The sequence below is a fragment of the Brachyistius frenatus genome, unplaced genomic scaffold, assembly GCF_029030835.1.
Source record: "Brachyistius frenatus isolate BFR_SWC_R1_liver_20210118 unplaced genomic scaffold, ASM2903083v1 Contig_67, whole genome shotgun sequence".
Lineage (NCBI taxonomy): Eukaryota > Metazoa > Chordata > Actinopteri > Embiotocidae > Brachyistius > Brachyistius frenatus.
Genome location: NW_027210666.1, coordinates 56,815 through 200,993, shown reverse-complemented (window position 1 = coordinate 200,993; position 144,179 = coordinate 56,815). Strand labels below are relative to the sequence as shown.

Sequence of the window (144,179 nt, the reverse complement as noted above, 5' to 3'; positions counted from 1 at the left end):
TCCGGTGCCAATAGGTGTGCCCTAATTCTGGGTGCGGCTGGTGGATGGGCGTGCTGCTTGTTGGATTTTCATGTAAGAGGTCAGAGTTTGTGTCCCATTATAAACCTGAAACTTGCTTCTTTTTTTTTAACTACCATGTTTTTCTGTAACCGTAAATGAAAATGTTTTAGTTGCCTGTCATGCGTTAACCATAGTCCATGCTATAAATCCCAATCTTTGTATAACCCTAACCATACTATCATTAGTATGCTGCATGCACTTTATTCTGTATTTTAGAACTGAACTGAAAGTAATTTGTGGTTTTGGAGAATTTTACAATATCAGTGTTCTTGTTTGGCGATGCTGTCTGAAAATGATTCCGACTATATTCCACTGGTGACGAGGCTTGAAAGGTTAAACATTCTGACCATCAGCCAGAGCTGGTCTTTCATCAGTCTTTTTGCCCACATACAAATGTTCATCTAAAGCAAGTTCTGCCTGACACTATTTTGGAAGGGCACTACGTCCTGAGACATGTCTAAATATGGGAGACCGAGTTCGTAATAGCAATATTAAGATCAAAATAGTATTTTAAATTATAAATCTAACTCCTGAAATGAAAATAAACTCTTTACATGGCCCCAGCTAGACTAGTACACCCGCTCTGTAATGCAGTTTAAAAAGGTGTGCCCTGCTTTTTGATTTTTAAACTATAAGTCAATATTTATTCCACATCATGTAATAGCCTTCAACTTCTGAATATTAGCTTTAATGGGGTTATGTGCCAGTGGCCCAACAGTATCTCTTTCTTTCTCTTTCTGTCTCTCTGTCTGTCTCTTTGCATTTCCTGAGGGGAAAGCTGGACAGTGGGCAGAGTGGTTTTTGGAGCCAGAATGGGAAGCAAAGGGAAAAGAAAGAGCGAGGAGGGGGCGGGGGGCGGGGGAGGGAGAAGAGGGGGGCTTCCATTCACATCCCCATAATACTCTATTCATGAAACCCCATGTGCTTTTATTATTTAAAGTATTCTCCCAGCACAGAGAGCTCCATCCTGTCTCATTGTGAAGCCATCATCTGAGGAGCTATTTCCACAGAAGCAAAAAATAGTCCTATTTGTGAAATACTGATTATCTAAAATGGGACCCCAGGGCCTCGATGGAAGGGAATACCGGATTCCACAGGCTTCCGCATCGCACTGGTGGATTATGCTTCTTTTTTCCTTTTTAGCTCTTCTTCTTCCCATCCTAACTCCCCATGATATTATTACACAAGCCTTGGATACCAACTGTCAGAGAATGCAGACTGTAATGCATCACTTGTCTGCATGAACATATATAATTATGCTCATCTAACAAGTTTTCAAGGCCAAATGGAGGTAATATCTCTTGTGTGAAACAATAATCTTGCAATGCATCAGTATAATTGAAAAAACATTTTTTTTTGCTACATTTGCTTATTCGTCACCTTGCAGGAAATGTGCTGTGTTGACAGCTGAGGTAAAAAAAAAAAAAAAAAAGTAGAAAAGGATGCCAGTAATTAGCTTTGTGTGGGTGGACTGGTGTAGACGATGCACACGACTCTGTGTGTGTGTGTGTGTGTGTGTGTGTGTGTGTGTGTGTGTGTGTGTGTGTGTGTGTGTGTGTGTGTGTGTGTGTGTGTGTGTGTGCGCGTGTGCGTGTGCGTGCGTGTGAGTTCTTTGTGGGTGTTTGGATTACAGAGTATTGTTTTACCTGCTGCTATTGTTTGTATGTCCACTGGTCCCATCATCCCGTGTACCCTGACACCCAGGCCTATACGTGCCACAATCAAATCACATGAAAGCCGGACTAATTGAACCATTATCGATGGAAATGCGGTGGTTTGACTCTCCGTTTTAGTCCCCCCCCCCTGGAGCTGACGGCTTGCTCGTCACACGGGAGTGGAGTGGGCGCATTGGATGAGACAAATTCAGAGACAAACAGACAGACAGGAGGTCCCTGTAAAAAAGAGCAATGAACATAAGGGTCAGGCTCAGAGAGGAACAAAGACGGCTATACGGCATAAGAGGAAGACCTGAACTATCACATGTATGTGTGCAATCAGGACGAGGGTGCTAAATACTGGCAATCAAGACAGATTCATCACAGGCTTCTTTTCTTGCCAAGGAAGGCAGCACACTGTAATTATGTAGACATCAGCCCCTGCGACAGCCACCCGCGCTGGGTTGTAATTTCGCCCAATTTATGTTAGACGGCTTCAAAGGGTCTATAATTTGAATCCCTTCAGCTTTATGGTAATGTGTTAGCATTGACTGTCGCACCTTTGTGCTCACATAAAATGAGCATGTGTTGATAGATGTGCCGTAGGGAATCTTTTGAGGAGGCAGTCATGCTGACTTCAGGGAAGTAGCTGCAGTGGCAGAGAGATTGAGGGTGTTTTTTAGCACCTGAAGTTCACTTCATTTTGTCTGGATCAATAAAAAAAAAAAAAAAAAAAAAAAAAAGGAAAGTCATCTGTTCTGTTGCCATTTTATTTCTGGTCAGTTGTTGCGGCTTTTTACTTGTGACTGACAACAAGACATGCAGCGCTTCATGTCTCTGTGTGAATTCTGCTTTGATTCATTTCATTACAACAGTACTTTATTTAACTTCATTATAACATGACTTTATTTAGCTAATAGGTAGAAGACATCTGCATTGATCTGTGGCCAACTGACCTCTTTAAGTGGTACTCCTAATGACAGATTTTTTTTGTTTGCTTTAAGACCGAGCCAAGGGGCTTATAGCTGCTGCTGCTGCTGAAGTAAAACTCAGTGTAACTGACTTGCATGAGATGTGCATTGTTTTTTTTAAATATGACTCATCATATGCATAGTCTCAAGAAGATTGTTTCCTTTTTTCAACACCAGACCCAAGGGTGAGAATGTATTAAATCATAATATTGAATCACACTACTTGTAGAATTGCCAATCTTATTTAAAAATAGTGATACATATTGAATTGGTATCCAAATATCATGATACTGGGGGCATATTGTCCAAGCCCTAGTGCAGGATCCTTCGTGAATAACGGTTATACTTTGCTGATATAGATCAGAAGATTGCCATCATATCATTTAATTATCAGCAGATTGATTTATTAGTAATTAGGTATCTGTATTCACGCTTAATTGCTTAGATATACTCTCTCAGAGTCCATAGCACCAGTTCAAATGATAGCTTTTTGACCAAAATAACTACTAAAAGGGCAACGGGTTATGTGTGAAAGCACCCTGATAGATGTGGACGCACACATACAAACAAATGATGACATGAATGGGTAACCTCTGTTCCTCAGCTCTGTGCGCATGCTTTTCTGTCCATATGGTCAGTTATGGTCAAGGTGTTAAGGGTAATGACAGCATCAGAAAACTGTTGGCTGATGTCTTTAGAGTCAAAGGTTAACACAGAGTCAGTGACATTTCAAAGTTCTGCTTTGAAATCGGCACAATGTGGATCAAACATGAAAGAAAACAATCAATCAGTGAAAGGGAAGAAAACCGGCTGCAGGGGGTCAAAGGTCGCCCTGCTTCACATTGTGTCTGACGACGTAACAAGACAAGATGGCTTCTCTCATACTCTCTGCTCCGTCTCTCTCCCCCTCCGCCCCCCCGCTCGGCTTCTTCTCCTCTCTAAGGGCTTCTTAATGACTAACCTGTCAGGATTAGCATCTCTCCCTATTTCACACTGTGGTATCCAGCCTCCTCCTCATCCTCTAATGAACAGCCGCAGCTCCAAGGACAGAGCAGACAGGGGTGAAAACAGATGAAAAGCTCAAAAGCGCACATCACAGCCTGAGCTTCACATTTCAGGACTCCACACCGCCCGCGTCGAGCCAAGTCGTTTTTTTTTTTTTTTTCCCTTTCTTCTCGCCCCCTTTTAACGTCCTCTGTCGTTCCCAGCTTCCGATGGTTAGGACAACTTAATTAATCACTGTACGGCTCTAATGAATTGACCAGCCAGGGTGTATTGATCCCTGGGGTATCAACGGCTCGCCTTTGTGAAGTCTAATACCCTCTTTTGAGCTCAGAGATCAAACATCTTGAGAGAAAGTGGGAAGGAATATCACACTGAAACCTTTTTTTTTTTTGAAGAGTAAGAGGAGGTCAGCGCAAAAGACACTGGTTGAAGCCACTTCAGCAAATATGTGCATTAGACAGAAAGCAAATCCTCATCTTCATCCCCCACACGATCCTCTTCTCTCCTGCTCTTGCCTCAGCTTGTGTTACGTGTGTCACATTTTTAGAAATAACATTCCTTTCATCAAGGGAATTAGTGTTATATTTCAGGTTGTCTTAAATCAGACGAGGAGCTTAGAGCTTATTAAAGTGTCGTCACGGCACCACCACCGAGGATGCTGGGGGATTTGCCAACCTTCTTGTAGACTGGATCGCTCAGATCTTTTTCTCGTCCGAGGTTAGATTAGGCATTGATCTGAAAGGCTAATTTGATGCCACATTACAGCTGTGAAATTACAGCACTGTACGCCTCTCATTTAGGAATATGAGCCGGACAACTCCCTCACCACCTCTCAGAAATCAGTTATGTAAATGCACGCTGAGTAGCAGTAAAAGCTCGGCCATGTACAATTACGGCAACCAAAACGGGGGAGCAGCCGAAGAATTCAATTATTAGTAGCCAATTGTTAATCTAAAACATGTTCCACATCTTTATCCATGCTGCAGATCTGTTTTGGACCCCAGCAGGGGTCTTGCAGGTAATAGTGTGCAATTTATAATGGAGTATTTTCGAACTCCGCAACACTGAGGCCCAAACAATGTCTTAATCAGTGTTCATTTTGGTTAGGCTGTAATTACTTGCTGCCACAGCATGGGTCAGGTGTTGAGCTCCTCACCTGTTGATTAATGTTCCTGCACCGAGTCCCGGCCACCTGGGAAATCTAAACACACCCTTTTTTTTAAGGGCTTGGGAGTCAGACTGCAGAGATATTTAAAGGTTCAGTGTGTAGGATTCAGGGGGACATTGTGGCAAAATAGTGTGCAAAAATAATTTGTGTATAATCACTAAGAAACTAAGAAGCATTGTTTTCATTGTGTTTCTACAGTAGCAACCAAACACAGGCTCTGGAGTGTCAAGGTCAAAGTGAACCAGCTAGAACCCCTAGAACAGTTTTTAAAGTCCCTCATATCATTTCTGAACTGGGGAGGAGGATCAATCCCCTGATGTTCTACTTACTGCTTTTAATATTTTTGAGAACTCTCTTTCAGAAGAGATCCTGATCTCAATTACATTTCCCAAATAAACAAAGTTGAACTAACCTACCAATGATGATCCCCCATTAGTCGTAAAAAAAAAAAATACTTTCAGTATTTTTTTACCTTTGTTATAGTGACATTGGAAAAAAAGAGAAGATATTAAGAGAGTACGGGTGACTTGCTACAATGGTCACTGCTGGACATTGTGATTAACTCCTAAAATACCAAACTATTTGATTGATTGCATGCATTTCACTGAAAAACGTCAAGTGCAGCTGTGCAGATCTGTCTGTTTTGTTTTGTTTGAGGGTTTAGAAGTATTATGTTACTGCACAGCAGTGGCGGAAGAAGTAATCAGATCCTTTACTTCAGTAAAAGTACCAATGGAGTGACGTAAAAATATTCCATATCGGGAGCAAAATGTAGGTAAGTTATTAAAGTAAAAGTCCTTGTTATGGACTTTTGCATATGACATCATGAGATTATTAATACTAAAGCATCAGTGTAAGTAGCATTCAGTTTGAACTACTTTATATCCAGTTTTCTATTCAGGGTCAGTAGATTAATCTGAGGGGTCGTCAGATGATTGCTGGCAGAGAAAAGAATAAAAAATGAAGTTCCGATCCACAAATCTGTTTGACATTTTTGGACTGTTTCTCTAATCTTTGAATTTTGGTGATAATTTTTGTAGAAATAAAACTCTGAGAAGTTTAAGAGGGAAAAATCTGTGTTTGGTGGAGCTTTTAACAACTCCTGAAATTTGACCCTGACTGTTCACTGCTTTTTTTTTTTAACGATTTCAGAAGCTGAACAGGTTGGAGACCACTGGTTTAATCTTTAACAAAATTGATGTGTTGTATTTAAAAGTCTGTTCATTCATTCACTGTGTCAAATATTCATCTTAAAAGTAACTGAAGCTGTCAGATAAATGGAGTCGAAAGAAAGATATTTCCCTTCAAAATGCAGTGAAGTTGAGTTGTAAAGTACCATAAAATGGAAATATTTAAAGTACGAACGCCTCATAATTGTACTTAAGTGCTTGTACTTAGTTACTTTCTGCCTCTGCTGCGCAGCCGTGTGATGCTGAGACCGAGTGAGTGAATGCCTGGTTGGACATGCCAACAGATTTAAGCGGAGAGGACACTCTCTCCCTGTCTCTGATCCACACACCACGGAGCAGCTGCACAATGGAGTTAGTCAGTGAAGTCTATCTGCTATAAACTAAATCCCTCTCACTCTGCAACTCAGTCCATCCCCTCTCAACTGGCCTCCCTCTCTCTCTCTCTCTCTGTCGCACACACACCACAGATCTGGACACACACACACACACACACACACACACGCACACACTCGCACACACTCGCACACACTCGCACAATAAAATGCTCTTTAACTTTGCTGAATACCCGAGAGTAACAACCACCCTCCCCTCTCTCCCATCCCTCTCTCATGCTGATGCATTGGGTGGGATTATGCGTGAAGGCTGTGTGCCGTGCTGTCCCCCTGCCGTGCCGTGCCGCGCCGGGCCGTGCGCCGCCGGCCCGTGTCTGCATGGCTGACTGTATTAAACATAAGCAGCTTTACTTGATAGGGCTCTATCCAGCTTTAATTACCACAAACTCACAAAGTCCGCGGACAGCACTCCTCACTCCCGCCACTCTGCAGAACAAACAGGGCAAAAGCCACTCATCTGTAATTCTGCAAACAAAATGAAAAAGAGGAGCGAGAGGGAGAGAGAGAGATGACGGTGCATGTTGGGACAATGATGGTAGAAGGACATATGCACTTCACGTTTACCATCGTTACAAACATCAGCTGTAATACTGACTCCCATGATGATGGTGGTGATGATGATGATGATAGGCCATAATTCATTATCGCAGTCGTTGTCATGGTGCTGCCTGAAGGTAAGGGTGACCTGTATTTGTTCATTGCATCTGCAAGGTAAATACTCATGTCATATTACGTGTAAGAGGCACCAGACTGTAATATATTGCAGACCTGAACAACTCGTACTCAAATTGGATCTGTTTGTGGATTTTGACCATATAAGTCCAAAAGAAGTCTGGAGATAATTTGACAGCATTTTATGGTAAGTTTAGTCCTATTTTCTTCAACTGACAGCCAAGCCTGGATCTAACAACAGGGTGTCCTTTGGTGCCGAGCAGAAGACTAGCATTTCAGCTGGCTAAGTGAATGTGCAGGAAGAATAAGGTACAAAATAAATGCTATCAAACCTAAGATTTTTTTTTTTAAGAGACCCTGCACTCTCACACAGGTGTTGAGTTTATTAATTATTCTGTGGGGTTCTCTGCAGGTTGAAGCTGGGTAGAGCTGTGCTGGGAATTCACTATATCTTTGCTGCATTAACTGCTGTTTTGCAACTGTTTGGGGCAGTTCCAACCTCCGAATAGGGGAGTACAACTGATTGCCTGTTGAACTGGGAATGTCCTACTGGGACAGCGGGAGAGTTTTTTTTGAGAGCTCTGAGAAGTAGGTTTGACATCACTTGACATGGCGGTGTTTGTGGTGAAAGGAAGGAATGTACTTGCTTTGAAAATAAGGTGAGGCATTACATCATTTTGTGTAAATGCAGTATACAAATAATATTGCCCTCCTGAGCTCCGTTTCCTCCCTGTATTGGTTTCATGGGTGATGATGAGGTTGTTTGTCCCTTTTCTGTGCTCCGACTATACAAAAAAGCAGATTTTCTTGGGGCGGCCATGTTGCCTGCTTGTGAAGTTGGACTTTCCCAAATCCCAGCTGCCGGGGAGCCTAATAAGGCTCAAACCGGGTTACTGTGTCGTTGCTGTAGTTTTTGGGTTGTGTTTTTACCTGGAGTTGCTTAATATTAATTTTCATTTTCATAGGTGTATGATGAATGTCCAGTGATGTTTTGGGACGACCACGCTTCACATACTGCTCACTCTAAATTGAAATGACGTGTGCTTATTGTGGGAGTCAGCACTTTTGTTTTGAAAGAGTGAGTGTCCCTTTGACTTAAACACACATGGGCCCCTGGAGGTCTTAATCCAGCCTTGCTGACAGTATGTCTGCTCTGTTGTGAACGTTCCAGTGAATGCACTGTTCTGAAAGAATTAAGGGCGTTTAAGTTATGCCTCTGTCGAGACAACCAAGTTGACCACACACTGTAATTGCTAAAAGGGGACTTTAGGATGTCACAGTTCTGTGCCATAAATTAATTTTCCTAAAGCGCTTAGTGAAAGTCAGTATATTGGCTCACTCTGAAGGAGAGAGGGTGAATGGAGGTGAGCATGCAGCCATGAGTACAAAGTTGAGCGACCGCAAATTCCTACGGTAGTTATGAGTCTCATCAAGACAGCTTGACTTGAGCTATGGCCTGCATTAAAATAGTATTTGTGTCCTGGCTATGGGCTGGGTCATCTCACCTTAAGTGCCTTAAGAAAGAGGACATAGAACGAGGAACTCATTTTAAAGAAAGAATTTCTCCCATTTAAGGCAGCTGGTAGAAAGAAAACCAAAAGGGAGAAACGGTTCAGTTTGAAGTCTGGTGGTCGATGTGTGTTTGTGTGTGAAGTTGTCACAGTAGTTGTGCAGCCCCCTGGGAAAGACCGGCTGCTATCAATGGCAATCATCCATCTTTCCTCTTCTGTGCCCTGCCTCTCTCTTGTTCAATCTTTGGCTGCTTCCCCCCCCCCACCCCCCATTTCCACATAACATCTCTTAGCACTTATTGCCTAAATGTATTGTTTCAGCTCACTTAGGAGACATTTGCAGTAAGAATTACCCATGCAAACACAACCCATAGGAGAATATGTGAGCAGCTTTATTTATGTTTTAATATTTAACCTGAGTAAAGCCGGCTAGCGCTCAGTGTTTTGCTCTAGTTTGACATCTTGAGTTTGAAATCAGTGAATTCAAACCTGCATCGTATGTGACAGAGCTCTTCGCCTCACACCACACAGCTTTTGATTAGTTTCCACCCTCATCGTGTGTAACTCTCAGATGCTCCTGCTTTCAAGGCTGTTACCTTAATCAAGCTTCATGCGGAGGACTGTAGGGCCAAGAGAGCGTTTGTGCTGTTTGATGTAGCAAGCTGACCTAATTACCCACTAACAAGTTTCACCAAGGCACAGCTGAGTACCAACATCTACATCATCAGTCCTGTTCATTCAGCTCTGAGCCAGCACTGGAGCTAGGTAACCTTTCAGTGCAATTGAAATAATGAGACATCATTAGGAGTGAATAACAATTTACTGAAGAGATGACCGTTTGAGTGTAAGTTCTCGATGAGAGGTTACTTCATAGAGCGATATCCCAAATGGATGGAGGGGATAGGACAGGACCCTCCCCCCCTGCAGGCTAGACGCTGGATGTGGTGCAGCAGAGTATGCAGATTTTAAATGATTTATGTAGCACCAAATCACAGCCTAAGACATCCCAGAGCACTTAGGACAGGAACATAACAATCCAACAATTCCCAGGAGGGACAGCAGGAAGGAAAAACGTCCTTTTAACAGGAAGAAATAACAACCGATTGACTCATAGAACATGGATAAAAAGATTATTGAGCAAGTGGTGACTTAAAGATTATGAATCAGTGATTTCATTTGGGAAAACGAGGGTGACGAAGAAGGTAGAGCACTAAAAGCACATGTTCACCCAGGGGAACAAAGATGAAACGGGAGGAAAAAGATCCTTCTTATTGAACTTACACACAAGATTCATTAAATTCAGTTTAATCCAAAACAAAAAAAAATCTGAAATGAAGACATTTTTATTTGCAAACTCAACTTACAGCTAAAGCTTTTTCAAAAAAAAAAAATGTGGTGACCGAGAAAAATATGTAGTTTGTCATATTACTCACTGTCGTTACAATATGTTTTTTTACACAATGTACATATGTTTTTCAGAGATACTAATCATTGGAAAAATGGTTAACTAATAATACTGGCAAACACTGGCAAGCCAGTATTTTAACAGCCCATTAATCAGCAAAACAGCATCAGAGCTTATTTGGGTTTTAAAATATTTTAAAAACAATCAATGGATATAAATTTCAGCAGGAAACCACATCGTTTTCTTTCTGATAACCAAAAGACACATCCCTCGGCATGTTTAATAACTAATAGCCATAAATTACCCATAAATAATAAAACATCTCAGGGGAGTTTCACCAGCAGAGAACTCACGACATAAATTCAGAGTGCATGAGCAGTGATTTGTGCCTGGTTTGACCACATGTGAAGCTTTTGACAAAAACTAACTTGTAAGAACAGCGGAGAGAAAATGTTCTCCTCACGTGTGAGTTATTGATGTGCCCGAGAGTGAAGTGTGTTATAGCGCAGGTGGAAGATTTAGATGCTTTCTCTCTTTACTTTCCGGTTGATTCTCAGTTTTGATCCTGTCCTTCCACTTCTGTGTTATTTTCTGCTGACAGTTTTATCTTCATGTCGTCAATCAGCGTTTTTGTCCCTAGACTCGTACCTCAAATTTTTACAGGTTTGTTTTGTATGTCTTCTTGGCTGCAATTGAAAAATGTGTTCATTCATTTCACCTTGTCATTCCGATTCAGGGAAAGAAGTTTCTTCCAGACTCATTGCACTAGTCAAATGCTGTAAAATGTTTTTAAAAATTGAGTATGAGCAAATCCACTTGGTAGGATAAGGATGCACAGGCACAACACACACTCACACAGGTCTCTGGGGCATGAAGCCCAGTGCAGTGGAGCTCATCCCACTTTCTTTTTTTTTTTTTTCCATGTGCTCTCTCATTCCCCGTCTCCTTTGGGATTTCTTGACCCCGTCATTCCTTCAACTCCTCTCTCCACCTCCCAGTAAGGATGCTCCATTTCTCTATTTTCATCCCATGGTCTCCTCTTTCTACCTTGTCTTTTACAATCAATCCCAAGACATATGTCCATCCTATTCTGTGCTATTTATGTCTCTTCTCCTACTTGCTCCAGTAGACCCCACCACCACCTCTACTTTCCCCAGTGGGTTTTTGTTCTTAGTGAACTGCCTCCTCACAATTGTTTGCATCCTGCCTTCCAATGCCCCATCCTCATCACCTTCAGAAAATAGAGAAATTCAATATGAATTGCTGTCATTATTGCAAGGACAAGGTGAGAGAGGGGAAAGGAGAGAAAAAGAGACGGAAAGAGATAAATAGACCAGAAAGAAAAAAAAAAAAAAAAAAGGTGGGAGGTGGAAAGGATAAAATCTATATTCACTCCCTCTAACGTGCCAGTGATAACCACAGAGGCCAAGCTCCTCTTTTCAAAGCCGTCTAAACGAGGGCGCAACTAAAAGCTCTGAGAGCCTTTCAACTGGGCCTCACCACAGCTAGCCTGTCAATACAGCATGGCCACAGGCTCAGAGAGAATAGAAAATATACACGCACACACACACACACACACACACACACACACACACACACACACACACACACACACACACACACACACACACACACACACACACACACACACACACACACACACACACACACACACACACACCCTGCGGCCAAGTGTAAATCTGACATACAGTTTCTGTATTCTCTTGTCTGTAACAGAGTGTACTCGGTGTGCATCCAACTTTGATCACTCAATTACTGGAGTATGAAACAGAAGATGTTCGGGATCAGTTAAGAGTGTATTCCTGAAATTACACACAGACATGAGAGCGATGGGCTGAAGGACACAATGTCGTGACCTCATTGCGTGGCCATTGAGGGGGGACACATGCATTAGTAGACACTGTGAAAGTATGGAAAAGTAGTAAATCATGCATGAAAAATACTGCTTTAATAGCTTGTCTTCAAAGAGATTAGGCCCTCTCTATACATTAATCAGGACGTTTCTTTGAGATGCAGTGAGGGGCAAACCGCTTACAACACACTTCATCTTTCGATGAAGTCCTGCTGTCACTTGGTAGTTACGTAGTATTAAAATAACTGTCAGTCAAAAGCTGAAATTTCACAATTAATGAAAATGCTTCCATGGCAGATATTTTGCATTCTGCTTGCTTCAGTATTGTATTTCTCCTTATTTGAAATCATCAATAATTCAAGGGGCGAGAGCTCTGCAACACGGTCCAGCTTCAGTGTGTATGAAAAATGTAAAAATGTATCAGCCGCTGCAAAATCCAGAAAATGTGACCCACATGAAAAAGTGTCATGAAAGAATTAAATAGAAGTTAGCGAAAGACTGATATCAGATTTCTGGGGCTGATACTGATATTAGGGAGTTAAAAAAAAATGTATGTGATATTCTTTACCGTATACACAGTACATATATACATTTTTTGCTATTATCCGTGTTTACTAAACACCTTTGACAATTCAGACAAAGCTATGTAAAGGACGCAGGATATTTTACAGGTTATTGTCCACAATAACATCAGCGCACTGAAGCTGTAAACTTCACAAGGAATTTAATAATTATAGATAAGTATAAAAAAAAAAATCGATACAAAAAGAACAATTACTAATTCATCGCAAGTATTTTTTTCCTGCATTATGTACAAAAAAAAAAGACATTATCAACACAGGTCGGCCAACATATGCGCAGACACCAATATGTCTATGATAGGCCAATATCGGCTGATAAAGTCGGCTGGCCAACATATCGTTCAAACTCTAATAGAAATACAAAGAAATGCTGTTGTATGCCTGCTATGTTTTGAATAGAGATAACTCTCATCTCTCATCAGGTAAATTTTGAGATTCTGAATACAACCAACCACACTACATGTACAGGTATGTGTGTTTTGTCATTTATCTGCTTAGCATATTCATATAAACCCATTAAAGGTACTAGATGGTTATTGAAAAAGGACCATATACTGTACATACCAGTGCAGTCTCACAACATGTAGAGTACTATTGATGTTTCCTTGAATTATGACCTTCTCATCATAAATTCAGATCAAATGTTCAAACCAGGAACAATTTCTTTCCCCCTTTTTTTTCTTTAATAATCCCACAAAATAGATAATATGTTGTTTTTTTCCCGCTGCAGCACTGGAGACAGACATGGACATAATTTATTCAGTATCTTAATGAACTGCATTTTGAAACATGTTAATGTGTTGAATTGTTAATAATATTGCTAATGATCATAGTGACTGAGTGAATACAGCTGAAATCAGAGACAACTGAGCTAAAGGCGCTATCAAACACACATGAACATGAGTCAACACACACTGCTGCGATCACCAGGGAGCCGAGCTGATCAATAAGTAAATGAACTACAGACCTGCTTGAAGATTACTGTAGATTTATTGTTATTGTTACACTGAGAATATCTTGTTCAAGTGCCAGTGGCAATGAGGTGCAGCTGGCTGCTGTGGTATACCTTTAAAAACAATATTGTGACAGGGCAGCTGCATTATGGGTCAGTGGCTCTGTGATGCTGCTTCGATCTACAACAGATGGGCCCTGCAGCAGTGCTGGAAATCCCCTGGTATCCCCACAAAAAACAACACAGAACTCTCTGCCTCCATTTTACATCCAGGAACTGTGTTTATTTGAATAACCTCCTCCAAAGCCATTATCTAATGACATGACTCAATGAGTCATATCCCCCAGATACTGCTGAGGGAGAAACATTGGGTCTTTGGCAGAGAGCGACTCGAATGCAGCGGAAAGAGGAGTTTCAAATGAATTTCAGAGGAACAGAATATTGGAATGATTACAGCACATCAAATCTGCATATCTACAGGGAGTATGTGACTCTGCGAGAATTACCTTGACACACTAACTAACTGCCAAGGCCTCTCTCGACAGAAAAGTGAACTGATTTTTACCAAAACCTTCAGAGAACTTTTGTTGGTCTTTCACTTTTTAACACAAATGCTTCATTCTCACCCGACCCTGACCACATCTGGTTAGAATTTACCTTTAACTCACCAGGGAGACAGTAACTAGTGTTGGAGATGATCCTCTGGGATTACGAAGCAGATGTCTGAGGGAGGGCCTGACAACAAATCATGATTTGAACAGTGGATTAACGGTGTATTTATGATACAGGGTGTACTAGCCTGTTTGTTCGCATATAGGTGGAAATGTACTTTATGTTAGAAGGAAAAATATGCACATGAAAAAGGTTATTAAGGTCTGTGGAAGGGCAAAAACAAACAGAGGTACACTGAATGAATAAAAAGAGTTGCTAAAAATCAATACCGGCTTGATTCTGGGCAGGACAGTCTTAAATCTTCAGTGAAGAACAGCAGTCATGAGTTTAAACTCCAATAGATTTCAGGATGTCTTTTTAAATAATTTTGAGCCATATATTCTGCTGAATATTTGTCTATGGTCCAGCTAAAAACAAGATGGATAGTTTTCTGTTGTCTAAAGTTGATGAGCCGGTTGTAAGTCGGGCACCCGCATATTTTTTGTTACGTTTCCTTCTGTATCAGGTAAATGAGAGCAATAAACATTTGTATTTTAAAAATTAAATTGTGAGAGACAATCATAATCTCAATTCTAGGTAAGAACATCGTGATTCTCATTTTATCCAGAACCGTGTAGCCCCTGTGTCCTCCACATAATGTAAATTGTTGATGTGACAGCCTCTCACACTAATTGGTCTTCCTTTGTGACAATTTGGCAAAATTGAGTTCTAACTTACTGTTTTGGTGCGAGTCAATTAAGACCACTGGGCTAGGCTTCCAACCTGTTTGTAATACACAAAGACACACAGCCCAATGAGTAGATCACAAACCTCGGACCCATGTGAAGCAAAAAAACAACAACAAAAAAACCCAAAGAAACTCGTACACTGAGTCAATTTTTTACCATGAATGGGATGATGCTTGTAGAAAGCCAAACACTACACAGGCTGTTTCTTCTCACAATGTATTTTGCCATCTGCTAAACATGGAGGAACTGCTGTGTCCTTGCCACTATTAGGTCCAATGATTGCACTGCAGGGTCACATAACATCGTGGCAGCGTGAGGCCATTTTATGAGACCAGATGAACCCTGTGGTGCGATCACTGTTCATCCATGATGCTCCCCATATTCTGAGATGATAATGGCTCCATATATATTGCTCAACAAGGGTGCTTTCATTTCAAACACCTCACATTGCCCCAAAGTTGTCTTATAAAACCATTAGTGCACCTTTATTGTGGGAGTGTGATCTATAAAGCACATGTCAAGCGTCTTAATCGCTCAAAGAAATGAAGATTTTTCAGTGGGGACCTGCTGTTTCACCACTTTTTTTTTTGCTATTATGAAACAATTTAGGTCACGACGCAAATGTGGTAAAAGTGAGTTTTGATATGAATGTAATATTAGGAATTGAAATGGAGAAATAGAGACTCAGTTCATGCTGTCTTCTATCTTATAATCATTGACATTTCAAACCACTCGATGACTCATAACAATGGTCCATTTTCCTTAACATTCACGTCTCATTGGTCGTTTCATGAAAAGAACAGCAAACAGAAGATATTTGAGGGGATTTATTTCTGCTTTCGTTCTCTCTGTTCAGTTCAGTTGGGGGCGAGATTGAAAAATCCAAGTAGGGATATAACAGAATTAATCTTGAGTCCAAAGTGTTGTGTGGACATAGCACCTTGACCTCACAAGAACAAAACCGCTGCCCCAAGTCCTGAGATTAGTCATTTTCAGTGGGAAGGGGGGCAGTACATGTTTCAATCGATGAAAATGTCATCGAGGACAAACCTATTTTCCTCAGCTCTGTTGTAGATAAATATTGTCCAATCCAGCACTGTCAATCCCCCTCTGCTTTCAAATTGAGACCCCACCTCTCTGCCCCCACTCCACACATGGATACACACACACACACACACACACACACACACACACACACACACACACACACACACACACACACACACACACACACACACACACACACACACACACACACACACAAACAAACATATCACATTGTAGTTTTCATCTGTAGTGAAACACAAAAATCCAAGCAAGGTGCAGCTGCTGCTGATGGTGTTTGTGTCAGATATGGATTTGTCAAATGTTGATGAATTACATGTTTTGAAACGATAACCCCTATCAATCTTCTCAGCTCCGCTTTTGGCAAAACGTGACGGAACCATCGCCCGCCAAAGCAAACAAAATCGATAAGTCAAAACGCACACGTACACATCAGAAAGAAGGTGACAGGAATGGATATAAAGAGAAAGTGAGATATGGTTTATAATTCCTGCCTACCTCCAAACAGCGTACCTGCCTTATAATAACTGTGATCAGCAATAGTGTTTCAACAGCCGGCCACCCCCCCCCCCCCCCTCCCCACCACCACCACCGCTCACATCCGCTCTGTGCTCCAAAAGAGCAGCCGGCATATTAGAGAATGATTCCAGGGCTCTGAAACATACAAACAACTTGACATTTGGCGGTGAATGAAAGCTGATACTTGGTACACAACACTGCAGCTACTCATCGGACTAATGCATGATTAGGGTTCACCGGTGACTAGAAAGAAAGCGCTGCAGGTAATGGCAGCTGTAATCTGGAAGCACTCCTCCATCAATTGTTTGGTCAGCGGCTGTCGTTCCGGGTTTGTTGACTTCTAATCAGTGGTTGTGAATCTTTGGTCCTGCAGATGCTGATGACAATAATATTCCTATCAAAAATGGCTGTTTCTCTTTGGCGTCAGATCAACATGAAGAAGCGGTTCCTTCAAGTGTTGCTGAGGAAACGGATAAAGGCCAAGCCTTCCAGTCAAATGAGTTTCAATCAAGTACCTTTTCATAGTTTCCCCTGTCATTTTTATTGGGAATGAAAGGAGTTGAAGTGCACCTGCGTGGGCACGTAATTGTGTGAGAGATTAAGTGATCTTGATTTAGATGAACGTGCATTGTAACAGTGTACATCTGTGCTTCCGGTACCACACAGTGACATGAATGCAGGTCCTCAGCTGTACCGAGCTTCACAATGGCTGTGTGTGTGTGTGTGTGTGTGTGTGTGTGTGTGTGTGTGTGTGTGTGTGTGTGTGTGTGTGTGTGTGTGTGTGTGTGTGTGTGTGTGTGTGTGTGTGTGTGTGTGCGTGTGTGTGTGTGAGGGCAAAAGAGGGGACCTCAACTGAGAAAGTGGGCATCGAAGACAAGCAGGCATAGATGTGTGTGCATTACAGCACGCATGATTTTCCATGTGTGTATTCATGTTGTGTGTAAATCAGGCCGGTGGCCATCACTGGCAGAGTGTCTCCTCCTGAATACAGAGGGCCGTTGTTATTGGAGGGTCTGTCTCTCTGTTCTCCACATCTGAGGGTCCATACAGACATCCACGGGCGCCCGCTCCTCAGAGTGTGTTGGCAAGACATTCAGTCCCCATCACACTGGGACTCTCTTCCTGTCGAACAACAGGGAGTCGGGGCTTTTCACACCACAGATCAGAGTCCAAGCCAAGAGGAAGAATAGGAGGAGGTCAGGGCGTGCTGAGGGAGGAAATGCTATCAGTATAATGGCTGCATGGTAGAACAAAACATCAGGGGAGGTGGTAAATTGGCCAATCAAACACTGACTGTCTTTTGTTTTAATAATTAGATTGTCTCTTTTATGTGCAGAGAAAGATCACACATTTGCATATGTTTGTATGTTGACAGTTCACAATTATTACAGTAATAATTATTGTTGCTTCAAAACACCTTGAATTACAGCCAAGATAATAACTTTTGTGGTTTCTGCACAAACAGAAGCAAAATAGTACAAGATGCAAGCATGAGCATTTACAGTATATGGTTATACACTAAAAGACACTAAGGAGATATGCTAGGTTCAGGAGGGGTATTTTGATATAGGTGGTGTGCATGACAAAAGAGGAATTTTGCACTTGATATTTCAGTGTCACGTCACCATAATTTTTTACATGTTGACAAATTTATAGGGTGATGAAAATGTCTTTGATGAAAGTGTATCTTATGAGGAGAATTTTCATCTATTTGTGCAGTTTTTGTGCCAAATTTGGTCAGTTCATACAAACAGTGATGCTTTTATTCTGAAGGCTTAATACTGGAAGTCTTATTTTGTGCTGCCTTCGGGATTTAAGAACAATGGGCCTCATTCACTAACAGTGCGTATGCACAAATATATGCTTAAACCGTGCGTGCGAACATTTGACACAAATCTGTGATTCATCAATATTTTCTTTTCTGAATATGTTAATAATTGCTGTTAGTGTGTCATCCTGGCCGTCAGATCAGGTGCTCCTTGTCCTCCACCTGTTTCCTACTTTATTTTTGGTCTGTGATATGTTTCTTTGCGTCAACTTTTAAGCTGATATATTGGTCATTGTTGGGGCTAACCATTCAGCATACGCTCCTGTGATATTTGGTAATACCTTTGGTTATAGTGTAGGCCCATAAATACATTGTTATTGATATTTATTTTCATACAAAGTGGGATGTAATTTCAGCCCTATCCTGGAGACAGTACCGAGGTCAGCTGTGATTTCAAAACTGGACTATCTGAAAACACTTTGTTGTACAGAGGAAAGACAGAGATCATCAGAAAGGGTGAGTTCTGCTGTTTATTTAGATATACAGTACGTGAAGCGATCAGGAGTTAACTCTCTATGATAAATACTCACTGCGCTATTGCGGCCATCGGGTTCTAAGGATTAACCTGTGCCACAGTACGCAGGGGAAACAGCAGCCTCAGTAACAGCAGCCTACGCGTCATCTTTTTTTAAAACCACAGTTACTCCAGAGGAAACACTTTTGAAAAGTGTACCTTTTCTGTCTTCCACCTCAAACACTATTGTTTCAATTTCCGCTGTTGTGGAATTTTTATTGAACATTTTTGGTGCCATCTCTGTCAACTTGCCTTCACCGCTTTCTTCATGACGCTCCAGATAAATGGGTGTCCTTATATGGAGAAACGGGGGACGTGGCCGTATACTAATTGCAGAGCGCGGACACGCTTTCAATTTAGAAGGATTCTGATTCACTAACATACGCATGGGGGTGAGAACAAAATTGGCTGGTACGCACGTGTCATGAATCCCACGGTGATTTTGCACGGCACTCACTTTGTGCGCAAAGTAAGAACATTTCTACGCTCATATTAATGAATGAGGCCCAGTATTTCCAGGATAATGCTAAATGTTTGGAAGGAAAAGCAAAGAATGTGTTTTTTCTGTCTTATTTGGAAAATGTTCTTGCATGTCCTTTCCAGGCCTCATTACATGTTATGTGGCCCTGGAGTTGTGAACAGAATTCATTCTAGCAATAATCGTCATGTGTATTTTTTTTTTTATTTAAAAGAAAACACTCAACTTAATAAATCAAAGACATAAAATTCCCCATTTACTCGATTTAAAAACCTCCATGAAAAAAAACCTATGGAAACGCTGTACAAACTGGAAGGTGAGCTGTGGTGAATCAGCGCTTTGTTTGTCTTCCCTTGTCTCCCTCCGCTGACTCATTTATTGGAGTCGATCCTTCTGAGTCACAGAGCTGTACTGGAAAGTAAACAATAAGCCGCAGTGCATAGTACATCAAAACCTGCAATACATGTTTTCAGTTAATTCGTAAATCAGTTCAACTAAACTCCAGAGACTTCTGTAATGGTGCAGACATTTGGTTCTTCTTAGTTGTCTCCATGTCATCTCTCCCACTTCAGTGGCTCAGAGCTACTGCACTTATCAGTACTTGTTGGTCTGTAGATGCAAAATGTCAGGCGCCTTCATAAATTAACAAGAAATTACACAGCTCTGTGATAGGTATTATTTAAACATTCAAGGCACCGCCTGTGGGTAGTCTGGCCAGGGAGAGTATACAGGAACATTTTTGAATATCGACAGTGGCAGATTCATGGCTCTTTAATATATAAGCTTGTAAGCAAGTTAGCGAACCACACCGCAAAGAAAGAAAAAAAGTCTCTCTGGCCAAATTTTTAATTAAGAAGCAAGCCAGAGGGTTTTCGTTTTCAATATGTGGCTGAGAATAACTTGAAACGTGTCCATGTTCCCATAATTATGCTAGTCCTGTGAACCTGTTTGTAAATGACTGTTATAGTTAAGTGCATCAGTTTGAATTGACCAACATGCCCATAAGATTTGGCATAGAGGGTTTGAGTTCCCCTGTGGAATGATGGCTGGCATGGTCTCTGAGCATGCTATTTATTATCAGTGGTATTTCTCAAAATAACTGATTTCCACCAAAATTAAGAAATAAGGAAATTAAATACAGATAAATATGTTGCAAATATGTTGGTCTACAAAGAGTGACAAATGAATTTGGGAGCAGTCGGTTGCCTCCCTGCTGGCAGAGTTTCGGATCGAAACTAATAAGCCTTTGTACTCTACTGTATGTTATACACTATACATGTCTGGTGACTGTGTACTGGTCCAAATTGTTACTTATGTATGACAATGGCCTTAGATTGGTGGTGATCATGATTTTTTTTTTTACTAGAGAGAGTACCACTCTGTAATTTGATTGGTGCAATTTTTGTGAGTACTGTACTGAAATAGTCACACAGGCAGGTAACCAGCTTGGTCACCATTGCCTAGTCGCCTCTGTGAATTGAGCACTTTGTGCACTTTGCGCAAGTTAGTTACTCTGTGTCATTACACAAAATATAGACTGAGGAAACAGGACTACCTATTGTTATGAGATCTGACCGTCATTTGTCATCATTACAGCTGGACCCATTGAAAAAGAGACCGCTAACACTGGTTAGATTCCGCACCTTTCTGCAATAAGGATGAACTCAACACGGATTGTGCAGGAGATGCAGACGACACAGCGGGTGTTGATATGATATGACTGGAAAGTAGCACATAGTGGGACTTAAGTGTCAATGTTTGCAAGCTAAGCTAAAAAACTTCTGCTTTCTGAGTGAAATACAAGCTTATCAGCGTGATGGTCCTCCAAAATGCTGAATGGTGAAACATAACCGTGCACGGTGTTATGCAGTGTTATGATGTGCTCAGTGCACCACAGTAGTTGACAGTGTGTCTCTCAGATTTCAGTTACGAAAAGCCAAGGGAATTGTTCAGCCAGACTTTGGAAGCTTACAGGCTGTTTACACAAATATGTTCTTCTCAATGTGTCAACATTTGCTCAGGATTATATACTTTGTATTTCTTCCACAAAAAGTTAGGAGAAATAAGATCTCAGTTAGCATTTATTTGGTCAATTTCAACTGACAACATAAACAACATAAATGAGCATCTTAAGTGTCCTTTATACAGGAACATCATGTCCTCAAATTTAAACATCAGTACCAGCGACAGGTGTACTGGACCATAGGTAGGTAGGTAGGTATTTACTTTATTAGTCCCCGAGGGGAATTTTTTTCGCTACAGCAGCATACAGAAGCAATAAGATAATAATAGAAATAATAGAATAAAATACTAGAATAGAATAGAATAGAATAGAATAGAATAGAATAGAATAGAATAGAATAGAATAGAATAGAATAATAGAAAAGCAATAGAATAGCAGTAAATAGCAGTAAAAAATATAAATATGAAATATAAAATTCACAGTTTATACAGTACATTATATATCTATATATATTATATACAAACAAACCAAGAACACAGTCAACATATATATATATATATATATATATATATATATATGCACAGTACAGTATATATCTATATATATTATATACAAACAAACAAACCAAGAAACACAATCAACAGTGTTATTGTACTGTGATGGATTTTGCCAGAGGTGAGTTATTGTACAGTCTTATTGCAGTGGGCAGGAATGATCTCCTGTATCTGTCCTTGTGACAGCAGAGCTGGAGGAATCTTTTAGAGAAAGTGCTCCGCTGTCCCTGCAGCAGGTGGTGGAGAGGGTGGACAGGATTATCCAATATGGACAATAGTTTGTTCAGCGTCCTCCTCTCCACCACCTTTTCCAGGCTGTCCAGTTTGTAGCCGATGATGGAGCCGGCCTTCTTAACCAGCTTGTTAAGTCTGTTGGTGTCACCGGCTCCAATGTTGCTCCCCCAGCAGAACCCAGCGAAGTACAAAGCACTGGCCACAACAGACTGGTAGAACATCTCCAACATCTCGCTGCACACATTGAAGGATCGAAGTTTCCTCAAGAAAAAGAGTCGACTCATCACCTTCTTGTAGACAGCATTGATGTTGGTCTTCCAGTTCAGTCTGTTGTCGATGGACACACCCAGGTACTTGTACTCCTCAACCATGTCCACCTCCTCTCCCAGAACTCTCAGTGGTTGTGGAGCCGTTGCCTTCCTCCTGAAGTCAACCACCATCTCTCTGGTAAACCATGATGATGACCATATTGGTCATCATAACAATAAGGAATATTTAGTCAACATTGTCAAACAGTCGCAGTGTAATTTGGGGATAGGTCATTATTTTCAAATGCTCATTAAAAAATAAAAAACATAAAATAGTTTATGTGACTATCATTGTTTTTCTCCTGTTTTAACTAGTAATGCATTACTACCACCAGAAGATGGCGCTAATGCATCTAAAAGCTGTTTACCAATCCCCATTAAACAGCAAAAGTACTAGTAGTCGTAGTATTTTTGCTTGAAAGGCCCATCTTTGGTTTGATCAGATTTAGACACCAAAACCTCTTGGTTAGGTTTGGGAAAAGATCGTGGTTTAGGTTTGAATGTCGTTTGTAAGTTACGATACGTACGTGATGTACGTTAAATACATGACGGATATTGACTTTTATTTTCACTTGTGACATGAACCACAGTCTCCTGGGTTCAAATCCTGCATTTGATCTTTCTCACCAGCCCCAATCTACATCACGCCTTAAAGTCCGCCTGGCTTCCTCCATTGCTCCCCTCAATAATAACTACAACCCGTAGAGATCCCAATAAACATAAATATCGGGTGTTGTGACACCTTTTAACAATCGACCGGTGTTGTCTTTTTCAGGTCGAGGAAATGTTTGTGCACCCCCTACCTCTCACCTCACTTCCAGCGCCTTTTGACCATTTCTCCTCATTAAACGTTCCTCTCATTTTACTGAGTTAGTTGTGCACTTGTCTGACTAATCAGAATCTCCCGCTGCTTGAACGAGGTTTAACACTGTTATGCAACATTGTTTCCTAACACTAATCATTAAGTTCAATTGATTGGCACATTAATCAGTGGAGGTAATTGGACAGGCACATGAATGCTAATAGGTGTCTGATTTGACAGAAGCAGAAATCTGTTATTAGATTGTACATCATTATTACCCAGAAACTAATGTACCCCGTGAGAAAGTGTGAATATGTAATGTCACGTGTATTTCTCAGATAGATGGAGTTCCTTATAATTAAGCTTTAATTGGAAGCGTATCACTGAGAATTAGGGTTGGGAGTAAGCGGGGCAAGGTTAATCTTCGAGAATATGAAACTGGATTGAGTTGAAGGGTAGAGGAAGGTGTGAGGTTTTGTTGTTTTCTTCTTTCTGTTGGTCTGTCTCAGCACTTTCTCCTGCAAGCTTTATTTAGGCACTTAGGCAACATCATTAGCGAGAGTTTTGGACAGCTTCTGACCTTTTCACCTCCCCGCAATCACACCCTGCATCATTTCCTGCAGACTACCAAGTTTGGTCAAGTCCCCGTGGTATTCTATAAGTTAATTAGTAAGGTGATGTGACAGCACAGCAAATGGCTTTTTCCAAGATGGCAGCGCTTGGGAAAAAGAACTCCCCGGAAAAACAGCTTAATGTGTCTGTGGATAACTTTTACAAGTTATTAGTAAATAATTCATGAAAAACAAAAATGGACTTTGTATAAACTGCAAGTGATTTCTATCTTGAGTTTAATATTTCACTAGTCACAGTAGCGCAATATTGGTGGATCAGCCAATTACCCTAGGATTACCCATAAAATGTGTACCAACAGTCATGGTGTTAATAAAAGCTGTAAATTTAAAATGAGCAAAAGCACTGATTCAGCACTCTTGGAAAATGGCATCACCATTTGTAAAAGATCCCGTGGAGCTTGGTGTGCTGATAGTGAGAAGGGCTCAGTGTTCAGAGACCTGACGATTTTTTTTGTGAGATATAGATGATTTCTAGTTCATTGTGCTTTTGTGCCGATATCATGATACAACAGAGACTATAACTAAGGCACTAAAGCCTTGTACTTGCGAGTATGAGAGTAAAGGCCACTTATTACTTTGAACTATATTTATATCTTATTGCTCCCCACTCTGTTTAACACTGCCGGGTTGCAGCTGAAAGCTTAGGGCTAAAATGATCATACTGCCATAAGCAACATATTAATTTCATGAAATACGCACATGTAATCATAGTCAGATCCACTCTTGCCCAAATGATGGAGCAGTGATATTATAAACCTTTTTAAATAACGGATTCACACAGTTTGCAAATTTTTTTTGCCAGCTGTCCTTCCTGCATTTGGCAGCTGCAGCTGCACTGCTTTTAACCCAGATTATGTGTGTAATTTATGTTCTTGTTTATTATGAAAACATTAGAAACATGTTTCTCTGCTGCCAGAACTTGTCCATGTTTGGGATTGATTGGTCATATGCTGCAAACATCGCCCCTTTTATAGAGATGCACTCAGAGCTGTAGATAATGAAAGGATCTGGCAGATCTGCAGGTGTAGTCTCAGTTATCAGGTAACTTTCAGAGACTGTTCAGAGTTTTTCATGTACAATGTTTTTAATACATTACTGTTGTAAGATTCACCTAAAAGCGCCTTGAGTTAGTGTACCCTCTGTAGTTTAATGTAGTAATGTAAGCATGTGTGGACGGGTGAAGAGTGAATGTGTATGTAAATTGAAATAACAAAAGCAAATGAATCTAAATGTAAGCCATGTGGTCAGGGTCCACGTGTCTCAGCAGAGACAAAACACACAGAGGGAGAGTTGAAGTAACGAGGAGAGATAGAGAGGTCGAGTGAGAGAGAGACACACCCAAAGGGAGAGGCAGAGAGACAGAGGGCCGTCACATCTTTCTAGTTGTTCCCCGTTGATGCCTCCATTTCTGTGTGAGTATCTGTGGCAGCCGGCTGACTCTCGGCGTCCTGTGGCCTACGTGACTTAGTTTATTTATAGCAGCAAAACATCACTCTGATGTCAATGAAAGGGGCAGGCGGTTCGAAAGGTGCAGCAGCAGTATTGTGGCCATTACACCGCCTCTGCCTGAGAATGTTATCAGCAAGACACGAGGTGGGAAGAAGGAGCGTCGACTTCAAAACCATCAGGTCGACAACATGTAAACAGTAAAGACAGAGGCACTGTTGGTGGACTGATTGTTTCATTCAGTTGATGTCTGGTACAACACAGAGATTTAAAGTACACTGTATGCACAGTCAGAGTCTGGGCATAACTGCAGGTGCTTTAATTAGAAACTAAATAATGAAACAGAATGGATGAGAGAGCCTAAACCTGGAAAAAGGACTGTTGGCCAGACTGAAGGGGAAAAAAATGTTTCTTAATCATAGCTTTGTGCCTTAGAGCATGGTACGTTTTTTAATGAATGATTGAAAACCAATCATAAATGGTGGTGCATTAATACTGCAGGATGCCACATGACCTTTTCATTTGAACTCTTTGAAAAATGACATTACATGAAAAAAAATTTGATGGCTTTTTAAAAAATATATTTTTAAACTTGTTATGTTTCCCTCCCTCCTATAGATTTCAATTAAATTGCCCTACTGAATTCTTCACTTACTTTCCTTAATCTTTCTCTTGGCTTGTGGCAAAGTGTGATTTTGTGTTTTCCCCGATGCCATTTCCAATTTAATAGAAGTGCATTTATGTTTGCCTGTGTTATGAATTAAAATGGAGTTTTTTTTATGGTCAGAGGTGCATGTGGGCATGGTTGAGCACCCCTTCATTCAAACTCTTTGTACTTTGAAGGATAATAGTGCAGTGCCTGTGTGAACTCCATAAATTGAGTTGAGAGAGTTCTCCTTTTTGTGTTGTTGACGGTATGGCTCTAAACTTGCCCTTGAGGAGATGGCACCCGGTGAATTATAGATACAGTTAGTATGGATAAGTCAGTTCACTCAGAGGTTTATATTTTGCAGGAAGACTCCACATGATGCATATTATGTCCATTAGGAGAGACAATATGATGGAATTTAATATGATTCATGATATGAAAATCCAAATTAAACCCAACTGCCCTGGTAATGCTAAACAAAATAACACAATCACCCCTCATATATTTCAAGACTCAGATATGAGTCATGACAGCTGACAGATCAGGAATCTTTTCGAGTTTCTCAGCGAGGCCTTGTGGTTCTGGGCCTCAGATTCTGATACATTAGAGGCTCTAATGAGGACAGCCCGGAGATCTATGGGCCGTGCAGCCCATCCTCTCATTTCTCCACAACATGAAAAGACAAGCAGAGAACCGAGAACCGCCTACAACCCATCCTCAGATAAACGATGAAGCTTTTTGTGCCTGTAACAGTTTTTTTTGGAAAGATCCAACATTCCCCGGGAGACGAGGCAATCTTTGCACATCAAAAGACGTTTTGTTCGTGCTGCCCCTAAAAGTATTCCCAGCTGACACTCAGCTTGTTAGCCCCCCTCCCCCCTGACCCCACACAGAAGCTTTTCCTTGGACATTTGGCATGAGGAGAGACACAGACAGTTATGTAAAGGCTAACGAGTGGCTGGCATTGGACTGACAGAGCCCGTGGGCCTTCTCGGCAGACTGTTTTTGTATGTGTGGATGTGTAGATGCGCATGTGCATCATTATTGTCCGAAATTAGTACATGCATCTGTCAGTCTTTGGGCTGATGCTGATGGCTTGTCATTCACGGTTGGTTAAACAAGGCTGTTCAGTCTGTTCCTTCTAGTTACATTCAACCTTGCTTCAGTCACACCTGCCTGTGGCTAACATGTTGCCACCCTCTGCTGTTGACAGGGAAGGCAGTGACATGGCTCAATCATGCTTTGTTATTATATCAGAGCATTGCTGAGATGATTATTGATCTTTTGCTAACCCTGCTCACATGAGAAACAGGATTTTGACTTTTGACAGAAACAGACGAACATAGGCTTTGAGGTAACAACAGTAGGTTTTACCAGCAGAATGACAGCCCTCACTGGCAGATTAACTGCTAATATAGCCTGCTGGATGACTAACATGAAGAGGTGGGTGGAAACGGTCTCTGGCTGATTGTTGATTGTTTTTTTTAATCGTCCCCAGTTTTGTTGAATGGCACAAAAAAAAAAGGGTCCTAAATATGCATTTGATGGCCCCATATAATGTATGGTATCATGCCAATTTAGTTGTATGTGATCATACAAAATAGCCTGAGGCCAAACCAACATGGTCCGGGCAAAAAAAACAATCAATTCATGAAACAATTAGACATGGCAATAAAGGAACACCTTATATTGGAAGGTACAACTAATTTATTTTGATCTAGTTTTATTATCTTGATCTATTATTATCTATTTATTTAGTATCATGACAGCAATGTAAGATTTGGTTTATGTATAACTTGAATCCGATTCGGATGTTTACTAAAGAACTACAAAGTAGATGCTTGGACCAACACACAAGTTAGACACATTTTTTTCTTGTTCATGTTTTCAAAGTATTTTTCACTTTTACTTGACAAAATGCTTTGAGGAAACAGGAGTATAGAAAAGAATATTGGGTACAAATAGCCTGGCTCTGCCCAGCCGTTGCACGCAGCTTCAGTTTCTGCTGTGATTATAGTCCAAAAACCTTGTTCGCAGGTGGACCAATCAGAAACCAGTGGGTGGTGGTTGAGTGCAATGACGTTGAGTAATTTAAATAAAGATGTTCCAACAAAACTAACCCAACGTCTATGAACATAAAAAGCAACAACTGGAAACAATCCTTAAGGGAGCTTGTTCAGATTCATATATTCACACTGACTTTGGGTCTGGTAATACCATAACCAATAACCTACAAACCCAATACATCTCCCTAAATCTTTATATAGCAGATGGGAGCACACTGAACTGGACACTCTTAAGACGCAACCTGTACCCTGACATACAGTGATATGCTGACCTTGGATGTAGTGCAAAGTTAAAACTGTTGGTAATCTGTTGCTGAGGTAAGCTGCACAGACCAATACACAGTTTGCTCCATGGCTTGTATTTTTGTGTTCTCCATAATTTAAAGTATTTTGACAATCGTAGTTATAGCTGTCAAGCTAATGGTTGGGCAATCACTGTTAATCACATCAGTCAAGCACTTCATACAGAAGTTTCTGTGAAATTGAGTCAAGAGTCTAGAGAGATGAAGGGGGGTGGAGGGGTTACTTTGATTCTCGAGAAATAATCAGCGAGGGCATTTGAAATGTAAAAACAGAATGAAGTAATAAGTCTCCCTCGTCCCGCTGTGTAATTTCAGTGGAGCAGTTTATAGGAAAAGAGCATCATCCAAATTTCGCTCTTGAAGGTTTGAAGCCAAAGTGTTGATTGCGATGAGTTGTTTCCTGGGGAAGTGTTGTTTCCCGGAGTCAGCATTCTTGATGGCCAGACGATTTCAGAGCCCCCATGTAACTGCCTCCAAATGGGATTTTGCTTTGGGTACGTTTGTTTTGCAAGCATTTCACATTTTTCTGGCAACACACCTCGTAAGCTGCATTGATTTGTCACTAGAGATATTAGCCTGTCATGACCCAGGTATATATTTTGTGGAAAGATTAACATTCCCTCCTAAGCTCCGAGTGCAGCTGCTATTTTCCAAAGTGCTTTATATTTTCTTCCTTTTTGTAAGAAGTCAAGAGGCAAAAGTGTTGAACGGAATATTTCTGCCGTTATATAAATCATGCACTGAGTCTTTCCATCATTCTCTTGTTTCCTTTCGCCTTCTCCTCGCAGTTTTTACTTTATATGAAATCTCTCTTCTCTCCTGCAACGGCTGCTTCTATTAGTTGAGTCTTGATCCCTGTGGGATAAAGTGCAATTTAAACCTGAGATTTTAGTGGGAAGAACAAACCAGCGCAGATATTGCACAGCCATAAAACAAGATAGAATAGATTCACAACCTTATTAGCGAAAAGTATATCCAACTTGGCTAGAGAGTTGTGTTCTGACAAGCGTATATCACAGATGGCAAACTCTGTTGGGTGATTTTAAGAAGTGCAAATGGAGGAGTGGAATAAAGTAAATTTTTTTCTGAGATAAAGAAATAACAGAGGGAAAAGGAGGAAGAAACAAGTGATGCATGAAGAAATGAGCAGGAAGGAGGACATTGAGCAAAGGTAGGGTGAAAAGGATCAAAATGTCGCATTGAAACTGCAGGAGCTTAGTGAAGACACAGCAGGAAACTGTTGAAGGGAAAATCATGTCAGGGAATATCACGCTGTCATATATCACATCGCCATCTCTCAGCTGAGATTGATCCGCCAACCTTCTGTTACTCAGCCTTTGCACGCCCTGAGCTTTTTTCTTTTGAGTTTTAATTTTTTTTTGTACACCTCCTCACGATGCATCTAAGACATTTCTCAGTGTGGAAGCGCACTGTCGTCACAAGCAAGTCACTGCGGTACCAGTGTGGGAGCACGGGGTCAGGGCTGCGCCTGAAAGTGGTAGGAGAGGATTAGTAGCCCAGTGGAGGGAGCGAGCGGCCGCCCTGCAGTGGGGAACCAGCTGGTCGGCAGGCCGGCCAGCCCGGCTCCATCTGTCAGTCACCTGCTCGACCCACTGGGAGGGCTGGTAAATCTCTCCGCCTCCCGTAGCTGCCAGAGATTATGTCATTCAGTCAGGTTATACCGTATTCATCGATGAAAACTCTATTAAAGATTTATACTCGCTTTCTTGATAGTCATGCATGTGCAAAACATTTGCGGTAGAAGGTTAAAGTCAGCCTTTTGTTCCCTACTCATATGTAATGAACACTAAACTGTTCACTCAACAGTGAGCAGTTAAATGAGATTTTGGACACATTTGTCATTTTGTGTCTTCACCATCAGCTGTTAGGAAGCACAAAGGGTCAGTTTGCCATCTGTAAAATGCCGCACATTGTATTGTGGGATTGTTAACATGGACACTAGTTTTCTGGTGTTCCATTGGAAAGTTTAAGGACACTGTATCATGGATAAATTTACATGGACAGTAAATACACTGATGTTTACAGTATACATTAAACAGGGTTAGAGTTTGGAAACAGCCAATAATCAGCAGTGAATATTCTGTGCTGTCTCTGCTTTAAAAAAGGATGATACATTTTTTAAAGCGTGCAAAGACTTCAGAAATCACAGGTAGTTGTCTGTGAAGCCCTCCACGTGTTCAGCAGCAGAATCAGTGTGAGCCGCTGGGGTTGGAGTGAATGAAAACAGAAAACCTTGCAGCATCACTTCAGTTTTATGCCTTGCAGATGGGCTCAAAGTTTAATCAGTTTCAACTCAGACTGTGTTTGACCTTTTTACATTTTTTAATCTTTTAATAACCAATGATGTAAAATTCTTTGAAGTAGTAAAAAGCCTGTTCTTTGTGTGTCAGATGGGACAGATGGCCATTTTTGTTTTCAGCCTTCGCCCCCTAAAAACTCTTGGATTTTGCCATCATTGCACCATTTCACTTGGAGCCAAGTGAGCTGCTAACTGTTAAGCTATTAGCTGCATCAAAACAACAAGCTCTGTTAAAAATCTTTTCCTTTCCGTATTTAATATTCAGTTCAAACCAGTTGTTACTGGAATCTTTGAGGACTTCCCTTCAAATGTTATTTTCCCAAGCCTTCAATCACCCCAGATCTGTCACAGCTTCTGCTTCTGGTATCTCATCCATACCCGAGTCAGGTACCAAACACAAAAGATGTTTTTTCTTTCCCCTCCCTCCCTGTTTGAAACAACTCTGCATTTTGTTTTTTACTGCTGAATCCCTCTGACAGCTGTTGTGGGTTCCTGTCAAAGAGTGTTGTTTCAGTTTTTTATTATTATTTCCCAGTCTCAGTCACACTAACAAGGAGTGAATAAACAGAAGGTAGAGTAGAAAAGCAAAAGCACTGGAAATGCTTTTGCCCAAGAGAGTCAGCAGAAATCTGGAGCTCGGAAAGGCTAAACTTTATGACATGATCTTTCAAATTGTTTTCTCCTTCATCTGATATACATGTGGAAGTGTCGAGGAAAAATTATACAGCACATCGAGAGTTCGAGTAGCAGTTTTCAACAATGGCTCAGTTTCTCTCATGTTGCCGCCTTTGTGCTCAGTGCTGAAAGCTGCTGTCTTCCCCCAACAATAACAGATGTCAGAACCGTGTTCTCCTAAAAGTTTATAACTGCTGTGTGCTTATTGCAGTCATCCTAGTAGAAAGACAATTGTGTTTGATTGACTGTGACTGTGATTGGCAGAAACTTGGCTCTATTGTTTGGCCACTCATGTTATCACATTTGAGAAGCCCGGCAAGCCTGCGGCAGTAAAAGCAAGAGGGATATTGGCTCCTGAGTAGCTGGCATCGAGCCTCTTTCAGACAGGCAATTCCAGGGGAGCAATTGTCTGGTTTAATTGCTCCAAAAAAGAAAGACAGAGAGGCGGTGAAACTAACAAGCTGTCTACAGAATCAGTAATTTACAGGCTCTGTGATAAAAACAGATTTCTATTTTCTCTTTTTTTCTCTCGCTCGACTCGCACGCACACACACTCACTCTCTCTCTCTTGCTGTTCCAGTTATTGTAAAATATTCACAGGGTGGGTTAGCGGGCTGCTGTAATTTGCAGTTGTGATTTACACAGTGGGACAGACACACATTGATTTCACTAACTCTGACTGATTTGATGGGGCCGAGCTGTCTGCCGCCGCATCACCTGGCCCATTTCTAAACTGGGAAGCACACAGAAGGAGAGTATCTTTGCCAAGACTGTGCAATTTTCTAATTTTGTTATTTTAAGAAATATTTTAATGTGCATCTGGATCTGAATCTGCAGAACATGGACACACGGAGATACAAGCAGGTGCCTGATATTTATTCTCTGCAATTTAGTGATGTAATTTTCAAGGATCCTTATTTCCACCACATTTCAATTATAATCTGCTACTCAAATAGTTGTTTCCATATTATAGACTACCTCACAATAATTGATTTTCCTCTAACTCTAATTATCACCGATCATAATTCATATATTACAAATATTAAAGGGAAACTGTAGCTTTTTTTCAACCTTGGCCCTATTTTCCCATAATTTTGCCTCTAAGTGACTGATAATGGCGACAATTTTTGAAATCTCGAGCAACCACAAAACGGGCTTCAGTGTGATACTTTGCGGCAATTGCACCCATCAATGTACACCCACTGACAGATTCTTGATATCATTTTCTGAATAGATTGTGGAAAGGATCCCAAACCCAAAACAGAAGTCTCACTTAACACTCTCTCAGCACAATTTCCTTAGCTAATAACATTACCTCCATTCTGTCTGCAGCAGCTCTTCACTCCTGGAGTTCTTGTTTCAGAAAAAAAGTGTTTTAGTTGTAGGATTTTTTTTCTTTTCTTTGGCTGGCGGTAGTCAACCCAGTCAACATGAGGTGAGTGCAGAACTGGTAATCTGCAAAGCACGGTGGAAGTGTTAGCATGTGTAGCCATGCGTGTCCTCGTTCAACAAAGAGTCTGTGTAAGCTGCAATAAGGGTTGTGTGACATTTTGTGACACAATTTGGAAAATTATGTTTTTGCTAACCGTCACGGCAATACTCTCTCGACTTCAGAGCAAGAGTTTGGGATCCTTTCCAGAATGTTGTCAGACAGTTATATTATCTGAAACTGTCAGCGGCAAAAACAAGCCCTTTTATTGGGGGTACAATGACAGGGTGAAGTTGCCCAAAAGTATTACACTGCAGTCTGTTTTGCGGCTGCCGACTAAAGCGCTCCTATTCAGTATGAACCAATTTCAACAATTGTTGCTCCCATTGGTCACTTAGAGACAAAATGATGGAAAAAAAAATAGGGTCAAGTTTGAAAAATGCTTAAGTTTCCCTTTATGTTGAAGAGCAAGAAGTACAAGTTTTGGTTTGACAGGGAGGGTTCGTACAGTTTTGCCCAAGCACATACTTTTACCTATTCTGTATTTACAAAAAATATTCTAAAGTACAATTTAGTCCTGTGATTTACTGTTGCTGTCAAAGGAAGGCAGCTACTGCATAATCCAGGGTAATCTTCTGGTAAGAGTTACCTGGATTTGATTTGTACATATCTAAATTATGCAGCGGCAAAAAAACAGCAGGCACCAGACTGTCAGCCAAATGTAACACAAGCCTTTGATCTCACCACTGATGAACCCTTCTCATGTATTGTTGTCACGAAATAGCTTCACCTTTACACAAAATTATTGATTGTTTTTCACAGAATTACTGACCCATGAAATCTGATTTTAAATCCTGCTTGTAAACACAGAGGAATCCCAAAATGGGGGGCAAATAGGTGAAGGGAAAAATGTGTACAGTAGGAAATCAATGTGCCATGGACACAAACACACACATAAAATACTCAACAGTAATACCAGGGCAAATTCATGCACACAAGGCAGAGCAGAGGGAAATGGGCAGAGGGAAAGGCACAGGCACATTCACAAAAACAAAGTGCATCGTGTGTGTGTGTATGTGTGTGTGTGTGTGTGTGTGTGTGTGTGTGTGTGTGTGTGTGTGTGTGTGTGTGTGTGTGTGTGTGTGTGTGTGTGTGTGTGTGTGTGTGTGTGTGTGTGTGTGTGTGTGTGTGCACGTGTCTGTGAGTGAGGTTTTGGATCATTGGCCTATTCCTCTTCCCTCTACAGCAGCCGCCATCCATATTCATAACCTCCCAGAGCGATAGCAGAGGGAGGGGAAGAAAGGGGAAGGAGGAATGAGGCTCTCAATGTGTACATGTTAAAAGGAAATAAGGAACATTGCATTGTGTGTGTGTGTGTGTGTGTGTGTGTGTGTGTGTGTGTGTGTGTGTGTGTGTGTGTGTGTGTGTGTGTGTGTGTGTGTGTGTGTGTGTGTGTGTGTGTGTGTGTGTGTGTGTGTGTGTGTGTGTGTGTGTGTGTGTGTGTGTGTGTGTGTGTGTGTGGATATTTGTCATAAGGATATCTTCTTTTATGATCTTGGGTTTGCATACATGAATCCAAGTGGAAACTAGAAGCTATAAACAAGACAAGTAATGAGTCTGCTCTCATTATCAATCTTTCAAACACACCATTTGCAGCGCACACGAGTTTGACTTTGTGGACTCAGCAACAATACACAGGGTGATTTAACAGCGATAAAGGACATTTTTCCAGTTCATGACCATTAGCACTGCAATTAAATTCAAAAAGATGTAAAAGTTCAAACAAATATGTATGAAGGCAAGGTTCAATGAATCATCAGTGGAGGAGCCACAGATCTTTAGTTTGTGAAATGGACTCTTTCACATTTATTAATTTACAGAAATCACTGATGAATAAAGTATCCTCTTTTTTTTTCAGGAATGACATAAGCAATACCTTTAACCCAACTTTATAGTAGATGCCATTTTTGTATTGACGGGGAGAAGTCAAGTGCAATAGGGCCTTTCTTGTGATGGCACTTTGAGATGCTTCTAGGGGTCCAATAGTTCTTCTTTAGGAGGACTCAGCTGTGGTCCAGTTAACCTTAGCTGCTTTTTGGAGGTAGAGGGAGAAAAGTATGTCCTCAGACATTTACATCAAGACAGATTATCAGTTTGGGCCTATTTAGTCTGATTAAGGGGTTTATATATTGCATTTGAATTCTATAAGGGGTTTTAAACCAATTTAAATGAAATATTAGGCTCCATGTAAACGTGGCAGTGATAGTCAAGCTGTATGGAGGTGAGAAAGATGCAGTTTCGGTCACTTTTTAAGAGTATAGCAGAGTGCAACATTATGAACGTCTTCCAGCGAAGACTATGTCTGAAACCAAGTCCCTGTATTTAATCACAACAGTGTAACCGCTCACACAATTTAATTACAGCTAACTAACAAGAATCAATGTGTGTGTAACTGTGAAATGAAAAAAAATCTCTCGTGCTTACCCACATAATCCTGTACAGATCATCTCACACATATCTGTCAGTCACACATCTGGCATTCTGTCTAAATTTCTCAGTCCAGTCATTTCCATCTCCATTCCTCTATTTCATCTCTCTCATATCTGATCTCTCTTGTCAGTCCTTACCCGTACTTACCTGCATATTACTTCAAAAGAATCAAGTATTTTAAAAGGCAGTTTGTCATGATTGATCTCTAGGAAGCCCTATTTTTAAGTTAAAACAGTAAGACAGGTTTGATGTGGGTTCATCATGGAGTTCTCTAATGGTATCGCGTGCTAATGGCTGCTGTCATCCTGCGCTGAGTTTAACGATTTTTTTTTTAACTTTGATTTCAGCAGTTATGGAAATGACATAATTCATGGTGTGTAGTGAGCAATTAGCACACACATACTCTCTCTTTCACACACACACACACACACACACACACACACACACACACACACACACACACACACACACACACACACACACACACACACACACACACACACACACACACACACACACACACACATCTAACCATGCAATCCCAGTGGACCACTTGATGGGTTATATAATGTGTTTCCATGTTCAAAGTATTTTACAGCAGACTTTCTTAAGGGGTTTTCAGCCGACCCGACTGTTTGATCATCCACTAGAGATTCTGTGGAGCTCTACTGAGCTTGAGGAGCCCACACCTCCTCCATCCAGGTCTGGAAAGAAAACTTGAGTTCTGTTGTGGAGGAACACAGGTACAAAATGTTGACAGGTGTTGGCAAAGATAAAACTTTTGAAAAAATAATATTGTCCTCCCTCGCTGAGTCTGAGATAGGTAGATAGATAGCTAGATAGCTAGATAGATAGATAGCTAGATAGCTAGATAGATAGATAGATAGATAGATAGATAGATAGATAGATAGATAGATAGATAGATAGATAGATAGATAGATAGATAGATAGATAGATAGATAGATAGATAGATAGATAGATAGATAGATAGATAGATAGATAGATAGATAGATAGATAGATAGATAGATAGATAGATAGATAGATAGATAGATAGATAGTTACTTTATTGATCCCCAAGGGGAATTTTTTTTCGCTACAGCAGCATTTATAGATACAGGAAAGAAAGAAAATAACAGTAAAAAATATTAAATATAAAAATGCACAGTATATACAATAAATAGAATAAAATAAAATAGAATAGAATAATTCAAATAAAACTAATTAAACAATAGTGCAAAGTTTTTTTTGTTTTTTTTTATATTTAAACAACCAAGAAAAACAGACAACAGACAACGGTGTTATTGTTGTGTGATGGATTTTGCCAGAGGTGAGTTATTGTACAGTCTTATTGCAGTGGGCAGGAGTGATCTCCTGTATCTGTCCTTGTGACATCGGAGCTGGAGGAGTCTTTTGGAGAAAATGCTCTGCTCTCCCTGCAGCAGGTGGTGGAGAGGATGGTAAGGATTATCCAATATGGATAATAGTTTCCTCAGCGTCCTCCTCTCCACCACCTTCTCCAGGCTGTCCAGATTGCAGCCAATGATGGAGCCGGCCTTCTTAACCAGTTTGTTAAGTCTGTCGGTGGCACCGGCTCCAATGCCGCTCCCCCAGCAGACCACAGCGAAGTACAGGCGTCATGGTGGAAGTCATGGCGTCGATGGTGGAAGACCCCTTTGGAGTTGAGGACTCTGTGTCAAACAGAGGTGTTTGGGAGGTGTGAGGTGTGGAGGAGACAGATGAGGGTGGTGAACTAAACCTGTTGAAGAAGCAGTTTAGCTCATTGGCCCTCACCAGGGAGCCCCCTGGTTGTCTCTCTCTCCCCTTGAACCCAGTAATCTCCTTCATACCGGTCCACACCTCCCTCACGTTGTTCTGCTGGAGTTTGGCCTCCAGCTTCCTCCTGTAGGAGTCCTTGCACTTTGATCTATAGATCAAAAGTCAAGGAGGCTGTTTTGGAAACACTTAAGGCTGAATTTATGATGACTTGAATAGCCGCTGAGATGATGACTTCACCTTAATTACTATGTTCGTGCTGCTTGTAATTACCTTTTAAAAAGCTCTGAGGACGCATGACAAACATAAAACAACAAGGAACACAGCTAACTTTATTCTCGATCTGCATTTTAGGTTTACTGTATAAGCAGTCCTCAATTGATGAAAAGGGTTATAGCACACTTTGTACAACACAGTAAAATGTGGTAAGCATATGTAATGACAGTTCAGTGTTATCTCAATTAATAACTCCAACATTTATGATCAGGTCACCAAATCTGAATGGTTTGGACGTGTGTGCAAGCACCATTGTAAAATTAGGATAAGACAATACACCAGTACAACATCAACTCCTCGGTGTTGTCCTGGTGGTGAGGACACCATACATCATAATTCATATAAGAAAAAAGGATAGTTGCAATTAAAATAAATTTTAAAAAAATGTTTTTTTTTTTTCTATTCAGAAATGTGAAAATCATGACCTGATCCTTGTACTTCTGTTGCTAAATGTGTTGTACATTTATGATTTATATTTTTGCACTATAACCTGAGAGGCTACGAAGGAAAAATTGAAGAACAAATTCCTAATCATTTCTCCAAATGCTAAAGGGATTATTCAGTTATTTGACTGACAGTTACCCTGACTTTTTCATAATTTCAATTATCAGTTGAAATAATTTATTAAGAAAAATGTTTAACCTGGGTTTCAAATGTTAGGATTTTCTCTCTGTAACTTACAGAGACCAAGCATGCATCATTAATACTGAACTATCTAGCCAACAAGAGGGAGAAAGTGAAGCTGACACAGCCACTTTCTAATTAGTGTATTTATGGAGCTGACACTTCAAGTCTAATGTCTTCAATCACTTTCGGATGGCGAATCCAATTCATGTACAGTATGTCCCAGGCCCACGCTAGCTATTAGCTACCTCCGCCTGGCTAATTACTGTCATTCATCCTTTATCAATGAGAAGTTGTGGGAAGCAGCTGCATCCAGGTGTCTGTTCTCTCATGCATGCAAATATATGGGCACACGCACTTATAAACATGCACACTTCACAGAAATGTCACTCAGAAAAACAGGATTGTGAAATGGGTAATTTTGGTGTGTGCATATTTTACCTTTCTAAGTGATCTTGTGCCAATACCATTCGTCTATATTTAATATTACCACGCTTTCTCCCAAATCACATAGTGTGGCGTGCTAAGCCTGTGTATGTGGGGGATGTGATGTGATGTGTAGGAATCTATTTGAGGCTGTCGCTCTGACACTGGGGTGATGACATATTTTATTAGCTCCTGCTCAGGGACCGTCGAGAATCTCACCTGAGAACTTAACTGTGACATTGTGGATCCTGAACTTCTTTGTTCCTTCTCATCCCCTCTCATCTGTCTTCTGATCCTGTTTCAGCCCCTTCAAAGCACCCTGCCTCCATTTCTCCCCGCCCACCGCTTCCACACCTTAATCCCGCTGTTATTCTGACTTCACTCCTCTCCTGTGCCAATCTTCCAATCCTTCACTCTGCTTGGGCCTTCTCATTGGACATCTGCAACAACCGGTGCCTGTTATCAGGAAAAATATATATATATACAGTATATATATGCCCCGCCATGCTGCGCCTCCTCCTACCGATCAGCCTTCTCTCATGACAAGTGGCTAATTAGGTGTCACTACAGAAAATAAAAGGTAAACGGACAGTAGATGAAGCCATAAAGCTGTCAAATGTCTCACTTGTGGCAAGAGAGGAGGCGGATTGGAAGAAAAAGATGCTCTAGATTAGGTGTAGAGGTCAGCAAAAGAGTGCTGAAAGGATGAAGGGATTGGGTGGAATCTGGAGGCAGGAGGACTGAAAGCTAGATAAATGCAAGAGAAAATGAGGAGATGAGAGAAGAATTGATATGTGCTACACGAGAAGGTAGGGGAGGAAGGTGAGAAAGGGATGCAAGAAGCAAAAGGCCACTGCTGCCATTCCCTGTGGCCTCGTCTAAAATACTCCAGACACGCATGCATGATAAAACACACATACAAAGGGCAGTCAGACTTCCTGATCGATTGAGCCATACCCTGCTCTGACGTCTCAGCAGGCCTCAAGATGAATGAGCTGACCTGCGACGGGAAAGAGAAGAGGAAAGAGGGAAAAACAAACCTTTAGTTTTTAAATCTCAGAGGTTTGTGTCACATTGTTTGCAGGTTGGGAGGGTGCAGTGTGTTTGTCAACACTTGTAGCTGTGTTTTGCCTGTACATAAATACACTGCCTCCCAAGACATCACTTTATATGCAACAAATTTGCATTAGCAAATGTGCTTTTTAAGAAAACATAATGACATCTGGATTATGTTTTTTATTATTATTTTTTTTGTCAAATGTTGAGGAAAATTCAAAGCATGAAGTATGAGGTGTTCACTTTCTCAAAGGGTTTTAGTTTTTTCTTCCTCATACACAAATAACAAAAATTGGTAACTTGGTGCTGAAATTCAAAACAGCATATTTAATCATATTTAATAGTTCCAAAAATTGACTCATGAAGTATTCATGTTGTTTTTCTCACTTAAACCCAAAATACTTGATCGAGATACAGACATAAGCTACAGTCTCCGGTGTCAAAGGCACACATCCAACCCCTTCGTGCTTTCTAAGAGCTCTGTAGAACCTTATGCACTCACAATAATTAGTATGTATAGCATACTCATACTAACTCTCAAGTAAGTTGCCTTTGCTTCTTACTTAAGAGGACAGTAATTACTCTCATGACTGCAAGAGGTCACTTCCAAGAAAGTGTAAACAAGTGGTCTTAAAGGTCAAAAATCAAGGCTGTCCTTTTTCTGAGTCCTATCGCACAGTAAAAGTGGTCAAATAAAGTGGCAGAGCCTTTTCCGAAGCCCAAAAAAACTACATTTTCCTTGTCTAAAATGTAACCGAGGGTGACAAAAGTTTTTGCTTGTACGTTTCTGTTTTTATTTTTTTTTTTTATCCTATTTTTGTCACTTTTTGCTCACAGAATAAATGCATCCTTTTTGCATCATTAGTCTCTTTAACTTGTTAATGCGTAGGCATTTATTTCTACGAGGTGGGAGTGTTGACCTTGGTTACGCACACCTGATGATAAGAAAAACAAAACTTGAGGCAGAGGACCCTAACTTTAGCGTTTAGTGTCAATATCATGTATTCTTTAGCCCTTAGACATTGCTGTGAAACTAACATACTTTATTTAGCAATTACATTTCCTCCAAAATGTATTTGATAAACAGGTTAGTGTATCGCATTGCTGTGCATGCTCAGTCATTTGTGTGTCTTAGGTTTGCTTGACACAACATATGTATGCATGTGTGTTTTTGTATCTGTATGTAGTTGCGTATTTTGTGCAGATTATCTCAGTGTCTGAATCTGAACCATAGCCAGAGACAGATTTGAGCTCCTCCTGTTAAACCCAGCACTCGAGAATCATCCATCACCTTTGAGCTGATGGTCCACCGCTGGCTGGCCTGTCATTGCCACTCAGACGGGGCAACGCTCTCACAACAGCCACGACAATGACTGTTGTGCACTGAAAAGGGCACATTGACTAATAATTGGAACGGTGCCCATACTGAGTTTGAGAATAATTAGCTGTGTATCCAATTGTGTGACTTCCATACTAATAGAGGGCATTTTGTTTGCAGCTATTCACTCTATGGCAGGTAGCTGATAGCAGACTATTCACATTTCCTTTGGTACAATCATGATATGTTAACATAATGAAATCACTCTCACAAATATTCAGAGATTATATTAATTCTTCATTAAGGCAATTAGGAACAAGAGCATCCAATCAATCAATCTCATTATCTTCTTTGTCAAGTAGTTCTTTTCCCTTCCCTGCATGGAATACAGTTTATTGCTGTGATGCTCATTTAATGTCAGTGCTTATTTAAGTCATTTCATAGCTATGAAAATGTCTGGAGAACAGACGGCTTCCTTTTATATTCCATATAGGACATATTAATGAGAATATTATTCAGGGAGATGATGACTACCCTGTTTCTTGAGAATGGCTGTAATTTTCTATAAAAGTACAATTTCTTGTTTTTAAATAGAACAGCAGTTAGTGTGGCAGGCAGTATATCTGTAGCTTTCTCTGTCTGCCTGTCTGCCTGTCTTATACACGTAAACATGCACACATGACACACAAGACCCAAAACCATATTTGAAGCGAACGTGTGCTTCTGAAATAAGGGCGCTACACTTTAGTAGTTACAGCACAGACAGCATTGACAGGAAAGTTTAAATAAAATGAAAAATAACGTACAGCATGCTGCGAGTGTAAGCTATACACTAAATGACAGCTAAAATAAACTACTGTAGGTGGCTCCAATCCAGCCAAACACTGAATGCAATTACATTTACTTTTAGACATAAAAGTGCTCTGCTTTGAAAAATAGTTTGTCTGATCAGATTTCTCCAAACAACATTTTAATAAACTGCTTCTAAATCCTTCAGAAGCTCATTTATGCCTTCTCCATCAAAGTTTATCTCTGGTTTTAAATTGCATATTGGACCATGATTGGCTTCTAAATTAGTTGTGTTATCATCAAAGCAGCCTGTCTTTAAATGTGTTTAAATTAAACAATGTAAATGTGTAAATTCAGATTTAAGGTGAGCTCAGGAAAATGGTTTTCCCTTTGCAAAAGTGAAAACTTTTATTGGCAGATAAGTGTGAAAACATCAGAACGCTGATGACGGCTTATGGCTGAAATGTGTAATTTTATGTAACTTTGAGCCTCCTTGTTGGTAATAAAGCAATGACATAAAACTCTTTTTAAAAAGACAAGTTTTGAGAAGTGATTTACAAGATGTTACTAATTCTGCAAGCATCGATACTTCCAAGTTCTTCAGGGGAGTCCCTGAGCTCAGGGGCAGTGACCTCTAAAGCCCGGTCACCTTTAGTCTTGAGCTGGGTGTTAGGAACAGCCGACAGAGCCTTGACTGACGATCTGAGGCTGGCCTCTCACATAGAAGAGAAACAACCCAGCAATACAGCCTGGAGCTAAACCATGAAGTGCTTTAAACGGAATCAGTAGAATTTTAAAATCTGTTATAGAAAATGGCTAGTAACCAGTGAGGGAAAGATAAAACAACGGTGTTCTAGTCTTTTGGGATTTGTTGAAAGCTGACCAGTATTTTGTACTATCTAAAGGTGTTTTTTATAGCTTTACCTAATAAATTATAATCGTGTAACCAAGATGATATAAAAGCATGTAGATCAAGATGGAATACCTTTGAGATCCTGTAATGTATTGTAAGTGTTTATGTGATCCTGCTTTGAAGCTCCCATTTTCTAGAGATGTGGCAGAAAAACAAACAGTACCTGCACACACATGCACCCGCTCATTTTGCAAACTCACACCTCTCATCCTGCACACACACTTGCACGTACAGTAACCTCAGGGGAGCGTCACTCAAATTACTGAAGAGCAACAGGAGGTGATTACGGTGATCTAGCCGTACTCTCCTTGTACTCCAGTAATGGAGCCGGCCATAGTGATGCCTGTTGAGTTGATGTTTTAAGAGCTTTAATGGACTGGCGAGCCACAGATGCGAGTGGTCTCTGCTGTTCTATTTTGGAGACGTACTCACACACTCGCACACACGCGTATGATGTGAGCCCATTACATTTCTCTCTTAAGTGTTGTGTATAGAAATTTTAGTTTTTAATGTTTTTGGCCATGCAAGGGAAGGTGCTGATTCTCTTTGGATAGTGATTCGGTGACAGATGTAAGGTGTGCACACTCAAGAGACAACGCTGTTAACATTCATAGACTAGTTTATAAAGTGTTGATTACTGCTTGTGTTACACACAAACATTTTGGAGTGTTATAAAGGCACTATTATTATGTTGTCTGAAGGCTACAATCACATTATTGCTGGAGTTGGAGACAGTTTAAGTGTGCTTTTGGAAGCAATCTTCCAGAAGAAGCTACGGCTGGTGATTTAGTGTATCACCATATTATGTTTTGTAGCTCTCCCAAGAGCTGCATCGGTAACTCTGATTCCTTTTGTGTCTTGTTTAGCTTCACAATCCACCATTTGACTTTTGAAAATGTCTTTTCTTTTCTTTTCCCCCCGTGTGTCTTGCTTCTCCTTTTCCATTCCCCTCTATGCCCCAGCCTGGTGTAGTCTACTTGTGTAGCAGATTCAATATTGATGAGCTGGATCGATCAGAAAAGCGCCACCCTCCCCTTTCTCTTACTGTGGGTCTTGAATAATCTAGCCCTCATCCAATATTCTGATACAAGCAATAAATGGATGCAGTTCCCTCTACTTTCAGATCAAAGTTCAATGAACAAAGAATTCTGACTGTTGAGACTTTATTTGTTTCATGTTTGAACTTCTATTTACTTCCTTTATGGGTCATGAAATTGTTGCCATGTAATAGTCCTATATTACATTACGCTGATGAGAAATAGAAAAAAAGAAAGACATTATAGACTTTCTCCTGTGAATAACAAACAAAACTTCTGAGACCAATATAGTAGCTTGATATTTATGATTTTATTAATAAGATTAATCAGGCAGTAATAAGTAAAGTTTCTGAAAGATTTAACTTTTAATTTAAAGGCTGACCTTTATTTGACAGCACTCCCAGTTAAGATGCAGCAGTCAAGACGACGCAATAAAGAACAAAATCATTATTTATACAGTATCCTCTAAATGCGTGTCTAATTATAATGTGGTGGGAACTAAATCACAGGAACATATTCCTTTGTTTTAGCTCCTCTGGCGCGGTGGCCTGTGTATCTCGTGTCGACTGACATAATTTTGCCTCTTCTGTTATGAGTTGGGGTTTAATCTGGTGTTAGGGTCTCAAGAGACTTCGCCACCCCCCCCCCCCCCCCCCCCCCCCCCCCCCCCCCCCCCCCCCCCCCCCCCCCCCCCCCCCCCCCCCCCCCCCCCCCCCCCCCCCCCCCCCCCCCCCCCCCCCCCCCCCCCCCCCCCCCCCCCCCCCCCCCCCCCCCCCCCCATCCTTGACTGCAGCACCTCGAGTATCAGTCATCATCACAGAGGATTATGTGACTGCCGGTCTAATGCGGAACAATATCAATATCACAGTTTGCACTACATCTGCCTGGCGCGGAATTTAACTAGGTACAAGATACTCACATGATTGCCTTTTTCCTCAGAGACTTTAAACTGAGTTACATTTTAATCTTCCGCTGAATCTAAGCACCATGACTTTACAGTGTCTAAATTAAATGAAGTGGTGTGCTCCCACAAAACTGACACACTGAAACAGATCTGGCAGAGGAGTAATTGTGGGAGATTAAAGTTGTGCTTTGTGTACTCTGTTGTTGTTCCTTCATCAGGCCGGCAACAGTTTGGTTGCACAGCATTCAAGCTACGGCTGACAATTACCCATAATTCCACCATACTGTAGCTGCTCCTGAGGGAACCGTTTTTTATCATCGACAAACGGTTATTAATTTGAGTATAATGGCAGCCAGGTTCTTTGCCCATTCCTGTTAATCTGACCATTAAGATTGTGCTCCCTAAATCCTTTGACAACAAGCTGCTGATGATGGTAATCAGCCAGTATTGTGAATTTGGTGTGATTTTATAACTAAGACTCTACAAGCTCAGCGCAGGCAATATTTGAATGTCTCTGATTGTTATTGATTGGCTCAAAAATGGCATGATTTGATTTGAGGTGTGAGATATTTTAGGAAACATAGACACAGTTGCACCAAAAATAATGTTGTCAAATGAAATGTGAAATCTCTTCCTTGCAAGCATTTGAGAAGTAAACTTGGATTATATAAACGTTTTCATGCACTCAATAAAACAACAAGGAAATAAGTTCAAACTCTTGGCCCTCCTCTTTTTGTCACCACATAGTGCTGCTTGTCGTGGAAAACATGCAGAGGACAGAGGTACAAAAAGCACTCATAGTCCTTGCCAAATGCGCGCACACACACACACACACACACACACACACACACACACACACACACACACACACACACACACACACACACACACACACACACACACACACACACACACACGCACACACATGCTCTTTACCGCAGCCTGGCTAGAGGTCTCAGAGACAGGAGGAGTGTGATGATGGATGGGTTGTATCTACTTCCTCCAGACAGCCGGTCTGCAGAGCGGACACAGGGACAGGGAAGGCCATCGGTCAACACACACTTTAGCCCCTATTTTAACGTGTGTGTGTGCTCGCCTGGCTGTGTGTGTTAATGCACACCCTGTCTCTGCCTCTGACCATGGTTTCTCTGGCGGAGGACTCCGGGCCTCGTTCTCCCTTCCCATCTGCCCCGGCACCGCCTTTTTGTCCCTCGGCTTGCTGTACTGACAGGCAGAGTTGCCACGGTGATGGATGACTATGCGCTTGGTTTCAGTGTCAGAGTCCTGCACCTCTGCTACCTGTCGTGTGGGTCCCTGTCAAAGACTTCCTGTCGGGTCAGCTTTACTCTGTCCCTCTCTCTACCCCCCCCCCCCCCACCACCTTTTTTTTTTTTTTTTTTATCCTGCTCTTCATCTTCATACGGCAACTCTTCCATCTCTCCTTTATTTAGCTCACTACTGGGACCTATTTCAAAAGTTGGAGCAAAGTGTAAAATTTCCCAGAAATAGGTTGTCAACCTGATAACTTCTGAGGAGCCACAGAACAAAGAGACATTTTATGCCACTTCTGCACTCTTTTCACATCACAGTGACTTTTTCATTCAAAACAGTTCCCCACTTCTATATCAAGTTTATTAAGAATTTAGATACAAAGCATGTTAATGAAGTCAGTTTCCTTAATGAGCAGCACGATGTGAAGTCCCTGCTCTTTCTGCACATTAGCGCGTGAAAGCCTGTGAATGTCTACGTACGTCGGCCTAAGTGCAGTTGCATTTTTCGATGTGTGGTCGCCTGTTCATTATGCATCAAGCTTCCTTAAGAGTGACCCTGGTTTTACATCGCGCATTTTAAACACTGGCCCTTTGAAATGAGGTCCATAAGCAAAGCACTCGTGAGCTTTGTCTGTGAATGTAATTAGCCAATTAGTCTCTTCTTTATTAGAGACCAGCAGCAGCCATGCGTCTCTGCTACCAGGGACTAGTTAGTGCGTTCTAATGAGCCTTTAGCTTCCAACCAGAAACCCTGTCAAGCATTATTAATAAAGAGGCTATTTGTGCAGGCCTTCCAGTTTAAACACTGTTGATACCACAGAGCCATGCTTATTAAGATGTATCTGCAAGAATCACAAACATGGTTGTTTCATAAAACCAGATGTAAGGAAGGTGAAAACTAAAAGAGGATAAATTCTCTTCATATTGAATAATTCAAAATAGTTTTTTTTAAGTACATGATTGTAGGTTTGTTGCTGCATCTTTTTTGAGGAAACTCTGATTGCCAATGCAACAATTTCCACAATATAATGAGCAGGTACATGTTTAAAAAAAAATTTTTTACAATTACGATCATATTATACTCACATTTTCCCAAACCATTGTACTACACTATTAAACTGTCAGTAGAAACAAGGAAGAGCAAAGACACGTGGAATTACTTTACGTGGCGAGGAAGGGAATATATTTAGGATTCAATTCTCTGCACCGTGATATTGCACTGTAATCATAACCGACTTGATATGCTAATAACAAAAGCAATTTGTGACAGGTTAGTTTTAGAGTAATTGGTATAAGATTTCTCTAAGCCTTGAACTGATCAAAGAGACAGCGGATGAATACAGACATAGAAACTGTGTATAAAGGGGAGGATGGGGCCTTCCAAGTCGGGTCCTTCAGAGGCCAGGCAAGACTCCTTCTTTGCATTCAGGGAACACATAATAAACTAGTGTACAGATGTGCAGTGTTCTTCCTCTTCTTTGTTTTAATGGTGAATTGTGACCAGGCGGAGCAGTGAGTCCCCATGCTCTAGGTGTGCGTCATTGAAAAAGTCCCACCCTTGTGCGTATAGGATTGTGGGGGCTTTAAGTACCCAGAGGATACACCTGATTTTTCCCTGAAAATTCTCTGAACGGAGAACTCTATCCTCGGTTGAAATTGAAAGGATTTGATGATGTAGCATCCCAGAAATGCAGCTTATAGAACACATCCTTGAGATTGAGAAACATCCAGCGTCAACTGAATTCCTTCTTCTCTCCCATCGTAATTAGTGACTTAAATGTGAACTTGCTGTTTTGGGACATTTGCTGAAATGACTATTGCTAATCTCACAAGACCGTGAGAGGTCACAATGACAGTGTAGCGACATCCTTTTTGGTTAAAGCTATTGCTAAACGAGAGCTGTTTGGTTTGGTGGGTAAACCAACTAAACGTGAACTGCTAACTAAGAGCCGGATCAGTCAGTGGTGAAGAAACAGTTTCAGGCTGAGCTGCTTGTGGAGGTTCCTTACTAGGAGCCTTGCTGACCTCTCGTTTTAACTACATCTGTGTTTTCAAGCCCTTTGGATGTCGTAGCATACAGTATATGTATGGGGTTATAAGATGCATGCATAAACAACCTATGGGGTTGAGGTTTTTTTACGGGAGTATAGTCTCATATTTGACATGTATTGTACAAAAATCAATCAGCACTCGTTTGACAGAAGTTGTATTTTTGTTGCTTTAAAAATGCTTGACTTTGATGTGCATTCTCCATTGTTAATGGGAAGTTCATCTCTCACTCCAATAAGTAACTTTCACCGCCCGATGCCTGAAGTTGGTGTCTCACTAACACATTTATTCAAGATCATGATTCACCCTGCATCAGGCTTCCAGCGAACTATTAACTAAAGATTGGTCAGATTTGTCACAACCTTGCTCAAAAGATTGGTTGAAAAAGAGTTAATTATAACTTGTATAACCTCATGGTATGACTCAGATTCACGTGTAATGTTTTACACCATTTATATTTTGGTTCCTACTGTATCTTTTTAATATTTCTGGTTATATGAGGCCCTTGAGAGCAATGTGGCAAATCAATGAACAGGACTGCTTTATGGCAGTATTGGATTTTATGCCTTTTTTGGATCACTGTCATAAATGACCTTGCTCTCCCATGTATTTAGTTTTCTGGATTAGTCAAAGTCAGATATTCTTGCCTGGTTAATTTTAACAGTATGATGACATACAATATACTGCCATGGATATATGACAAACATTTACCTTACTCAGTATTATATCCATATCACTCAGTCTGCTACTGTTAATTGAAAGTGTTTCGTGGTGCTTTTTTTGTTTAAATTTCTGTTTTTCCAAATAATCCTGAAAAGTAATTGTTAAAATAAAAAAAATAAAAATGTGGAATGGTTGGATGGAGAGGTTTCAGTTTGGTCGAGCCTTGGGCCGTATATACCTTTTCTATTGGATGAGAAACCACTCAAGTCGTGCCTGCATCACAGCACGAGTACACCGCCTGTATGGAGATTCTGCATAACAGCTTATCTCAAACACACAACTGTGTAAACCACCTGGGACTCTGCATTCTGAAATATGATTGCTGCCTCTCGTTTTTTTTTTTCTCTCCCTCTCTCGCGCTCTCTCTCTCGCCCTCTCTCCCCGCAGCTTTGCTCCACAACACTGGGATGAGTGATGCTGTCTCTCCCTCATCTTTGACTGGTAGAATAAACATTGTTACCACAACAGCAACGCTGGGAGACAAACTACAAGCAACAACAGAGGTAGACAGACACACACCACAACTGTGACAGTATACGGCGGGAGAGACAAAGCTGTGACAGTGTTAGCAGAGATAGGTGTGTGAGCCCGGCAATGATAACAGAGTTAGGAGGCAAATATACAAGTGTGATAGTAGAAGAGATGAAAATGACAGTATAGGAGAAGGTCTGGGCAGGGAAACTTTGAAAGATGACAGTTGGTGGAGGCAGTGACAGTGTGACTGAAGGGTTGACTGTGAGTGTAATCACAACTAGGGTTTGTATTTTACTGTGCTACTATTCTCAGCACATTTTATTAGTGAAGGGAGAAGGAGTTGTGATCTGTTGAGGCACATACTGACAACATTCAAAGAACACAGAGCGGTATTGGCAGACCAAGTCACTCAGCAAAACCAACCCCCCCCCCCCCCCCCAAAAAAAAAAAAGAAGTCCCAACTTGCTCTTCACTTCCTTTAATTAACACAAGGAGAGATCAAGATAAAAAGGTAAAAGAGGAAATGGGTAAACTGAGGCAGGGGGGATGTTGTGTGGGAGCAAAAAAGCAAACAAAAGTGAAAGCTGGAGATGAAACACTGGAGGCAAAGCAAGGTGCGAGGAGAGGGAAATTTGCACGAGAACTGTAAAGCATGCCAGAAAACCGTGCACAGATAAAAAAAAAAAGTCTAAACAAAAATGCCACGATAGAAAGGGAAGCAGTGAGAGGCAGCACAAACAGAGAGTGATAAAGAATGATTGACAGGCCAAAAGGGAGACCACAGAAATGTACACAGCATCAGGATGATATTGTCATTCTGTGCAGCAGCCCAGCTCCAATGTGCTGATTATGAGAGCATCATTTGAGATTGACAACCTTGTTCCTATAGTACAGCATGCCAAACACATTCCCAGCCCCCATCTTTCTCTTTCTGTGTTCTCCCCCTGAGCTCGCACAATAGCCGTCTGATGAACACTGAATGATTGGAGAAGGAACGAAGTGAAACGTGAAAGAATAACAGGGGGGAAAAACACACAAACACACACACACACACACACACACACACACACACACACACACACACACACACACACACACACACACACACACACACACACACACACACACTTGGAGAGGCTGGTGATGGGGAGATTGCAAAAAAAAAAAGCAGAGAGAGAGCGAGTGTAGAGGAGGTGTGGAGAAGACGGGCTCAATGCAGCTGCAATTAAGGGAGCGATTTTGTGCCAGGGAATATGTTAATTCCTCCTTTGTGTGAGCAGTTGATTGGCCGTTGCACTGCGCACCAGGCAGTGAGGGAAGGGGAGGCAGTGGGCTTGGATGCCTCTGTCTGGCATGGCGTTTATCACAGGCCTCGTTTAGCTACACCATCGCAGTTAGCGGCGTTGGGAGGGGAAAAAGACACACTTTTGTCAACTGCCTCTTCCTGCACCGGCATGTAGTACATCCAAGGGACGAAGGGAAAGAGATTCTAGTTCAATTAGCGAGCTCCAGAGACAGAGACTGGAACAAAGATATTCATTAATAGACACGTATGACCTTTATGTATGAGCTGAGCCTCAAATCACTGAAGACTGGTTGTAATTTTGGACCTGAGGGATTCTGGGAATGTTGGAGGTGTTCAGTCTGCGAGAGGAAACTGAAACTTCTGTATCATTTCCACTGCAGTTAGTTTACCACGTCATGGACTACAACATGTAGCATTTTGCAGATGCAAATATAACTGATAAACTTTATTATTATTTTATCACAATTTTAAGACAAAATTAAAAATATGTAAGTATGTTTGGATTATGGTTGTTGCATCGTAATATCTATTGCTTCCTGTCTGGCTGCAGCTTATTGTTTTATTTAACAAATTAATCAATGTAATCACCAGATGTAAAATGAGCTCGAGTAGGTTTAGACGTTCTGTAATTCGTGGTCCATGGTGTTGCTGAGACATGGGTTGTCATTCAACATCTTGCTTCCAGAGTATCACGTGTAATTAGACACTCTCTTGAGAAAAGTGGAGGCAAAGCATGGGGAGGCAGCATCAGCCTGTCAGCTGAGTGTGGCTGTCGATTAGCCCTCCTTGTCTGATGTGCACACTTGTCCTCATCACATTGCACAGACAGCGCGCACGTGAACAGTAAAAGGATGGGAACGGTGAATTGCTAATACAGAGGTTGATCAATTAGTCCTGACTACTGTAGTTCTTCACTGTTTTTATTGTTTCCTCTCTCTACATAATAGATTTTTACCCCCCAAAAAAGGTGAAATGTGGTGAGATCAAACAGCTATAATTGCATTTTAAATGAAGAAAAGCATTTGCTCTAATCTATAATTAATCATCAATGCGGAGAAAATAAAGAAAAGCACAATATTGAGTTATAATCCCCAATCCAACATAATTGGTTAAAGCCTGATTCTGCCTGAATATGGGGTGGATCAGGTCTGTCAGAGTTATCAGATGCGCACTCCTTAAATGAATAAATAAAGAATTGTCTCTTGTTTCCCCAGCTCCTCTTTTTGTCCAGAAATTAAATAATGAGGTCTCAGTTCATTTCCCTTTTTACAATTACTCAAGGTCACCTCATTTATATCAATAACGGTAGTCAAAATGCTAGAAGACCTCTCAGTTTAGTTCAATATTATTCAAAAGCATCACAAATTACAGCCACAGAAATGATCATTACACTAAATCAACAATGCTTAAAAAACTCAAATGTAACATTTTAACCTTCATTAGAGCAAGTATGACACTGCATTGTTTCAACGACTGTAGGCATACCAAATAAACTCTCAACTGGCAGTATTATGTATAATGAGGAAAATTACTTTCAGATTAATTTTACTGGTAATACAAATAGATTTTTAGTTGAGGATAATCTGAATGCGGAACTATTAGTTGCAATGGAGTATTTGTATACTGTGGAACTGCTACTTGCTCGCATTTTCTTGAATTCAAAGTAGCCTACCTATAAAGTTATGGACAAAATTAATCATTGATTGTCGATCTGTGGATGGACCGTCTGCTTAATGCTTCGTTCTCAAATGGCTGTGCATAGCGGTGATAGATTTATGATATGGTAGCTTTATCTGGTGTAGTCTGCGCTGCACCTCATTTTTGTTTATCAATTGGAAGAATTCCAAACAGAATTTTGTGATGGCTGTGGTAGTTTTTGAGTGTTTATGTGGTAGCATCTAATCTCACAGGGAAACATGTTTTATCAGAGCCTGGTCGTAACGTGTTTTTCTTCTCCTCCTTTTGCTGTACAATGCAGGCTGGCAAACAGCTTTTAGGGTCATTACCGCCACCTTCTGACAGTAGTAAAGCATTACTATCTGGTGTTTAACTATTTTATTTTTTTAATGACTATTCAAAACATTTGAAAATCAAGACCGATCCCCAGTAGGTAATACAATCCACACCACCATGCAGGAAGTGCAGGAACTGTAAGTCAGAGATGATTCAGAATTATTATTAAAATTACTGTGTGAAATCACCGCGCTATGAAATCCTCTACATGTATATATATTTAAAATGCTCTGTCCATTTCCATGTCTCTCTCTTTGAGTGATGATGTCAGAGACAGTCGAGTGAAGCGACTGGCTCCATCACCATCTGGTCCCCAGAAGAAGGAGGCACAGCAGTGCTCTCACGATGCACACCCACTCACCAGCTCTCACACACACACACACACACACACACACACACACACACACACACACACACACACACACACACACACACACACACACACACACACACACACACACACACACACACACACACACACACATGCCCACTCCAAGGCCAAAGCCAAGATCCTGCAGTAGCACCTTCATGGACATGCACGCCAACACGCATGCTGGCACCAATAGGAGCATTCACAAGTAGGGACAGGCAGGCTTTTCCACCCACTCTTTCTCCAAGGTGCAGTCCATCTGCTCTCTCCATAGATTTACACAGCACTGTCCAATATGTCATTTGATGTAGCAGGTTGGTGTACATTATAGTCCCAGTAGGTACAGGTGTCAGAGGTACACGCAGACAGCACTAGAGCCTGATCAATCCATAATAATGGTTGATATAATCATCTAATTCTATATTATGAAATGTGTTTATATTGCAATGTTTATGTTTACACCACAAGCCAATATAGGAACATGAATAGTAAATACAGATATTCTCTGGAAACGGACAGGCACAGCTTGAGGTCATGAGATGCCCCGACGCATGTTAGAGAACATAAAAAGAACTATAAATAAAATATACAACTTCACTCTGAACAGGATCTGAGGCATGGACAGTAACATGGACAACTGTAAACCTAAAAAAGAAACAACAAACCAGTGAAGATCATGTTGAAAGTGGGCCGTCACATACAGACAGGAAAAATAAATTCCAACCGCATTTTGATTGTAACACCAAACCAAAGTGAAGCTGAATGCCAATTGAGAGCAGACTAGAGAGGAGATCAGCCTACGGTACAGAGCTCTGAGCACTCAGGTTGCTTTCTGCAGCTTAAAACATCACTGATGGCTGTTTCACCCTCTGACTCACTAAATTAACTCCAAATCCATTTACCAGCGTTGCAGCTTAAGCCCTCCAGTTTGGTCTTGGTCTTCAGCGGTTTCTTCTAATTGAGTTTCTAGTAATTACCACAAGGCTAATGCATTGTAAGTGCCTTCTAAATCAGGGGTAAAGATTTTGTTTCAGACTACAAGTGCAAACAGTGATCGTATGCATCGGGATGTAAGAGGAAAAAAAAAAACACAGATCCGTCGCAGACTTTTTGTGACAAGCAGCTCACATCCCAAAGAGAGGATGATCATCTCTCGCATGGCCTTGAACCCCCCTCCCCCCTCCCTCTGCCTCCCAGTTTTCCTGCTTCCCGTCTTAATCCTTGACTTTGATTCACAGTGCCAAGCAGAGGTAACCTGGCTGACACGCTGCACAGGGCCCTTTGATCTGTGCTGGCAAATTTGACAACAATGAGTGGGCTGACGCTGTTTGGATAAATACACTTGAAGCCAACAAATTAGCTAGTTACCTTGTGTTACCCGTCTCTTGATTCCACTAAGTAAATCTGAGGACTTTGTAAAAATTGTGATGTGAGTCTAGATACAGTTCGTCTGGCCTCTCATCATCTCTTTTTTTTTCTTTTATTGTGGTGGTCAAGAGAGAGTGAGAGGGAGCTCGCAAGGGGCACGAATACACGCCATTCCCTTACACTCGTGAAGTTGCCCGAGACCTTTCTTTTCTCTGAAGACTCCTTTAATTAGGCTTTAATTGCCTTATTAGCTCTCGCTATCGATGGAGGAGGGAAGGCGGTGACAGAAAAAGGTCAGGCAAGGAGGATAGCTGGAGAGGAGGACATTGAACAGGGCAAATAAACAAGGGTGGGTAAAAGGGGCAAGCAAAGGATTGGATACATAGAGAAGCATCCACCCACACATACAGACACTCCAATAAACAGACATGCATACAGAAAATATACACAAACACACACAAATGTATGAGGAGCAGGTTACTGCAGGTAAAAGTGAGGCAGGCTCCCGTGGGAAAGAGTTGTCAGGTGATGTAGAAGACAAAGATAAGACAGAGCTCAGATACATGACTGCTCTCTCAAGAACAGGCTCGGCGGTGCACCCAGGCAATTGACCCTTCACCCTGACCTCAGCGAGGCAGGGGAGATGGACGAGGGAGCGGAGAGATCCAAGAGGAAGACGAGGGACAACAGGAAATTGTGAATGAGAGGGAAGTGGGAGAGAGCAAAGTGTGCAGGTGGAGGGGGAGTTGCAAAAAGCAGGTCAAAGAAGAGGGTGACGATAAAGAAGGCCGCTGTAAATATTCTTCAGAGGACTCTCAGCACACACTGCGGGTCCCTCAAGTATCTCAACGCTGGAGCTGGAGTCACTCAGATGAAAAGAATGGAAATCGAATGGAATTAGCATATTACATAGATGATTAACACATCTATCTCAATGCCTGGCTTGTTTACATATGATTCATGATGTAAACAATTAAAATCTTTTGCATTAAGATGCACATTTACAACCATTTTGCAGTCTGTGTACTTGTGTACATCCTTGTCTGCTCCTTTTAATCTCACATACATGGGGCTTCACACCTTTCTTTTAAAATTCATAGACTGAACCTCAGGTGCTAGCTAATTTCATTTTCAATTTGTAAGTTGTTGACAGTGATCTCGCGAACATCATAGCTGGCATTTTGTTATTTTCCTTACCCTGTGGCTAGTAATATCCGTTTCAAATTTTATTCCACCGAGACAGAGAACAAAATCCAAAAAAAAAAAAAAAAAAACTTCAAAGATGTGAAACTTAGTGGAGTTGAAGCCCGGCACACAACACAACACAGAAATAAAACTAACATCTGTTATACAGGCCCAGCTGACATTTTTTATTACTGCTGAAGGCTTTACCAATCCATCTGTTGCTATATCCAACGCTACCTAGTCAGGTGATACTATAAAAGGATGCCAGTGGGAGTGAAGCTTTCACATAGGAGCATCTGCAGGCAATACAGCACTATAATATCTCCTCTTCATCTGCCACCCACTGTACACACTCGCATACAGAGCGCACTTCAAAGCAGTAACTGGAGAAAGATAGCTGTTGTTTGCCTTATTATTGATTTGTGTGTATCCTCACTGTATGTGCTCTCCCATGTGCGTGCCAATATGTGACTGCGCACCTTTGCACCTTAGCTGTCATCACCAGCGAGCGTGTTTGTACCTGCGTATGTTTGTTGCAGGTGAATCAATCCATCAGGGAAACGGAGGAGTGTTTCTTCCTCTCTTGCACGTCCTTCCCCAGCCTCATTAGAACCCATTCAGTCAATCAGGCATGAATCCCTAACACAATAACATGCAAAGTGCTTTGTCTGGGTGTAATTGGCCTTGCCTGGGCTGTTTTTCTCAAACGGTTAGCTTTCACTTGCCTCTCTCATACCACAGCCATGAGTCCTGTCCAAGAAATGCAGCTGGCTAAAGGGGGATGGAGAGATGAAATGAGGAAGAAATAAAAGGGATAAAAACGAGAAAGGACAGATTTTAAAGAACAAAATACAGGGGGAGTATGGATTTTTGGCCTGCTCTGTGGGATTTTAGAAATTTAAACTGTCTATAAAGTAATTCAAAAAAAGTGTCATAGGGTTCTGTTCTTGTTTACTTGTTCAGTTTCACTTCAGTCCAGTTTTCAGTCTGTGTCTGTGTGCATCAGTATTGTGTGTGGTCATGCAGAACTCCTGTCTGTCACAATCACACATGTTCCCCATTACCATGGCAAACCAGTTGACACCCCCACCCACCCGCACACACACACACACACACACACACACACACACACACACACACACACACACACACACACACACACACACACACACACACACACACACACACACACACACACACACACACACACACACCACACATGCACTCACACAGAAAGGCATGATGGGAGATGGATAACACATCGCTGCAGTAATGTGGCCCCGTCTGAATCCCCGTAGGAAAGACTGTTTGTTCGCTATGATGGGTGACACGGCTGACTGACACTCTCCTCCATACCAACCCAACAGCCAATCTACTGAAATTGTGCGGTGACATTGTTGATTAAGCAGACATTCAGTGTACGGTGTGTGCGCTGTTGCGCTATAATGGGTTCAGTGGTGCAGGGAAATGTAGTCTGTGTGTGTGTGTGTGTGTGTGTGTGTGTGTGTGTGTGTGTGTGTGTGTGTGTGTGTGTGTGTGTGTGTGTGTGTGTGTGTGTGTGTGTGTGTGTGTGTGTTTATGAATTTTTGTATACACTGTATGCATGTTACATGTTCAATGAAAGGACATGTGACTGTAAAACATCAAGGAGCTTTGCATGACTCAAGCTTGGCCACAGCACCGAAAACTGCTGAGATAATCATCAGTAGTAAAGTGCTGCCATCTAGTGATACAAAAAAGTGTTCCCCCCCCCCCCAAGTACAAAAACGCTAAACTGCTTAAAATAACATTTACCAGAAAACTGAATTTTAAGATACAACTTGCCATCAGTCTTAATTGTTGAGGCAGATTCGAAGTGTCACAGCTGGATCAGTGTTGTGTTTTTCCCCCTTAACTAAATCCAAATTCATTCATCCTGCCATGCTTCCTGTCTCTCCCTTCTCACTCCTCCTTGGATCTCTCAGCCTGTCCCTGATCAATAGCTTTGTTTGTTGCAGCAACACCTCCCAGTGTTTTCACTTGTCCCTCTCTGCAGGAAGTGAATTGGATGTCCTGTCCTGTGCAGTGGTTATGCTGTGAATCAAAAAAGCCAAATTAAATTGCCTAATTGGTTTCCTTGGGAAGGGTAAAACAGATTTAAATTGATTACCGGTAATGGCCTTTTGTGGAACCACATTGGCTTCTGCTGTTTGAGGAGGATTTAGCAAAACCAATTAATTTGACTCACCTCTTCTGCGCCCTCCTTCTGTCTCCCTTTGTCTCTGTCTGGGAGCTTTTTCATAGTTTGCTTTCCCCACTTTCTAATGCCCTCCTTCACTGTCCCAAAAAATAAAAAGAATGATGATGATTATGTCACTGGATAACAATCACTCAAGCCTAATTTGCTGAAAGCTGTCGCACTGAGAGTGCTGATAAAACGGCAGATATTTTTTACTATTGTATGTCTACAGTTACAAGACCCGCCTGACAAAAGATAATTTAAATCTCTCTTTCAATTACTTTGTCTTTGCCCATTTGCATCCACACTGCACCTCTCTCTCTCTGCTGCTGCTGCTTCAGCTTCAGCTGAGGGAGAAAAAAGTAAGATGTCAAGGTCACATTTTGTCACCCAAGCTGATTAAATCCCTAATATGTTCTCCCCCTTTCTGCATCCCTGCTTCTGTGTTCTCCTCCTCCCATCAAATATTATCACAGCCAGACCTAAAATGTAGAATGGGTGAATTACAAGCACTTAAGGTGATTTTAATAATTACATTGATGGGAAAAGCAGAACTCATTTTCTTTCTGTTGATGATTAGTGGGAAAGTCCACGTTTTTTTTTTAGCATGTTATCAAATGTCTAAAGCCAGATCAAGAACGCAGCAGTCAGACTCACGTGCTGAATTATTTTCCGCTTCATTGTGTGCAGTAAAATGTAATGCCGTTAGGCTGAAATAGCCCATGACAAATAAACAAAATAATGTCAAGCACTACACATTTATTTATAACCCACTTCATGGTTTGCAGAAGAGTGAAGCAACCTTCCTTCATCTAAGGTTCAATAATGATTTAAGAATAATGACTTAAGTACTGCTATTTAGTTGGATTACATGCAAAACCCTTAAGCATTACAAATTACTGTTGAAAGAAGGCCGGATTCCATTATAGGATTATTTTACAGTCATTCGGTGGGGCTAGTGCAGTTTTGTCTTTACCAGTGTGAGTAGATAGTATCTCAAAAAAAGGTAACAAGGATGTTATAAATGTCTGCAGCTGTACTTTATCTGAAGGGGAAAGCAGGTTAGTGGAAAAATAGTGTCTGCAAAACAGACTTCTGCTGTCATGTAATACTGTAGCTGTGTGGGGCACAACAAAGAGGCCAGAATGCAGATTTAGCACAAAGATGAGAAAAGAAACACAATAACAACAGATAACTACAAATGACAGCTGGCTAAAATACAAATAGGCTAACTAAATTACTAAACATGCAAAAGCAAGATTAACTATGGCTGAACATACAACTAACATAAGAGAAAAAGTAAAATCAAAGTAATCATAGATTCTCATCATTGCTTTTCATTTATTGCAAAACTCCACAGTGATTTAGAGAATGATTAGTACATTGCTGGGTTTGTTTTTTTAATCAAAAATGTAAAAAAAAAATCGGTCTTTGTTTCCTTCTTTGTGTGTTTGTTTCTTGCTTTCTTGCTTTCTTACTTTCTTACTTTGTTTCCTTCCTTCCCACACTGTCAAAATTGCCATTTTATATTAAAAGCGATTCTAAACGATCAGGTGTCTCATTGAGATAATGTAGCAGGAGAGGAGGATGATCTTGAAAGCAAAAGACAGTCTGTAAAATATAATGACAATAATAGAGGTCAAACAACAGACCGCTGAGATATTTCTCAAAAATCCATATTGGCTTCTCACCACATCAGACAAGAGATTGAACAGGAAAAATGTCCTTGTGTTACCACATGTTCACATTTGCCAGCCAGATCACCTTTCACTTTTACTTCTTCCTTTTTCTGTGTCCCTACCTGCAAATTAATCTGAGATAACCTTTCACAAACCACAGACTGCTAAAGAAAGTAAATCTGTATCTGGGAAGATAAAGCAAGAAATGTTACCTGAAGGGGGGGGGGGGGGGGGTTCAAAGATAGCAGAAAAGACCAAAGTGAAGATATTCCTTTTCCAAAATGAATTTTCCATTTCTGAAAATCCTTGCCCACAGCTTTTATCTTTGGCCTGAAGTTTGCAAGCCAGAGGCCACAGCGGCAGCTGGTATCAGAGGCTGCATCTGAGACCAAACATCACTTGTTTTTAGTGAATTATTTATGCCAGTCGAAACTAATATACTGGGATATGACATAAATCCCTGGGTATATGAGAAAATCTGTTCTCAGAAATCTGTTATCTGTAAAAGCTCAATTTGTCTTTGAGCAAAGTTCTCAGCCAACTTGATGTGTGTGAAGAACTATGAATAAAAAAAAGCTAACATTTAATGTTAAAAGCTCCTTTCATGTATTTTGCAAAGAGTACAATTTATTGTTCGAAACAGAAGCCTTGACTGAGGGCAAAAACCTTGGAAAATGTACATTGCAGGGAGCGGCAACTCCTTTATGTTAAAAAAAAAAAAAAAAAAAACTCTTTTGTATCATTTGTCACTTTGAAAATCTGTCTAAATGACTAATTTTGAGAGTGATTAAGTTGAGTGGTTTATTTTCTGTTGCCAACCTTTGACTTAGATTTGTTTTTGTTTCAATCGAAAGACCATTTGCATGCTTTTGTAGCTACACACTACAGCAATTGCAGACTTTCTCACCTGATGTGGGAACCCATTATCAGTCGCTCTATATGCAGGAGATTTGTTTTTAAACGATCATGCTGTTTGCTTATTCTGTGATTGTTTTAACAAAATTATACAAATTAAGAATTTATTAATGTATTTATTCATCTATATAACAAGTAGAAGTAACAGCTTGATTTGTTATTCTGTGATAAGTGTTTGACTGAGCACAGTCTCACTTTTGAGTCATGGAAACAAAACTTCAATATCTAACTTGAAGTAGCTGCTGTAAGCCTACAGCCACAACCTACATTGATTTATTCACTTTAATCATAATGTACCTTTAATGAACTTTTGCTATGAAAAGAAATAACCTGTATGACCGCAAACAATAAGCCATACAACACCAGCACAGCGAAACACATAGACGAGTCATTTTTATTTCTCAATGTGAAACATTTTATTTATTCAAATGTATGTACAATCTTCACAAAAAGTTAAAAGTGCAACAGGTTAAAGAGATAGTCTTGTAACCTTCAAGAAAAAAACTAAACAACTTGCATAACTCAGTTTTTAATAAAATAAAACAAATTAAAGTAAATTATATGTCACTGTTGTCTTCCTCACTGAGAAAAGTCCTGGACCTGCAAATACAATTATTTTTTTTAAAAACATTAGAAACAACTACACATGTAATTTCAGGTTCATTATGCTCAGAAGTTTAATTTGTTAAAATTATATCTTTGATAGCATTTGGTTGTTACCTAAAGCAGGAAAAAACTATGAAATTAAGTTTCTTGTTACCTGTTCAGACCAGCGGGTAGCTGGCAGCAGTAGAAATTCCACACTGGTTGTGTTTGTTCCTGGTCATCATGATGTACCCCTTGTCTCCCCATCCAAGACCCCAGCTACAGAAAAATATAAATTTTAACAATATTAAAATGATCAAAACAACCTTTAGCTGATAAAACTGAATCACAGTCACAGTGGTTTGCTCATAGTAGTTAAGAGTTGGTAGAAATTCAAAGTAAGTGGGTTTCACTTTATTTTGGTAACAACATTTAAGATGCCTTCATGTAACAATGTATCACACTCTATTCAGTGTTACACCAGCAGAAAAGCAGGGCGTGAATTAAAATATGAGGGAAACATATGTGCATTTACCTGTTCTTGATCAACCAGTAGTCGTGTCTGTTGTCAGTACCGTAACCCACAGCGAGAACACCGTGGTCCAACTCTGTGCTGCTGCAATCGGGCTCATTATACACTCCTGGAAACACATACATGTAGGTTAGACTAACACATTGATAGGTAAAAAAAAAAAATCAATGATTCCCATTTCTTTTTGTGGTAAGAAGTGTCCACCTGATTCATAGAGCTGGAAGGAAGAATGAGAGGCATCAATGGCGACAGACACGGGTCCAATGGTGGCCACAGCCTCCTTCAGGGCATCTTCATCACCATTTGTCACATCAACGAAGCCCGTGCATGTGGCACCAATGTTAGCAGGGTTGTAACGGCATGTTCCATCCTAATTGAGAGAAAATAAGTCAGGATTCCTTAAACTTTTTACCATCTTGAAACATTATGAAAGTGGGGATTAAGTGTACATTAGAGAACAGTACATTTTAGTAGCAGTATGTTGTTAAAGATGAACTTTAAGAGAAGTCTATAAAGCAGTTATTGTAGGCTTTGTGTTGTCTGTTTCAGGGTTTTGGGCAACTTTATATTTTGGCCACAAGATGGCAGAATTATAAATGAAGAGCCATGATTTTTTTTTTTTAACAGTTTAATGAGGTGTTTTGTATCTCCAATTCTGCTTTTTAGCATTATAATGATACATGCCCTACAGCTGTGCATTCAAAGATTATAACTTAATCATTTCGAAATTGTGTGTAATATTATTTAAAACACATTGTTTTCTATTTACCTCGGCCTCATAAGGGTAGGACTCCTCTGTGTCAATGCCTCCGTTGTCTTTGATGTACTTGAAGGCGTTGTCCATCAGGCCTCCATTGCAGCCCATGTTGCCATAGTCACCAGAGCAGTCAACGAGCTGCTGCTCACTCAGAGACACCAGCTTCCCTGTCTTCCTGAAGTGCTGACCCTCCAGCGATCCAGTCTGAAGTTCAGAAGTTCATTTTAATCCAGACAAACGTTATGCAAAGTTTCCTGCTTCACTAAAAGAGAGAAAACATCAAGTCATTCATGTACGTACTGTGCTGAAGGCCCAGCAGGAGCCACACTCCTTCTGATCCTTGATGTCAGTGACGTATCCCTTGTCCCTCCAGTCAACAGTGGTGGGCAGATCAGTAACTTTCGGCAGTTTGAGGAAGGCAGAGCCGCTGCGAGGCAGAGAGGCATTGAAGGAGCCTAGGCAGCCCTTAGAGATCAGGTGTTTGTACTCTTCGTTTTCCTGGTGAAGAGGGACAAAAGTTAGTGTCACTTCATAGGGTCTTCATCCAAAATGTTATTCACTGTGTCCTTACATGCTAATTGAAACTACATGATGACCGTTAGTTACACATGATGAAGGCTGAAAGCTGTTGTCTGTCTGTCTTTTTCTTTTTTCACATACCATGTCAGCAAAGTAGGTCATGCCAAGGCGGTAGGACTTGATGCCCTGATCAGCCATCATGTTGTGCACCAGCACCAGTCTGCGGTTGCTGAGCCAGATTTCTCTGCGTTGAGCCTCCTCTGATGGAGAGCTGTAGGACCTCCCTGCCAAACAGAAAAATTAATTATCAGAAAATCCAATTTCATCATAAAGATTTTCCTTTATTAGCTGACTGGCAAAATGTAAGCTGTAAACTTCTATTCATGTCTCCAAATTCAGGCCTCAAAGACAATATATTTCGGTCAAATGACCAGAATAAAAAAAGATTCTCTCGTCTTACCAAACTTAAGTTTCCAGGCGTGAAACTCCAGGTCTTCTAGAGAGATGCTGGCACAGCTGGCCACGGCCAGAAAAGCAGCAACAGCCAGTAGCACCTTCATATCGACTGAAGACAAGCAGAACAAAAGCAGAGAACTTTTGTAACTTGCAGGAAACCACACAGGTTGAGGCTGATCTTTCATTTCACTTGTGTTTGCCTCCTGTCATGATGTTAGATGTCACATACACACTAGCACTGTATCAGCTCTGTTTCCTGGAACCTTTGAATTTCTGTTTCATCTCTCCCTCCAACTCTTTCTCATATTTATGAGTTTCCATAGTGCATAACAGGAAGTGTGTGTGTATGTGTGTACGTCTGTGTGTCTTGTTATGTGTTGTAGCTACTTACCTGTCTCTTTGTCAGGGAGTCAGGTGAAGATTGAGGTCCAACCACTTGTATGTGATGTAGAGCTGTGTCACAGAAGCGCTTTTATATAGCAGACTGCGGTGTTCCAGTCAGGTGGCTGTCAGCAACTCATAAAGAGCGTGAGAGTCAATCATTGAAATATAAAAATGTGGATGTTGTCAAGATCATGATGCCATTCTTTTGGGAAACATATTCAGCCTCAGCAAAAAAAAAAAAAAAAAGGAACATCAGTGTCATAAATTACTGATTTGGAGCTGTGAATTTTCTATGAAGGCATGATGCATTACTCAGCAGTTTGTTGCTTTGGAGTTATGCAATCACATAAAGAAGAAATCTGAGTCTGTGTGTGTGTGTGTGTGTGTGTGTGTGTGTGTGTGTGTGTGTGTGTGTGTGTGTGTGTGTGTGTGTGTGTGTGTGTGTGTGTGTGTGTGTGTGTGTGTGTGTGTGTGTGTGTGTGTGTGTGTGTGTGTGTGTGTGTGTGTGTGTGTGAGTAATGCTTTCACATTAAAAAGCACTGTTGGGATTTTGTGTTCTCTCCAGTGCTCTGAGATGGGGATTCTTTTAAAAGAACAGAACCAAAACCGACATACAGAAACAACAATCCATGCATGTGCTCATGTTTTCCATCTTCCACCTGTTTGACAGTAGTAGTTGAAACCCAGCAGATTAAATTGCTCTGGAAAATCTGTGGGTAGCTACTGGAGGTGATTTTATTTCTCGAAAAGAAGGGCAACACTTTAGCAAACACCCACTCACTGAAAGTTTGTTTGAGTGATTAAGAAGCTCTGGTGTAAGATATATCCCTCTCTATATATATATAAAAAAAAAAAGCAGTCTAGGCCAACCTTGCACACATTTCTGCAAATATATTCAACAACTTTTTGCGTCAAAGTTCTTTCACATTTCTGTGGTCTTGTGCAGTGTACACTGCACACACACACACACACACACACACATTCCGATAAACTCCTCTCTACACTTGATCTGGTTTGATTTATGATTCACAACCATTTCAATTCGCAATTGTTTAAGACTTCCTCTCTGTTTCCACGCACGCATCCTGTTTTTCAGCTTACCTGGCAAGTTTGTTTTGTGTGCAAATCTTACCTCTCCACCATTGTCAGGAGCATGAGTTCAAACATTCTTTTTACATGTATCTATGGAAGACATCACTCTTTTTTCTGTGGTAGTCCACTGCAATTATGTCGTAACTGATATCTGACTTCCAGGCTGACGGCGTGTCTGTCACAAGGCTATCAGCGTGACAATGCTTCAGACCATAAAGACGCCGTGAAGTGAGAGAAAACTGAGAACTAAGCTAAAAAAAATTCAGATGTCATTGAACTCTTTTCAGCGTGTCTCGTGTATCTGCCTGTTTGTGTTCAGTCTCTTGCATAGGCAGATTTTACAGGCAGTAGTGTTTGTACACAAGCTTCGGTTCTTTCCCATCAGAAAAATGCAAATAGTTTTCCTGCCAACAGCCTGGCACACACAACTGAAAATGATAGAAAGGTCTATTGATATATCGCAGCAGTTTTGGCATTATTTTAAGGCATGATAAGTTTTTGAGACGAGCTCATACACAGCAAAACACGAGAGCAGTTGACCAGATGTGGTAGAAATACTCACAATCCTTTACTCAAGTGAAGTTAAACCACACCTTTTTTTTTAACTCTTTTTTAAATGATCCAAAACAACTGAAAAATATATTGACTATTATTTCCACCCATGATGTTTTAATTTGGTTCCTTTTCTCTTAAAAGTAACTAAAGAGGACGTCTTGCCTGGAAATGCTAATTTGTTTCTCCAATGAACTCCCTTTACTTGCGTTGACATTGTGACAATTATAAAAGAAAAAAAAAAAAGGGGGGGGGGTTTGTAAAAAAATAAAAAATAAATTAGCACCTTAGGCTAAATGTGTGGATGTGGATGTGGATGTATTTTTGTCTGTGTCAAGGGGTGGGGCCCAAGACATATTTGCACCGGAGCCAGTCACAATTATGTTACACTGCAGAGAAAAACCTAAAGGTTTTGAAAGGTTTGAAAAGTGATTTGCAGCTTGCTATAGTGCTTCTAGACAGGTACAAAAATGTTACCCTGCAGTAGATTTATGGATGTTTGTTAACCTGTGAGGTTTGTTGTCGGTTTTTAGCTCATCATTTGTGGCAGACTTCCTGTTTACTGTATAACGACAGCAGCAAAACTTGTCATTAGCTCTGGATCTAATATTAGCTGTACTTATATGTGTAGCTGGTTGGCGTGGAGCCAGTCTTAACTACTTTATATACATTATGATAGATGAATCAGCACTTCTCAACTCCCGGGGAAGTGCTGCTGGGTCGGGCCCCGCCAAATCAACACAAGCTAAATTCTCTGAATCGTGGCAGGATTTATGTTACACAAATGTGTCTACACATTAAACTGAGTTGATAAATTAGGGCTGAGCTTATACTGTGTTCTCAATCTTCCAAAAAGTCACTAAAGTTGTTAGAACAATGTAGTAGTGAAAATAACTGGGTTTCCCTCCAAATGTAGTGAAATAGAAGTACAAAGTGTGATGAAATATAGACAGAAAATCTTTGCATGCTTGTCAGCTGCTTAAAGCTTAATGTTCATGTCCAAACTAAGTGAGTATGTACTAGTAAGCCACGGGAACACAGCTGGATCTCTGTTTGATTCCTTGTAATATTTTTTAACCCAAAATAACTGGCATTTTGTGCACACAGATAATGAGCCGTGGAAAAAAAGGTTACTGGCATAAAGGTTGTGTTTTACCTTTTGAACTATAAAACATTTACTACAACAGTCAAGTGACAAGATCAGGTCAGAAGTCAGCACAACCGCAAATGCAAGGACAGAGGGAAAACCTCATAAGTTCATAGATCAAAGTTCGTGTGTGTTTGTGTGCACAGCCTCCAGAAAGAGGTGGAAGTAAAAGCCTGTGAGCATGTATGTTTTCAGTTCATGTGTATATGTGTGTTAATTCAGCACAGGTCAAACTGAAACTGACACAGGAAAAAAAAAAGTTTTCTGTGATTTCCATTTTCACTTCCACATCGTGTACCACGTGTGTTGTTTGCGTAATCATCAAGATTTATTTGTCTTTTAGTTTGCACATGGCAGTCATGGCAGTTAGATATTAACCGTCTTAAATGCAGGACAATCAAATGCATGTGTCTGAAATTAAAGTGAGCAAAACAAGGCTCTGTTTACTGCTTAACACCCTTAGTAAACATGTCGATTGTCAGGTTGTAAAGAGATTCGTGTATATTTTACAGTATTCTGAAATGACAATAAACAGCTTATGATTTCAGCGTGGATTAAATCATATGATCAGTTGGAGAAAATATAAGATGAAGATCACAGTTTTCATTCAATATTTTTGAAACTGATTATAAATTTGTTTGTTTAGATTCTGATATGATCAAACAAATGTTTTTGAATGTGAATCTCCATCCTGTGACCAGTCATGTGACCCTTTGCCTGTAAGGTTAAATTTGGGTTTTTCTAACCATAACAGTGACTTGACCCAATGCATAAAGTAGGTTCAGCTGCTTTTAGGAAATTCTGGGAACTAACACCTACTTCCCTTTTTGGAGGTTTACAGTTCAATCAGCATTGTTTCCAAACATTCTGCTCAAAATTACAGACATTGAACTCATGATTATAATTTTTATATGTAAAATTGTGTTGTAATTTGCTCTCTCCACAGTTAACATGAAGCCACATGCACAACTCCACCCTATGATGTAATGGATGTAGTGGTTACAATACAGGGGCAAACACATACTATTTGCATTAGTTTGCTACTGACTACCGCTGAAGTCATTGAACATCATGTCACATCTGATAGGTGCAACTCCTATACTGATGTGTGACAATGCCAGTCAGACTTTTGTGTATTTTGATAAACCATTCGTCTCACAGATTCAAGAGTAACCATTAACACATAATATAATATTGCTTTTATCCCAACTGGTCTTCCCAGAATGAGTGAATTCTTGAAAACCCCTTACACCTTTGCAGTGTTATAAAGACACCAGGAGATGGCAGCCTTTCCCTAGACTGTGCTTGTACAATATTTCAGTTCACATAAACATGGCCCCACACACATGAATATATATCAGTAATAAAACAAATCTACAGGACATGTTCTGCTGCTTCATCTGCAAATTTAACAAGCAGATTCATTAGGGCCCGAGCACCGATGGTGCAAAAGCCCTATTGTTCTTCAAGGAATTATTACTCATGAGGCTTTATCATCTTAAAAAACTCATGTAAGTTGGTACATGGGTCTTCCCCGGTGAAAAATTTTGTATTTTAGTAGAGTTGCGATTGGGCGTGGCCAAATGGCTCACTCGAGCCCTCTAAACTGATGCCCCTGCGGCTACATTTACCTACATGAACAAAATTCGATGGACATGTGTATCACACCGAGATGTACAAAAAAGTTCCAATGCACCCTTATGTCAACTCAACAGGAAGTCCGCCATTTGGAATTTAGTCGCCACTTTTGGCAATTCACACGTTGTACTTTAACGACATCCTCCTACAGATGTTGTCAGACCGACTTGAAATTTAGTCTGTACACTCTTAACATGTTTGGAATTAAAAGTTATCAAAAGAATTAGTTTTCGTCGATCGGTGTGCCCGTGACCCAAAAATGACTTTTGGGTTACTTTTTGCTATAGTATGACTTTTTATATATATATATATATAATTTGGACAACATGCTATAGTATGATTTTTTTTTTTTAACTCATGACTAAGGGGAGTCTCTAACCCCAAACCTTTTTGTTGAGAGGCATCAGCACTAACCACTGCAACATATATCTTCCCAGGAGTTAGACAGCATTGTGACAAATCTTTGGCTCACTGCAACCTATAACTCCACTGTCCACAAATATTCATTCAAATGCGACCAAACTTGCCACAGACATTCTTTGGATAGTAGATATAGATGTTTTCAAGGGGTCTGCAGTGATATTAAATATCCTCCTGTAATGTGTAGTTTATGCAAAACTTTTTAAATTTCCCCAAACGTTTCAACTTCACTAAAAGCTGAATCACCATCAACAGGCCAAGGTGGAATTTGAACCATTAATAGCAACCTTGGTGAAGTAGAATCTTTTACCTGTTGAGTTAACCAGACCTTCAGTTAAGTCACTGGAAAACTCTGGGTGAACACTTTTTCCGCCGCGACCCGTTCTCCAGTGCTGAAGATAGTCCAGTGGTCTATGACGTCGCAGCAGAGCTGGAAAGGATCTCATGAAGACGTGGATTTGAGCCCCGTTCAAGGTAATCCACACACAGTTCATAGAGGGTGAGTAAGCCCCATGGTTCACGGAGGGTGAGTCCCTCTAAGGGTAATCCACACAGTTTTGGGTTTCAGGTTTGCGTTGTACTTGCAGTCACATTAATACCAAACCAAAGGTAAAAAAAAAAAAAATAATCAATAACAAAAAATAAAGGGTGTCTAATTCTTTTGGATTTCTGTCCGAACTACCACAAATTGTATCCTCCAAAATCCCATTAATACATTTTAATGCTATAGTATGTCTTTTTTTCAAATTTCGGACGACATGTATGACACAGTGGTGCAGTGGTTAAAGCAGTTGCCTCACAGTAACTTGAGGGATGCATGTCAGTTCAGAAAAAGGTTGGCCTCCAAAAAGTGATACAAAAAAAAAGTCATACTCCAAAATATTAAAAAAAAGTCATACTATAGCATGTTGTCCAAAACTTTTTGTATATAGTATATAGTATAGCCAGGGCGATATGGCTAAGTTTGATGTTTCGCCGTGACACAGGAAGAAGATGTTAAAGCCGCCAAAAAAAAGGCAATTTAAAAAAAAAAAGAATAAGGAACGAGATCAAGAAAAACATTAAGACTGCAAGAGGGAATATGCGGACCCTCACGTGTTGCATGTCGGGGAGCCGGCAGCTCCGACCTGCTGGATCCCCGACGTGCAGCATGCGAGGTCCCGCATATCACTGCTTGCAGTTGTAATTCTATTTATATCCCATCAATTGCCAGTAATGGTTTATTTGCGTAACAACGTTTTCTCAGTACTAGCTATTCTGTCATGTGTTGCTTCACATGGCAAATATTAATGCTATGCAGGGTTTATGGACAACTAAGTAATATAATGTGACAATATCTATGGGTGCATACTAACTATGGACTAGATCCTCAAGGGTCTGGTGTGAAAAGTAACCCTCACATTCAGTGACAATACTAATGTGAAAAGGCAGTAAGATGGTTGGAATGGAAAGCTATCCCTGGTAAACTCGTCTAATTTCATTACTCTACATGTTTCCTCAGCTTAAAGCCAATCACATAGTTGGCTGCTCTCTAGTGGGGGTCACACATAACAGCCGCTAAATTGTGACAGTGGCCCAGACTGGCATACTTTAGCGCATAATCTGATTATCGGATCAATAACACAGCAACATTTGGTGCATAGCTGGGATGGCTGGCTTCTTCTCTGGTTACGCATTGCTAGCATTCACCACTCGTTCCCACTTTATAGGTGACAAAGTGTGAATGCGAGCAGGAATTCAAAGGGAAGGCGTTTTAAATAAGGCGAGTCGCACAGTGTAACCTTGATCATATCTGGCTATGTTACTGTCTCCGGAATTCAAACAGCTACTCAAATTTCAGCACACGCAATACGTCAGTGTGCACGATCAGAAAGTCATCCAAAAGCTTCCATCAAACTTTATTTCCAATAGTAGACTTGATTTCTTGAAGCTAATATTAGTAATTATTGAATGGAAGTATTAATATTTCTCTGTCCAGCAACACTTACAATGTCCCTTAAATTAGTATTAGTTATAATTCAGTAAGTCATGCAAGGTAATCATTTTAGAGATGTGACAATGTACCATAAAAATATTTATTGACATCATCATTTTCTTTGAACACAAAAATGAGAAATGACACACACACAAAAAAAATCCCCCAAATATTTAGAAAGTCCAAATTCAAAACATCTAAGAATGACAGAAATAAAATGGAACATTATCAAATTCAAAGTACAATCATATCTGAGAGTGTTCAGAGCAAACAATCTTTTGTTTTACTGAACATGTTTTGATATGTTGATTTTGATATTCACCACAAAAGATAGATGAGAAACCAAAAGCACGTTAGCTCCATCATCTCTCTCTTTAGAAAACACGATAACCTGAACCACAAGAATTTCAGAACACTGGCCAAACAAATATTTTAGAAATGCACATAAACACCAATAAATAGAAACTTTATTTCAGAGAGCAACAATATATAATAACCAAAAAAAAAGGCCTCATGATGACAGTCACAACGCATAAACCCGCCATAATTGCTGCTCTTGTTTATCACTGCATGTTGCATTTGTGAAATGCAGATAAGTGGATAATGACAAGCACTGTACCAACACAGAGCATGAGACAGAGATAACCAGGGACGTTGGAGGAAATCCCTGCTCGCTGCGATTCATCCCTCTGTCCCTCCATTCATCCCTCTATCTCTCTGTCCTCTGCAAAAGTCTGTTGTGATCCTGTCTTTCTCAGTCCAAACAGGTCACTGTGGTTAACACCTTGCCAAGGTCTGTGCTGCACCGGCAGCGACAGGAGAGGGAGTGGAAGAGGGATGAGAGAGGGAGCGCAACAGCACAGATTATAGACAGTTCAGACACTCTGTCTCTCTCCCTCGCTCTCCCTCTCTCTGCTTTATCTCCATGGTGCACACACGTCGACCTGGAGCAAGGCTGTATACTGGCAGGGGAGGCTCGGAGCAGAGAGAAGGGGGTGGATAGATGAGGATGCAGTGTGTGGGGGGATAAAGGGACACGCTGCTTCAATAGCGGAGCAGGTCCAGGGACTAATTGGATCTGGTAATGGCTGGTCAGTGTGACTGAAGGGCTCGTTAGAACCAGTACAGCTCCTTGCCTTTCTTGTGCTGCTGGAGGCCTGAAGGGAGGAAAAAAGACAAGGAAACAATGAGCAGGACAACGATGAGCAACAGAACACAGGTTGTCATGGAGCCCACTTTTGCCAAACATCCTGTTTTAGAGGAGAGGGGGAGAGATCCTCTGTGATGATTATGATGTATTGTGTGTTTGTGTGACAGGGTGTGTCGTCTGCACACGTGCGAGAGTCTACGGTGGAGTCAGGGGTATTCAACATCACAAGTATCTGTACATGTGTTCTCTAAAGACTGTGTCAAAAGGGTTTAAAGTTGATACAGCTGTGTGTGCAGGAGTGTGATTTTGTAGAATGCATGTTTTCTTCTATATTTGAGTAAATCATTTTAATACTTACAATTCAGAATGCCTGGGGTAGCAATTAATAGAGAAAAAGCTGACTCATTACACTGCAAAATCTCAAGCACTAGAGTAAAGATTAAAAAAATATATTTGTTTATCATATTTTTGTATCCCGGAATTTGCATTTATCTACATTGATGTCTCAGTCAGACATTTGTTTTATTTTCACATCTGGTCTGATTACAAACAGTTTGTAAGCTGTGACTAAAGGGACTCTTGTACCATCCAGAACATATTGTTGAGTGGCTACCTGCGTCCATGTTCAGTGCCAGAGTCTGGCTGACATCTCCTGGGGGAAGCAGGCTGGGCCAGGAGGCAGTGGGCTCCAGCTTGCTCACTTCATAGTGGCTTGGCAAGGTAGAGAGATGAGGTGGCCTCACGGTGGGCATGAGCAGGGGCCCGTAGTGGGGTTCCAAAGCTGACGGTGAATACAGTTCGTGGAGAGGCCGCGGGTGCCCGTAGGCCTGAGCCTGAGGGTAGCCCCAGCTCTCTGGTGGGTGAGGGTGGGAGTGATGATGAGCGTGTGGGTGAGGATGAGCGTGCGGATGCGGCAGGCCCGGGTGCAGCCCTGATGCGTATGGGTCCATGGAATAGGAAGGCGCACCCGTCTCACAGTGCAAGCGGCTCTGAGGCGAGGAGTAGTTACTGTCCCAGAAGGATGGGGGGAAACTTCGTCGACTGCTCGGTGAAGGGATATCTGATGGGGGAGGGAGGCAGAGAGGGGGAAGGAGGGTGAACAACGATCAAATTCAGTCCAAGTCACGAACCGTTGCACAACTGTGTGGTGAATCAAATGGAAACGGAAAGGCTGGAGCAGTGCAAGCGGAGTAACGCGTGCTCAAACGCAGATGTCACTCTCATGACTGCTACACCCTCTGGCCCAGATATCTTCCCTATTGGATCATTCCGTCACACAGCCCTATAGCCCGACAAGACACAGAAATAAACACAACCACGTTCTCGCACACAGAGGGAGCAAGAGAGACAGAAAAAGGTAGAACGAGAGACATCCCTACACCCGAATTCTATATAAGGCAGACGCTCTGACCTGGAGGGAGCCCAAGGCTCACAGAGTCTTAAATCACTCGCTATGGTGACATCTCTCACTCTCATGTCAGCCCAGTACCTCTGAAAGTCTCACAACACACTCAAGTACACACACACACACACGCAATTCTAGCCCTGTGCTAGCACCCGCTGCCCCTCTCTTCTGTCTCCTGCACCCCCACCTGTTGTTTTCTCTGCTCCCCCCTCTCCTCGCCCTTGACAGAATGTCAGCAAGCCATTATATGTTTTTAGCGGTATAATTTTATATTTAGATATTCCTCTGAAAAACGATCCCACGCAGCACCCTCAGAGGTAGTGTTTCCCTCTGCTTCTATCAAACTGACCACAACATATATAAATCTGAGAGGCAGTTAGGCAACTGACTGAGCAACCATTGTGGAGCAGGAGCTGGAGGGAGAGTCAGAATGGCAGCCATGGAGACGTTTGAAGGGGATACGCCGGCGAGGCTGTGCGCTTACGGCCGTGTATAAACATAGCATCTGTTGTGAGGCAGGGAGCGTGCACTAGTGCCGAAATGAAGACGTCCGGCTGAACAAGGAAAGAGACTACAGCGACAGCAGAGCGAGGGTGTGTGCAGAGGCTGCAGGCCCTACATGGATATCTGGGGGATATCTTCGAGCTGCTGGTAGATAGGGACTTTGGTTTCCAGTTTTAAATAATTTGATTTTTGGTTTTACATTTTGGTACAATCAAATTTGAGGCAATAAAAACACAAAAATGTATAAAACACCACAAATTAATAAAACAATAGTAACTTTAAATATTATTTGACCCTTTGAGTTTGAAAATGATAAAATATCCATTGGTGGCCAAAAGAAAATTTACAAATCCATTAACGTGAATCAAAAGAGATCATTAATCATTAATCCCATAGCATTTGTAATGGTAGGGTTGCAGTCATACCACACAGGATGATGTCATGTCTTTAACCATTTATTAAAAAGTTGACGATAATATTTCTCAGATTCATAATTTTTCACTCCCAAAATCAAGAATGAACAAGAGTGTGCATGACCATCGCCTAACCAGAGTTACAGGAGTCCTTTTTGACTGCCAACAGCTCCTGACCTTCTTGACCCTTTGTCCTGATCTTTCCAGGGACAACAGTTCCAACAAGCAACCCCTCAGTCCTGTCACCTGATCACATGACTTGTCTGACACTGCTGTGCTCTGCAGAACTGACAACTTACCGTGTGTGGCCTCAAAAGCTGTAGTGCAAGATGCCTTAATGTGTGACAACTGCGGCACCTAAATACATGGAAGAATCTGCAAAGATGTAGTGGAGAGAACCCACCTAATTTCAGTTTAAATGACTTTTAATAATCTTCATGTTTTGATTTAATTGTAAACATCATAGAAAGTCAGGTTAATAAAGGCAATTTCAGATTGAAGAAATGTGGAAAAGGAATTAATTAATGATTTCCCTAAATACTGTGGTAGTGTTTTCTTTTTCATTTTTACTCACTTTACAAAGGATTTATTCAAATTTGTGTTATCATGAGTGATAGGGCTACAGCCAACCCATATGTATATTTTAAACCTCTCAATTAGAATGAATGAACTACAAAATACGTGAAAAGTAATTTACATGTCCAAGATCACTACGTTAACTGTAACTTTGTAGTACTGACACAAAGGCAGGTGTGCACCTTTATTTGTATAAATACTCTTCATGTATGGACAATGAGATATACCTGTGCCCTGTTGATCTGGCGCCCGCCGTTTGCCTTCTCCATCCATGTAGGAGCTGAGGGCCCTGGAGAAGTGCTCATCCACCACGCTGCTGATGTCTCCCTGGTAGTAGGTGAAGAGGACGCAACGAGAAGTCAGGTACTCCGCCTCGGGGGCCTCCTGCTTCTCCTTGGGGCCCTCCTCTGGCCTAGAAGCCGCAGGGGTGTAGGAGGAAGAAGAGCTGGATGAAGATGAGGAGGAAGTGGATCCTCCAGTGCCTGGGCCCCCAGACATCCCCTCGGGACCGCTGGGAGTGTCCATAAAAGCCCGGCAGTGAGGCGAAGCGCTGCTCAGACCTGTGGGAGCCTGTTGGTGGTGGTGGTGAGAGGGGGGGGGTTAGGGGACAGACAGAGGAGGGGGAGGGGGGGTTAAGACAGGTGTTGCAGAGGACAGTTCTGGAGCTGACTATGAGACATTTTGACATAATGTTTTTCTTTGTGTGCGGCAGCAATGGCATGTGTATGCGTGCGCGCAAGCGTGCGTGCCCTTAGACATGAGTGGGTGGAGAACAACTTTTATGTGGTAACACACAGCACTGTAAATACAGAAATTCTTAAATGGCAAATCAAACGATACTAAAATCACAAACTTATAAAACACTTTTAATGTTTTCTCATCAGTTTTTTGCTTTTACGCACAAGCGCATAAACTAGCCTAATAGTGGCCCCTTACCTCAACCACCCCCATCTCCCCGCTAATACTGGAAATAAAAACTACAAAAAAAAAACATTTGAATAACTGCAAACTTCCTACCTGTAAGCTACTGATGAAAGCAGGAGCAGTCGGTGCGTACGGTGCGTAATGTCCATAGGCTGGGTACATAACATCCAAACAGCTCATGGTAAGTGAGCGGTGTCTTCACTGTTCTGTTGAAACCGACCTTAGGGAGAGAGAGCGCGACAACATTCCGTTTATTTAGTCGAAGAGAAACGAGCTTAGTGACCGCCGGATCAATGTGAACAAGCCCGTGCCAGACTCGACATAGTCTCCCCAGAAGGAGCGCACCTCTCCGCTCCCTGTGTGCGCCACAACAGCTGCGGTAGCAAAATGTGGTGAGGTTTATGGAGCAAGCATGAGGGTGTCCTGTCCTGTACATCTCTGTGTCAACCCCTCCCACCTTTACCAGCCCTCCACCCCCCACATCACTACCACCAACTACCCCACTACCACCTCCACACTACATCTAGAGCAGATAATTGATTACATTCAAGCAAATTGATTATTTCATTTGATATTAAAAATGAATTGGCGAAAAGCTGTAAAATCATGATGACAAAAGCATAGGTGTAAATTAAGTCAGGGTTTTATAATGTCCAATTTTCATTCAAATATAAAACATGGACAAGAGTGTATTCCAGAAAAGCTGGAAACAACTTGTGCCTAATTATGGCTCCACAGTAAAATAAAGGTTAAATAGAATGTCATCCAGTTACCCAAATAGATTTGGATGAAGTCATTGAGCTTTATGACCGGCCACACAACAAAGAGCACATGGGATTCTGTGACTTTTTATTCGCGTCCGTGTACTTTGGATACATGAAAACTTTGTGCTCAGTCCAAGCCGAAAGTGTATCCTCAGTCTTAAAACAGCCATTGGTTGCCAAGTAAACCCTCAAGTCATCTGAAGTATTTAGTGTGTTCCCAGAATGACACATAGGTGTCAACTATAGGTTGCATACACTGGTCATACCAACATAGAGGAGAAAGGGACTATGCACAAATCTATAACAAATTATCACCTATCAGTAGTGCAAACAGAAAGATATTTTCACACACAAACACAAACATACCCAATGACAATCACAAACAGCACAGGAGCACTAATTTTATTATGTCTCCACGTATACAAAAAGACTAAAATATCATCCAGATAATATTAAACCTGAAAAACAACAAGGTAGATGCATTCTCCCAAAAGTTTGGTTGATTTTTCTTGTTTTAAGTGTTTACAGGTGCTTAATGTTTGGGCATGCCCGTCTTTTTGACAGGCACTTCAGAATGCATGGGAGAATAGTGTGGAAAATTTGCAGAATTCCATGTACGAGTGTCAGATGAGGTGGAATGTCTCTGATGTATGCTAGTGGACGAGCTCCTCGGGAAGTTACATCGTCCCTCCGCTGCGTTCTCCAGATGGAGAACATGACCAACATCTTGCTATGCATACATCACACATAGTATGAATAACTGGTGGCAGGTTATTGGCATGCTAATGAATTGAACACGCTCCTAAATAGCAGTGGATAAAGCTGGCAAGTAACACCAAAGTTCTCACTTTTCCCTGGTCTTCCATCTCTCTTTCAATAAACAGATTTTACAGCATAACCCTCTAATATAATACTGTATATTGTACAGTACTGTATTACATATAGCCTCAGAGCAACAAAGAGTTTCGAAAACAAAATCATTTGCAATTTGTATATCCACTTTTCAAACAGATCAGCACCAAAATTAATGGGGCTCGAATACTTCACCCCATTACCCTTGCTGTGCAGTATGGGCTTCTATTTCCAGGGTAATGCAGGACAGCCGAGTACTCGGGGAGAAACATAGTGATGCAATGCTCGAAAGCTCAGTGTTACACCAGCGTGATCAACAGCTGCAGCTGACGGAAGGGAAGAGAGGCTGCTATTAGTATTAATGTCAATGACTAAATTTCTCTGTCTCTGTCTCTCTCTCTGTCTCTGCCACCCACTGGTCTTCCCTCATGAAATACACACCTTTTCTTTGTTTAATCACCCTGTCTTCTCCTTTAAGAGTCAACTCCTGTGCCCACATGTAAATGAAGTGTGTGCAACACAACTGAGAGTGAGTGCACACATGCATGCTGCAACGTCTGTCGTCAAGTGATCAAACCAGGAAGAGGGTAAGGGAGATAACCGACTTGCAGAAGCATGGCGGTGATCCCAAAGCACAAAACTTCGTCAGTCGGCACATTTGTGTTTGTCAGTGATACCCAATATTGCACGCTCAAATCTTTGCACATGTAAAGAACAGTATGTGCAAGAGTCCGCAGTTGCTCTTGTGTGTGTTTTTTCTGTGAGCAAGTGTTTGTGGAGGTGTCTGTGTGTCTACATTTACTTGTATATGCTGAAAATAAACACAGGTTACATCACTCCTTGTGACCCTTCAGCAGCACATCAAGGCTCCACCCCTGTTAAAAGAGGTCTGACCTCATTGGATGAGATGTTGCAGGCCAGTTGAGGTAGTAATGGCAACCTGGTTTTATTTAGACCACTATTCAAATTGCAACACTACCATTAATAGTTTATACTCTGTGCTAGAAATACCTGAGTACATTAAAGAAAGAATGGAGCATACTGCTGCCAACCCTTTATAAGACCAATTAAGTTCAATTGTCAGACATAATGTAACTTTATTAGGATGTAAATGCAAATTAGGAAAATGTAATCAGTAAGCTTATGGTGATGGTCTGTAAAGTGGGGCTTGTTGCAATATGAACCTGAAACCATATAAGCTACCCCCTGAAACAACAAGTCCTTTATTAAGGTCTCAGTCTGGCATGGTCCCGAAGGGGTTGGACCTCAGGATTCCACTGTTGTTTATATGCCTCGATGTGTGTGTGTGTGTGTGTGTGTGTGTGTGTGTGTGTGTGTGTGTGTGTGTGTGTGTGTGTGTGTGTGTGTGTGTGTGTGTGTGTGTGTGTGTGTGTGTGTGTGCGCGTGTGTGCGTGCGTGTGTGTGTGTGTGTGTGTGTGTGCGTGTGTGAGAGAGTATGTGTGTGTGTCTGTGTGTGCGTGTGCGAGAGAGTATATGTCCAAGACAGAGATGTACAGCTGCCTCGTTGTCCAGTTCCACACAAACTCATCTCAGCTGTTCAAAATCATCACTAAGTGTCATCGGAAACACACACATGCACACACATAAACACACAAAGGGCCACATATGGACAGGTCTGGCTCATTCAACCTTCTACACAAATGTTGGTGATAAATCCTCTGTGATAGAATGTGCAAGTGTGAAGCTATTTTCTTCCTAAAACAACCTCCTCATTGTCCTCACAGACCACCAGGACCCAGGATTCCAGCGGCTTGAGGCCAGAAGTTGGTTAAATATAATTCAAGAATTTTGAGGATCATACTTGAATTAGCCATTAAAATCAGTCATTAAAAATCATGTGCATTTTACTTTACTGTCCATTTTCCACAGCATCCATAGGCATAGTTTTTCACTGATTCATTATAGCACGCCTTCAAGGAAGTGGTCGGTTTCGGCACAGTTTGAAATTTAACTGGAAGGGACTGACTGAGTTTACAGAGAAACATGTGGAAAGTCTAAAAGAGAAACACGATTAAATTATTTTATCCACATTTAAGTTTAGCATAGGGCTAAACCAGAAGTTACCTAAAAGTTTGTTGTGTGCATGCTCAGCCCATAGAGCATGCCCACTATGCATTCATCTGGCATAGTAATATACATTCTGTATACTGTGAAATACAGAGAGATTTACCTGGTGGTGATTGGCCATATCAGCATTGTGTGAACTTGGATAGGGTTTGAATGTAACGAATGTTAATTTACTGTATTTGAAAGTATCCTGCACTATAGCATTAAATATCCACAAGACTGAATTGGTTCTGCTAGTATTGCCCTCTGTTGGTTATAATTCCTATGTTGCTTTGCAGTTACTGCAAGTAGTCTGGGAAAATGCATAATAAAAACAGAACAGAGCAGATAACTGCCCGCCTCTGATTCTGGTTCTGTTGGGGGGTTTCTTTATGTTAAAAGGAAGTATTTCCATCCTGCTGTCAGAGGCTTTCTTCTTGTTAAAAGGTGTTTTTTTTTCTGCCTCCTGTCACTCATGTGGGAATTGTTGAATTGTTTGGCTTCTCTCTTCAGTGTTGCTATAGGGTTCTGTTGCAAAGACTTTGCTATGTAAAGTGCCCTCAGATGACTAATGTTGTCATTTTGCACTATATTTAATTGAATTGAATTGAATTGACCATCAAATGTCATTAATGTTAGGAAGCACACTTCAAATCAAACAACAAACATAGAGCCACCTCACTCAATGCTCACTGTTCATTAAAGGCTAACCTTCTGAAATGGACAGAATGTGAATTAACAGCATCCTCAGAGAGGCTGACAAGTGCTACATTCCTAACATCCTATCACTGAAAGTAGTCTACCGCCACGCTGCCGCTGGGTCACTGGAGTTAGGCACACAATCACAAATTCACATACTCGCGTACGGACACTCAAAGACATAAAGCTGAAGGAACACATACAAACACATGAAAGATGTACACAGAAACACTAATCTGGGCATGTGGGATTGTCACCTTCCTGCCTGGCATTCCTGCTTCAGTGTGCCAGAGGGGGCTGCAGAGGGGTGGCAGTGGGTGGAGGGAAAGAGATGAGGAGGGTGGACAGAGGGCAGAATCACAAATTTGGCATGTCACATGGTCAAACAGGGAAGATTTACGACTGATCAGGTTCCTCATCAGCAGCATGGTGTTGTGGCTTCAGAATGACAGGTATGGGAGTGAGATCAGACTCCAGCTTTAGCTTGTCCACCCTTTCTGGCAACTGCAGCCAGGGTGACTGGCTGAAGATGGCAGTGTCACTAGTGTTTGGCATAGGGAATGTGTTGGTCTTTGAGTGCCACTTCTTTTACATATTCCTGGTTGTATAGACATGCGTACTTTGGAATGTGACGTAACAAAATAGGTGAAGGACATGAAGAAACTTGATCGATATTTGGAGGGAAAACAAATAATTGTTTATCCAGGAAAAAGAGGTACGTGGAGAGGCAAATAAAATCATGCCACTCTTTAGAAAATGCATATCCAATTTGATTTCTCCCAGTTCATTTCTCCCTCTGCACTGTGGTGCTATGATTTACTCACCGGTGACATCATGGAGACCACAGCTATTTTTATTGGCTGGTAAACGGCCAGCTCTTCTCCATGCTATGCCACCTGTCCAATCCGCACCAGTCAACAAGCCCCTGGGAAAAAAAAAGTCAAGCACCCAAAAATGATTGAGAGTTGAAAGGCGGAATATGATACACACATGCCATGCTACTGTCCTAGGCGTGTTTCACAAGTCAAATGTCTTGTCACTGCTACTGGTTTGCCATCTCTACTTGTCTGTGGTGCACTGAGTACATTTGGTTGTGTATCCTATAATCTAAGACACAAACATTGCTTCATCTCTGATGAAATGTATTTTTCCACACCTTTGCACCACCACTCATCATACTTTTTCTTTAAAGTGTTGCCTGTGAATTTACATTTCAAATCAAATATCCCTCTGCTGGGGAGGCCTTGTGATTTAGTTACATATACAGTAGCTTGGGGAAAAAGGGATCACCGTTTCACCACACTGCCCTGCAATTATGGTAACTTTTTTTTAAAAGCATGTAAAATGAGTCATAAATTAGTACTTAAAGTAAAGAATGACTGTAGATAATAGCACTTGTGTTGTGTAAAATATATGCACATTCTAACTGCTGACGGATAGCAACAAAGAGCATTAAAAAAATAATGAGTCTCAGAGCCACTAATTGTATTCTATTTTGGTGTTGGGGTTTTTTGAATGGTGGGCAGGCTTAGTGAGTTTATAAAGGATGACTCACAAACTGAGGCAATATCAACATAGAGACACTTCTAATTAGTGACATAATTGCTGGGCTTGCATGCACATCAACAACACATGCAAAATGAATAGCCTGTAAAGAAAAAATGTAACACCCATGAAAGGATCTGCGGACGAAATGTATTTTATGCATATGTAAGTGAGTAGAATAGCTTGTAGAGCGATTCATAGGAAGAGAAATAGAGGAGTAGTCCTCAATAGTCATGTGTAACAGTTACACAGCACACAAAAGCCAATCTTGACTTCGCTTCCACGTTGAAAATTCATGGTAGTGGCTCGGAGTCCACCTTGTGGCAGGGGTGTGAAATGACAGGCAATGGCCTTTTTTTTCAGAGCTTTGCTGAAAGAAAGAGCATTTCTGTGAGACAACACTAGTCGGCGATAAAGGTTAAAAAAAAAAAAAAAAAAAAAAAAGGATGCACATGTCGTGAGGCCAAAATGCATTCAGCAATTGGACAATCTATTTATGTTCCAATGGGAAATTAAATATTTATTTATGAAGAGATGTTATATTGAGTGGTGAGGGCTCAGCTCTCTGCATCGGCCACAGTTAAATACATTCACACCTACCACCTGCCCATTTCAACAGAGGCTCCAGAGCTGCTCAGTGGCTTTTTTTGGGGGCTGGACCTCCACAAGGTTGACTCCTACTCGATTTTTCACTCTTTACAAATCAGTAGAAAAAAAAAAAAAAAAAGATAAGATATGTGATTGTGGAAGCAGACAACATCAAATTACATTTTCGTTTTGTAGGTTAGAAGGTTTCATATTTCAAACAGGATTAGATATTCCAGAAGAAAAAAAATTAGGAGTAAAATGGATTTAGAATTTTTGTTTTATTTTTCAACCCCTTAGTTTACCTTGCGATCTGGCCAATTTGGTTTAATGCAACCTGGTAGAATTTATATGTCCATCTTCAAGTTTTAGCTTTATGAGACTCTATTCTTTGCCAAACGTAAAAAAAAAAAAGGGTCTATTGCTCTGTCTCTAAGAATTATGTATCACACAAAGTTCTGCCAGTCCAGAAAGCCTTCTGAATTTTTAATTTATTTAGTATTTACAATTTGGGGAGTCTCAAATATCCCAGTTTTTAAATCCGTATCGGAAAAGCGAGTAAAAAGGCGAGTAAAAGGCGAACTCCTCCGCGCCACCAGAGGGCGCGCGTTCGCTGCGCATAAATGCCGTCGTGGGTTTTTTTTTTTTCGACGAGGGCCGCCCCAGCCATGTTGAGGAGACTGTCAAGCAAACTGCAGCCCGCCATTGTGTAGAAACCAAGGCTCTGTAGAGAGATAAGGGGCGCTTGGCTTGAAACTCTTCCATAGCTAGGACAAAAATTCTACACCCTGCCGCTTTTATTTTAAGGAGTTTAAAAAAAAAAAAAAAAAAAATTTACACAGGCTCCGGGGGGAAAAAAAAAACAACAAAAAAAAAAAAAAAAAAAAAAAAGACATGTCAGCCAGCAGCCTTCTCGAACAGGTAAAAAGAGGTATTTTCTGAAACATTTAACGAGGGCCAAATTTCTCCAAAAGCATCGCGACGGCTAGCGAGGATTTAGCATTTTTAGCTCCCGAGGCGGCGGCTGCGGCTCGGTTAGCGGAGTAGGCCTCGACCACCTGCTAAAAAAAAAAAAAAAAAAAGGGGAAAACTTGACTGCTGAAAAAATATTATCTCTTCATCTATTTTTTTTTCCCCTTCCTCTCTTCTCATAAATCAAACCTTCATGAATCACCTGGACCCAATCCAGAGACCGAAAGGCCAAGCTAATAAAGGTAAGAACAAACAAACACGGTCCTTGACGTTTTTTTTTTTTTAATCGACTCCGAGTTGAATGCGGATTTTTTTTTTTTTTTAAACGTGCCGCTTTGGAAATCTTACGTGCGCGGATTGTAGCTGGTTGTCCCTTTTTTTTTTTTTTTTTAGCTTTCTTCTCCCCCCAAAAAATAAATAAAATTAAAACACAAAATCTGTATTTATTCTGTAAATATTACGATCGTTACGGTGTAGCATCGAAGCTACTAGCCGCCGTTAAATGGTAACGTGACACACACACACCGACATCCTTTTCCTGGTTTGGTACTCGCAACGCTTCTTTTTTTTTAATATATATATATTATCCCAAACAGGTGCGATAAGACGCTGGTTATACTCTCTCTGTATCTGTCACGTCTCTCTATATATATATTTATATTTTTGCGGTGTTAACGCCGCTACAGGTGCACGCCTGGCCGCTCCGGCTAATGTTAGCCGACTCTTGGCGCTCGTTAACATGGGGGAGACGCTAGCCTGCTAACGTTAGCTGGTTGCTAACATAAACCCCCCCACACCACCACACACAAAAACGACACGTCTTTTCCCGACATGCTTTTTTTTTTCTTCTTCTTCCTGTGTCCAAATGGAGACAAATCTCCACGCTTGTAATGTCGGATCACGTTTATTTAAAGCGCGGCTTGTTGTGTTTTTTTTGTTGTTTGGCGTCTCTCTGCGTTTCTTCCGCGGCCTACAAAGAGTCTCGTGGGATCAAACGTAGTTTTAAACGTCACCTATAACCGAGAGATCTCCTCTGAACTTGTGAGCACAAAATAGGCTCTTGAAACGTCACTTAGCAGTTCAAACTACCTTTTACCCCCTCCACAAAACACCCCCCCAAAAAAAGTTAAGTTTGGCAGCAGGTTTTCCTTTTACTCTGTAATCTGGAGCAAATTGAGCTGTTACCATGCTCGGGGTTGTTGGTTGGTTTTTTTTCCTACCCCTATCAGTGATAACAAATTTTCAGGGAGTGGGTTTCTTATGTAACAAGTGATGATGATAATGTAAATCGACCTGGGTGATATATTGACTTTTTTTTTTATGATATCGTGATGAGGCTAGATTTTAATCTTGTGAGCACATAATTGAAGTTTTTTTTTTTTTTTTTCCCTCCGGTTTTTTTAAAAGCTGCGTGACAATAAAGTGGTGTCTTATTATTTACCCACTTAGTCATTATGCCCATATCGTTGATAATTTACTTATCAACAATTGTATTGTGAAAAAGCAACAATAATCATCTCGAGAATAACGACGCGAGATCGAAAGCGAGATATTTTGGCAAACGGTTATATTTGACTTTTTTTTTGTGTCCCATGTTTCACAGCCCCGGTCTTACCTCTCACAATTGTGGAGTCGCACAAAAACCTGTTCGCTCTATTTACATCGGTGTTGTTTTTTGTTTTTTTTTCAGTGCAAAACGGAGCTGTGACCCAAAAGGATACTTTGAATGACGATGAGTTTGAGCCTTACCTGAATACTCAGGCCAGACAGGTAAGCATTTGACCGGTGTTTGCCCACATTTTGCTTCCTTTTTAATTGAATCGCTCGTATCATCAATGACTGACGCGCCCTCTGGATTTTGTTTTGGGTTAATCGTAAATGTGTCAACGAAATCCACAGGTTTTTCAGTAGTTGGCGTTCTGTGTAACCACATTAAGTGTGGATGCTTGGACAGTCATTGTGTATATTTATCGAAGGAAAATAAGTGGCTGTAATATAAGGAGCACATGATGAGTCAACAATAATGATGGTGTCATCATCTGGAATAATGTATAGAGGAGTGATTCATCCTGATACCAATCTTGTAGTTTGGCTCACAACATCCCTAATGGAAAGTTGATATTTGTTCTTGACATGCTGCATCTAATACACTGTTGGATGTATTTTTGGATATTATATTTCGGATGTGGGTTTATTCCAGTGTTGTGTAAACCGAACATAGTGCACATGTGACAAATCGGGTCTTTTGGAAGAAAAAAAATGTGTACAAAGATCTGTTGACCAGTTACAGAATTTATTTTCGCAATATCAAACATAAATCTCTTAAAGTTGGTTTATGTCTCGGAAAAGCTTTGTAGCTGGTTTTTCGGTAAACAACTACAGGAGAATTCTCTCCCAGTACATTAGCAATAACATCTGTGGACTAACTTATTTCACTGGCCTTTAGGCCTTGTTAGAAGCTTGCTTTTTTACATTACTATGAAACGCAAGAAACCCGTAAGGATGTGCAACAAGAATGAACATTTCTGTTGACCATCTTATTTTCATTGGCCTTGGACTTTATTTTTCTTTACTGTGTGGTTTATGGAGTTCCCCTTGTGTAGTAAATGACACACTGTCAACTGGGTTGTAGAGGAAAATCATGGAGCCTGTATTTTTCTCTACTCTGAAGATTGCAGCATCCTTTTGTTCAAGAGTATAAACGAGGAATTAACATAGTTGATTGTTCAGTGACATGTATTTATAGATTATATTAGAAAGGGGGGGATACTAAGAAAGCAGGGTTGCTGTAGATCATTACTGCGTGGTGGATCTTTGATGTGTAATGACAATGATAACTTTAACTTGGTCTGACTTTTTGGATCTATAAGAACAAGGTATATAAGTGTATAGAAGAAACTAATGTTTACTGTTAATGTCAGCAATTATGTTGAATTGGCAATTAAGAACGGGTGCTGTTGCAAATAACTTTTTTTTTTCTTTACGTTTTGTCACTAAATCTACTTCTTTTTCTATTTAGAGCAATGCCTATACGGCCATGTCGGACTCGTACATGCCCAGCTACTACAGCCCCTCCATAGGATTTTCCTACTCCCTAAATGAGGCAGCATGGTCCACAGGTGGGGACCCTCCCATGCCTTACCTGGCCTCCTATGGACAGCTGAGCAATGGGGAACCCCACTACCTCCCGGACGCTATGTTTGGCCAGCCAGGCCCACTGGGGAGTAACCCATTCCTAGGCCAGCACGGCTTCAACTTTTTCCCCAGTGGCATCGACTTCTCGGCATGGGGCAACAGCAGCTCTCAGGGACAGACGGGGACGCCGCAAAGCTCTGGCTACAGCAGCAGCTATGCCTATGCTCCCAGCTCACTTGGGGGTGCCATGATTGATGGACAGTCCCCATTTGCACCTGCTGCCAATGAGCCCCTCAACAAGGCACCCGGTATGAACAGCCTTGACCAGGGCATGGCTGGGCTTAAGATCGGTGGTGCTGCACCTGGTGGCAACGGGGACATGGCTCCTAAGGTGGTTGGCTCTGGCTTACCTGGTGGGGGTCCCCTTGGTCCTGTATCATCTGTAGGACCTCCCAGCATGCCTCCTGTCTCTATTGCCCCTGCCAAGCCCGCCTCCTGGGCAGATATTGCCAGCAAGCCAGCCAAGCCTCAACCCAAGCTTAAAACCAAGGGTGGCATGGCTGGTGCTAATTTGCCTCCTCCGCCCATTAAACACAACATGGACATCGGCACCTGGGACAACAAGGGCAGCATGCCTAAGGCTGCCACTCCTCAGCAGGTGCCCCCTATTCCAAGCAATGGGCAGCCCCCAAATCAGGCTTCCCCACAGCCCGGAGCTACTGCTGCAGGGAACCCACAAATGCCCCTGAGCAACGGACAGCTCGTTCAACCTGTCTCCCAGATGGGGCAGCATCAGCTTCCACCCAGTGGGCAGCCAGGTATGGCTCAGATGCCCCAGCCTCCTCTCTCCCAAGGTCCTCCTCCACCAAACCAACAGCAGCAACCTTCTCAACCTACTCGCTGGGTGCCTCCACGGAACCGGGCAAATGGATTTGGGGATGCCAGTGGGAGTGGTGCAGGCCAGTCACCTCCCACCTCTTCTGGTGTGGGTGTGGTTACTGGGGTCCCGTCTGAGCCTCACCCAGTTTTAGAGAAGTTGCGCATGGTCAACAATTACAACCCCAAGGACTTTGACTGGAATCCCAAGCAGGGCCGGGTGTTCATCATCAAGAGCTACTCGGAGGATGACATCCACCGCTCCATCAAGTATAACATCTGGTGCAGCACGGAGCACGGCAACAAGAGGCTCGATGCGGCTTACCGTTCACTGGGTGGCAAAGGGCCGCTTTATCTTCTGTTCAGTGTCAATGGGAGCGGTCACTTCTGTGGTGTAGCAGAGATGCGCTCACCCGTGGACTACAACACGTCTGCTGGCGTGTGGTCGCAGGACAAGTGGAAGGGTCGTTTTGATGTGCGCTGGATCTTTGTTAAGGACGTTCCCAACAGTCAGCTGAGGCACATTCGACTGGAGAACAACGAAAATAAGCCAGTGACCAACTCTCGGGACACACAGGAGGTGCCACTGGACAAGGCCAGGCAGGTGCTAAAGATCATCGCTGGATATAAACACACCACTTCCATCTTCGATGACTTTTCTCACTACGAGAAGCGTCAGGAGGAGGAAGAGTGTGTTAAAAAGGTAACAAAGTTACTGCTGGATAAAGTAAATTATAAAAGAGATGAGTGGGAAAAGAAAGAAAAAGAATTCTCTTTAACTTGTTTTGAAAAAAAGTTGTAGGGTATGAAGTCTATTTGGATGCTTGTGCATTTACAACATTGCTTTTTGCATTAAAAAGGGATACAGTGAAGTTTCAAGGATTTACAGCTGGATTGAGATCTTTGAAAAGAATTTGATGGCATTATAGGCATTAGGATATTTTGTGACTTCTTTGTTTTCAATTTTTCACTGTGGTATGTTTTCTACCTGTTATGACTCTCATGTCATGTGGTTTTTAAACAGAATAGCACAACACGTAGGAATGAACACAAGAAATCATTACCTCATGATATTTACCCAAAAGTATAAATATATATATATTTTTAAATATAAAATAGAAATATTCAGTAAATAACATGAAAACATGTCTGAAAATCCAATTTATTTTTTTGGTGTTGTGGTTTAGACATTTCATTTTGACAGCTTTATCGGTGGTATCTTGTGTGCAGCCTACTGAAGCTGTGGGAAATGAATTCTTTTTTTTTTTTTTCCCCCCTTATGTCCTCACGCTCTTTTTTTGGTATTAAAATCTTATTCTGTGTAGAGCTGTCACCATCAATCTCATGAACAACCAGAAAAGCCCATGTCAACTGCAGTTCTAAAAATATGGAGATATTTATTTGCCTTTCGTCTTTTTAGTTTTGAAAAAGATACTGCGTCTTTGTTTTGCACAGTTGTTACACATTTTGCAACCTTTTGACTTCACAGCAGGACAAATTAGATGCTATATTACCTTAAAGTCTTAACACGGCAGCTTAATAACCTTTCGTAAGTTGGCCTTTTGTAGGTGTTTATTGGTGGTATGTGTTTTTTTTTTTCCTTTTTTTTGTTCCACTGTCTTTGTTTAGTTGGAAGTTTGCTCAAAGTGTCTTGCTTGTTAAAGTCACAACACAATATGCTGCCTAAAGGTCACCGTCTAGTGCTTAAAAGGCCTGGATCCATGAGCTCCAGAAACCGATTTGATTAGCATCTCTATTTCAAAATGTTCCGTTTCTGTAAGATTTTGCTGGGTACACTGACTTCTACTTCTGCTTCTTGCGTTGTCACGCTTGATGGCAAGACATCTGTACAAGAACAAATGCAGCACCTATAATTATGCAGTGCTTAACAGTTATTTAAATAGTTAAAGGACTTTGCAACAGTGTTCTTTTTAAGGCTTTCATTTAAGAAATACAACATCCCATTTCCATTGTTGTTGTTTTTTTATATGGCCATATTTATGTATACCACCTTAAAATGCCAAACCAGCAGATTTCCAAAACTGTGCTGCATTGTTTGTCCGAAAGACTTGTTTTCTTGATTTGCTTTCAGACGAGAGATCCTGAGTGATCATTGGTTGTTGGTAGCAGTAAAAACGGGCTGTTTATTTGCATAGCTGAGAACAAAAGGGTCAGATCTGCCGGAATATGAAACTTCAAGTACCTAAAGTCTTTATCCAAAGGCACACATTGTTAATTATACATGGTAGGCTCAGATTTATCACAGGCTAAAAGAGTAAAGTGACATTTTAGTTTTGGCATGTCTGCCAAATTATTATTTTTTTTTTTAATTTTTTTTTTTCTTCTGTAGGCAGTGTTGTAAAGTACATTTTAACTTTCCATCCTGACTTGTTGAGTTTACTGTTACGTTTCCAATCTCTTACCAAAATCCTGTGCCGTTTAAAAATTCTAGGCTCGTTTCCGAGTTAACTTTTAGGTCAAATTTGTTCCAAAGATCTCATTTTAAGCAAGAACGCTTGTCTGTTTGAATGTGAAATCCGTCAGATACACTCAGTTTTCACTCCTATGTGTGACAGGTGGAGGTCCAAGGCAGTGAGCCATATCCCAGCAACCCAAGCAACAGGAGTCATTACAGGCTTCAGGTAACTTGCCCCATCTTTCCAGTCATATTCTGATGCAGTTATTTTAATACTTAAGAGACGGTCCCACTTGACATGTTTCAAATGCTCTGTGTACTTGATATTTTGTCATATCTTAAAACTTTAGTAGTTAAACACTGTTGAGATGTGAAGCGTCCACAGCTTATCGAGTTTCCTTTTAAACATCAACAAGAGCCCTGTGGTTGTAATTCATTGAATGTCATTAATAGTAGATGCCCTCAAGGGCTCTGTGCACATTTGCCTCTATGAAATAACAAACAGGAGGAACTGGGGGGGGGGGGGTGAATCTGTGTCACTCAGTCATCTGTCATTATTTTGTGTGGTGTAATTTCTTTCTTTTGATTTTGTTCCAGGAGCGCCAAGGACGAGTCAAGTAACAGTTGGTGCTTTGGTCAAAAGACTGCAATGGCCCCCCTAAAGCCCTGTCCACCCCATTACATCATTACATCCAGATCTCTCTAAGAAATTCTAATAGGGGTGAGGAATTAACAAAGGACAAAAAAACTAAATGAAGACTTTGATTTCTTTTGACTTTAAAGACTTACTTCGAACTTGTAGTAAAAAGAAAAGGAAACGATTATTCATAGGACTACAACTAAATGCATAGCATCCTTAGGTGAAATCTTTTTTGCCCCACCCCATTCCACTACATATGCTTTTTCCCTTGTATGCTGCTTTTTCCTTCTTCTTCTTTTTTTTTTTTTTTTTTCTCCCCAAAAGGATCATCCTCTGTTTTTATGGTCCAAGAGCAAGTCTGTAATTTTCACACAAAACACACAAATCCAATAGAAATTTGTAGTGTTGGCTAATAATAGTGTCCCAACGTGAAGAATGGGCAGTTTGTCTCATTTTCTTTGTAAACCCCCACCCCCCGCCCCCTCCCACCCCAACCCCACCCCCACTTCTGTCTTCTGAGGATGCTCAAATCTTCAACCAGGACCCGGCGGATTTTCATCGTAGGAGGGTGCCAACTACACTCACTCCTGAATCTTTTGTACATGCTTGCCATGTGTTTGTTTGAGCGGACTGCAGATGTTCAGAAAGGCCCTCTATGTTTTGTTTTCCCATGAGTTGGATGAAGTGTGTGGGGGAGGTAGGGTCAGGGGCATCTGGAGAGGAAGAGTAGGGAAGGGGGTCAAGTGTTTGAGAGCAGAAGAAATGTTAAGTTGATGAGCCTTGCTCGCTGTATAATTTCATGGTCTAAAAAGTTGGGGCCCTCTGTTAAGTCTTCATTGGACTTAATTTACCCTCTTTTTGTTTCTTTCTCTTGGACAAGTTAATTCATTGTTGCTATGGGCTGCTTTTTTTTTTCTTTTTTTTTCTCTCTCTCTCTCTCCTTCCTCCGTTTTTCTAAAGACAGTGATGCGAGTGGCCTTGCCCCCACTCTTTCTATTAATCAGTTCAAAAGTAATAAATGTGGTATATTCAGCAGAACTGTGTGCATTCCCCTTGTTTGACTGTGGAAAGCAGTTTTGTCGTGCAGCGCGTCTGTGCATCTTCCTTTTTTTTCTTTTTCCCCACATGCGATTATGAATGAATGTTTTTTTTTGTTGTTGTTGTTGTTGTTGGGTTTTTTTCTGCTAAACCTTCATGTGCAACCTGTCTGCTCCCCCATTCAGACTTCACTTCACACCATAGTACTTTGCATTTCTTCCCTTTCTACTTTCCAAACCCGCCTCGTCCTCCACACTCCCGGGTTCCCGTTTCCACTCTGCCAACCTTACATGCTATAAAATCACAATCAGCTTCGACCATTTTTCAGAATGTCATTGTTGGTGAGTACAAAATCGCAAGGTCCTCTTTCAGAACTACTGGCTTTTATTTGTGGCATAATAAAGATGCTCCACAAAGTCACATGTGGGTTCTTCTCCTCATTGGCCGGTTTCACATAGTCACATGGGTGGCATGTTGTACCTGTCTATTTGAGTTGTCCTCTTCCTTACAGCAGGTGGGATGTATATTTCATAATATATTAAATATCTGTTGGGATGTAGGCATGCAGTAAAAATGTGTTTTTACCTTGTTTCATTTGTTGCGGCACCAGGCTCCACTAAAGTACCCTGCTGAACTAATATTTGGTAAAGGTCTGTGTTGTGTATTTCAAGTATGATATATGGTTGTTAGTTTGGACCTGATCAGGTTTGACTTCGGACCAATGTTCTTCATTAATGGCGAGCAAAAATATTAAGTTTGCAAACACCGAGTATTATCGAAACGGGTGCAGCATGCCAAAAGATAAGGCAGAGCTTGACCTAAACGTTGTGAAAATGTGATGTCCGTTTAAAATGCATTCACCTGTTTCGTCTTGAGAGTACAAATATTCTGCAGTCCGCCATTTTCTGTCTTCGTCAGATGCGCTGTAGTGAACGTAGTGGCCACAAGAGGGCGACACAGGACTATTTACTGCTGTTCTTTTCCCTCTTCACCACAGACTATAGGTCTTCACTAAAGCTCAGCTTCCTCAGACTGCTTTTCCTAAACAGGTCCCAGCATCGAGGCCTTCTGGAGCCACATTTGGTCTGAAATATGTTTTTATTTTATTTTTGTATTCATTTTTTTTGATAAATCAAAGCTCTGCCTTTTATCACAGACTGGAAAAATAGTAAAAAATGTGTTTCTAAAAACAATCCATTAATCATCAATGCTGTGTCCTGTAGGTCATCTTACTCATTTTTTTATTTTTTTATTTAATGGGTTTATGTGGCCTAAAACGCCACCAACAAAGGAAATCTACATTTCAATTTTGCCTTTAAAACTGAAAAACTGGTCCCTAACACCAAATTTAAACAACCTACCGTCTCTTTAAAAGACGCAACTTGCAAGCCTCTAAACACATTGCAGTCTAATACCGTTTTCTAATGTTAGATTGGTTTGTATGCCATCAGTATAAGTACAAACAAAAAAAACAAAAATCTGATATTCAATCATTTAATTGCTTTCCAAAGCAACGCAATAATCCCCGTTTTTAATCTCCGTCTCTGAATTTAGATAGTCTATATGGTAGTTTATCAAAAATAATGCCTGACTTTAATTCATAGGAAATGCAAGTGATGCAAATGAAGCTTTGGCCTAAAAAAAAAAAAAAAAAAAAAACAGTCCAGATGAAGGGATGTCTATCATTCTCTCCTGCATCCCGTCTGGTAGGCCTATAAAAAATTAAAAAAAAAAACTCAAAAGAAATATACTCAAAGATGGCCTTAACATGGCTGCATAACAATCATCATCATAATAATTCAAGTAAGAAAGAGCGGCTTATCCTGAAAAGAAGGGAAAATAGTTGATGAGATGATAACGGGCGAGCATCACTCAGCTGTTTGGGACTCGAGTGCAGGGAGGAGTGGGGGGGGGGGGGGGTCCACGAGAGTACCGCGCGTGCGTGTCGTGCGCGGCTGTCGAGAGGGGAGGTCGACGGCACGTGTCGTCGTCTGCGCGGAGGGTGCGTGGCAAACACGACGCCTCGAGGGGATCTCCTGTGACCCTTATCTGCAGCGTCTCCGGGGGACGTCTTTTAGCCCCTCCTGGGATGCAAATGAGCGGGCCCGTCTAACACAGGCAGATATATCGGCCATACCGAGACGGTGCAGGAGAAGAAAGAGAAAACGGGACGAAAGTGGAGGAGGAGGAGGAGGAGGATGTCAGCACGCAGTCGCATCTCGTGGCGCACATGAAGCTAAATGCACTGAGAAGATGGAGAAAGAAAACAAGTTACTTTATTGTGGTGAGAGGAAGAAAAACAAACAAACAAACAAACAAAAAAAATGCCCCACAGTTATGGTGCGTGTGCTTGTAAGGGATTTATTTCTTTTCTCGCTTGCAGAAACTCGACATGTCGACTAAATCCCTACTTGAATCATCGTCAGGCGGTCTCTTCTCGTTAAGTTTAGTGAACTCTTAATTCAGATCCAAATTTGGAAGAATAAATAAAAGCTACGCGGAAGAACCCAGTAAGAAATCAAAACGAGTGCTCTTATTTGTTCGCTGATTTAAGGGATTATGCCATTACTCGTTTTAACATTTCAAATATGAGCCTGGATTTCTCTCACGCGGGCCAAATATTTGAAGTCATTTCTGTTGTTATTTCCTTGCAGAAAGTGATGTTCAGTGAGAGAGCTGCAAGTGAAATCCGTTGTGTCTGTGGGTTCATATTGCACTGCAAGGTCATGGTTCTGCTTTATTTTCCCCTCATTATCATAAGGCATCCATCTCTTTCTTCCATTAGTGACGCTTCACCATGTCGCCAACCCGACCTCTATTTACATGACTAAATTAGATTCCTTCTCCCTTTTCGCGCATTTTTGTTTCAGAAAACCTGCCTCAAAAGGAAAAGATAAACGTTGTGTTGAAAAACACTTCTAATGTAACCCAAGAATGTGTGGACTGCTTTCTTTTTTTGACAGATAAAAATGTAATAATGTTAATGCTCCTCACTGGTTGCAGTTACTTGATCACATTTTACATGTATTTCATACATTAAGCGCCCTAAAAAAAATTTTTTATTTTTTTTTAAAAAAGACATGTTAAAATAAGTATATCATTTAAAAGAAAAACTTTTAACATTGAACGGAAATATTTCTCTTCTTAATATCCTTTAATTTCTCACCTGTCATCAGCATTATAATTGTTTTTACATTATTTGGTGTCATAACGGAAAGCAGTTGCAGCAACAAAAAAAAAAACAAACAAAAAAAATATGTAGGCTACTTAGGAATAAGAATATGTCACGATGATGAATGTTTTTATCACGTGAGGGGGGTCTATATGCGGTCACCTGCTCTCCATCGCCAGGGGGTCCCGCACTGTTGATATATTGAGTGCTACCCCCACCTCACTCCTCCCAGCCTCCCCATTGTATTGGGACTTTTGAAAATGCATAATGTGTAGACATGGCAAAGGGGCCGGAAAACAGTTGATGACCTCTGTCGTAACATATGTGGCACTCTTGCCCCTGTGCATGCTCTAATTGTGCGGGGATGACGGGCAATAATGAAACGTCATTCGCTACTATATCAACAAAAGAAGCGTATTGCATCTCGTTTGATGGAGACTATATTCTAAAAGGATACCCTTTGTGTTTCTATTTTACATTTCGACCTGATACATCACTCCTGATTTGTTTTAGTGATGATTTTATACCAAAAAAAAAAAAAAAATCTGTAATAAACACACTGAGTCATATTTCTAGTCTGACTATATCCTTAAAAACAAATCTAGAATTTAGAGCCACAGCGGTAAGCGAAATAGCTCGAAAGGAATCTACAGAAAAATTCACTTTTTTTTTTTTTTTTGCGTATTCCGCCTCCATCATCCGAGATGTAGGTCAACTCGCATCTCTGTTGCCTACAGCAATTTCCAGCTTGAATCATTTGATGCAGCTCTGTGATTATAGGAGTAGAAGTGATGCTCATTATTTAAATTACTTGATGGTGCTTTGGGATTTTTTTTTTTTTTTTTTTTTTTTTTTTTTTTTTTACTTTGAAAAGAAATATTAGATAGTACAAATAGAAATGTGGTCCGTGACATGACGTCTTTATTGACACTTTTTTTTGGCAGAACAAAAACACAAACAAAGGCGTGATACTAAAAACTCAGAAGCAAAAAAAAAAAGAAGAATTTCATTGAGTAAAAGCCATATTTTCAGAGTATGGATGATAATGTAAAAGGGTTCGTTGAAAATTGAATAAATCAGCATGCATGAGAATGATTCAGGAGGTTGTAACATTTTATGATGGGCCTGATGGCAGAACTGAATAAAACCCAACGATTCTCCAGCAACACATTATGCCCTCATAGCATTTTCACCCTGTTTTTCATCTTCCTCTCAGACGGGGCAAGTGTACGCTCATGCGTAAACACACAGACCTTTGAAGTGGCCCTCTGTCACCACATGGCAAATCCCCCTAGTGTGATCCCTCTGTCAATTTGGCCACAGGACCGACACTGGTAGGCTGCCTACGGCTCTGTCTGTTCTTACATTATGGAAACCAGTATATTAGTAGACTCAGCAGACTTGGAGGCCAGTGATTACGGTGTCTTTATCTCTGCTACGTCTTAATCACACATCCTCTCTGGACTGCGTTGACTGATCTGTGCACCCGTCTTGGGTCACCGTCCTGTAACTTTGCCTAATGCTCGTTCTCCTGCTTCCCCTGTTAATCTCATAGGATTGTGGGGAACGTCCATCTGTGCAGTCGTCAGCGCCACTCTCCTGTCCTGGAGCGGCTTTATCCTGGTCTGTCAGGTGAGCGAAGACTGTGGCTTCTCTCTTGGCATTCACCGCGTGCCTTAATTGTATTGAAATTAAATCAAGGTCCACTGTGAACACAAAGAGCTCAAACCCGAAACTTCCAAAACGTTTGCGGCTACTTTTCATATTCTGGTCAGATCGGGTCACTTACCATGCTTTTAATACTTTCCCTCCTTTCTGTTCTTGTTCTCAAGCCATTTTGCACATTTTGCTGTAAACACTATCACTTTCTCAGTCTTAAAGGAGCATCGTATTTGTGTCCATCGTGTGTTCAGTCCATCGGTTGACTTTCTCATTCCCCTCTCCTCACCTGTGATCTCTCATCCCTGTGGGCTCAGAGGCGGCTATGCGGTCCTTTCACACGTCAAAGTACATCGCATGCTAATCCCACACTAACGTGCATCCTCCCTTTTGCAATGAAAACGCGTTTTCTACACAGACAATACAGAAAAGAAAGAAAGAAAAAAAAAAAAAAAGAAAGACATACGATACAAACCGATGACATTGTGGTTCCTCTGTTTGAACAGTCCACAGTGTGTAAATTCATGCTCAGGTTTGTCAAGGAGCACGAAAGGGTTACCAGCAACAAAATGTGACAAAAATAAATTTACATCTGGTGAACATCAAAGCAGGATTCACACCATTACGACTGTATACACGTACTAGGACACATCATTAAAAAAGCACCACGGAGAGAGGAGAGCGCAGAGAAACGGAGTGAGATAGAGCGAGCGAGCAAGGCTACCTTTGTTGCACCATAAAGACAGCAGCAGCCCAGCTACCTGATTGCTACCATTCCTGCAGACCATCTTCCCCCCTCAGAGCAAAACAAAGGATGACGGCTAGATATTTATGAGAACACACTGCGATGCATCGCTATGCCTGATCCTCACCACAGCACTGCCTCCACTGTTCCTGGTTAGGAGCTCGGTACGCTTTAACCAGACCAAGCGGTTCTTCATTACAGTTGGTAAAGCTGTGTCGTTATCTCCCCCTTCCCCTCCTCCCCTCCCTCCCTCCCACTCTCCATCTCTTCTGTACTGTGTTTTCTCTCTCTCTCTCTCTCTCTCTCTCTCACTCACTCTCTCTCTCTCTCTCTCTCTCTGTGTGTGTGCACTCTGCGCATGTAACTATAGCCATGTACAGACTGGAAAACAGGATCTAAATAACAACAATCTCCAGCCTGTGATTAATAATATGCAAATAAATGAATTTAGCATGCTAATGTTTGGCACAAAGCAAAAGCACAAGGACACATTTTTGCTTCTTTGCCATTACGAAAGAGTCTCACGAAAAACTGCTGGTGTTACACCTGAAATCCCTCTTTTTTTTTTCTTTTTTTTTTTTTTTAAACTTGACCACTGTGCTTAATTCCTTTCTATTTGACCCTGTAGAATATTACTGTAGCACAAACAGAACACGTTTTTTTTTTTTTTTTTTTTTTTCTCAGATCAAATATATCCTTCCTCTCTAAAGATGAGGCAAAAAAAAAAATAGCAGAGAAGCTGCGGAGTATTTCCTCCTTCAGGTCCTCGGTCCTGGTTTTGTTATTGTTGTTGCTGTAGTTGTAGCTGTGACTGCGCAGCTCCATCCTGTGAAGGTCCTTGTGGGTTTGGAAGAGCAGGGGTGCAGGCACACGGGGTGGGGGGTGGGGGTGGTGGTGGGATGGCGGACAAGGGGGCTGAAGGGACGGGAGGCAGGCAGGTGTCACGCATGCAGTCGGGGGAGAGAGGAGAGGGTAGCAGGAAAAAAAAAAAAAAAAAAAAAAAATCAGCTAAATTCTACCCAGGCACCACCATCAGAAAAAAAAAATCCATTTGGATCTGCTCAAGACAAAACCAAAAAGGAAGACAAAAAAAAAAAAAAAAGCCCAAAATGTAAAATATACATATATAAGCCAGGTAGGTATATATGTATAAGGATCCAAGGGAGAAAGAGGAGAAGGAGAGAGATAAGGGATGGACGGACGAGGAGGAACAGGCAACTGGCTCACACACAGACACACTGCGCCGAGGCGAAGGCACGGGCTTCAATTTATGCTTTCTGGTCGACACCACCCCCCACCTCACACACACACACACACACACATGCACACAAACACACATGCAGACACACACACACACACACACACACACACACACACACACACACATGCACACAAACACACATGCACACACACACACACACACACGCACACACACATACATATAGAGCGTCCCGCCCCTATCTGCCCCTGTCCCTGTCCTGTCCCGTACTGGATGCGTGGCCCAGCTGATCAGTGCAGAGGGATTAGCCAACAGGGCCAGCTGGCAGGGATTACACAGGCAAAGTGGGGGGAGGTGTGTGTGTGTGTGTGGGGGGGGAAATAGGAAGGAGGGGGTGAAGGGTGAGGAGGGTAGGCCTAATACTCGGTGGTGGGGGGGAGGGGATGGGAGGCCTTGTCTTGTCCTGCACACACACACACACACACACACACACACACACACACACACACACACACACACACACACACACACACATACATGTAGATGTGCACGGAGACACAAATTTGCCCAGATATACAGCACACACACATTTAATGCAGATGCACACACACACACACACACACACACACACACAGAACGCACCAGTGCCCGGACACAATATGAAATGCTTACAAATATGACTTTGCGATGAGTGCGTGAGCTGCAGCGCCGTAGACTGCAGGGGGTAGCCGGCCAGCAACCTCTCTCCTGGCGAGCCACGACGACCGACCGCACGGTGTTGATAAATGTATGTAAATGTGGCCGAGGCAGCAGGGGATGGATGGAGGAGGGGGGCCGGGGGAGGGAGGGAGGGCGGCAGGGAGGGAAGGAGGGAACCCCACGGGAGAGCGAGGCTAGGCTGACAATGCAAGGCTTTGACCCTTGACCCTCCTTCGCTCCATCATCCGCGGCCATCAGCTGATCCCGGGAAATGGACAGCCACACTAACACTCCTCCCCCCACTCCCCCCCATTCTCCTCTTCTCTTTCTCCCCACTCAAACTCTCACTCACGTGCACACGCACACGCGCACACACACACACACACACACACACACACTCGTCCACTAACAGCTCTGAATCTACCAGGGACCACCTCACCTCTCTCTTTTTTTTTTTTTTTTGCATGTATTACCAATCCTTTTCCATCTCTCGCTTCCTCCAGCACTCCATTGCTCTTTCCCCGTCTCATGCCTCACTTCACCACTTAGCTCATCCCGATATCCCCGCTCCTAACCTTTCTCATTATTTTGAAATGTGTCGACATCTTCAACTGTCACATCTATGCAGAGAGATCCGTCCTGTTTGAGTATATATATTTTTTTATGTGTTCATGTTTTGACTTATCCCATTGTATTCTACTTTTTTTTTTCTTTTTTCTTATAATGGCTGTCACTCTGAGTTTCACCATTTTTTTCTCGAACTGTTTAGACCTATGCCACACTGTTGTCATATTTGATCTCCAGTGCTACATGTCGCAGCTAAAGAAATTGTAGATATATTTTTTTCAAATAAAACAAATTTCTATCTATATAGTAATACATTTAAAAACACCGCTACAATTTTTTTTTAACGATAATGAACACTCAAAAAGACACAATGTAGAAATACTGGCTGTTGAGCTGATTACAAATCACAGTTGCTGCAATGCTTTCTATGTTCAGTGCACGTTGATTGGGATTTACTTATGTTTCGTCGCAATCAGAAGTAATAATATAGTTTCAAGTGATCCTGGAAGTGAGAATCGTACGGTTTGGGTCACTGGGATATTTGTCAGGAATTTCCAAAACCGTGCAGGCTAAAACGGCTGAATGTCTCCACGGTAGCAATTTGACACACATTTACTTTCCACCCTTTGATCTCCATTTTTACCAAAAGCGTAAAATATCTGTTTTAAATATCACACGGAATTACATACTCTGATGGAATAAAATGTCCTAGAATTTGATAGATCATTTTTTATGGAAAATACGATCTGTCTCTAGTGTGTGACACTGAATCTGCACGAATTGCCAGATATATAGGAATAATTCACAAGACACGTTCAATTCGAATTAGCTGCGTCAAGCGTTATTTTGCGAAACGCTAAATGTTAAAAGTTTTTTGCAGACTGTCGACATCAGTTGAGGTTACAGTAAAACAGACACTCACAAGACCCCAAACACACACAAATGCATGCATAAACATGCAGGCGCAACACGGATGTACACACACACACACACACACACACACACACACACACACACACACACACACACACACACACACACACACACACACACACACACACACACACACACACAGAGAGGCAGAGATAGAGGGTTTCCTGTAAAATCAAAGAGACGTTTTGTGGGGTCTTGCAGGCAGAAAACAATGTCAGTGTTTTATATTTAACGTATAGAAGCAAACATGGTTGATGTGTGACAAATATGACATTAGTTTACATCTGTTTCCATGAAATGCACAATGCTGTTGCAGTGTAGCTCCGGGGTGGAACGATACGAGACAGCTTGGCCTTCCATTTGTGAGGGCTGGAGAGATGGATTATTTTTTTTTTTTTACAATTGAATCTGAAGTGGAGGTGGCTTAAATTGAGGCATGAACAAAAAAATTATTATATTTTCCTTTGTTTTGTTTTTTTGGAATACAATTTTCTAATTTGTGTCAAATATTTTTTATGTCTATTTCTTGGTGAAAGTTTGAACTTTATTTTTGTGGGCATAAATTAAATGCCACACATTTCATGCGTACTGTACTGGGTCTATGTTTTTATCAGGCATGTTTACCCCGGCGAATGTTGGCATGACAATACAAAGGAGATTTGTAACTGCATTTTGATGTCCTACCACCCCGTCCTCCATTTTAAAAGCTTGTACGTGTGAGGATGAGAGCGGGCAAACAGGCATGCAACCCTAACCAGCAGACAGCGAGGAAGATCACAGAGAGCCAAGCATCCAATTTTTATCATACAGAGAAATACAAGGAGAAAGAAGCAAGCAAGAGATTATACAAAGAGACAAGCCGGGAGAGACAGACAGGCAGGAAGACAGAGAGAGACAGGCTGGGACAAATAGGCAGTGCTCTTCCCTAGTTTGGTAATCTGATGGAGAGATTAGCAAGCAGGCAGCATTTGGGTCGGATTATCGAGTCATTAGAAAAGACTGGTGCTCCAGAGCCTCTCTCATGTGTTAATGTGGCTTTACAGGTCCTCAGTGCAGTCTGCGCAGATTGTCTAGTTTGTGTTGAGAGTACATACAGTAGATAGTTTGTCAATATGCAAATAGGCCACATAAACCCCACGGATTGATTTGTTGCATGAAGTGTTATTTTATGTACCACATGAAATACATTCGTGTTTATGACTTCTGTTCTAATTATTCAAAATATTTTGATTATGTTAGTCGTTTTAAAAATTCACCTTGGAGAATTTTTTTAACTTTGTTTTTCGCACGTCTATTTCGGTTTTGGAGGTTGCACATTGCATCAGAATTACGGCTTCATGTTTACATCAGGAGAATTGCACTTTTTTTGGTTTAAAAAAAAAAAAATTCATCAAAAAATGTGCAATTCATCATTGGAATTTATTTTTATGTAACAACAGCACGACATCATATTTTCATTGAAAACGTTTTTTTTTTTTTTTTTTTTTTTACAAACATATATGATCATCCCAGTTTTCTACAAAGACATAATTCTGGCCTGGAGGTCTGTGAACCGAAGTCTATGAGCGAATGCATCCTCACTGTCCTTAAGTGCATTTCTAGATAAGCTGAAGCGTTTAGCACCGCAGGTCAGCGGGGAGCACAGAGGTATATGGCCTTCGAGCACTTGCAAATCATACAGACATGATGTTCAGTGATGACGGGATTTAAACGGGATCAGGAAGAAGCCAGAGAGCTTACGAGTGTGTGGGTGTCCATGCAGGGAAATACACGTATTTACAGTAGGTTATGTGGATTTTGGGTATTTGCTCTGTAAATATCAGTGGCGATACACGCAGCTCAGCAGTGCGTGTGTGCGTTTTGTTGTGTCAGGGGTGGGGTGGGGGGATAGCCGGCCTGTTCATTGACAGCTGATCAATGTTGCTGACACTCTCTGTGTCAGTTGTGCTGATTTGGTCCGGTGACTGCAATATCAGTTTCAATTTAACTAAAGTAGGCAATGGAGCCCGTGACGAGGGTGTTTTGTTTTGTTTTGTTGCGTGTGCACGCGGTTTGTAATATTTAAATATACATTATCATGTCAGCAGGAAGCCTTTTTTTCTTAATGGTCAAACAGTTCTTCAATGAGCTTGTAACTTTACCTCCAGGTCGACCGAATGCACGTTCAGTCACTCTCACGCAAACTCTCAATATCTAATCTGTGTTCCCAAAAACCTTCCCTTTCGCTGCTGCCTCTGCATACTCCATGCCCCAGTTCCCCACCCCCATCCCTTTTTGTCAAATAAATAGCTATGTGACCTACTTCCCATTTTGCACCATTTTTCTCATGTTCAGATATTATTGTTTGAACATGAGTGATTTGCTTTGGGGCATACCGTATCAAAGAAAACACAGTGTACAGTATATAATATGGGGTGCACTGTACTGTAAAGGCTAATGAATGAAATGTGTGTGTGTGTGTGTTTTTTTTTTTTTAAATATGGTCACATTAACATCAGCAGTGGCAGGTTTTTTTTTTCGGATTGCAACTTAGTGTTGTTGCAGCGTGGCAGCTTCTTTTAATACACATTATGATCTTTTTTTTTAGAAAAGCTTTTGTTTTTAAAATTGCCCTTGTATGATTTGTAATTAAAATACATGGTTCACGTATTTTCTGATTAACGCACACAATAATACTCATAGCCGTCATAATAACAGGATGTCTTTGTGATGGTCATAGACTGGGGAAATAAGGTAAATCAATTTTGCAGCCTAGTTAAGCAGAAAGCACAGTGGTAATTTTCAGTAATAAGCATAGCTAATTCATTGGACCACATTGCATTTAGAACCCAGAAAGGTCTGCACTAGTTGGCACCCAGTATTATGTTTGGACTCGAGGTGAATTTTTAAAAGCTTGTCATGATGAAAGGGATCTTATGGCAAAGAAATCCAAAATGTCACATGTTGGCCGATTATATTACACAGTTTCATGACCTAGGAGTCCTTCAGTAACTTACTTTGTATGACACCACTTTTATTTCTCTATGATTTCAGTCAGCAAACAACTTTTTCCTGTTTTGCATATTTCATTTCAGCTAATATGATTAGTCATAATTTGTATGTATTCATGAACAACGCTTCGTCTGATCCCCGTCACAAATTGCATGAGGATTATCACGTTTATCAATATTTCTTGTATTTCTAGTTCAGCCCTTTATAAGTACATGCTTAACATTTGCATAGGTGTCTGTGTGCGTGCGTTTTTGTGACTTTACATACATATTTATATAATGTGTGTGTGCCACTGTGTGTCTCAGTGTATCAGATCAAGGCTCCCTCCTGCCTTTTCCTAGCCATGGAGAGATGGCACGGGAGACCACACTGACCCTGATTTATTGGGATCAGAATCCACATGACAGCAATTAATTTACATCCATTAACTACATCGCTCGCTCTCTCCTCCTTGCTCTCTGCATGTGGACATTTTGCAGTTTGAACATTCTTCGTTGTTCCCCTCACTCTCAGACTTTTCCCTTTCTCAGCATGTTCTCTACCCTTTAATCATTCACTCTCACTCCGCCAGTCACTCCTGCATCGCCCTGCTCGTGCACCGGGATTCCATATTCCTAACCCATTTAGAGGACCTTTAGCATCCCGTCCTACCTCATGTATTAAAGACTGCTACATGAATAATAATATCATCAAGTTCGTATTACGTGTGTGTTTGTGTTCGAGGGAGGTGTGTGTGTGTGTGTGTGTGTGTGTCTCCGTCTCCCTTGGAGGATTGAGGAACCTCCGGTATGCTGGGAATCATGTGAATAATCCCTATAAATAATCATTACATTACACGTGTGCCTTCGTTTTAATAAATGAGCCGACATTGTGTGATCAGATGGAAATTAAACAGTGCTCAACAAATTGGCTGATTATGATTACACAAGGAATGTGACATTAACATTATAAACTCAGCATCTTTTGATCACTTCGGTATCCTCCATGCTGTTTTATCATTAAAGTGTCCAACTCATGCAGGTTCTCGTGCTCAAGGGGTCTTTCTCTCTTCCCCTTATATGAAGACTCTTTATGACTGGCCTACATCTCCTTACCTCTCACTCTCCTTTTCTACCAGTATCTGTCTGCCAAATGCTTTTTCTTGGCCTTTCAACTAAGACAGGAGTCTTTGCTGGAGGGGGAATTTGCCATTTATTTCCAGAGACAAAAAAAAAAAAAAAATAGAAAGGGGCTTTAGTGTTTTGTATCTTTCCCCCCTTTTTTTGTCTTCATTCTCTCTTTTTGTCTTCGTTCTCTACGCGTCTTTGCTCTCTGCACCATTGTGGCGTCTCTTCATCCAACTCGGGCCTCCGTGCCTTCACTCTATCCTCGGGGTGAGAGGACCAGAGGAGCACGGCTAGCTAAATGTACTGGGGGTTGGGTGACTGGGAAAGGTAGAGGATGAATTCTTCAGACTCTCGTCTCATTTCATTGTACATATGAATTGAACGAGCATTCTCACGCAATCATATAAACATGCTAACATGCACGCAGCAACTCTTTATACAAAATGCACACTTGAATAGCCATATATTACCGCATGCTCATACGATACAAGCAAGAATTTCCTTTCAGCGTAGTGCGTGTGCAAAAGTTGACAGTTCTTGCCTAATTCCAAATTTATTCTGAAGGGAGAGACAATGAAAAAAAATCCTTTGCTTGCATCTCTTAACCAGTATAGCTCGGGGACAGGTTCTACCAGTATCTGTTTAAGGATTGGCTGAGAATGTAGTGCGGGAGGGAAAAGTTGCAGTTGGCAGCAGGCAGAAAGACACTGCAAAGGGAGCGGGGGTTCACAATAAAGGATTTTAAACCAAAGCCTCTTTGGTAAAGAGGAGGGAGGGAGGAAGGGAGGAAAGAATGGGGCTGTGGGGGTGGTGGATATATGCAGGATGACACAAGGTCCAGATTAACCCTAATCTCAGGCCTGGTGGTTTAGGTGAGGCTGAGGGACTGAGGGAAGCTATCCCGTGCCAGGTGGTCATGAGGAGGTTAAAACTGGGAGAGGGTGGGGGGCATGGGGAGCATGAGGATGGGACAGGGTGTTGCTAGGGAAGACAGGAGGAGAGCGAGAGAGGAAGAGAAGCAAGTGCAATGAGGTATTTTGATATCTCTGCTTCCAGTGTGCTTTATTCGGATAGAAGTAAAACCAACAATCCAAAATGACTGACCAAAAACAGAAACAGAGGAGATGTTATGGATTGAAGTTGGGTGAGGTGGAGGGGTATGGGGGGGTGTTAACACAGCTAACAGAACAGCAGGGACTGTGACGGTGGCTGCAGGGCGATTGGGTGGTTGGTGCATGGTGACAGTGGCACATGCCCTGGTGCATAGGATTAGAGGGACACTCAGTAATCTGCTGTTTAGGCTGTATGTAGGGCAAGAGTAGCTTAGCCGAGCCACTCTTAGCATGGGTGGAGCGCCAAGGCGAGAGGGAGAGGAAGTGGACTGGTGTTACATAGCTGCACTCTGCTCGCTTCAAATCCCCCCTCCTTGGTTTCTCTGCGTTTATCTTTCCGCTCCCTCTGCCAGTATCTCTCTCAGTATCAAAAGTTCTAACAGCCATGAATTCATAAAAATGCAATAATTAATGTGCAAAAGAGAAAAATGATTAAAAAAAAAAAAAGGACGAGAAGAAAAAAGTCAGGGAAATTTAGAAAATCACTTTAAAATTGAGATGAGGTGGAAATATTTCAATTATGTCAATATTTCTGTCAAAGAATTTGTGTAAAAGGAAACGTATCTAATTCAACAAATACATACAATGAATATAACTTAAACAATGATGTGCCTAAAAAAAACAACCAAAAAAACAACTTGAAGCTGAAGTAAATGGTCCAAAAGATGCATGTAGGACACCTTAGTTACAATTGAAAAATACATACACTTGGAGTACAATTAAGACCATGCGATTTCCCCAGCTATAGAACTGTATACGCAACCGAAAAGAAGGCCTCAACAGAGGCATGACGTTTTGTCACAAACACCCAACACAGATCCAGTTTTCCAAAGAGTGCAGGGTGGTTTATGAGAAGAACCAAATAATAATAACTGCAGCTGAAAAAGTAGTTATAGCTGAAAATATTAACGATCCCTGTAATGCCATATAAAGTATTAAGTTGTAAGAGCTCTCCAGATTTACAACGTAAGCACAGCTTACACTACAAATGTTTTACAATGAACCAAAAATCACTGAACAAATTCAATCTAATTATTTGAACCACTGAAACGATATGCTACATGCCTCCAAAGAGAGACCGCAAATTGGCAGGCTATCTCCTCAGAAGCACAGGCGCATCCCGACCGAGTATACAGTGTACAGACTCCAGGACTGTCAGACGAGAAGAATACACAAGCAACGAGTGCATATACAGTGGGTAATCACTGTTCAACGGGAAAGGTTGAGACAGAGATGCACTTCCTCGTTCACTCTGAAAAGTTCTCACAGTTGAACTCAAAGCTGACAGAACACACTTCACAGAAATTCAGGTTCGTCTGTCACAACAAGAATATATATAGTATTTATTATTCATCAACAACAATACTTCTTTACTTCTACCGGGTTTTTTGGGGGGGGTTTTTTTGCTCTCCTTTGAACACATATTGTTCCTAGATTTGAAACTATTCTTTTGATTAATCGATTACTCAATAACTTGATCTGCCAGTGAGAGTTTAAGCAAAAAGGCCAAAAAATGTTGTTCAAGCTTTTAAAACTTGAATGTGTTTCTAACTGTCTTTGTCTTGTAATGCTGGTAATATGAATATCTTTTGCTTTTGGATTTCTGGTCAGACAAAACAAGACATTTAGGGGAACTAAGTTGGACATTATCTCTATTTTCTGACATCTTTTTGACAAAACACATGAATGTTGACAGTGATCTGCAAATAAGTCAGTAATTAAAATAATAGTAGTTGCAGGTGTTATGGGTAATATTCTCTAGACTTTGCCAGGTCATTTATAATTAGGTTTATGGTTACTGACTTTGTTCTTCATGTCAGTAAAGTTCACTAAAATGAGGGAGAAGAGGGGAGAGAGAGGATGTTACATTACAAGGCCACCTGATTTAACATAATGCGGCCTCTGCAGATTGTGTATTTACTTTCCTGTTGGAATCAACTGAAATATACAACAAACATCTTGGAGAAGTACCACCATGCAATCTCCCCGTCAGTCTTTCATGTCATTCAAACAAGCCCCCATCTCTTCTCTCCATTTTCCAATGAGCCAAGTGATTTATGTCAAGTGAAGTCAAGCATGGGCCAGCATATGAATCAAAATTTGTCAAGTTCGCTTTTTCCCACTCTGGTCTATGAATTGATACGGCTTACTTTTGAATATGAATCCCCAGAGAGCGCCACGTTGCTTTTAACTGACTGTAGCTTCAGCAGAGCAATCAAACCCTTTGTTTTTTCACACCATCCCACAATCCCACCTGCTTCGGCGAGACGATGGAGGGCCCTTTGAAAACAACGAGGCGGCATGATTTATTATTCTAATTAGGCGAAGTGAGACTTTAGCAAAGCCACAATTACACTAAATCGCCAAAACAGTTTTCTGGTTGGCTGGCTCCTGTTCTGTTCAGATGTTAATCAGAGGCAGCTATTGAGTTGAGGTGCAAACTGCTTGTGAGTCACACTATTGCTTGGTGATATCTTCCATAAACACGCAAACAATCAAACAAACAAATGCGGGGGTCCTGTATTGAATTACAAATAAGGATTTTGCCTTATTGAATAAAATTGCATTACTGCCATCAAAACTGCCATCGTCTGGCTCTGCAACCATTTCCCAGGCAAAAGGTAGGGCTTGACATGCAGTGACACCCAGTTAAAGTCTACTGCGGTGTTTAATTCCAGGTCATTTCATAATCTCTTTGATACTCACTCACATCTGCACATCTCTTCGCTCTCACTCGCTGACAATCAAACAGCTGCAGGCTGGCATGTCGCTAAATCCTCCGCTACAACACACAAACCACACACCAACATATGCAATCACCCACCACATTCACGCACATGCACTACAAGTGCCCATTAGAGAGCATGCACACACCGGTGCACACAGTCTCACGCGCACATGCCCATACGTGCACACAAGCACCCAGGCGCAAACGAGTCCAAGCGCATCCATACACACTCCTCTACAAACTACTGCACAAAAATCTTGCTTTTTCTCACCCCAGATATTCCTCTAAATTACAAGTAAAGCAGTCCACCACCACAGCATACAGCCGGGAATCAGGAAAACAGTTTTATTGAGCGTTGGTTAGAGAAACGTATGCATGTACGTGGAGAAAATGAACACACAACATGAGCTTTCTATATGTACAGTATGTAGTTCCCGTCCATCCATGTGGTTCTGTTCACCTCCCCTTCCCTCTTCTGTATCCCCGCGCCCCCTCCCCAAGACACCCCAATCATCCTGCATCAACAGGCATGTGAACCCGGTGTTCGGTTAATCTTTTTCTATCGCTCGCTCTCTCACCCTCTGCCTGCTCTATTTTCATCTGTGTGCTTCCACTCTCCTAGCTTTCGGGTAATTACCTGGCATTTGCATTGCAAAGTCCCCTGTGCCGCCCTCAGCTCCTCCGCAGGTGATTGAGCTTCATTTCCCCAGCAGATAAGAGAGAGGAAGGAAAGGAGGATTGCAGCAGGGTGTGATGTTATTCTGGCTTGCAGGATATAGGAACAATGCCCTAAATTCTTTGTTACTCTCATCGTCTGGCTCAGAGCACACACAAGAATGTTTTAAGTTCCCACACGTAGATAATCATCGACATTGCTATCACATCGCTCAGTCTGACTGTAGTAGAAGTAGAAGTAAAAATCAGAACGCAGTAAAATCTGCTTCCTGACTGGTGCAGGCCTGCGACTCTTGAGTGGCTTTTTTAGGTCGATAGTCTAAATAGTTTTGTGGGATTTGCCTTTATTTGATCAATTAAGGTGCATTTCAGCATGCCAACCGTGGCTGTTACAGCCACTTTGTGTTTTCCGCTATAGGCCACAGTGATTCTTAGTGACTCTTGTTTAGGGTAAACTAGTGATTTACTTCATGCATTAAACAGTTTAGTCTGTAAAACATCAGAAAATAGTGAAATACATCTCTTACAGTTTCCCAAGAGTCCACAGTCGTGTCCCAAAATGCCTTGTTTGGATCAACCAGCAGTCTCAATGCAAAATAAATTCAGTTTACAAAAACAGGCAGAATTCTTACTCCAAAAATAACTTAAATAATTAATAAAAAAATTTTAATGTTGTGACTGATTTTCTATCACTTGTTTGAACACTGCTCATTTCTCTGTCTCTCTTTTGTCCATATTACATGTAGCCTATATCAGCTTCTGATCCAAGACATCAACATTCAGCGATGCAGTTCTCGGATGATTAATATGACTTGCTTGGAAATTTTAGATTAGGAACTTGAATCTTTCTGCAAATCTTAACGTCATGAACGGCACCTCCTGACATGATGAATGTCCCTTAATGCTGTTTTACCTCGCGCCTCAGGTGTTGCTACATATACGCACAGGATACTTTTTTTTCTTTTTTTTTGTCAGCATAAAAGAGAAAGAGGCATTCAGTAGCGTGGAGCAAATATATCAAATGATGTCAGAATATGCACCTACGATTTGGTCAGTATTGTTGTGTTCACAGGAGCGTTACCATTGTTTTATTTACAGACGCTCTTTAATATATAAAACATGATGCAGAGCCGTTTCGTAGGCTATTAACAGTGGAGTCTTCAAGCTGTTACTCCTTCCCATTAACCCCGACCAACACATTCCTTGGTGCAAAATGAACCACAAAGGGAAACCTAACCATACTACACAGCCATAATCCAACCTGGTCCTACCAGAAGCACCTCCCACAGAATGAGGGCTGATAATTGGCGAGTGCTCATTTGCATGCTGAACGCCGCGGATATTTATTTAAATTTAATTTCGTTCCCGCACACGGTGCTCTGCAGGCTTTTGTGCCAAAGTCATATTAACCCCTTGACTAGTTAATATGCAGTGCACGACGTTGCCCACGCACGATGAATATTCATATCGATGGCCGTCTCTCTCTCTCTCTCTCTCTCTCTCTCTCTCTCTCTCTCTCTCTCTCTCCACCCCTTCCGCCCCATCCGTGCGTCGCCTCGTGCGCCGCCGCGGAAGACGTAAGAGGACGTAAGAGCGCGCGAGCATGGAGGCATCCCGGAAGACGCTGCCGTCCTCCTCTCAGTTGTTTCCCCAAACACAAACACGCACCTTGGGGCTCCTTCTAGTTTACGCGTCGCTCGCTGTGGCTGATACGATGACAGATAAGACTCAGCTGCCGAGCAAAGACCGCGCTCTGAGAGGAAGGGAGGAGAAAATGGTCGTGGCAGGTAAATAACAGGCGGGGTGGTGGGAGGGGGGGCAAAGTTTGTAAAGCGGTGGGAGTTTGCGCAGCAGGACACCTGGTGAACTGTTCCGCGCTGGTGCCCAAGTAATGACAGCAAGCAGGCACATTATTCAGAAATATAATAAGTGCAGTGGAATTTAATAATGCAAAGTTGTTATTGAGTTATGAAACAATTCCAGAGCAGACATATATTTTGGACTGAAGTGACACGGGGATTAAAATGACAGCTGCAGCAAACGTAAAAGACTTCCTTCCAAACATCTGTCAGCTCTTAAGCTTATCAGATTTTGTATGGCATCACGGGCTGAAGCCATGTTCTGCTCCATCAGCAAAAATGTCTACCGGTTTGATTTAAAGTGAGTTCTCCCGGGCAGAAATGTACTCCGCGACCACGAGTGATTCAGTTCTGCAGAAAACGGGCAGCAAACCGACACAGCTTTGTTTTCTTTTTACGCTTTGTTCGCCCTCGACGTCACCTCGACACGAGTGTCTGAAGTTTAGTTTGGACAGATTCACCTGAACATTTCAATTGACGACTGCATTGTCCGTGTGCGCCTGATCTACCGTACTTGTCACTTTCCACCGTTTGAGGTTCGCGTACCGGGATCAGGTCGTATTTGTCATAAAAATGCAACCGCTGCCGTTTTTCAAAGGTTGCCGAGTGCGACACGTTCAGTGAAGAGGCCGTCACCGACAGCTGGGACCGAAATGGGTGCGGCGGCGTCGTGCTTCGTTTCTGTTGCGTCAAGAGGCAATTGAGAACTTTTAGAACAGTTGACTTTCTCCGTCACAGTTTTGATGAGACGGAAATACAAAATGGACATTTTTGCTAGGGTTTTTAAAATCTTGCTTGGTGATAAGGATATGTAAACTTTTTGTATTTCAAAACTCTCCCGAGCATCTCGTATCCATAGAGCCCGGGGTTGAACATTTTGGCCTTGCGGTTTTGCAGCCGTTACTGATGGGATGTTTTTTTTTCACAGCCAATAGCTTGGCTTTAAAGGGTTAACCTTTCAAACAAAGCGTGCCCGGGTACCGTCTACTGTGATACTGTTTAACTTGTTGAGTGTATTTTTGTGGTTCAGTGTCTGGACAGTCATGACATCTTTGAGGCCACCACAAAATCTTGCAGTAAAAGCCTTTTAGTATATATGTTGAGAATGTTTTATAAATTGTTATTGATTAAATTAAATCAGGATAAAACAAATCTGTTTGGATCAAACGCAACTCTCGGCACTCAGAAAATATGTTCACACATTTTTATTTTTTCCCCCGTTTTGCCTGTTTCGGTACGTGAAGTGAACACATTTTACCCCTTTTTTGTAACTGTTTGGGATTTTATTCTTACGATATATCACCCGGTCAAACGTCATCAAACTCATCTCAGCTTGTCCTCTCCTTTCATTCAGCTTTTTTTTTTACCACAGAGGTAGCAGTTTACCACAGAGGAGAAACGTGGTGCGATCTGAACCCGGTCCCTCTCATCACTTACTCAGAGTAGCATCCACAAAGTGCATTGTGGGAGCTGGGTGTAGGAGGAATTGGTGCCGCAGCGTCCAGGGTCCCATCTGGGCATTATGCGCATGAAGGCTCCGCCCCGTCGTAAGTTCCTTCTCCGTCTGTCGAAGCAGCTCGGAGACACCGCATGGCAGAAATCTGTTCCTCCCCTTTCACCGTGGGGGGGCAGTTTAGACGGGGACGGGGTTGTTCGAGTGTGTGCATGTATGTGTTTGAAAAACCGGTTTCTGTGTTTGTTGGTGTGGGCTAGTTAGCGTGAGTGATTTAAGGATGGCAAGAACTGTCTCCACACATGTCCTGTGCAGTCCCAGTCTTGTGTGTGCGCGCGCGCGCTCTCTACAATGAAGATCACAAATTTTTAAAAGTTGCTTCAAGCCCCGCAGCCTCTTTAAAGAAGCTCCTTGTGCAGACGTCCTGTTGTCCTGCGCTGCCTCCCTCGCTCCAGTCTGTATAATGTACTCTGTGACCTTGGCGAGAATGATCCAGTGGCAGATTGCTACATGGTAGGGGCACAGTGGCTATTATTTTGAGTCGGTGCAGGATAGACTGCCAATATTTCTTCTAAACAGGATGGGGGAGGTCAGCTGACCAAAATCAATCTCTGTTACATGTTTCATCATAACTCTTGAAAGCAGGTTCACAGCGAAGATATATTTCTGGCATTATTTCTCTGTTATTTTCTCGGCTTTCTCCAGATGCCCTTGGTTTGTTTTTTTGGCATTGGAGAGAGCTTAGAGGGGAAGGAAAAAGTATGTATGCGAGTGAGAACGCATGCAAATTAGGTATACAAACATGACATAATTAAATGAGAGATTTGATCATGGGCAGCGCTGTGCCTCACTGATTACGACTGGTACCTCAGCGCGGGAATGTAACCTGAAGCCAATGAAGTTTGCTTGTTCTCGCTGTGTTTTCTTGTGAGGTTTCCCTCTGGTGATCTTGTTTCTATCCCACAGTCAGGTAGATGAATTGGGGACCCTGAATAGCGCACCGTGCATCTTGCCCAGTGCACTCGGGGTCAGACTCTAGCCCGCTGTGACACACGCTCCATACAAAATGGATGGATTTGCTCTCGTATATCTGCAGAGGGAGAGGGAGCCGGTAAATTTCCCTTCTGCTCTTCAGTTAAAAACAAGATGCCTTTATTCATTTTTGCTCACCAGTCGGATGCTGCTCCGTTCTTTTCCCATCAAGTCGGCTTTTGAGATGGACTTTATGAGCAGGCCCCAACAGGATGTGCCTCCATCTTGCTGGAAGGAGATAATGGAGCTGGTGCTATAGTAGATAGTCTTCGCCATAGCAACTGTTTCCGTTGCTAGGATACAGTACGTATGGAATGCATGACTGCCTCGAAAGTTGTGCTCTTCAGAGTCTGGACAGTTTTCCCACCCGAGACAGCGGCAGCTTTAAACATGCACAATACCAAGTTGGGTTGATTATTTAGAGGCCACAGGCAGCATCATTGTCTTCACTTACCTCGTACTGTTCTTAGAAATGGACCACCTCCCACCATTCTTGCCTTTTTCCTCCCCCTCCCCTCCTCTGCCCCACTCTTTCTCGCCCCTGCCCATCCTCCCATACAGCAGAGGGTAGTTGGCACCAGTATAAAGCATCAGCCGCCTCCGACGACTCGTGCCTGACTCCCTGCCAACCTGTGTGAAGCTAGAAAGAGGAAGAGGGAGGGAAGGGGAAGAGGAAGAGAGAGGGAAAAGAGAGAGAGAGAGAATGGATTTTTTTTTTTTTTGGAAGGAAATAAACAGAGCAGCCTGGAAATCGACCTTCCATCACCAGTTTTGGCATCCAGGGAAAGTACCTCTCCCGTGTCTCTGTGTGAGGAGGCAACCGCGCTTGGACGTCAGTTGTTACGGGTGAGAAACACGGGACCACGGGTAGAAATGAAGGGTAACAAAGACTAAATACCCGCCGAAACAAGTCAAACTGGACGCTATTATCCGCTAAGCAACAGATTGTTGTGCCCTTGACTGGTGGTAACCTTGATTCAAGCAGAGTGGTAGGGCGTCGGGTCCGATGTTTTGGTACCGATCCAGCCGCCTACAAGCGCCATGCAAAAAGCAACAAAAGGTGACCAAAGTATTCCGCTTCATTCCCGCTGTACTGTATAGCGTGCACTGCGCTTTTCAGATATCCTTGAAAACAAAGACGCACAAAAGAAATTACGCCCATATCTCATCCAAGTTGGGAAAAAAAAATCCTTTTCATGAGTCCTTCCCCCATATTCAGCCTGTTTTCTTCTTTTGTAGACTCAGTCAGTCACCCTCCCTGCTTGTTTTTTTTTTGCCGTCCTCTATTCTTTCTTTTGCTGGCGTAGTGAGGCAGCATAGTGAGTGTATTCAGCCACTTCTTTCTCTGTGCCTGTGTGTGTTAGATGGGGTAATTCTGGCAGAATGGGGTGTGGGCGCTGGTCTGGCAGGGGTGGGGGGGGAGATGCTGGACTAGGCACAGTGAAAGGAGCCAGCCTGGCACCGTCTGGACCTCTGCCAGATGCTCAATGGGAGAAATAGCCCACTGCAGAGGTTGGTGCGCGAGCGATTGTCAGGCTGATTGTGTGCACGCAGGCAGCCGTGCGCGTGTTCGCGAGAGGAGAGTGAAGGATGATGGGAAAAGGGGGTGTGAGGAAGAGAGCGCAAAGCGAAGATGGAGAGCAGGTGAGAGAGAGAGGGGAGGGCGGGGCGCTTTGGCTCGGAGTTGGCTTCTCTGGACAGTGCTGTGTCGGCATGTTCTTGGCCATCTTCGCTTTTACCTCCTCTCTTTTTTTGTTTGTTTATTTGTTTGCTTGCTTGTTTGTTTGTTTTCCCTGCGTTCTCTCTTGGATGAAGTGCTTGGTCTTTTTATATGGCGCCCAAAGGCATGGTGGTCTGAAAGCCAAAAGAATCCTTCAGTGCCTCTCTGCTACCGTCATCTGTTGCTTCTCAGTGGCTATTTACTCCTTTTATTGTTTTGGCAGGCTGCTCTCCCCTCCTCCCACTTCTCCTCCTCCTCTATCGCACACTTGTCTCCCTCTCACTCTCTCTCTGTCATTTGGCAACTTCAGTACTTTTTATGGACGTGGCCAGAAATGGAGGACAAGAGGGTGAGTGCGAGCAGAGGATCGAGACAATACGAATTCAAAGAAAAAGGATGAAGATTTCCACCTCCGGTCACCCCCAGAAACCGAGAACATTTAGCCGGCACGGTCACTGACACAGATACACTTTGATTGCAGCTGACTGTGCCCGTGAACACGACCCCACAGTGCCAAACAACCTGCTGCTAAAAGACAGAACTGTCGCACAACAGGAGGGCAGGAAGAGACTGCCTGAGGGCAGCCAGGCCTCTGTGACATTTTGTGTTTCCGCAATCTGTTACTGCACAGAGAAACCAAACAGTTTTGTTAAATATCAAAAAGTGCCCATACACACCAAGATGTGCATTATCAGCTCAAGTGCTGTGGTGCTTGTTTTGCTGCCTGTTTTCTTCAAAACATTTCATCTTTGTGGTCCCAGCATGTGCAGCACTGTTTCTTTTCAGTGCTGCCGCACTGTCGGGCTTCATAATAATCTCTTTACATCTGAAATAAACTGCAGGTAGCTGTTGGTGTTTGGCCTTTTGTTATAGTTAGAGATCAACCCAGGCCTATCTAGGAAATGAACTATTATGTCCGTATCAGATTAGTAATTGTTTGTATTCAGGTCAATGTCACACATAACATCTCTGAGCAGCCAGAGAGTAATCACACAGTGAACTGAGAGCAAGCATCCATTATTGGTATCTGCCTAAGCTCTTAGTGTACCCTGTGGCCTGTTTATCTGTAGACTAATATTAGTGGTTGCAGTACAAACCAGCCTTGCTTAGCGGAGATTTACACGCTAAGTCACCTCAGTCTTCTTAAACCCTAATCCTCCTCACACATCTGTGGGCTACACACACACACACACACACACACACACACACACACACACACACACACACACACACACACACACACACACACACACACACACACACACTTCCTTTTTAGCCCTCTAATTCCACGCAGCACATTTGGCAGCAGAGTGCCACCTCTCAGCCCTCCAGTTTGCTTTACTTATTGGGTATTTTTACTTCCGAGGCTCTAATCTGTGGGTGAGGTTACACAGGTGGATGCCCCTGAACTGTTGTCATCAGTTTGCTTTGTGGGCACCCAGCGGTGCCACGCTGAACACCAAATATACTCACATCCAACATACAGCGGGGCAAGACAGAGATCAGAAAATAACTGCTTCCTTGTGTGTCATTATGGATATTGAGGAGAGGACAGCAGGGTTAGAATGGCGGTCAAAGCTGTGTAATCCCTTAACTGTCTTCCTGCACAGAAGCCTCTGACGCTGATCCGCTGGCCTGGGTCAGCCTTTAACGAAGTGAGGACCTACAAGGCCGACTTAAAGCTGCTAATGGACCTCTTTACTTGCATGCTGTGATTTGTACTGTTGCAAAACCACAGTATGATCTGATACAATACTTTGCACACTGTTTCCCTTCACAGACAAGCATGCAGTCAATGGGAATCCCACAGTGGAGCCTTTTCCAGAAGGCATGGAGACCATCATGTTTGGTGAGACTGCACAATCACACTTTAAAAAAAATCAGAAATAACCCAATATGGAAGGCTCTGTCACCAGTTTGTGGTTGGTAACACATTTTGGTGAAATATGAAACACAGAGGCACTAATTATTGTTTGTGTGCTGTGCGTATGTCCAGGAATGGGCTGCTTCTGGGGAGCCGAGAGGCTTTTCTGGCGCCTTTCAGGAGTCTTCTCCACACAAGTGGGCTACGCCGGCGGCTTTACACCCAACCCCACCTACCACGAGGTCTGCTCAGGTACTGCACTTTGCACATTTTAGTGTATTTATACCTCACGCACTTTGATTTATATTAACCAATCATGCTACCTTCCTGTGATGAAGTGAAGTTGCCTGGCAGGACATTTCGTCGTGAGATCAGTCGAGGGCCAGGAGACCAAAAAAAAAGAAGCAAGGCATAAAAGAAAAAGATAGAGTTGGAAAGGTTGTTTTAAGTACAGCTCTCATGCTCTTGCTCCTTCCCTTCATCTGCAGTCAACTACTCAGAATGCACTGCTCCAGATGGGCTGCACCCCCCACCCCCACCCCCCCCCATGACCTACTTGTAAGGATTGGGCTCTGTACTGTGCTGTACTGCGGTGTTTTTTTTGTTTTTTTTCTTCGCCAACAGAGGTTACTCTGTATGAAGCGCCGTAAATGGGCTTTTTTCCCTGAAAATATGATTTGGCGAACATGATGCTGGAGACACAAGCGTGAATTCTGTGTGTTTGCCATGTAAGACGTTGAAATTGTTTGACGACCTGTCTGGGTCTCTGAATTTGTCTCTTTTCATTTTCCTCATTGCGACAATCAAATAGATTTATGTAGGGGGTTGATGTATAATTCAAATGAAGATGTCGAGGCTATGTCTTACTGTGTGTCCCTCTCTTGTGATTGAGGAGTCATGAGTTGTTAGTTTGGGGCTTTCTCCATTTCTCGGGGTACATCATTGCAGGCAGGCATGGAGTCTAGGTGCAGACACAGCATGAGGGACATGGAGAGGAGGGGAACCATGCTCTGGGCTCGGCTGGCAGATTTTCTGAGCAGAGCTCTTCACAGGATTTCTCTTTCAATCTGTCTGCCTCCCAGTCCGTCTCTCTGTCAGCTCCCCAGCAACAAGATGGCCAGCTATGGAGGAAGATGGAGATGGAGACAGATGACAGAAAAAGAGAGAGTGAGTGCAAGTGAGGGAACGCCAGGTAAAATAAACTTTACAGGGGGAAAGGAAATTTGAGAAAAAAGTGTGAAAAAGAATGGTTACCTGTCCATCGGCTGAGAGGGTGCAGGCGTCGCTCCAGTGGCCATGACGGAGCAGAACACTGCGACGGCATGAGACCGAGGAGCTGTCAGCACAGTCAGGGCAGGATGGACGGACGGACGGACGGACGGACGGACGGACGGACGGACAGGAAGAAGTGGTTGACGGAACTGTCAGAAGACCGGGGAAGGATAGAGGGACAGGCAGATAGGCGGATGGTCTGACAGTCTGATAGGAGAGGTGTCGGTGCAGTCAAATTTGTTATGGGAGGACAGATGAATACAGACAGCTGAGAGTGAAGAGAAGATGATATAATTACCAGTTAGCATATTAAATCTTATCTTATTCGCAATAAAAGTCCATATTGCAAGACAGAATCGATGCTTTTCTGCTTTACGGTGCAGCATTAAAATATATTCACTCCTCAAACCATAACAACAAAATAGGGTGCTGATCTTGTCAGTCTTAAAAAAAAAAAACTTTATGATTGTTCCAAAAATATCTCCAGCCAGTTTTCTGCTCTGCCAAAGTTTAGGCAGCTGACTATTGGTAAAATTAAGCAAAATATTGAGGTCAAGGGTGCACGAAGCGCAGTTTCCTTTGATAAAGTGCTATCATCTATCTGACTAGCCATTGTGATGTTTGCTCCACACTACTTCTGCGTTTTCTGCTTGGGCTGAAATTATGTAGACATCTATAACGGGGGTTTCAAGTAATAATCACCACCGTAATACAAAATGGTTTTTATCATAAATGATTCAGCCGTGCAATACTTTAATTATAAAATTTTACAGTAACTAGTTTTACAGTCATTTACTCAATTAATGTGAGCAATGGTGGGAAGGTGAGTTGTGTTTCATTGCAGAATATTGGACTTTTCCACAAGGCCATTGTGTTTACGTTGTGTCACTCAAAATGACTTCACTATTATGTACGTTACTGAAATGGAAAAATAAATTGTGCCTTTTATTTATTTAAAAATGTTGTTTTGCTTCATGTTGTTTTCACTCTGATCGATCACTCGCTACACGTCATGTGGCCCTCGTGCGATATTTCTGTGGCTCTAATGTGAAATCTTTGAAGATGCATGCTTCAGCAGTTGTGTATCTCCAAAGCTAACACATGTAGCCACTGCAGGTACATCCCCTTAACACAAAAGTATAAACTTTAGAGATGACAATAATTACATCTATGACTGTTGCTTGTTGGCTAAGTGTCACTAAAGGGAATTTTAAGCTTTTGAACAGGTGTCCGATGCTGTGTCACTTATTACTGTTTTCAACACCAAGGAGCAATTAAACCAAAAAAGAGCATGTTGGTTTGTGAGGTCATAATTACCCAGAAGGCCATTCATCCTGCTGAAGGGTGCTTCAGCCGAAAATCGAGTCTGTTGCAGCTTTAGTGGTGACAGTCTTCATCACCCATCAGCCCTTAGCCACCTCCGTATGGGTCAGGCCTGGAGAGTCATGGCACATAGTCACCCTTTTTTTTTTTTTTTTTTTTTCAACAGGTCTTGACAGCTACTTTAGCTGCAATTGAATTTTCTGCTTTCCACTATTCTTATTGACTTTCCTGCACAGTGACTGCCAGGTGACAGCTCCACTTACTGCTGCGTCTGAGCGAAACAAAATGCATGCAGTCCAATAAATAAAGAGTTTCTTTACATACATGATACAATTTTATATATGCTATTGTTTATTTATTGTCTTTTTTTTTTGGGCGAATGGATCCAGCAAAAACAGACTATTTGTTGTGAAATATCGATGACAGACTGTTTATATCCTCTGAGGTGACGTCTTCCATGTTCACTTGGCTTGAGATGACCCTTTGAGCTTGCTGCAGAGTGTCATTTAGAGACAGCTGGTCTCAGACCAGATGCATGAATTTGGCATCACGTCTCCTATTGTCTGCCATGCACCTGATACATCTATCTATGCTGGCATGTTTGTGTGTGCATGTATACTGTATGTGCGTGTGCGCACCCAGGCATGGCTCCTACTAATGCAGTCCCATGCTAACTTCTGTATTTACGTTTAGAAAAGGTATATGTTTGCGATGAGGTGTATGAGAACGACTTTGCTGCTACCAGTGCGTGTGCCTGTACTAATGCGCCTACATGCGTGACCTTAAGCAGACCCCAGTTTGAGAATGACTGCAGGCAGCTTGTTGAAGCTTTGGGGTCCTGGCAGCTGCAGACAGGAGCGAGTGTCTGTGTACTTTTGGCAACCTCCACTATAAGCTCCAACCTTTACTGTGCCTTCTCTCTCTCTCTGTCACTCTCTCTCTTCCTCTCCCATTGTGCCATGAGCAATAACACAGCTCTGCATGGATTCAACCTGAATGTCTTCTACCTGTGGCACATGCACTCAATGACACGTACAGCCGGACCGCAAGCATGTGATTCATGTTCTCTATTCATGTTCTCGCTTTTGCAACAGACAATTGCTCGGTGCTTAACAATTGTTATGTCCAGTTTTTTTTGTGATTAAAATGCAGGTGGGAGGGGGGGGGGGGATGAAGAGGATGAGGAACCAATGAAGGGAACATCATCCTAACGCATGTCATCCCTCGTTTTGTTTGATTAATGCAAGTTTGTGATTCTCCTTCAGGTCTGACGGGTCATACCGAGATGGTGAGGGTGGTCTTCTCTCCTCAAGACATCAGCCTTGAGAAGCTGCTCAAGTGCTTTTGGGAGAGCCACGATCCTACACAAGGTAGAGGTGCACACATGCACTCGCGCACACAAACCTCCAACAAGACCTGTCCCAAGGGGCACAGGGTGTATTAGAGCAGAAGGATGATGCCCAGACGTGTGCCTGCGTGTGCGTTGTGGTGGGGGGAGGTCTCATGGGTGCAAGTCAACGCCAGACAGTGTTAATGTGTCTGAGATCCAGCCATCCATGGAGAGACACACCAGTGTGGTGCACGTTCGAGCCCCAATTTCAAAAAAAAAAAAAAAAAGACTCGCTGAGCATGTGCATGGCATGTACATGGCATGTACTTCCTCCAATATCAACCAGCCTTTTGTCATTCGCTTCATGAACGGGCTTCTGACTGACGCAATGATGATACTAAATTTGGTCTTTTCTAGGTTGAATGATGTCTGTGGATTTTCTGTTTCATTGTGCTCGCTGCGTTCCATAGGTGGGTTCAGTTCCCCAGCGGCAGAAGTGAAGTTGTCAATCACGGGAGGCTGGTGAATTTTCTAAAACTTTGCTGTGATGGTGATTCATCTAATTAATTGAAATGGCTGGCTTGTGATCCTTATTGCTACAATACGTACTCTGTGCAGCGTGCCACATATGTGCCACCCGCCCACGCACGCAGTGTCGACAAGAACCCCTTCCCCCACAAGCCATCTCTCCATCTCTTCAAGTCTTTTGCTTTCTTGTCTTGTGTGCTCACTGGAGGAGGTGATGTAAGAACATTAATGCACCAGGAGGACACGCTGTGTGTGTGTGTGTGTGTGTGTGTGTGTGTGTGTGTGTGTGTGTGTGTGTGTGTGTGTGTGTGTGTGTGTGTGTGTGTGTGTGTGTGTGTGTGCGTGCGTGTGTGTGCGTGCGCGCGAGAGAGAGAAAGGACATGCGTAGAGGTACTCAGCTCACTCATAGGGAGGGGCATGACAACTTGGGAAGGGATGGATCAAAGATTCATAGGCCCGACCTTCAGCCTTAAAACAGGCCAGTGCGCGCGCACACACACACACACACACACACACACACACACTCTCAATGACGCTGCCCCACAACAGTTCTGTCATCCCCTTTGCATCTGTCAAGTCATGATTGTTCTCTTGTACACTGTGTGACCTAAATACACAAAAATGTCCGCCATGTTTGTGCATCTACCACAACTACCCCAATAAACGCATGCACAACCTGGCCGACCAGCTGGTTTTCTACATTCTTCACGCTTGACTTTGACTCGTTCGGCTCGTGCTGGGTTTGTAAAACGAGGCAGGGGACGAAGGAGTATTGAAGTTCATCGGCGAACCCCACCGTCCCGATCAGACGAGATTCTTCCTCTGTTCACCGTAGCCCAGGGCAGAGACACGTCTTACTACGGGCAAAGGCACAGGCAGAGTCGAGCCGACACGCCACGGGGCAAAGGCAGTGAGGCCAAAAGAGTAGTCATGCATTTCCCCTGACTCACTGCCTTGTCTCATCTCATGTTTTATTAATAGCATGCAGCTTATTGTCTATGCACCACTCCGCTTTTATTTTTTTTAATTTTTTTTTGTCACAGTTAAGATCAGGCGACATATTTCGAAGTAACCACAAACTCAAATGTACACTTTTTTTCTTTCAGCGTTGCTCCTTGCGCGTGACTTAAATGTGAATCCTTGCCGCTTCTCTTCTCAGATTCTCGGTTCACGTGTAGCAGAAATTCCTCTGATTTGACAAATGCAGCGTGGAGTGGTGGAAAGGGGCCCGCTGGCTGTGCCTTCACGCATGCTTAAGCTCCAATTTATTCTGTCCACCTTAGAGCTGGGCTTAAAAGAGAATGGAGAAATTAAGGAAGTTCACTCTTTTCCCTTTAAACTGCACAGATTCACTGGAGATCATACATGGAGACGAGCCCTGGAGCATTATCAATTCTGTTTTCTCCTGGCGTGTACCAACGCAGATTTATACTCTTATGTTAGCATGTTTATGGAACTATGCACAGGTGCATATTCAGTTGCATGTCATACTTCCTTTTAATGCGCACGTGTGGGTGTGTGTATCTGCAAGTCTGTGTATGCACATATGTGCGCATATATGTGTGTGTATGTGTTTTGATATCTGTGCCTCTCTGCTTTGCCTCAGTTCAAAAGGGTTTAGTCCCGACAACGTGATGTCGGGCTGCGTCAGCTCCACCAATCCCGGCCTGGATAGCAACATTAGCAGCCAATCAGAAACTCCCAGCAGCCTTTGCTGTGTGCCCTCTTTCCATATTCAGCAACACTAGTCTCAATCTTCTGGCTTCCCTGGGATGTTGCATAAAACCCCCCCATTCAACACGCTCCCATATTCTAAGTTTCTTATGTCTACGTTAGGACGACTCCTCAGTAGCATACCTTCGCACGAGTGCACGGAAACACTCGAGCACACAGACAAACTCTCAGCAGTCAAAGGGACATCTGCATGTCGGAAGTGCAGTGCTGTTTCATCATGATTGTTAAAAACATGATTACATTTAGGATAATCACTGTCGAGATGCAAACGCATCTTGCTCTTCTTTCTCACACACCACGGATCACGTACGCACACATTTCCATACCCGAGCATATTGTTACACAAGTGCTTATTATACGTACCAATAGCTTTAAAGCGCGGCTTAATTTGTAAATGTGAATTTTCACGACGGACGCACACGCTGTACATGAAGAGGGTGCACAGAGCTGCACAAGATGCATATCAGTTTGTTCACTGGATACTTCCTTGTTTCAGAGGCCCCGTTTCACTCCCCATGTTCCCGGTGCCCTAAACTCCCAGTGGAGGATAGGAGCATCTCATCCGGCCACTCCTGTACCTTACCAATCTGTCAATTCATCCCTCTATTTTACCGTACGACTCCTATTGCTGCTCTACCATTCTATTTTATTGCTCCCTTAACCTATTCAAACAGCGATTAACCCCCCCCACACACACACACACACACACACACCTGCACCCCCACAAACCCCTGTCCTCTTTGCCGTGAACGGAGCGGAGGGGCGAGTGAGTGAGCAAACGGCCCGGAGCCCGTCGGTACTTCCGCAGAGCAGCACAGTGAGTCGACCGCTCCCCGAGGCCATCCGCTCATCACGCAAACACACTCAAATCCACTCACTCCTCTTTTATCTCTTAGTCACTCTCTCCTCCCTGCTCCTCCCCCCTCTTCCCCGCTCTCCCATCTCTTCCTCAGTCCCCCCCCCCACACACATACACACTCCTCCGTCGCCCTTCATCTTAACGAGCTAGGCTTTTCCCCTTCTCATTGTTTCCTCCTCATCTTTTTTCCTCTCCTTCACTTCCTCTTCCCCTCCATCCTCTCTATTTTTTGAGGCCATGCAGTATTTATGGTGTGGGCTGCTGATGCTGCGTCAGTGAACAGGCATCACAGGCACACGCCGATAGACACAAAAACACAAATGCACAGCTAAAATGGCCGACGCAGCTGTCCTCATTTGATAACGTCTGCACGTACGTGCACGCTCACCCTTGTAGGTAGACTGGTGGAGTCACACAGAAGTAAAGAAGTCTATATCACATCTACTTAACAGGTTTTCAAAAAAACCAGCAATGATGGCTATTTTCATTCATTTGAGCTTATTTTTTGAAGTGAAAATATAATTTACAATATGGGTGTAAACTGTGCTGTTGCTGCATAGTACTCTATGTGAAAAGCTATTTTTGCATCTTATCAAGTAGAGTACTAAAATGACTCGTCACATTTCACACATTTTGCATTGCCGAGGTCAGATTACAAAGCAGACATAAATCAAGCTGTCTTCCCGCTGACTCATGCTGGTGGCAGTTATTTTTCTGACAATTGAAATGAGCATGAATATTCCTTGATATAATATCATCATCCCAGCTGGCTGCAACACACGCCAATTCCCTCTTGGGGTCCCCCCGTGTCCCCCTGTGTCACCACATCCCTCAATTTTAGGGGTGCTCCTGCCATCTAAAGCCAAACCCCGCAGGAGGTGACCTTGACCTCTGACCTGTGACCTCTACCACCCCCACACTTCTAATCCAACCCCCATTTCTCTCCTGTGGTTGGCTGAAGACGGCATGCTCATTACCAGGTGTCAGTTATTACACCCTCACACATGCTGACGGACGTAATTTATGGAGATTGCGGCACGTGTGTGCACAGTGTGGGGGTTGAGTGCAGCATGTCCATTTGATTACGGTGGAGTTATACATTTTTCTAACTTGTTTTAGAAGTCTTGTGTTTGTATAACTAAAATTGTGTCATTTTTCTGTGGAGTTTTGTGCACTTGTTTGCCACGCGTGGAAATAGATGGACACAAATAAGACTTGGATTGAAACAAAATTGGAGAAATAAAATGAGAAAGTAAGGGGTGGAAGAAGTAGTAACAAGAAAGGGAAAACAAAAAACAAACTCCAACTTCAAAAAAAACATTGATCCCAACCTGAGGCGGACACATCATGAGTGTTTTGCAAAATGATGATTGATAAAGCACCGCACACACGCACAAACACACAAAACTGTAGACTGCCTATAACATCTGCAGCATTTTGAGTTGACAGCAGGTTGTGCATTTGATTTGACAGCACACAAATTCAGATGAAATGTGTGAAAAGATTTTTGCTGGAAAATAAGATGTGCAGCATTTGAAAAATCGATATGTTTTTACTAACATCTCACCTCCAGGGAAGTGAGACTGCCTACATTTCATTCTGCACAGTAAATTTAAGAAATTATAGTAATATTATTCTTATTATTCTTATTAAATTTGGAGCAGTGATTTTTGAATAATGTTTATCTTCACCTCATTTTTAAATATTATATAATAAGTCAATTTGATCTCAACAGTGTAATTGGAGGTTATGATAAAAAAAAATATGTTTGCTAAAACAGCTGACCTGAACACTCTGTAGTAGATGGAGATATAATTTGAAGAGTCTAACTTATGCTCTCATCCGGACTGATTGGTGTACAACAGTGGAGCATGCTGTACTCGTTAGATTTAGGTGCAGCTAAAAATAAACATCTAAAGGGCCAGAGTCACGGTACTCTGACAACATGCCCAGAACCCTGAAGTGATCATGTTAGAGAGTGCTGCTCTAGTATGGAGAGAACAAAACAGAAGCAAGATAAAACAGATTTTTTTTTTTTTTTTTAAAGTAGATGATGATTGTTGCCGCAGTAATCCTCATGATGTGCTCATGTACACCAAAGAGTCATGTGCACACACGGTCACAGTACGATTGCTGAGGCACACGCATGTCTGATTTAAGATTGCTTCTGTACGTGTTGTGTCACCATCTGACAGCCTGCAGAGCATCGCTTTCGCTTTTGCTCTGCTTGTTTGTGTATGTCACATGCTCACTCCCCTACGTATGCGTGTGTGATGTATGTGTATATATATATATATATATATATATGTTCACTGTACGCAGTGCATGTGTGTGCGCGCATGCATGTGTTTGCACGTGCAGGCGAGTGTGTGCGTGTGTCCGCTGGGGATGCTCTCTCCATCCCAACTTCGTACTCTGCCTCTGTCTCCAGCGCGTCAGGAGCGGCTTACATAAGAACAGGGCAAAAATAGCAGCTGAGAGAGGAGAGGAGGAGAGAGCTCTGCTGGCACGCACAGTCGTAACAGGACCGCGGGGCACGGCACAACCCTGAGTACTATCTCACACGCACGCACACACACACACACACACACACACACACACACACACACACACACACACACACACACACACACACACACACACACACACACACACACAGGGAAGACTGCAGTTATCAGGCATTATACTTCTTTTATTTGTAGTGCACTTTTTTTTTTTTGGACAGAATCATAGAAATGATGACTCCATCACCACCACATAATCCCTGTTGATCTTTCAGCATGTGCAGAGGGCAGAGTTAAGGCTCTCTGGACACCTAAATTGGGTTAATATTGCAGGGAATGACATGGAGATGGAGTTTGGGTGTAAAAGAAGCAGAAAAACAGAAACTACATTAGATTGTTCATTAGTGCTCACTTTGCTGCAGTCTAATTGGTACACGCTGCCAAGTGCAATAATTCTGAATTCACTTCAGATGTTTTTCCTCCACGCTCAGAAGCATGCAAAAAGTCACCAATTATGCAGAAACATTCCTTAATTGCGGACACTGACAGTAGATTGACTGCTGAAATGTTTGTTATTCTTTCTTTCTTGGTCTCCAAATGATTTTGTTTGCTTCATTTGCAAACTATTCTTGCCTTGCAAGTGTCGACCGGTCTTTTGAAATACGGCGGCAGTGAGAGAGCTGAAAAAGACAGGGGAAGGAGGGACAGTGCACAAAGCGGTGTGGAGTTGAGACTAATCTCAGCTTTTACAGTTGTTAACGAATGAAGAATCGTCGCGTAAAAAGAGGAAAAATAAGCCGGGGTCAGACCACCAGTTCTGCAGAAGGGCGGGAAGAAGGGACGCGTTTAAAGCGTGATAAGCATCGGTACAATGCCCTCTCTCTTCCCCGGCCTGTAATTCCTATCTCCATCTCTTCTTCTTCTCCTCCCTGCTTTTCAGTTTTTCATAGAAACTACCGTCCCTTTTAATCTCATTACATTCTTACTGTTTCATCTCTTTCTTTCTTTTTTTTTTTTGCCTCCAACTCAAACTCACAAATGTTGCTACGCTTTGTGCAAGCCAAAACCTTGCCATCCTTCAAGCACACAAACATGTATGTGGCAAAGAGATCAAGGAATAGAATCTGGAAGAAAATAAGTAAGCGGGCAGCTAGGCAGCAGCCAGAGAAGAAAAGTGAATTAGCAGCAAATTGCAGAAGGAAGGAGTGATGGTGAAGTTGAAAGTGGGAGAAATAGCAGGCTTTTATCCCCAACAGCCAGCAGGGAAAAGCTGAGTGGAGCCATTTTTTTTGTGTGAGGGTAAACACTGGAAGAGATTTTACAGAGTTGCAAGAAATCTCAGTGGGTTTAAACACAAGAAGCCCAAAAAGTGCCTGGATGTACATTTGTGTGTGCAGGTTTGTGCATGAACGTTTGTTGGAGAGAGCAGCTACTCCCTCTGAGACTTGAGCTACCCTACCACCCTCCCACTTTGCCTGATTTTGGCTTCCATTTGGTCTAAGGGGCTACTTTAAAATTTCCTGATTTGGGTGCGGCAATTAATTAATATTTTTGGCTTTGTGGGCATAGGTCAGTGACCCTGAGAGGCAGTGCCGTGTATATGTGTGTGCGCATGTGTGACCCATAGCCCCTCCTCCTCTGTCCACCCCCATTACCCTGTGCTTTCAGAGGCAAGGCTCTCATGCATAATGCAGAGCGAACAGGGAGGCTCTCATTAATAATTACTGCCGCCTTTGATGGATGGAGAAAATAACGAAGGGGGCTGTTAAAAATGGAGAGAGCAAGAGAGAGACGGTGGAGGCGGGAGGAGAGAATCTGAGTTTTTTTGGGTGGTATTTGTTGCCGTTGTAGTTCTTTGAGGATTGAATGCTTATGGGGATGGATTTGGAGTTAGTATAATCAAAAGCTAGGCTGATAAATTGGATGGTGTTAATATTTTGATTGGGGAGTAACTCCTCTTCTGATGGTGGATGGATCTCAGAATATGAGCGGAATCTTAATTGTGTTGGAAGCAGCTATTAGCACTCAAGGGTCTTTGTCTCATGACTTTTCTCTGAAATTTCATATCTTCAACCATTTCTTTGTGATGAAAAGCCTTTGTCATCTTCTACCTTTTCTTTAAGGTACAAAATGAATTCTGCTCAGCTGTAAAATAGCTTTTATCAAATTACAGCAATCAAACCAGGAGTTCCATGATATATGACGGGGTTTCCTCATGATTAATATGCATATTTTGTCCATAAATGATCTTGTAAATGCAAATGTTGCTGTGTGTGTGGTTGGGGCGGTCAGTAGGGGAGGTCAGGGGGTGCAGCAAAGCTACAAGACCCCTGCCAGCCAGCGAATCAGAGGAAAGGCTCTGGTGGACAGCCAATAGTCGAGTGACTTGGTGGCCTTTGATGGAGGGGCAACCATTATTCTCGTCACTGAACAACAACGCTGGGGGCAAGATGGCCAACATCCAACACTGCAGAGATGGAGAGGAAGAGGGTGAGGGTGGAGATAGATGGAGACATTAGAAAATTCACATTTATAGAATTGTCTCTAGTGGTGGTGGAAAAGTTGAAAGAGAAGTTAAAGATTGTTTACCCCTGATTATTGTCCTTATGCTAAACTGAGCTAACTAGCTGCCAGGTTTTTAGCTACGTAATAATCCTAATTGCACAGAAATTACAGTGATATTATGTTTATAATCTTACTGGCAAGAAAGCATGTTATATTTGTCAAATGTTGAACTATAGATTATTTGTTAAGAGTAAGGTTCTCCCTTTTACTAATGTCAACTGCGCGAGTCACTTTAAATCAATAGTGCAACACTCATTGCTTCACCAAATGAGTTCACACATTGCTGATTAAGAAAATCACCACCAGGTAAATATCTCTTCATTTCACACTACACAGACTTTTTAAATCTGGTGTCTGGTGAGACATGAATGCATAGTGGGCATGCTCTATGGGCAGAACATGAGCACCAAAGACTTGCACCGGCTGAGCTGGCTAACTCCAAGCTTAGCCCTACGCTAATTTGAATGGGGATAAAAAATAATTTAATCATACGGCTCTTTGTGACTTTCCACATGTTATCGGACTGAATGGATCACATGTTAGTTTCACGGTTGCTCATTCAGATTTTGAATGCAATATTTCCGTTGCAAAATCCTGCAAGACTGATGACGTACGCCTTTTGTTAAGTAGGCTTTTCTCCACATCACGCTCTTTTAACATATTTAAACCACACAAGCATTTAATATTGTTGAAGAAATTCTCAGTGAAGCGAATTCTCTGAGGCAGCAACATTAGTTTATTCAATGTGTGTCGGAGAGCAGGCGAAGTCTGCTTGTCTCCTCTGATTTGAATGAAGACAAGATGAAGTCTTATAGCTACTATGCTTGAACAGACTGTGTCACAGATAGGTTGTGACACTCTATGATGTAAGGTAACATTTAATCTAAAGAGAACAAGATATGCAGATCAGTGTGTCAGGGAGATGTCTTGTCTGCACAGTCAGGGGAGATTGTTGTTCTCCCTCAATATAAATAGGAAGCCGACAGATAAGATACTACAACAGGTGTAACTTACAGTATGTCGTTTGACAAAATATAAAATACAGGTTATATAGTTTAAATCACTTCCCTTCTGAAAAATAAATCAGGATATAGCACTACAGATAAGTGCATTGCAGTGGTCACATCTGATTGGTTGATATACTCTATATGTATACATATTTTATCAAAGGAAGCTATATTGGCTTCCCAAAGATAGAAAAGATATATTTCCCCATACTGTAGCGCAGTACACATTTTAATGACTCAAACACACAGGTGACATCGAATAAAAAGTGGCAAAGGTTGGCGTTGGATTGGTTTAGCAGGAGCGACACGCACTCTAATCTGCCTGCTGCTGTGAATGGTTTCTTTACAGTCAACTGGTCCCTAACCTCAATCCTGACCCTAACTTGAACCCTTTCTACAACGTAACAACTTATCACAAGCCAAACGTCCATCCTGCTGATCCAATCAAGTACAAGTAGTTGGATGGATGTAGGAATTTTACCCAGACGACTTCTGTTGTTGTGTGTGAAAACAAATTCTTTGTTGAGTTTGTTTATCTTGCAAACATTTTTTTTTATGTAAGTTAGTTAACACGTGACTTAATTTGAACCCAAACCATCATCTTTTCCTTGACCTAACCAATTGGTTTCAGGGCCAAAACCTAACTGTGACCTTCTCACTATGTTAGCCATGTATTTGTTGTTACCATGACGAGTAAGCTCCAGTATGTTTGTTGCTGCTACCGTCCAACAGTCATGTATGTGATTTTGACAATTGAGCTTTTCTGTCATTTAGGTATGAGAACGGTCATTGTATGTTGTTTTTGTCATCGGAAGTTATTGGAAATAGATTGTTTGGTAATTATAGTAGTATACAAAAGATTTTGGCAAAGAAAGCTCTAAAAAAAAAAAAAAAAAAAAAACACCAGATAAACTGCCAGGCCCTAAACATAAGAGGGACAATATGAATAACTATCTGGTGAACATAGTTGAGCATTTAGCTACTGGAAAGCCAAAAATTCCCCCAGGAGTTGGTGGACAGCAAAACACAGCTGAAAGGAGCTCAAGTGTTCAAGCCTTCAAGCTCAAATTTGTTGATTGGGCACAAGCACAGCTCCAAATGAATGCTAATGTTGCTCTGTGTCTGATGTCTGAAATAAGCAACTGTTTGCCAACATGTTCACATATCAGCCTTATTAGGTGGTGATACTGTGCTGTTGTGTTTACAGCTTGTTTTGCTGCAGCCAGGAATTTAATTAAAAGACATGGACGAAATGGACTCGACAGCAAGACGTGCAGAAACTGTTACCTGACAAAGACACTGCGTATATGATGCCTTTGATACACACTGTAACAATGATCATTACACCTTTGTTCTGACTGGCAGTCATTGACCAGAAGCCAAAATCGGACCAATTGAAATGACAGTGGCTGCAAGGAGGGAGAGGTGGGGTGGGGGTCTGTTGTTCAAATGAACTCAGATGCTGTAACTGTCAGTGGGCTGAAAGGCATGTCTGTAAAGGCCTCTAACAAAAAAATCTTTGGCCTTTTGAGAAAGACACGGATTTAGGAAGATAGATGAAGAAAAGATCGACACTCCTTAAGTAAAAAGAAGAAAGAAACGCTGAGTGGGAGAGAGAGTGAGAGATGAGAGCGGTCTGCCATTGATGTGTCCATGGATGCCAGAGCTGCTCAGGATTGTGGCGTCTGAAAAGCGCAGAAGTGATGGCAGCTGCTTGGCCTCCTAATCAAGGTACACGAGGCCTGGGCTTCCTCCAAACACACTGATGTAAAGCTGATGAAAATTCCGACAGTGCCACATAGATGACAAAGAATAACAAAATGCGCCCACCTACATGTGCCCATACACCTACACACCACAGGCCTCCCTAATGAAAGCCCAAATCTGCTGTGATCTTTGAATTCATTTGGCTTCATGAATTCAAGATGCACGATGATGACATAATTGGGAGAGAAAAAAAACCTTTTACATGCAAATGACATTGTGTCTGCTGTGATTGTGCCACTTGTGCTTATTTGTGGGGTGTCTTATTTTCTTTTTTGTGTGTGTTTCCTGCAGGTATGAGGCAGCAGAATGACCATGGTACTCAGTATCGCTCTGCCATTTACACATCACACCCCACTCAACAGGAGCTGGCACTGAAGAGCAAAGAGGCCTTCCAGCAGGTATGATACCCACACTCACACATCAGAGGGTTATATTATTACATTAACTCAAGCATGGTGTTGCATGTAACCGAACCACGCGTGGAAGTAAAGCAATAGCGGCAGAGCAACTTGTGAAAACAATTTAAAAATAGAAATCGGCATATAATATATCAGTAACAAAATGTATTTATACCCCCAAAAAACTGAAACAATTAAAGGAAACTTTTTTTTTTAGCCGTTAAGCGCGACTAAGATAGAGTTGTCTCAGTCATTTAAATAACAATTAAAGGCCAGTGTTTGGCGTGGTGACCTGTTACGCTGTTTAGTTAAGCTGAACCTGCTCTGTTTCGATGATGCCCATCTCCATCCACTTCGTGAAAGCCTTTTTCTTAAACTGAAAGCCAGGAAGAGGGTCAATAGGTCATCCAAACTAATTTATAAAGCTCTCCCTTTCAATGGCACGCGCGTTCCCCTTTTGTTCTTTTAGTCCATCTGTCCGTCCGTCCGTCCGTCCATCCATTCGTTGATCCCCACATCACTTTGGTTCGTTCGCTTCTTCTCTCCTCTAAATGGTATTCATGGACGAGCTGGCAGGGGGCAGAGAGGAGCAAATTATGATCGTCACGGTTACTTGGGGCCTCCCGAGGTCAGCAGTCATGGGCCGGAGGGCTGTTGTGTTGCTGTGGCAACAACCTCCCAACCTTGGCCTTGGGCTGGGGTCAGAGGTGAGAGAGCAGTGGCAGCTGGGACTAGCAAGGTAGGGAGGTGGGGGGGGGAGGCAGGAAAAGCAAAATAGGGAAGCACACAGATCAGAGGGCCATCACTGACAGGCTATCAACTGACGATGACCCCGCCCTTTGGCTGTCAACTGACTATGACCCTTCAACACCCCCACATACAAGCATATACACCAACGAGCTTTCTAAGCCATCCAACCTCATAGTGTTTAACACAACCAGCCAGCGGTGGATTGAGAATATAAAAAGAAAAATGTATTTTTTGTAAATACAAGTTGTGTGAAGAAATGGGGAGAGGAATGTACAGATATCATACATGCATTACAGAGTGTGATAGGAAATATAGTGCCAACGCATGTTCATCAGTGAAGGCAATATCAAGAATACAGCTTGGAAAAAGACAGTTCTCTCATCTCCAATTGTGTTTATTTGATCAATGGTTCATTAGATTAACAATATAGTATATTGTGTTGTGTTTGAATAAAATCATAATCCAATATATTTATTATTTAATGAACTTGACACTCAACTTTAACTTTTAAAAACACTTTGAAATTGGAAATTTGAACATTGAACAATTTCATGACAGCTGAGCTAACCCCCCCACCCCCCAAAAAAAACAAAATGTAGATTTTCTGAAAACTATACTAGAAAATTTTAATGTAGCCCAATATCACCAAACATACCTACATATAACAAAAACAATAAGCAGCATTAGAAAAACTACATACAAAGTATTACAAATAGAGTATTTGTCACCTACTGTGCAAGACAACACGTACAAAAACACGCATACGTACAGGAACACTGGTGATATGATCACATTTCCCACTGTTGGTTAATATTCTTGCAGCAGTATTTTGTACAAGTTGTAATTTGCAAATATTTGATTTTGGTAAGCATATAAGTGTATTACAGTATTCAAGCCTGGATAAGACAAAGGCATGAAATAGTGTTTTAGCATTGGATAGAGTGAGACGAATCCATATTTCATAGGTAGAAATATGGATTCTTTGTAATATTGTTGATATGTTCTTAGTATTAGGATGAAAACGGACACAGATTACTAATACAAGGGCTTTGCGAGATTGTGAAACCAGCTATGCTCAGAGAGAGGTCACGTCATGTAAGCAAATCCATTTAGTCTTGTGGATTCTGAAAATAACAATATATGGCAGGCTCTAGGTAAGTCACAGTGCCACAAGCTTGAAAATGAGGCAAAACCAAGCAAAAACAGCCCAGGGTTCACCGAGTTCATCTTACAGCACAAGAAATGCTAATACATTGAGCATTATCTTTTTGTGAGCTTCATGCCAGGGAGACGCTGAGAACCTTAATCCAGCTCACTGCAGACGCTCACAAAACACACATTTACAAACATCTAGAGGAGAAACGGCACTCCGACGCTTCCCTTCCTTGTCGCTCAGTCTCCCCGACTCTCTCCCCACCAACGATGCTGACACCACCAATCTGTCAACCACTTCAGTGGCACCCCAGTTTCATCTGAGGACCACTGGGACACATCTTCTCAAAGCAGCTGACACACTCTGTACCAAAATGGCAGCTTCCTGCCCTGAAATGGTTGCCTTGCCGCATCGATGCTGAGTCTCAAGAACGCTCTGCTTGAAAATGGCATCTCTACAGAGGAAGGACTTGCTGTGTGAGTCCGCCGGTGAACGTGAGGTTGTGTGTCAGTGTGTTTTATCCTAAAAGGCCAGTGCACTCTGGAAGAGCATCAGGAGACGTGAACGCATGTTCAGTAGAGTGACAAGGGAGAGTGGGTGGAGGCAATCTAAGACGACCAAAGATAAGACAGGCATCACAAAATCCAGATTCCACCCCACCGCCAGCCCATGACTCACGTGCGCGCACACACACACACACACACACACACACACGTGTACGTACAGGCACACACAGACATACATTTGGCACATACAGGCACAGCCCAATGAATAATTAACCCATACGAAGAGTCTCTTCTGCAGGGCTTTCAGTTTCTTAACTTCAGCACTGAGAGGGGGTTGGAGGGGTTGGGAGGAGGGGAGGGGAGGGTGAGGCAGAAAAGCTTGTTTAAGCGCGAGAGCAGAGAGGGTGGGGAGAGGGGAAGGGGGTTCTCTATAATGAAATTTGAAATTTGCAGAACATCAAAGGCTCCTGTAGCCAAGCCGCTGTGGCAGCAGAGCAGAGAGGAGGAGTGCATCTCTTTCTCTCCCTCTGTCTCCCCCATCTCTCTCTTTTTTTTTTTTTTTTTTTTTCTCCACCCTTCTCTCTTTCTCTCTATCCCTCCCTCTCTGCTAAAAACGTGTCTCCCTGGAGCTGGGTGAGGGGCAAGGGGGTGAGCGGAGGGTGAGAGAGGAGGGATGGGAAGAGTTGATTAGGAGGAGAGTGGAGAGTGGGGGGGGGGCAGAGGTGGGGGTGGCTTAGAGATGGGTTAGGGGTTTGGAGAGAAACGGATGAACGGGGGTTCTATATATACACGTGTGTGTGTGTGTGTGTGTGTGTGTGTGTGTGTGTGTGTGTGTGTGTGTGTGTGTGTGTGTGTGTGTGTGTGTGTGTGTGTGTGTGTGTGTGTGTGTGTGTGTGTGTGTGTGTGCACGCGCGCGCGCATGTATGAACAATAGGTATTATCAAGCCAGCTTGAATATTGTGTGTGTTTGCACACGTGTGTGTGTGTGTGTGTGTGTGTGTGTGTGTGTGTGTGTGTGTGTGTGTGTGTGTGTGTGTGTGTGTGTGTAGGGCCTTGGAGGGGTGAGTGTGCCCTCTGATAAAGCATCCTAACTTAATGAGCTTGAAAGGGGGATGTAGAGGGGGGGGGGTGCACAGGGGTTCGGATGATGGCTGAAAAAAAAAAAAAGAAAGGGAGATCATTTGGGGCTAGAAGTCTGGAGGAGCAGCCCGAGGGTTGTTAAAACGGGGCACGGCATCAGCAGGTTTCGTAATCGGGCTTCTAGTCACACAAGATCACGTTTCTTATTTTGGAAAGTCTTCAAAAGTCACATTTACGCTTCCAACTATTCCCCAGCTCTCCTTTTTTTCTAGCCTGTCTGTGCTTTATACTAAAATCCTTAAAAGATTTAGCTGTGTGCTCAGCTGATCAATAGTAACAAGAAGTCCTGCTCATGTAACACATTATTGGATTAAATGAATAGAATAATGTAGAACTGTTAGTGGTGTATTGTTCAAAAATAACTTTTTTTTTTTTTTTTTTTAGTCGCCAGAAGGTAAATGCTCATCCACCAGGGAGATGTTGTCCATTGCATTGCAGCTGCAATGTTAAAAGGTGACCGTTTTTTTTTTATTATTTTTTTTTTACAAGAAAGCAGCGCTGATCTCGTGCTTTTTCGGTCTTCAGATACTGAGCTACTTGTTGTCTGCCCTAGAATAAAAAAATAAAATAAAAAAAAACTAAAAAAAGGAAACGTATGAGCGTGCACCGCCTCGCTGAGACCGAAGTGCGTGCATCCTCTCCCCTCTCAAAATGTAGGAGTGTTGGCTTCCTCGCTCACAAAATGTAGGAGCGCTCGCTGAAGATTAGAGCCCAGCTAAAATGGATGCCCGACCCGTGCTGAGAGAGAGAGAGAGATGAACTGAGCACGGCAGAGAAACGGCTCTTCATCCTCCGGAGCATGGACAGAATATACATCCTTTAGGTCGCACAAACATACAGATGCAGGGATGTTCACGAATGTTTAGCATACATGGCATTTTGCACATGAGCAAGAAGCATTGCAGCTCTATTCTCTGTCTCTCTTCCAGATGTACCAGTTTGTGTGTTTGCTTTATACCATCAGCCTCTATTTAATCCCATGTGCTCTTCTCCTCCTTTACTTCACGCCATCACTTCACCATCTCCACGTCTCTTTCTCTCTCATCCCCGTCTGTTTTTCGCCTCGGTCGTCTTTCCATCACTCCCACTCTGCCTCGCTCTCCCTGAGGTCATTGAGGGCAAGCATGGTGCGGCGGACTAGTCGATGACTATCATGTCAGGCTATTTCATGTGTTTTCAGGCAGAGCCACAGCCCGTCTATTACGAGCATTTCGCCACGGAGTGGCTTTTGCTGTCTGCGGTACTCCAAGTGTATTTACATTTGAACATTTTGAAGGAATTTCTGTGCTCCACAGATCAGGTGTGCAGCTTCAGTCGACGTTACATTGGTTTTAGAGCTGAGTGAAAGAGATGCAGAGTGTTACATTCTCAGTTAGAGATGCCGAAAGTAGTACAACTTCGATATGCTTTTTACTTTACGGGAGTATTTATAATTTAGCCAGCTACATTGCAGTGGGTACTTATTGTTTTAATTCATGTTATTAATCAATATATTTACATCTAAACATGTAATCATCTTAAAATCAATCAGAAAAAAAAATGATTCAATATAATAGAGTACACTACCTGAGACTATATGAAGTAGTAACAATGTGTTTAAGGACACCAGGCAGGACTTTCTAGGCTGCTTACACTGCAGTTCATCAATAATAATAATAATAATAATAATCCACAATATTCCAGTAATATACTGAGACCTTTCAAGTATTTCTACTGTTAATATTGTCACGTACAAATAGCTGCTATTACTTTTGTACATTTATTCAAATAAAAATTGGATGTAGGGCATAATACGAGTGATACACTCATTTTTACATTGAGCCCTTGCAATTTTGCGCAAGTAAAATTTTCAATACTTCTTTCCCCTCTGCCAAATTATTTTATTTATATTATAAACCGTGTACGAAATGCTGTGGCGATACTGTACTCAATTATGCTAATGCATAGAATGCAAATTCAAATGTGAGAACTCGTAGACGAATACATTCATAGAAATGGTAAATAGCAATAACCCCATACCAGTAACAGCAGTGGACTCAGGGCTGATTACATAAATCACCGAATTGAGGTCATATTCCTCTTCAAATGTCTTCACCATGAGTCATCGGGTGTCACAAACTCTATGTCAGTGCGTGTCTCTTCCCCACCACTCTGCAGCCGTAGGCCTTCCGAGGGAAGACGACTCAGAGAGACAAGAGAGGGGAGGAGAGAGTACATTTTCCTCCTCCTCCTCCTCTTCCTCTTCTTCTCCCTCCACCTCAACCCTCTCTCGGGGTGTCACGTCCTATTTGTGTCCCGGGGCCGCCTCTCTGGCGATGGCGATGGCGCGAGGGGGCTCTCTCTCGCTTGGCTGGCAAGTAGGGAGGACTTGGTAAGCACGAAGCGGTGGTCTGTGCTCACATGGGAGAGCGAGGGAGGGAATCGGCAATGGAGGGAGATGGAGAGAGAGAGAGAGACAGAAAGGAGGAGAGACACACATAGAGAGAGAGAGAGAGAGAGAGAGAGAGAGAGAGAGAGAGAGAGAGAGAGAGAAATGCACCCATTCAGCCATGTCTTTGAGATGGGAGTCTTTCCGACAGGCGTGAAGAAAGGAAGGGCTGACTGGGCTGAGTGAGCTCAGCCCTGGACACACACACACACACACACACACACACACACACACACACACACACACACACACACACACACACACACACACACACACACACACACACACACACATGTTTTTGTCACTTAGGAGGACATTGCATTGACTTACACTTATTAGCTTCAAATTTAACCCAACGTTACCCATAACCAGTCCACGTCTTAATCCTAACCACAACCAAAAAACATGTCTCAATCCTGAAGTCAGTGGCTTACTTTTCGGGAAGCAGCTTTTTGTTTGCGACTAGTAAGGCGAGTCCCCGCAACGTGGCTTTGTGAAGCGATTTCTGTCTCCACAAATTGAGTTATACGTGTGTATACGCACACACGTTAGCTATTCTGAAAGTGTTCTTTTCTATCAGTCCTCTCACACTCATGGACATGCTATCTATACAAATGTACAGATGCACGGACACACCGGATTTCTCCCCTTTTATCGGTCATCATTTGAGAGTCATCACTAACAGCATCAAAATGCTCAACTTGAGGACATCTAGTTTACTTTCTCTCCAGAATTTTCTCTCCCCCATCTTCGCCAGTTTTACCCTCCATATTCTTCCCTCCATTCCTTTGCTGCTGCTGCAGTGAGAGAGAGAGAGACAGAGAGAGAGACAGAGAGAGACAGAGAGAGAGAGAGAGAGACAGAGAGAGAAAGCAAAGCCAAATAAGGTTATACACAGTGGCATGATGCCATGCATTCTGATTTATAGATCTAAAATGGCTGCCGTGTTGTGACTGCTGTAGAGGACTGGATGGAGAGTGAAGGAGTGGTGCGGGGGGGGGGTGTCAGGTTGGAGGTGTATGTTTGCTCAGAAGAGCAGACCTTTCCTTGGACATTGTGCTGTCTTCGAGTGGAGCGGTCCTCTGCCCCGGAGGGCTCTCTCCTCTGCTGTGGTTTGGGTGATGATGACTGATTAATTAGGCCAACAAAGCTCTGCACTTGTGTCGGCTGGCTCACCACAATGCTGGTGGATATAGGCGGTAAAAATGGGTTCTTCTGTGTCAGACTGCTCACAGTTTGCGTTCCAAAGGTAAATACGCTCGTTTAAATAGGTTGCGTGTTGTGCGCCGAGGGCTGCGTTGCGCTGTAGTTTGGTTTGTGGACACTGGGTCCTTCCTGCAGGGAGATTGGAGCCCTCACATTGTAGAGGCAGCCACCGAGGACTTAGAGGTCAGCTGCTGCCTCAGCCTCTCTGTGGGGTGCAGAGCTTTGATTTACTGACTCCACTGCATCACCTCCAGCACACGTGCTCACACACAGCCAGTACCACACTGCCTCCATGTGGACGAAATGACACACTACTCCGATGCCCTTCACTGACATTATTCTGTCTCATAACTTAGTGATGATGCTTTTCACATACATTGTCTCCCTCTCCCAACGCACAATTGCAGATAACCAAAAAGTATAAAGCGGAACTTGTTGAACTTTTACAGCCAATTAACTGGAGGTAGCAGACAAGTATCAAAACTTGCAAAGAGGACGGGAGCACCTTTACGACTAACAGTATAGTTTACCAATGATTATACCATGCATTGTGTATGCAGGTTTGAAAGATTAATACGTACATAGTGTATATAGAAGCTGGTCTTGTTATATAGACTGATGGTCCATTGGGGTGCCGCTGATGCTTTATATACTGTATATACAGGGATTTAGGTTAGGTAGTTACTTTATTAATCCCCGAGGGGAATTTTTTTTTCGCTACAGCAGCATACAGAAGCAATAAGATAATAATAGAATAATAGAAAAGCAATAAATAATAATAATTTAGTTTAATTATTTAAGCTTTGAAAAAAGTGAACTTGTGCAGGGAAAAAAAATCAGGTTATGGAATAAAATTTGCATTGCTCAACCATCAAAGTGCTCTTGCCTCTTTGCACGTTTTTTTTCTTGCTCCTTGCCTGCAATCATTTCCGAACGGTTCAGCTCAGTCACAGCAAAAGCAAAAGTCACCTCAAGTATGTATGTAGCTTGGTTTGGTTTAAGTATATCTTTTTCAACTTCCTAATTTGTTAAGTCCTGAAAGAATTACTTGATTAATCAGAGATTAAGTGCCAGTAGTTTTGATGATGGAATAACTGATTAATCAAACAAAATACCAAACATGATCTGGTTCTCAAATGTGAATAATTTCCTTGAAAGTAACTAATGAATTAATCAGCAAATGATAGACAAATTAATCAATTATGGAAATAATAGTTGCTGCCCAAAAGCAGTTGATCAGTTGAGATATAAAGTGAAAAAAGTGAAAACGGGTTCACTAGCCAGCCTCTAACTTTGCCTGCCGTGTGACCCTCTGTAGCTGCATGCTGATGCCTTTAAGATAATGGGAGCTGCGAGAGTAAACAGTCAAGTTAAGTCCATAGAGCCAAAATAACGACCTAATCTTTGCTGATAAATGCCGATGAGTGATACATCTTTGTGTGTTCATCAGTGCAAGCAGCACCTTTTAAACCACACATTATTTAAGACATTGTTTGTATAAAAACAATGATTGGCGCAGTCTCAAAGTGACTCTTCCACATCTTGGAACATTTTGTGTGTGCTTAAAAGCTCTTCATTGTCATGTACTATATAGGATTGCAATGGAAGCTGTGTCCTTAACCGCATTTCTGACTGTTTGGAACATAAAGAGCAAACGGTTCCATAATGGAAAGCAGCTAACACCGCACAAGTCTTTTGAGAATGATAGGACACTTTCATACTTCTCTCTGTCTCGAATGCGTGTCCCCGTGGGATCCGTCACAATTTCCATGGATCCAAGCTGGCCTCGCCTTCAATGAATGAGCAAGCTCTGCAATTTCCAAGTTTCGTCACTTTGAGAAGAACAAAGTCCTCCTTTCTCAGATATAACGCAAAACAGTATACATGTCGGTGTCGTGCAGAAAGACAGGAGGTATACGCAGAAGCTGAGAAGAACAGGTGGAGCCTGGATCGAATACATTTAGCTTCTGTCTCATGGCGCTCGCTGAACCCAATTGACGCCCCCACAAAGCACAGCTCCTCTGCTGCAAACTGTTCTGAGGTGTAGCGAGCTACATGCATGCTACTTGTTGCCCACAGACAGTCCCAGTGCACCTCCGACTTGTTGTTTTGTCGGCTCTCAGGAGCACTGATCGAGAGAGGACCGAGCGCTTGTATTATTAGATGGAAAAAACCACTCAGCACAGCAGGTATACCTTTTGATATATCTGTCGGAGGTGTTTAGTGTGTGTGTGTGTGTGTGTGTGTGTGTGTGTGTGTGTGCGTGCGTGCGCGCGCGCGCTGTTTTAGTGCGTTTGAAGGCGTCTCTCAAGGTGTTTAGAAAAGGGTAAGTGTGAAAGTGTCTTAAGGAGTTCTCAAAGAGAGCGGATACTCTTTGATGCTTTGTCCCACAGAGAGAGTCACAGAGGCATGCTGCACTACAAACAGAAAAAAGATGTTCCTTTCTTCTGTCACTCAATCACCCTGCTTTCTAGTTGCGGAGCAGAAACTCTTTACTGTATTAGTGAGAGGTATTGGAAGTTCACATCCAATACGCCACAGAATAAAACAAGCATTTAACAGGTGTGCTCGTTTTGAGGAAGTTATACCAGTCGGAGGAAGTAGAGTGGAGCGTTTGTCATGACTGGAAGGAGCCTTCTGAATCTGAGCACATACCTATATTGTGTACTCACGATGCTTTCCTCACTTATGGGTCTGTTTTAGCGGATTAAACCTTCAGCAATACTGTTTATCAAAGACCTCAGCAGTTCTGCGTCGTCAAAGTCAGTCCGAGTCATTTCACTCTAGAAAATAGCCCCAGAATAAAATGCTTTAACAGTGAAGATTTTTAGACATTCATTCTTGACTGTTTTTTGTTTTTTTTTGTTTTTGTAGAGCATCAATTTAATGACCTAAACTATACACTTTGAATGTCATCTGACGGAAAAGGTCTTTTCTTTTCCTGCTGCTCGTTTTAACCGCCGTGGTTAATGTTGTTTTTTTTGTCCCCGTAGGAGCTGGATAAAAAAGATTACGGTCCCATCACAACGGAGATTCTGGAGAGGCAGCAGTTCTACTACGCCGAGGACCATCACCAGCAGTATCTCAAGAAGGTACCTAAAGGCTATTGCGGCCTCAAAGGCACCGGCGTCTCCTGTCCCATTGGAGCCGGGAAAGACGAGCTTTGACAGATGTGTGGTGAGAAAGAGCAGTTGAGGGAAGAATATTTTTAGCACTGATTTAATCATGCAATGTCTTTAATGTGTTATTTTGTTTTTTTTGTTTTTGATGCACTTGGTAATTATGTCTATTTTACAGTGTATCTGTTGATAATTGCAACAAAAAAAAACATCTTTGTCAAATCAAAAAATCATTACTGTGCCTCAAAAGTAAATCAGATTGCTTTATATAAGAATAGACAACATTAAAGGAAAATCAATGAAAATAAAAAAAAATAACCTGTATAATATAACTTACAGTGCAGGTCTTGCAGTTTCTTTAGGACTGCAGTAACAGTCAGCTTCCATAGGGTGGCGACATTTCTCAAAAAAACACAACAGAGCTCTTGTGGAGTTAGTTTTTTATTTTAATGTGACATGATCCTGGACGGTTGGTAAAAATCCACAATCCTAAATGGTTTTCCCATCTAACATCCTTCTCACACCCATTTAAAGCAAGAACACTCAGATAGAGCTCAGGGTAACAAACTTTCATGTTTAACAAATGCAGATTTGAATATGATCGCTAGCATATAAGTATGCAAACACAACAACATAAGCTTGATTTTAATGCCGTCTAACTCTTGTTTTTACTGTAAATACTTGCTGGCTTTATAAAGACAAACTGAAAACTGCCTCTATTTTTATTTTTTTTATGTCTCACTTTGGAAATAATAAAATACACCTCCTCCAACCTGTTGTTAATGTAGCAAGCATATGTTTACGTATGCGTGTGTCAGTATCTGTTCATGTGTATGTGCGTTTGCCACGAAGATATAAACATATTAAAGATAAGTCACTATTTGTCCCCTTTTCTGCCCCATTTGAGAAGGGAGATACCACTGAGATCAAATGTGTATGACTCACTGTGACACAGACACACCACTCATTCTGGATCTCAGAATGAGCCTCGAGTGCCACTCATGTATGCAATATGATACACACTTTGGTTAAACCCTCACGCCACTCCCCACAAACCTTCAATTAGGAATAAAAGTTATATTATTCATAATATAATTACATATCAAACAGGAGAGAAATGAACCATAATAGATTAAACACGTCAACCTGAAAGTCTGTTTAAGAGTAAAAAATCAAACTCATGGTTACACTCCAAAAAGCACAGATGATATCTTGAAAAAGCTTTTTGGTCGACCGCAGTAGTCTGATTCACCCCGCTCTTGTTTTTCCCCTCCTTCTCTTCTATCTTTCTTTCTCTGTCTGTGTGTATGTGTCACATCCTGACACCTGTGTGTAGGTGTGGACCAGGGCACAGGTGCAGGTGCAACCTCTCAGGGCTTATTTTAGTATTGGGACAGATATTTTTGCATGTGTCTGCATGCAGCAGCTCTGTGCGTGTGCACGCGTGTGTGTGTGCGTGTGTGTGTGTGTGTGTGTGTGTGTGTGTGTGTGTGTGTGTGTGTGTGTGTGTGTGTGTGTGTGTGTGTGTGTTGAGGCATGTGAAGCTGTGGGTTGCTTGATCGAATGGCGCTGAGTGGTATGTGGTTGGGCCAGCTAGCTGTTTTCCAGTGCCTGCCTGTATTTTTGCATTCTGCTTTGTTTTCTCAAGTGTGTGAGAGGAGATAACCTTTTAATAAAGTCATCTTCATGTCCTCGCCTGTGACGAGTGGCTTCAATCGCACAGGGAAATCTGTTTTTCCGCCGAACCGTCAGTGTCTGACATGAACAAGAGTTGCCTCGGTGAACCACAGCAGGATTCTTTCTTTTTTTTTCTGACACCTAACGCAGACGCCGTTGTCACTAAACTAGCGTTATGAGCTGTTAATATGTAGGAAGAGATTTTCTTTGGAAAATAACCACGTTTAAAGCAGATGTGAAAATGAGTGACATTTCAAAGTAGCTGTCTGAGTGAGTGTATGTTTTCCATGTATTCTTTGTAATAGATTAAAATGGGGCATGGAAATGCATGGTACTCTCATATACGCATCCATACACAAACGTAGTGAGGCAGGGCAGGACAGGAACCGGGCTGTGTGCCTTTCAGACAGAGCCTATTGTCTGCAGATGGGCCTTTAATGGCCCCACAGCTGGCCACAAAGAGCATACCGTCCAGCTTGCCGCTATGCCTCTCACTGGCCTATGCTCCGTTGCCCTGAAGAGAAGAGGCAGCTCATATGCACACCACCATGGACATGCATTTTCATATCTTGTTCTATTATTCTCTTACGAACATCCTTTTTTTTTTTTTTTATTTTTTTTTTTTTAATTATTATTTTCCTTCCCTTCCTTATCCAAACCTCGAAGCTTTAAGGCTGAATCATCTGAAGAAAAAGAATAGATTTTTTTTTTGAAATCGTGCAGCACTGTGGAGCAGTGGGCCGCAACACAGAGAGGTGCTTGTTGTTTATCAGAGGTTCTCTGCTCTCTTTACCCACACATGTACACACACACTGACGTAAACACGCATCCCAACCACTACCTCTACCTCCGTCCTGTACCGCCGCCTAATGCAAAAGGCATCGCCCACGCAAAAGAAACGAACACACCAAAAAGACACCTTGCAGAGACGTGCACCCACACAAATTTCTTGCTCTCTGATATG

At 42.0% G+C, this 144,179-nt stretch overlaps 4 protein-coding genes across 15 annotated transcripts; 2 read left to right on the top strand and 2 right to left on the bottom strand.

The window, feature by feature from the left end:
• Window positions 1–60,194: 60,194 nt before the first annotated feature.
• Window positions 60,195–64,336, bottom strand: ctsl.1 (cathepsin L.1). 4 transcript variants are annotated; one of them, XM_069707093.1, is made up of 10 exons: window positions 64,132–64,336; window positions 63,038–63,152; window positions 62,651–62,755; window positions 62,332–62,474; window positions 61,972–62,169; window positions 61,684–61,875; window positions 61,119–61,284; window positions 60,918–61,023; window positions 60,558–60,661; window positions 60,195–60,397 (listed from the first exon to the last, which is right to left on the bottom strand). In XM_069707093.1, exons 3-9 carry the CDS (start codon window positions 62,748–62,750, stop codon window positions 60,562–60,564), a joined length of 1,005 nt encoding a protein of 334 aa, XP_069563194.1. In that variant the 5' UTR covers window positions 62,751–62,755; window positions 63,038–63,152; window positions 64,132–64,336; the 3' UTR covers window positions 60,195–60,397; window positions 60,558–60,561. The 4 variants fall into 4 exon arrangements, with proteins under 4 accessions (XP_069563194.1, XP_069563193.1, XP_069563195.1 ...); XM_069707092.1 differs by having other exon boundaries at window positions 64,163–64,336; XM_069707094.1 differs by having other exon boundaries at window positions 63,038–63,099; window positions 64,163–64,336.
• A 5,599-nt stretch (window positions 64,337–69,935) lies between these two features.
• On the bottom strand, window positions 69,936–75,249 carry vgll2b (vestigial-like family member 2b). Of its 2 annotated transcripts, none has more exons than XM_069707089.1 (4): window positions 74,920–75,249; window positions 74,130–74,472; window positions 71,622–72,064; window positions 69,936–71,011 (listed from the first exon to the last, which is right to left on the bottom strand). In XM_069707089.1, the coding sequence occupies exons 1-4, from the start codon at window positions 75,004–75,006 to the stop codon at window positions 70,772–70,774; spliced, it is 1,113 nt and encodes a 370-aa protein (XP_069563190.1). In that variant the 5' UTR covers window positions 75,007–75,249; the 3' UTR covers window positions 69,936–70,771. The 2 variants fall into 2 exon arrangements, with proteins under 2 accessions (XP_069563190.1, XP_069563191.1); XM_069707090.1 differs by having other exon boundaries at window positions 70,870–71,011; window positions 71,618–72,064.
• A 6,731-nt stretch (window positions 75,250–81,980) lies between these two features.
• Window positions 81,981–90,835, top strand: ythdf2 (YTH N6-methyladenosine RNA binding protein F2). The gene is made up of 6 exons (XM_069707102.1): window positions 81,981–82,259; window positions 82,528–82,552; window positions 84,001–84,080; window positions 85,330–87,024; window positions 88,898–88,963; window positions 89,335–90,835. The coding sequence occupies exons 1-6, from the start codon at window positions 82,233–82,235 to the stop codon at window positions 89,356–89,358; spliced, it is 1,917 nt and encodes a 638-aa protein (XP_069563203.1). The 5' UTR covers window positions 81,981–82,232; the 3' UTR covers window positions 89,359–90,835.
• Window positions 90,836–95,201: 4,366 nt separating this feature from the next.
• Window positions 95,202–142,311, top strand: msrab (methionine sulfoxide reductase Ab). Of its 8 annotated transcripts, none has more exons than XM_069707083.1 (7): window positions 109,594–109,808; window positions 115,866–115,934; window positions 116,082–116,201; window positions 119,810–119,914; window positions 131,130–131,236; window positions 135,170–135,238; window positions 141,413–141,499. In XM_069707083.1, exons 1-6 carry the CDS (start codon window positions 109,625–109,627, stop codon window positions 135,233–135,235), a joined length of 651 nt encoding a protein of 216 aa, XP_069563184.1. In that variant the 5' UTR covers window positions 109,594–109,624; the 3' UTR covers window positions 135,236–135,238; window positions 141,413–141,499. The 8 variants fall into 8 exon arrangements, with proteins under 8 accessions (XP_069563189.1, XP_069563184.1, XP_069563181.1 ...); XM_069707084.1 differs by lacking the exon at window positions 135,170–135,238 and adding an exon at window positions 111,253–111,427 and having other exon boundaries at window positions 109,729–109,808; window positions 141,413–142,311; XM_069707088.1 differs by lacking the exons at window positions 109,594–109,808; window positions 135,170–135,238 and adding an exon at window positions 95,202–95,219 and having other exon boundaries at window positions 141,413–142,311.
• The last annotated feature ends 1,868 nt before the right edge of the window (window positions 142,312–144,179 follow it).

What these genes read in the sequence shown, in the direction of transcription:
- msrab (XM_069707080.1), top strand. Translation starts at nt 109,625, where the DNA reads ATGGAGGCATCCCGGAAGACGCTGCCGTCCTCCTCTCAGTTGTTTCCC. An exon ending in CTACCACGAGGTCTGCTCAG is followed by an intron (nt 116,202 to 119,809) that starts GTACTGCACTTT and finishes ATTCTCCTTCAG; the next exon opens with GTCTGACGGGTCATACCGAG. An exon ending in GCAAAGAGGCCTTCCAGCAG is followed by an intron (nt 131,237 to 141,412) that starts GTATGATACCCA and finishes TTGTCCCCGTAG; the next exon opens with GAGCTGGATAAAAAAGATTA.
- ctsl.1 (XM_069707093.1), bottom strand. Translation starts at nt 62,750, where the DNA reads ATGAAGGTGCTACTGGCTGTTGCTGCTTTTCTGGCCGTGGCCAGCTGT. An exon ending in TGACCTACTTTGCTGACATG is followed by an intron (nt 62,170 to 62,331) that starts GTATGTGAAAAA and finishes CCTCTTCACCAG; the next exon opens with GAAAACGAAGAGTACAAACA. An exon ending in CTTCCAGCTCTATGAATCAG is followed by an intron (nt 61,024 to 61,118) that starts GTGGACACTTCT and finishes ATGTGTTTCCAG; the next exon opens with GAGTGTATAATGAGCCCGAT.
- ythdf2 (XM_069707102.1), top strand. Translation starts at nt 82,233, where the DNA reads ATGTCAGCCAGCAGCCTTCTCGAACAG. An exon ending in CCAGCAGCCTTCTCGAACAG is followed by an intron (nt 82,260 to 82,527) that starts GTAAAAAGAGGT and finishes GACCCAATCCAG; the next exon opens with AGACCGAAAGGCCAAGCTAA. An exon ending in GGAGTCATTACAGGCTTCAG is followed by an intron (nt 88,964 to 89,334) that starts GTAACTTGCCCC and finishes ATTTTGTTCCAG; the next exon opens with GAGCGCCAAGGACGAGTCAA.
- vgll2b (XM_069707089.1), bottom strand. Translation starts at nt 75,006, where the DNA reads ATGAGCTGTTTGGATGTTATGTACCCAGCCTATGGACATTACGCACCG. An exon ending in GCCAGATCAACAGGGCACAG is followed by an intron (nt 72,065 to 74,129) that starts GTATATCTCATT and finishes CTCCCCCATCAG; the next exon opens with ATATCCCTTCACCGAGCAGT. An exon ending in CTCTGGCACTGAACATGGAC is followed by an intron (nt 71,012 to 71,621) that starts GCAGGTAGCCAC and finishes TCCTCCCTTCAG; the next exon opens with GCCTCCAGCAGCACAAGAAA.